At 45.5% G+C, this 141,995-nt stretch overlaps 4 protein-coding genes and 1 pseudogene across 8 annotated transcripts in view; 2 read left to right on the top strand and 3 right to left on the bottom strand.

Moving 5' to 3' along the window:
- Nucleotides 1-16,474: 16,474 nt before the first annotated feature.
- On the top strand, nucleotides 16,475-20,952 carry LOC100025746 (NF-kappa-B-repressing factor-like). The gene has a single exon (XM_056804264.1). It carries the CDS (start codon nucleotides 17,464-17,466, stop codon nucleotides 19,864-19,866), a length of 2,403 nt encoding a protein of 800 aa, XP_056660242.1. The 5' UTR covers nucleotides 16,475-17,463; the 3' UTR covers nucleotides 19,867-20,952.
- A 20,654-nt stretch (nucleotides 20,953-41,606) lies between these two features.
- On the bottom strand, nucleotides 41,607-49,705 carry LOC100025766 (ribosome biogenesis protein NSA2 homolog; annotated as a pseudogene).
- An 8,673-nt stretch (nucleotides 49,706-58,378) lies between these two features.
- RP9 (RP9 pre-mRNA splicing factor) lies at nucleotides 58,379-84,008 on the bottom strand. 2 transcript variants are annotated; one of them, XM_007500710.3, is made up of 6 exons: nucleotides 83,760-84,008; nucleotides 71,586-71,616; nucleotides 69,821-69,950; nucleotides 69,257-69,348; nucleotides 66,112-66,173; nucleotides 58,379-63,615 (listed from the first exon to the last, which is right to left on the bottom strand). In XM_007500710.3, exons 1-6 carry the CDS (start codon nucleotides 83,936-83,938, stop codon nucleotides 63,414-63,416), a joined length of 696 nt encoding a protein of 231 aa, XP_007500772.1. In that variant the 5' UTR covers nucleotides 83,939-84,008; the 3' UTR covers nucleotides 58,379-63,413. The 2 variants fall into 2 exon arrangements, with proteins under 2 accessions (XP_007500772.1, XP_056660243.1); XM_056804265.1 differs by lacking the exon at nucleotides 83,760-84,008 and adding an exon at nucleotides 80,760-82,235.
- Nucleotides 84,009-91,135: 7,127 nt separating this feature from the next.
- On the top strand, nucleotides 91,136-121,388 carry FKBP9 (FKBP prolyl isomerase 9). Its single transcript, XM_001376611.4, has 10 exons — nucleotides 91,136-91,557; nucleotides 109,230-109,375; nucleotides 109,799-109,988; nucleotides 111,500-111,645; nucleotides 112,846-113,035; nucleotides 113,355-113,500; nucleotides 115,726-115,912; nucleotides 118,314-118,459; nucleotides 119,446-119,609; nucleotides 120,369-121,388. Exons 1-10 carry the CDS (start codon nucleotides 91,316-91,318, stop codon nucleotides 120,543-120,545), a joined length of 1,734 nt encoding a protein of 577 aa, XP_001376648.4. The 5' UTR covers nucleotides 91,136-91,315; the 3' UTR covers nucleotides 120,546-121,388.
- A 7,222-nt stretch (nucleotides 121,389-128,610) lies between these two features.
- The window catches only part of NT5C3A (5'-nucleotidase, cytosolic IIIA), a 53,790-nt gene continuing 40,405 nt past the window's right edge, over nucleotides 128,611-141,995 (bottom strand). For all 4 annotated transcript variants that reach the window (XM_056804269.1, XM_056804270.1, XM_001376630.5 and 1 more), the window contains 8 exons: nucleotides 136,611-136,709; nucleotides 135,623-135,692; nucleotides 134,017-134,063; nucleotides 133,718-133,803; nucleotides 133,340-133,429; nucleotides 130,779-130,941; nucleotides 130,319-130,519; nucleotides 128,611-129,227 (listed from right to left, as the gene is read on the bottom strand). In XM_056804269.1, coding sequence (XP_056660247.1) covers nucleotides 129,126-129,227; nucleotides 130,319-130,519; nucleotides 130,779-130,941; nucleotides 133,340-133,429; nucleotides 133,718-133,803; nucleotides 134,017-134,063; nucleotides 135,623-135,692; nucleotides 136,611-136,709 — 858 coding nt within the window. In that variant the 3' untranslated portion in view covers nucleotides 128,611-129,125. The remainder of the gene's footprint in view (nucleotides 129,228-130,318; nucleotides 130,520-130,778; nucleotides 130,942-133,339; nucleotides 133,430-133,717; nucleotides 133,804-134,016; nucleotides 134,064-135,622; nucleotides 135,693-136,610; nucleotides 136,710-141,995) is intronic.

Below are 141,995 nucleotides of genomic sequence, written 5' to 3' on the forward strand. Positions count from 1 at the left end.
TTTTCATTTATAGGTGATTCTTGGTTGTAAACCCAGTTCCCTTGCCTTCCAGGATATCATATTCCAAGCCTTTTACATCCTTCAGGGTAAGCTGCCAGATCCTGTGTAATTCTGCCTGGGGCGCTATGCCATGTCATTTGAATTGTTTCTTTCTAGTTGTTTGTAGTATTTTCTCCTTGTCCTGGGAGCTCTTGAACTTGGCTATAATATTCCAGGTTTTCATTTGGGGATTGATTGCAGAAGGTGATCTGTGGATTCTTTCATTTTCTATTTTATTTACTCTCTTGTTCAAGGATATCAGGGCAGTCTTCTTATAATATGTCTAAGCTTTTATTTTCTGATTATGAATTTCAGATGGTCTAATAGTTTTGATATTGGTTCTCCTGGATCAGTTTTTAAGGTCAGTTGTTGTTTCAATAAGATATTTCATATTTTCTATTTTTTCATTCTTTAATTTTGTATTATTGTTTCCTTAATGTCTCATGAATTCATTAGCTTCTCTTTGGCCAATTCTAATTTTTTTAAATTATTTTTTCTATGACCTTTTGATTCTCCCTTTCCATTTGAGTAATTATACTTTTCATGGAACACTCTTCTTCAATGGATTTTTGTGCCTCTTTTTCCACTTGACCAATTTTGCTTTTTAAGCTATTATTTTCTTTTTTGCATTACTTTAATTCCCCCCCCCCATTTTTCTTCCACCTCTGTTATTTGATTTTTTAAAATTCCTTTTTGAGCTTTTCCAGTGCCTGAGATGAATTCCCATTTTTCTTTGAAGTTTTGCATATGCCTTTCATTGTTCCATACTGAATCTGTGTCTTTTTCTTCCTTGTTCCCATTGAAATTTTCTATGGTTAGGTGTTTGTTTTGCTGTTTGCTCATTTTCCCAGCCTTTTTTTGCCTTTGGACTAGGAGTTCTCAAAACTGCTGATTCAGTCTCCTCAGCTGATGACTTTTAGTACTTAGAACATTGTGAGCTATTTTGCCCTGGGGCTAGGGACTTCACCACAAGCTTGAAAAGGTCAAGGACCTCAGGACCTCCCTGGGAGCTAGTGCCAAAGCTTGTGACTTCAAGGAGTGGGTATGGAATGCTCTGTTGTTGGCTTAGGCAGGGTTCTAGGATCTTGCAGTTGGCTTGTGCCAAGGTTCAGAACCTGGGCAGCTAGCACTCCTCTGTGTGCAGTTTTACTTCTAGTTCCCTCTTATCTCTTGAAAATAGGCTCTCTTTGCCTACCTTTCAAGTTGTTTTCCACAGAAGAGCCACCTCATTCTGTTCCCTTTTTGGTTCTGTGACTTCAGTTGTTTTAAGGAGCTAAGGTAGATTTGAAAGGATTCTCCAAGTGGTTCTAGCTTTTGCTACTACTAAGCCACCATCTTGGCTCCTCCCCCATCGCTTCATTTTTTAAAGACAGTATTTGGACAGTTTTGATGACTGCTTCTTTATTCTGTAATCTGAGGTCTGAAGTATTTTTTCCCTTTTTCCCCTACCTCTTTTGATCATTTCCCAAGGTATTCTAGATATTTTATTTTTTCAATTGAATTGTGTTATTATTTTATCAAGTTCTATAAGGGTATGCTTTTGGTAATTTGATTGGTATGAATTTTAAATTTAATAGTATTATCTTTTTGTTGTCTTGTTATTAATATTTCTCTAGCTATTTAAGTTGTTCTTTATTTCTTTAAGGAGCACTCTGTAATTAAATTTATACAAGTCTTAAGTATATTGATCCTCAAATATTTTATGCATTTTGTAGTTATTTGGAATAAGACTTTCTTTTCTTTTGTTGCTTCTTGGACTTTGTTATTATTATGCAGAAATTAATTTGTTTTTTGAAGGTTTATTTTGTAAAAAGTTTTATTATCTTTGCTGATTGCTCTAGTATTTTCCAAATATAGAATCATATCATCAGCAAATAGGGAGTTTTATCTTCTGGCTTCCTATAGTCTTTATCTTTAATTTCTTTCTTTTATTGCGCTTACCTGCATTTCCAGAATGATATGAAATAATTGTGGGGAGAGTAGGCATCCTTTATATGCACACAGTTTTCTTTGCATAGTGTTTTTCCCCTTTTAGAATGTGAGCTCTTAAATAGGGACTGATTGAACTCCTTTAGAATAGGGACTGGTTTTGCCTTTCTTTGAGTCTTTAGCACTTCTTACAATCCTTCAAATGAGTGGTGACTGGCTGAGCTGTATCCCTATTTGGAAGAGTTTTCTTTCCTTACCCTTATAATTTGTTTATGATGTGATTAAAAAAATCTAGGTCATAAATTCATTTGCAGCTTATTGTGTTATATTGTGAAAGATATTGATCTTTTAAACTCAATGTCTGCCACCACACTGCTTTCCAAGTTTTCCCAAAAGTTTTTCCTTAACCAAGATTTGGAGCACATGGGTTTTTATCAAATGTAATATTATTATGTTTATTTGTTTCATTCAGTATATTATATATCTAATCTATTCCACTGTTTTGCTTTTCTATTTTTAAACCAGTACCAAATTGCTTCTTTATTTACCGCTTTATTTAGTTCCAGATACAGTGCTGCTGAGCTCTTGTCTTTCCCACTTTTTTTTATTATTTTCCTTGAGATCCTTGATGTTTTGGACCTCCAAATTAATTTGCTTATCATTTTTTACTTAGTCTGCAAAGTAATCTTTTGGTAGTTTGATAGTAAGGCACCTAATAAGTAAATTTATTTAACCAGCATTGTCATTTTTATTACATTGTGATCCCGTCACTTTGTATGAGCAATTATTCTCATTATTTATTTAGATCTTTCTGTATATAATATTTTGTAGTTGTATTTATATATTTCCTGTGTTATGCTGGATAAATTACCAAATACTGTATTCTTGCCTCATTGCTATAATTGGCATTTCTAATATTATATAAAAAGTGTTGATAATAGATAGATATCCCCTCAATTTACTGAAAAGATCTAGCAGATGTTTTAGATAGATGCTTTTTTGCCATACCATTTTTATTATATATTAATCTACTCAATTTTACATTTATTTTTACATAAATGAGTGTCACATTTTATTGGGTTTTTAAGTTATATGTTTTTATTGTTTGAGTCATAGTATATAATCTTTTTAATATGTTGCTGAAATTTATATTCTGATTTTTGTTCAGTATTTTTGTGTGGCTATTCAAAAAGGTTCTTTGTGTATAGTTTTCTCATTTTCGTATCTTTGGTTTAAATATCAAGACTATCTTGTATTAGAAAAGAAAATTGGTAGAATCTCTTATTTGCCTATTTTAGGGTTAGGTTATTCAATATTTGAATTAATTTGTAAATTTGATTGAATTCATTTATAAATTCACCTGGACTTTTTCCCCTCCCTTTAGAAATAAAATTTCTGATTTATTCAATTTCTTATTCGGATTGGGTTAATTAAAAGTTCTCTTTTTAGTAAACCTCAGCATTTTTTATCTATTTAATCTTTAAAAATTAATTTGTCGATACTTAAAAATTCCTAGGATTTCATCACCTCCCTATGTCTCTGATCCATAGAAGGCATCACCTAACAAAAAAGGCTGTGTATACAAATCATTTCTCTCATGTTTCTATTTGTCAGTTCTTTCTCTGGAAGTGGACATTAACAAGTAATTCTTCAAATATTAATTCTATAGCTGGTATATAATGTTCTCTTGGTTTTACTCGTTTTGCTCTTCATAATTTCATGTAGCTCTTTCCAAGTTTTTTTAATTAACCAGCTAATCATTTCTTATGTGCAATAGTATTCCATCACAATTATATACCACAACTTATTCAGCCATCAATTGGTGGACAAACTCTCAATTTCCAGTTTTTTGCCACCACAAGAAAATGGCTATGAATATTTTGGAATATATAATTCTTTTCCTTTTCCCCTTGTCTCCTTGGGAAATAGATCCCACAATGATATTGTTGGGTCTAAGGGTATAATTTTTTAAAATAATTCTCTGGACATAATTCCAGATTGCTCTCTAAAATGGCAGGATCATTTCACAGTTCTACCAGTGTATTAGTGTCTCCATTTTTTTCCACATCTCCTCCAACATTTGTCATTTTGCCCTTTTTATCATTTTAGATGTCTGATAGGTTTGAAATGATATCTTAGAATTGTTTTGATTTGCATTTCTCTAATTAGTAATGATTTAGAGCATTTTTTTTGTATTCTTAATATGGCTTTTATTTTTTTATCCAAAAACTGCTCATATCTTTTGACCATTTATCAATTGGGGTTATGCCCACAATAGGTGTATTCTTTATCTTTTGTTTTTCCAAATAAATTTTGTTATTTTTCTAGCTCAATAAAATTTTTTTTTTGTAATTTAATTGGGATGGCATTGAATAAGTAGATTAGTTTGGTTTAGATTGTCATTTTAATCATACTGGCTCTGCCCCACCCATGAACAATTAATATTTCTCCAATTATTTAAATTCAATTTTATTTTGCAAAAAGTGTTTTATAATTGTTTGTGTGTCTCCTAATTTGTTTTGGCAGATATACTCCCAGGTATTTTATTCTGTCTATGATTATTTTAAATGGAGGATCTTTTTCTTTCTTCTTACAGGGCTTTATGTTAGTGATATATAAAAATACTGGTGATTTAAGTAGTTTTATTTTATATATCACTACTTTGCTAAAATTATTCATAGTTTCAACCAGCTTTTTAAGTTGAATCTCTAGGATTTCCAAATATATAATTTATCATCAGCAAAAAGAGTTTTATTACCTCTTTGCCCATTCTGCTTCCTTCAATTTCTTTCTCCCCCTCTTATTTCCATTGTTAGCATTTTTAATACAATATTAAATAATATTGGTGATCATGGGCATCCTTGTTTCACTCTTAATCTGGAATATTCCTGTTATAAATAATACTATCTGATTGTTTTAAGTGTCTGATTCTTATCATTTTAAGAAAATCTACTTATGCCTATATGGTATTTTTTTTGCATCTCTAAATATAATCATTTGATTTTTATTACTTATTAATATAATCAATTATGTTACTAGCTTTTTTTATGTTAAATCATCTCTGCATTCTTGGTATAAGTCCTTTTGGTTATAAAATGTAAAATATTTGTGATGTTATTATTGTTTCTTAGCTAGTTTTTATTTAACATTTTTGCATTCATGCTCAGCAGTAAACTTGGTCTATAATTTTTTTCTCTAGTTTTGCTTCTCCTGATATAGGTATCAGCACCATATTTGTTTCATAAAAGGAGTCTGGTAGGACTCTGTTTTGTCCATTTCATTTTTATCAGTTTTCTCTGTATATTATTAGGCAAAATAATTTCCAATAATTTTATTTATTCTAAGTTTATGTACTCTTTTATCATCATTGACACTAGTTTAGTTTTCTTTTTTTAAAGACATCTAACCACTTAGTGTTTCATTTCTCCAATTTAAAGTTTTATTTACCAGTTCTTTTTTCATATTATTAGACTTAATTTTTTTTTTTAATTTTGAAGTATATTGGCTTTTAATTTATTTATTGCTTTCCTAGTTAGTTGTATGCCCAGTGTATTGTAAAAGCTTAAAGAGATAAAAAATTTTCTCTTAAGGTCTACATTGGTTGTTTTCCCAACTTGTAGCTTGTTGTCTCATTGTTGTCATTTTCTTTGATACAATCATTTCTTCTTTAATAGTTTTAGAACTGAGTAGACATAATTTAGTGACTTTGGGGGCATAATTTCAAATTGCTTTCCAAAAACGTGGGTACACTGGTTGGGAATGGAGAAGGAATTTTTCCAAGGACACCTATGTAATCACTCTGGGTTCTAGTTAATATCATGCAAAGTGTCAGATGTCTCATTCATTCTCCTTGGGGGTTCCCTCTCCAAGACCCCAGTTGAAGGTTGGGATGGCTTTATTTATCTTTGTGTCTGTTATATGATGGCAGGCACTTCTTGTAGGGTTGCTTGGTTCAGATGATCTCAGGGAAATCACAGTGGCTGGGCATGGGGGATGGGATGTAGGAGTTCATTGAAGTCCAGGAAGTTGCTGAAGGAGGGAACCTCAACTTCTCTCTTAGATTTTGGAGGGAAGGGGAAGCCTGTAAGAATCACATTCATTTAAATGCAGATATTCCTTGGAATCAATTAGCCAATATTCCATACCTGACCTCCATCAGAAAAGAATGCTGGGAAGGAGGCAGTTGCTGGTCTTAATTTTAAGCCATTAAGGCAGATCTGGGAAATTTTAAAAGGAAAAAAGTGGCTGTTAAACAAGCATTAGTATATGGCAGCCAATGTTCAATACTGCACAAAGAAAGGCAAAAACAAGGTCCTGCCTTTTGAAAAATCATAATTGGAGAAAATAACATGAAATTCATGACAGACATCCAAGATAGAGAGTATAAGTGGAAGGGAGGGAAGGAAGAGGGGAGGGGAAGGGAAGGCCTCTGGAAGAAAATGTGATTTGAGCTGAGTTTTAAACTACTAAAAAGTAAATGTAAGGAGGGGAAAGCATTATAGGCATGGAGGAAAGCCAATGCAAAGGCATGTTTGGAAACTAAGACATGGAGTATCTCATGTGAAGAATAGTAAGGGACCTGTTTGCAAAAGAAAAGTAGAGGCATCTGGAGGTTTAGTGGACAGAGCACTAAGCCTGGAGTCAGGAGGCCCTGAGTAGAGATTCAGCTGCAGAAACTTACTAGCAATTTTGACCTGGGCAAATCACTTAATTTCTGTTTGCTTCAGTTTCCTCAATTGTAAAATGGAGATAATATCTATATCACAGGGTTGTTGTGAGTCTCAAATGAGATATTTGTAAAAGTACTTAACACAGAAGCAGCTACATGGCTCAGTGGATAGAGAACCAGGCTTGGAGACCGGAGGTCCTGGGTTCAAATGTGGCCTCAACCACTTAACAGCTGTGTGACCCTGGGGAAGTTACTTAATCCCAATTGCCTAGCCCTTACCCCTCTTCTATCTTGGAAACAGTACTTAGAATTGATTCAATATCCCTTTAAATTGGAAGAAATGGAGATAATCATAGCACATTCTCCCCAGGGCTGTTGTGAAGATACAATGAAATATTCATAAAGCATTTATAAATGCTGGCTGTTGTTATTATTCAGAAGAGCATTTTCGGTTTGATCCTTTTGTTCAGAGCAGGGCTTTAGAAAAATCACTCTGGCAGCTATGTGGAGGGAAGGATCAGAGAGTTGGAAGACTTAAGTCAAGAAGACAAATGAGGAGGCTAAACAAGTATTCCCAGGAAAGATTATAAGGGCTTGACGTAGAATGACAGTTATGTGAATAGTGAGAGAGATGAATCCAAAAGACATACTGGAGACAAAAAGAATAAGATATTCCCTCTGCCCCCACTGGATTTGGGTAGTGATGGAAAGGGAGGAGATAGTAATGTAATGCCTAGATAACAGAATTTAGGACAATACTTAGTTTGGTTCCGTCAACAGAAAGTTCAAAAGACAGGTGGGTTTGGGAAGAAAAGTAATGTAATCACAACTGATCCAGACCTGACCCTCCATTGTCATGTACTGGTTCCTACCAAAAAATGAACTTAGGAGCAGGCGAGTTTATTCACCGACTGCTGGATCAGTCTAGAGGGTCCTCTGATACAGTGAGACAGTATAGGGAATGGAGTGCTGAATGAGGGGTCAGTGGGAATGGGTAAGGAATTTGCCTTTGCAACTTCTTCCTGTGCTTGAATCAGGTTAAGTTATAACCCCTTTCAGGGATCCCCACTCTTCCTAGCCATGTGACTGGTGATTGGTGAGGACAGAATAAAAGTAGGGTAGTTCATTATTATATTTGCCTGTTGTGGGGGAGGGTAATATGGAAGCCAGTTAGTTGACCACTGAGAATTATGTTGTGGATATGTGGAGTTTAAGATGTCTTTGGGACATCCAGTTTGAAACTTTCAATAGGTAATTGTTGATAAGAGCCTGAGTTGGATCTGAGAGTCATCTGCAGAGATCATAATTAAACTCATAGGAACTGATGAGGTTACCAAGGATGAAAGTATTAAGAGAAAAGGCCTCAGATTAGAGCCTTGAGGAAAAATCATTCTTAGGAATCATGATGTGGATGATGAAGACAACTAGAAGAGAATATTGCCATGAAAATTTTTTAAAAGTCTTTAGGAGAAGATGTTTAGCAGGGTCAAATGTAGCACATAGGTTGAGAAGGATGAGTACAAAGAAAAGCCCATGTGAGCTGGCCTTTAAGAGATAGTAACTTTGGAGAAAGCACTTTCAGGTGGGTGAAGGAAAAAAGGAAGGAAACAAATGAGAATTAAGTGCTTATAATGTGCCAGGCATTATGCTAAGTGCTTTACAAATATTATCACATTTGGTCTTCACAGTAACCCTGGCAAGTAGATGCTATTTATCCTCATTTCATAGTTAAAAAAAAATCCATTTATTTATTATTTATTTAATTTAGAGTATTTTACCATGGTTACATGATTTGTATTTTTCCCTTCCCCCTCCTGTAGCCAGTGAGCAATTCCACTGGATTTTACATGTATCGTTGATCAAGACCTATTTCCATATTTATTAATATTTGCAATAGAGTTATAATTTAAAGGCAACATCCTCAATTATATCCTCATCGAACCATGTGATCAAGGAAATGTTTTTTCTTCTGTATTTCTACCTCTATAGTTCTTTCTCATAAGTTCCTCAGCATTGTCCTGGATCATTGAATTGGTGCTAGTAGAGAAGTCTATTACGTTTGATTGTGCCACAGTGTATCAGTCTCTATGTATAATGTTCTCCTGGTTCTGCCCATTTCACTCTGCATCACTTCCTGGAGGTTGTTCCATTTCACATGGAATCCCTCCACTTTATTATTCCTTTGAGCACAATAATATTCCATCACCAACATATACCACAATTTGTTCATCCATTCCCCAATCGAAAGGCATTCCCTTATTTTCCAATTTTTTGCCACCACAAAGAGTGCAGCTATAAATATTTTCATACAAGTATTTTCCTCATTGTCTCTTTGGGATACAGATCCAGCAGTGGCATGGCTGGATCAAACGGCAGGCAGTCATTTAAAACCTTTTGGGCATACTTCCAAATTGTCTTCCAGAATGGTTGGATCAATTCACAACTCCACCAGCAGTGCATTAATGTCCCAATTTTGCTACATCCTCTCCCAACATTTTTTACTTTCCTCTGCTGTCACATTAGTCAGTCTGCTAGGTGTGAGTTGGTACCTCAGAATTGTTTTGATTTGCATTTCTCTAATTATAAGAGATTTAGAACACTTTTTCATGTGCTTATTGATAGTTTTGATTTCCTTATGTGAAAACTGCCTGTTCATGCCCCTTGCCCATTTATCAATTGGGGAATGGCTTGATATTTTTATACAATTGATTTAGTTCCTTAAAAATTTGAGTAATTAGGCCTTTATCAGAGATTTTTGTTATAAAATTTTTTTCCAATTTGTTGCTTCCCTTCTCATTTTGGATGCATTGGTTTTGTTTATACAAAACCTTTTTAATTTAATGTAATCAAAATTATTTATTTCACATTTTGTGATATTCTCTATTTTCTAGTTTTGTCTTAACTTCTTTTCCTACCCATAGATCTGACAGGCATACTATTCTATATTCATCTAATTTACTTATATTTATATGTAAGTTGTTTACCCATTCAGAATTTATCTTGGTATAGGGTTTAAGATGTTGAGGTATACCTAATCTCACCCATACTGTTTTCCAGTTTTCCCAGCAGTTTTTGTCAAACAATGGGTTCTTATCCCAAAAGCTGGGATCTTTGGGTTTATCTGACACTAGCTTGCTGAAGTTATTTACTCTTAGTCTATTCCTCCCTTCTGTCTCTTAGCCAGTACTATGTTGTTTTGATGACCACTGCTTTATAGTACAGTTTGAGATCTAGTACTGCTAGGCCCCCATCCTTTACTTTTTCCCCCCATTATTTCCCTTGATATTCTTGAAATTTTGTTCTTCCAAATTAACTTCATTATAATTTTTTCTAATTTAGTAAAAAAGTTTCTTTGTAGTTTGATAGGTATGGCACTGAATAAGTAAATTAATTCGGGTAGGATTGTCATTTTTATTATGTTAGCTCATCTTACCCATGAGCAATTAATGTTTTTCCAATTACTTAGATCTAGTTTTAATTGTGTGGAAAGTGTTTTGTAGTTGAGTTCATATAATTCCTGTTTGTCTTGGCAAATAGATTCCTAAATATTTTATATTGTCTAGGGTGATTTTAAATGGAATTTATGTTTCTAACTCTTGCTGCTGAGTTGTGTTGGAAATATATAGAAATGCTGATGATTTATGTGGTTTATTTTGTATCCTGCAACTTTGCTAAAGTTGTTGATTATTTCCACTAGTTTTTTAGTTGGTGCTCTAGGATTCTTTAAGTAGATCATCATATCATCTGCAAAGAGTGATAGTTTAGTCTCCTCATTGCCTACTTTAATACCTTCAATTTCTTTTTCTTCTCTAATTGCTATTGCTAGCATTTCTTGTAAAATGTTAAATAATAGAGGTGATAATGGGCATCCTTGCTTCACTCCTGATCTAATTGGGAAAGCTTCTAATTTATCCCCATTGTAGATGATGCTTGTTGATGGTTTAAAATATATACTGTTTATTATTTTTAGGAAAGACCCATCTATTCCTATACTTTCTAGTATTTTCAATAGGAATGAGTACTGAATTTTTTCAAAGGCTTTTTCTGCATCTATTGAGATAATCATGTGGTTTCTGTTTGTTTGGTTGTTATCAATTATGAGGATGGTTTTCCTAATATTAAACCATCCTTGCATTCCTGGTATAAATCTCACCTTATCATAGTGAATAATCCTTGTGATCACTTGCTAGAATCTTTTTGTTAGTATTCTAGTTAAGATTTTTGTATCTGTGTTCATTAAGAAGATTAGTCTGTAGTTTTCTCTCTCGGTTTTTGGTCTGCCTGGCTGTGGAATCAGTACCATATTTGTGTCATAAAAGGAATTTGGTAGAACTCCATCTTTGCTTATTTTGTCAAATAGTTTATATAATATTGGGATTAGTTGTTTTTTAAATGTTTGATAGAATTCAATTATGAATAGGTCTGGCCCTGGGGATTTTTTCTTAGGGAGTTCTCTGATGGCTTGTTCGATTTCTATTCATGATATGGGTTTATTTAAGTATTCTATTTTGTCTTCTGTTAATCTAGCCAGTTTATATATTTGTAAATATTCATCCATATCACCTAGATTGCCGTAATTTGTTGGCATATAATTGGGCAAAATAGTTCTTAATAATTACCTTAATTTCCTCTTCATTAAAGGTGAGGTTGCCCTTTTCATTTTTGATACTGTTAATTTGGTTTTCTTCATTCCTTTTTTTAAACTGGCACTTTATTTTATTTGTTTTTTTCAAAGTACCAGCTTCTAGTCTTATATATTAGTTTCAATTTTACTAATTTCTTTAATTTTTAGTATTTCCAATTTAGTTTTTTATCTGGGATCTGGGAATTTTTAATTTGTTCTCTTTCTAGTTTTTAAATTTTCATGCCTAATTCATTGACCTCTTCCCTTTCTCATTTGTTGATATATGCACTCAGAAATATTTTTTCCCTGAGTACTGCTTTGACTGCATCCAATGAATTTTGATATGATGTCTCCTCATTGTCATTATCTTCAATGAAATTATTAGTTGTTTCTATGATTTGTTCTTTAACCAATAAATTTTGGATAATCATATTATTTAATTTCCAATTAATTTTTCATTTGCCTCTCCATATACCCTTACTAGCTATTATTTTATTGCATTATTATTTGAAATGGTTGTATTTATTATTTCTGCTTTTTTGCATTTGTTTGCAATGTTTTTATGCCCTAGTACATGGTCAATCTTAGTGAATGTACCATGTGCTGCTGAAAAGGTGTATTTTTTTTGTCCCTATTTATTTTTCTCCACATATCTATTAACTCTCAGTTTTCTACGATTTCATTCACATCTCTTACCTCTTTCTTATTTTTTGGTTTGATTTATCTAGATCTGATAGAGGAAGGTTCAGATCTCCCACTAATATAGTTTTACTATCTATATTTCCTCCTTAAGCTCCAATAGTTTCTCCTTTAAAAATTTGGATGCTATACCATTTGGTATGTACTTATTAAATACTGCTATTTCCTCATTGTCTATACTGCCTTTTATTTTTACTTTGGCTTTGTCAGATATCATGATTGTGACTCCTGCCTTCTTTTTCTCAGTTGATGCCCAGCCTCTTACCTTACCCTGTGTGTGTCAGACACCTGCCTTATGTGATCTCATTTTATAGTTGATGAAATTGGGGCAGACAGAAGTTAAGTTATTTGCCCATACACAACATACAGTGTAATTTATACAACTAGTAAATGTCTAAGGCCAGGTTTTTTTCTTCCTAAATTCAGGTCCAACAGCCTTATCACCTGCACCATCTAGCTGTTTGATGAAGTCAGTAGCCAGATTACAAAGGGTTGAAGAGTGATTGAAAGGATATGAAATGGAGATAATGGGTAAAGAAAACTTTTTCTAAGAGTTTATGAAAGGGAAAAAAAATACATAGATTCATAATTTCCAAATTATAGAGATAGAAAGTGACTTGGGGATTTTTGAAGGGAAGGAACAAATAGGTTGGAAAAGGCTAAATATGAGGAGAGACAGAGAGAGAGATGGGATGATTGAGGTTGCAGTCTGAAGAAGGTGGAAGGGGATGACATCAAAGGTACCTGTAAAGGGGTTGATCTTGGCAAGAAAGCTCTTGTCAAGAAGGGCTACCTCATTAATAGAAACTAGGGGAAAGGATGGAAACATCCTCAAGATATATAGAGAAATCAAGGAAGATCTGTAGCATTTCAGCTGGATCCTCTGCGAGATGGTTATGGGAAGATGTGTATTGTGTGAGAAGATATGGGAGGTTTGCAATCAGCATCATTAGTGGAACTGCCCACCATGCAGCAGTAGGGTCCAAGAAAGGACTTAATTAGAACCACCCCTAACTGGAATGAATTGATCTGTGGAATAGTGAGTTTCCTCACTAGAGGAGGTCATACAAGCTCAGATTTGAAGGACATCTAGCCTAGTGCATAAGAACTCTTGTTACTTTATCCCCAAGTGGATATCCAGCCTTTCTTGGAAGACCTCTAATGAATCATGTACTTTTATTTATTCCCTGAGGCAGCCTATTCTGCTTGTGGATAACTGTAATGATTAAGTTCCTTTTTCCCTTGAGCCTAAATGTACCTCTCTGAACCATGTACCCTTTACTTCTCATTACTGCCCCCTTTTGGTTTTGAATCACAAGCGGAATTTTCCTCCTTCACATGCCAGCCTTTTGGGACTTGAAGATAGATATGTTCCTTCTAAGTTTCTTCTCTTCTTAGATTTGCATTCCATGATTCATAAACCAGTCCTTATAGAATGTGGTCTTGGTACCTATCACCATACTATTCAGCCTCCTTTCAACATTCACCTATATGTTCTAAGAATGTGGCAACCAGATAGAGCCATATATAGTAATCCTAGCTATGTTTTCACTGGTGTAGGGGTGAACCCTGAGCTGAGGAAATTTCCTCTACTCCTGAAGGTCAGCAACTTCAGTTGTCTAGGGCTCTGAGATGTTAAATGGTCTGGCCACAGTTCCCAGGCAGGACAGTTCAGAGGAAGGGCTTGAACCAAACAAGTCTTCTTGGATTCCAAGGCCACTTCTACATCTTGCTACCCAGAGGAGCACTCAGAACAAAATACAATCTACTAATGTGTCGGCAGTCAAAGATTGCACACCACAGTATTGACTGTCAGAACCTTATCAGGAAGATCATAGAGTTATAGCTACAGTGTAGTAAAAAACCTTAGAAGTAAACTTAGTACAGCTCTTTTCTTACTTACAGATGAGGAAACATGAAGAGCAAGGAAATGACTTCCCCAAATAAGTAGAAATAAGTAGTTGAATTAGGGTGCCACCCATGCCCATCCTATTGCTACATGCTGCCTCCACATCTTTGTAGAGCTGTAACAAGATAGCAGCCTGTCAAGGACATTTTAAGGGGAGGATGTCTGTATGGAATGGCAAGTTAGACTAATTGACTTCTAAAGATCTGCTCTTAAGGGTGGCCCCAAAAGCTAGATTTAATTTCCCTGATCTCTATACTCCTTATTCCATTCTGATTATTTCACCTTTGAGTCAAGAAAATTGGACTTTATGCTTTGTAGCTGAATCTCTTTCCCAGGGCAGGGTTTCCTAGAGTAGTCTTTTACCTTCTCTTTATCCAGCTGCAATGATGAATGACAATAGACAAAAATTCACAAAATCCACACTTGAGAGCCTCCCTCCTGTCTAGGAGCTGGGCAGTGAAAAAGAAGGAAAGGTCTTGGCAAAGGAGGAGGCAGCAAGAAGCGGCTGGACTCTAGTTTTTGTTTTCAGTACTTTGGAAGCTTGAATACATCTTTCTCTAGGAGTTGACCTGGGTGTGACTTGATTATGAGGGGGAGCTACAAGTACTCCACCTCTATTGGAGGGCAAAGGGGAAGAGGGAAGGCAGCAGGCCTCAGTTCCTGGACTTGGAGCTTCCCGGGTCCCCAAAAGAAAGGGCATGGGAGCCAGAGTTCCTGTGCTTACGAGAGTGGGAAGGAGTTGAGAGGAAGTGATCTATGTAGAGCATCATGCTACTCTTTCTAGTCCTTTCTGTTGATAAGAACGGTGGGGTGCTGCTTCACTCTTCCCTCCAGGCTAGCCTGTCTCTGTTTCTATCTCCCCATGGCACCAGTTTGTTTCTGATTTATGTGGTGTAACATACCCACTCTACTGCCTTTCTCCACCTGCCTATCCGTGCTTTCTGTAGCATGGAACTCTCACTCTCAAGCCCTTAGAGTGGTTTAGAGCCACCTTCTGGATGGGGTACCCCTTGCCTCTCAGAATTTCTGCTGTCCTGAAGTTACCCAAGTTTAGCAGAAATATTGCTTCTATCCTTTCTTTTTCTTAGTTCTTGGCAGTTTCTTCAGGCCCAGTCACTGTCAGGTTTGGACTGGCCCTTATTCTGGGGTTTATTGGGGACTACTCTTACCTATTTGAAAGAACCAATTGTTAAATTTCCTTTGTACGCACTTATACCTCAGAAATCTTCAAATGCTACAAATTCAGGCTTGATTTGTTTTGTTGATTGTCTAGATTTAAGGAAGGAGAAAATGTTAATAATGCACATTAAATGTTTCCCTCCACCCTAAGCCAACTGCTAGAAATTTACCAGCACATTCCTGAATATAGGATTCTCTGTGGAACTTTGGTCCCCTTCTATACCTTCCTTTCCTGAACAAAAATGAGAGTGGGGATCAGTTAAATCAACAAAAAAGTAGGGATATCATTTCCCAGTTCCCATATTGGGGGCAGTAAGTTCCTGTCTTTTTTTTTTTTTTGAATGATGAGGAGCCTGTTGGCCTAGTATGGAAGTGAAGACCTATTTGACTTTCAACCTCTGGGTTTTTTTGGAAACACATTGATCAACCTCAGTGTCAATATCTTTACTATTTGCTTTGAATTGTGTCTCTAATTTAAGAATGAGGAAGTTTTAGGAAGAGGGCTGCTTTGTTAAGAAGGAATATAATCATCCTTATGTTCTTTCAACAGTTTAGCCCTCATAATAATAACTAAATTGCACTGTTTGGTGTTCTTAAATTGGGGCAGAATGTCTTTCAGTCTGGAATATAAATGCTTCTCCCGCTCTTTTATATTAATGATGTTTGCCTGACATCCCTACTCATCATTCTCCACCTTTTTAAAAAAGGAAAAAAACAAACCATTTCTTTCCATCTTAGACTTAATACTGTGTATTGGTTCCAAGGCAGAAGAGTGGTCAGGCAATGGGGTTAAGGGACTTGCCCAGGGTCACACAACTGAGGTCATATTTGAACCCAAACTATGGCCTCTAGGCCTGGCTCTCTATCCACCAAGTCCTCTAGTTGCTCCCCACTTTTTAAAAAGTTCAAACTCGAACACAACACCTTGCATCCCGTCTATAAACCTTATAGCATATATTCAAAAGGTTTTGCTATTTTCCGGGCACATTTTTTCCCCTATTTGAAAACATGAGTTGGCTTTCCTTTAACTCAAGAATGGCGACTTGCTCAAGTATATGTCAATGACATCGGGCTCCCCTGGTCTTCCTCCCTCCCTCCCTCTCGTACTTTATACATGAAGGCCGGGCAGGCAGTGAACCGCCAGTGGGGATTTGAACCCCGGGCTTCAGCATAGCACAGCCTCTGCCTTCCGCAGCCCTTGGGCGCTTAGAGCTCTTCCCCCCCCAAAAGTTTCCCTGTGCTTAGAGCTCGGCCAGAAGCAGGCTGGAAGGGCCCTTCCAGTGGAGGCTCTGTGCATGAGAAAGGAGAAAGTGATTTGGAAGTCTGAAAAGAGGCTCGGGGCTTGTGGATTTCCTTAGGTGCAGGGCTGGGGCCTCCTTCCTTTGAGTGGTGGGAGGTGGGGGTGGGGAGGAGGCGACTGCAGAGGGAGCGGGAGAGGGCAGGGCGCCCCAGCCCCGGCTCTCCCCTGCTGAGGGACAGTCGCCCAAAGTGGGAGGGGGGAGGAGAGGGGGCTCCCTCCTGCTTTTTGGGAGTGGGGGTGGGTGCGTGAAGGTTCCGTCTGCTTTTGCTGGCAGTTGTGCCTCAAGGAAATGGGTCCAGAGTGGTTAGGGGCACCCTGCAAAGTGATGGCGGACTTTCAGGGGCTTTGGAGGAAGGGGGCCTGTCTTTTCTGGGGCTGCTTTGGGAGGGAGATGGGGCCGTAGGTGTGTCTGTGAGGCCCCAGGACAGGTCCACTGGAGGGAGGAGGGAGAGCTGGTCCCAGGCCCCTCTCATTACCCTTCCCCCCGCCCCCTGCATCCCCTGCATCCCTACCCCCATTCCAATCCCAGACCCACCCCCACCCCCATCCATGGAGGTGGCCGCTAGGGTCCGCAGCCTAGAGGGAGGTCCGCAGTGGGGGTGGGGCGCTCTCCCTCCCCCCGCCCCCGGAGATGGGCGGGGCAGGCTTGCCTGGCTCTAGAGTGACCACGGCAGCGGCGGCCGCCGCAGCCCGAGCGGACCCCTTTTTGGACCCTGATTCGCCCGCCCGGATACGCCGCCGCTGCTGCAGCCGCAGCAGCCGCCGCCGTGGTGACGCGGTTCGCTCGCTTGCTCGCTGGCTGGCTCCGGCGTGGCGTGGCGGCGTGGCAGCTGCAGCGGGGCCAGGCCATGCCCCCGGGCAGTCGCGGCCGGCTCCCCTCGCCCTCGTGTACCCAGCAGCCGAGAGCAGTGGCTCAGCGCAGCGCATTGCCGGGCCGATCCGGGCCGGGTCGGGATGGAAGCAGGCCCAGGGTGACTTAACAGTTTGTGGGGGGAGGAGGCAGGTTGGCGCGGACCCCGCCCCCGGCCGGCAGCCCGCCCTGCGCCACGTCTGACCATCTGACCAGCCGTGGGGGCGGCCCTGTGCAGCTCCTCCCTGGGGCGGAGAAGGAGGCGATGATGGCGGGCGAGCGCCTGTTACTGGGGGACGACTTCCTGTCTCCACCACCGCCTCCACCGCCTCAGCGTTCCCTCCCGCGGCTGCTGCAGTCCCAACCACAGGAGCTCAACCTGGAGCAGAAACTAGAGCCCGAGCCCGAGCCCCAGCCCCAGCCGGAGCCGCCACCACCTCCAGAACCGCAGCCCCAGCCCCAGCCGGAGCCGGAGCCGGAGCGAAAGCAGGAGGTGTCCGTAGCTGAATGGCGCTATAGCCATGAGAGTGACCGGCAGTGGGGGCTGCGGCGGGAGTTCATCTCCCGTCACCTGCAGAACTACACGGGCCCTGGCGAGTCTGATCAGCTGCAGTCTCTGTCGACTGCCTGGACGAACCACGTCTTCCTGGGCTGTAAGTATAGCCCCCAGTTGATGGAGAAAATCCTCCAGATGGCGGAAGGTATCCATATAGATGACATCCCTCCCTGTGAAGTGGTGCCCGAGTCGTCCAAAGGGCAGAAGCGGCCCATCTCCCCCTTCGCGGGGTGGAGCTTTACCAAAAGGAAAGCAATTCCTAGAATCCCCCGCTTTGAGCCTGTCCATTTCGTTGCCAGCAGTAAAGAAGAGGAGAGGAGGGATGACCCCATGGACACAGATGCGCCTTGGGCAGATCCACAGGCCGATACCTTCAGGTGGCCAGGCGAAGGCCCAAGAAAGTTTGGTTTCCGAGAGAGTCGGCCTCATCCTGCGGTGCCCAGAATGATATCAAATACCGGAGAACAGGCCACAAGTAGTGCATTTCAGCGGTCAGCCTTTGGGGAATCTTCCTTAGCAGCAAAATTGCCAGAGGCAATGCTTTCTGCTAAACAAAATTTGATTGAAAGACTCTCTGCAACTATCCGGAAAAATCTTCCTGATCCAGAGCTGTATCTTGGCTCTGAGAAAATGAGTTACACATTCATTTTAACTCGCTGCATACAGGCCTGCAAGACCAATCCCGAGTATATATACGCTTCTTTAAAAGAAATTGCCCCATCCGATATCCCCAGAAGCAAGAAATTCCTGACTGATGGCTATGCTTGTGAGGTTCGGTGCCAGAGTATCTATTTGACCACAGGTTATGCGGGCAGCAAGAATGGATCCAGGGATCGAGCTACAGAGCAGGCTATAAAACTTCTCCAGAAGTCTGTTGAAGTTAGAGTGGTAAGAAGGAAGTACAGACATACTTATCAAGAAGACCTCGTGGTGTTTCCCACTGGCTTATCTTCTTATGATTTCCCACCAGCTCTCAAGCCCTCAGAAGACCTTCAGTCTTTTAAGAAGGGGCCTGCCCAGCTAAGTTCTTCTGTCATTGCCAATTTCAGACAGTGGGCTAGTTTTGTCCTCATAGAAAATGCCAGCGATTCCATTGGTATCCTTAATAATTCTGCCTCCTTTAACAGAGTGACCATTGAATACAAGTATGATATGATGCCAAATCGTTTATGGCGCTGTCAAGTGTTTTTGGAAGGCCAGTGCTTAGCTGAAGGATATGGAAGCAAAAAGACAAGTAAACATGCAGCAGCTGATGAGGCATTGACTATTCTGCAAAAAACTCAGTCTAACATTACAGCCACCCAAGTCCAAACAATAGATTATTCTCCCAAGGGATATTCAAGAAAGACAGATTTAAAGGACCTTGTCGTTTATGAGAATTCCTCAAATCCTGTGTGCACTCTGAATGACACAGCCCAGTTTAACAAAATGACTGTCGAGTATGTCTTTGAAAGGCTAACAGGCCTTCAATGGAAATGTAAGGTAATTCTGGAGAAAGAATTAATAACAGAAGCAGTTGGATTAAAGAAGAGTGTCAAGCATGATGCTGCAGAAGAAGCGGTGAAAATCCTTAAAAGGACTCAGCCAACTGTGGTGAACAACCTGAGGAGAGGTACTATTGATACCGTAATCTCAAGAAATGAAATTCGAGGTCTTTCAGCAGAAGAAGCTTATCAACAGCAGATCAAAGAGGACAATATTGGGAATCAATTGTTAAGAAAAATGGGCTGGACTGGTGGAGGGTTAGGAAAATGTGGTGAGGGCATCCGTGAACCCATCTCCGTCAAAGAGCAGCATAAACGAGAAGGGCTTGGTCTTGATATAGAGAGGCCAAATAGAATTTCCAAGAGAGATATTGAACAGATCATCAGAAACTACGCCCGTTCATCAAGCCACTCAAACTTAACTTTCTCAACAGAATTTACCAGTGACGAGCGAAAGCAAATACATCAAATTGCTCAGAAATATGGTCTTAAGAGTAAATCTCATGGAATGGGGCATGATAGATACCTGGTGGTTGGAAGAAAAAGGCGCAAGGAAGACTTACTCTATCAACTGAAACAAGAAGGTCAAGTTGGACATTATGAGTTGCTTATGCCTCAAGGATTTTGAGGCCAGAATTGTTTGCTTTGTGAATGCTTGTGAAGGCAATTTTTTTTGGCATATGAATTTTAAAATTTGAAAGAAATGCTGTATTTTCAGCTTGCAGGAGATATTCATTACAAAATGTTTTACTTTGCCTATTTCATCTAATACTTTCTTGGGAATTTGAAACTTAAAAGTGTTCTGTTTAATTGTGCTATCTTAATATTGACAACAAAGTAGTGCCAGTAATGTGTCTCTGCTCTTACTAGTTCTTTCAGATTTTAGTAGATTGTAGTAACAAAAACCTGTCCACATGGAAGGAAACTGGTGCCATTAAAAATATGGTTCTTTGGCATTTGCCCTTTGGGAATAAATGTGCATTTCCCTCTCCCCCAAAAAAGTGAAGCATTTTGGAGAAAATGTATAAAGTTGGTATTACCCACAATGAAAGTGTAACTTGATTTCTAGGATTCCTGAAAATGTCATCATTTTGTACTTTTATCTCTTAATTTGTGTGAAACTAATTATTCTAGAATGTTTTAGCAGAGTAAGTTGTCTATGCTGTGTATAAAAATGTCCTTAATAGTTAAACCATGTAATGCTTTCTTAATGTCAACTTTGGTGTTGTAGATTATAATTTCTGATATTTGCAGGATGATGGGAGTAAATTACTGTATTTTAATTATGTCTGGGTTCCACATGAGTTAAGGTAGTTGAGTATTGACAGTTTTCCTGTTATCCCTACTTGAGAGTCATTGCAAAGTCTTTTAAAACTCTTAAAGTCAAATTGAAGAATTGAAATTTAACTTACTTGTCGCTTTAGTAGAGAGTCACAGCATCTTTCCATTGTGATTTTCAATTGGATGTGTACATCTATGGCAACCACAGTGTCATCACAGCTTTTGTATAGTGCTGAAGATAGCTATACTTGGTGCTTTGCTTCAAAAGACCGTTAACTCTTCCAATCTCAAAAAGCTAATTAAATCTAAAAGACCAAGTTTGTACATATTAACAGCTTTTATTTTTTGTGTATTTCTCAAGTAATATGTTCTGAATGTAAAATCTGTATAAGCAAATGAGTGAGCTTAATAAATGGAAGCATAATGAACAAAATAGTGTTGTGTTTCTTTGGGCAGCTATATAGTAGTTGGCATTGGTTTGAGGAAAAGAAATAGTTAAATCATGAGAAAAAAATTTTTATACTTGGGAAAACACATAAAACTTGTATGCTAGTTACCTAGTCTTGTCAACATTTAGTGGTCAAAAAAGTTAATTAAACTTGATTCTCATTTATTAACAGTGCCCAGAACAGAGAATAATAATCCCATTTCCCCTAGTGATCCATCTGTTGACTAAATCACAACCAATTGTGTTCATTTCTGTTGTAATATAATTTAGGAAAGATGTAATAGTGGGTTAATAGTCATCTAAGGGCCAACTGGAAGAACCTTGGGGATCTTCATCATGGATTTAAGTTTAGATAGAAGTACTTTTCCTTCAGGCATAGACAGAGCATCCTGGAAGAAGGTTTATAAGTATTGTTTCAGAAAGTACAATTTAGGACTCATGAGTTTTAGAGAGGCATATTTTGATTTTATATAAAGAATCATTATAAATTAGAACTTCCCAACTTGGAATAGATTGCCATGTATAGTAGTTCTTTATATTTCCTTTGGGTCTCATCCAAAGGATGTAGACTTCTTTTTATGCTATTAATTACATATGTCCACAATATAATTTTTTTAGAGTAACTAGACAATTATTTCCTGATCCCTTTATAAATATATGTTGGTATGTGTCTGTCTCATGTTTTAGGGTTGTTCTTTTGTTAGGTCTCTTAGTATATATTAGACAGCTCCATGCTGCTTGTTACAAATGCTTATTTTAAAATCCAAGTAGAAAATTCTCTTCATCCTACCTAGTTTCATTGTTTGTTTTTTACCTCCCTAACAAAGTCACTACCTCTCCTTATAACAATGAGATCCTTGTATGCCCTGGACATTGAACACTTTCTAAAAAACCCTTGCCTTCTGTTTTAGAATAGGTACTAAGTACCAGCTTCCAAGGTAGAAGAGAAGCAACAGGGGAATTGGGGTTTAAGTGATTTGCCCAGGGTTGCACAGCTAGGAAGTGTCTGAGGCCACATTTGAACCCAGGACTTTCTATCTCCAGGTCTGGCTTCCTACTGAGCCAACTGCCCTGAACTCTCTCTCTCTCTTTTTTTTTAATGTTTTTGCTTATTAACAAGTAGGCTATATAATCGATTGGTGTCAGGTATCATTCTAGCAGGTTCACATCAATTAGTAATTGTTCATTGATTACCCAGTCTACTCCCCTCCCCAACTGAGAACATGAATTATAAAAGTCTAAAACAATCCATTGTCCAGGCCTGATATCCATCCCTATAGCTTGCTCTGGAGAGAATATACCTTCCACCAACAGTTTAACACACCCATTTACGTAGAAGCTTAATTGTGTTTGTTTGTTTTTATGCAGACAACTTTTTTCCTAGTTATTGAGATCCTAGAATCATAGTCTTAGAATTAGAAGGGACTTTGGAAGCCTTCTTGTCCTATTGCCTCATTTTATAGGTGACAAACTAAGACCCATAGATGTTAAGTGACTTATCTAAGATCAGACATAGGATAGAGTCAAAACTAGAGAAAATGTATTCATTAACCCAGTCACACTAATCTAAGATAACTTAGATCGAAGGTTGTTCTACTTCATTTTGATCACTGATGGAGGTTAATCCAGTCCCTGTAAAAGGTAGAAACCATCTAGCTCGCATTTCTTCCGTTGGTGTCTGAAATGAAAACCCATAAATTTCATAATCGCTTGTTGATACTTGAGTATCCCGTCTTCTGCTACAGGATCCTGTCGCCATAATTCTCGCCATTTCCATTTTTCATCATCTGTATGCTCACAATATTATATTCCTAGAGAACACAGAAACCAGAGACTCGTACTGATCACTAATAGCAAAATCGCAGCAACTTTCTTCACTCAGATGCTAGTGACTCTATAAGTAAGGTGTAGCCCATATTAATCAATCCTGTCCTTGTAGTAGTCATGTAGAGAATGTTTCACTGATAATGGATATTAAAACTATTGCTGCCTCTGGAGAAAAAAACAAGAGATATAGCTCTGTGGGTATACTAGGTAAATAAAACTTTTTTATTTTAATATATATATATATTTAATATATAATAAAATTAAAAAAAATAATACCACATTCATTCTTATTCTTGAGCAAGTGCTTTTAACCTTTAAATATTCAGCTTGGTCAGGATACTACCCAGGCATTCTTTTCCTCATTCTCAGTTGATTGGCCCCTGAGATATCAAACAGTTGGCAAACTGTTGTTAAAATGATAATATTCTAAAAAGCCAGAGGAACTGCCTTGTAAATGGACCAAATATAGGGTTTGAAAAGGCCAGTTGGGTATTGCTATGGCCTCCAGAATAACTTGATGAACTCAATCTGTGGTCAACCACCAAGGAATTATTAAACCAGGGCATAAAAAGACAATATGATGATCAGTCGATGGTCGTAGGTTTTCTAGGATGCCGAGCTTTGATTCAGAACCAATTCATACCTCTCTCTAGCTCCAAAGACAAGGCCAGCTAGAATCCATATAAGTAACTATATAAGAATTCTAAGCTTAGAAATGTCTAAGAGAGAAACCATCAGCCCAGCTAGAAAAGCACCTCTTAGAAATGAAGCATAAGCAGTACCCTGCCAACACTACTGTAATTGGTATACTTGTACTATAGGGTTCAAGTCTTGTTGCTTACTTTTTAAAAATCTTATTATTTTTTATTTTTAAATAACTAACATTTCCTCCTGTACTTGTCTTTCTCCTCCCAGAGAGCCATCCAATATAATGATTTTTAAAAGGAAAAGAAGGAAAAAAAGGAAGAATCAGCAAAATTGATCAATATATCAAAAGCCTTTTAACAACACAATGCAGTATTCCACAATCATTACAAAGGAGTGGAGAAAGGTGTCTTCTCATTTCTTTTTTCAGGCCATATTTGATGTTTTGTAGTGGTGATTTTATTTTCATTGTTTTAGTGGCTTTAATGATGTCATTTTGCATCAGTTCATGTAAGTCTTTCCATGTTTGTCTTTTAATCATTTGTCATTTTTTTAATTTTTATTTGGTCATTATCATTTGTCATTTTTAAAGTTTTTATTTTAATTAATTTTAATAAATGACATTTCTTTTTCTTTTTTTATTGTCATGCAAAACACATTTCCATATTGGTCATTGTTGTAAGAGCACTCTCATACATAATCAACACCCCAAAATAAAACCAAAGATATACTGATGTGAAAGATGACTTCAGCAGTTCTTTCTCTGGCAGTGGATAGCATGCCCCATAATAGTCTTTCAGGATTGTCCCAGATCGTTGCACTGCTGAGAGTAGCCCAAGTTTTCACAGTTAATCATTGTCAACTATTGCTGTTATTGTATACCATGGTCTCACACTTCTGCTTATTTCACTCTGTGTCAGTTCCTGCATCTTTCCAGCTTTTTCCAAAATCATCATGCTTAGCATTTCTTTTAGCACTATAGTATTCTATTAACAACATGTACTATAATTTGTTCAGCCATTCCCTAATGGATGGATAGCCCCTCAATGTCCAATTCTTTTGTCACTACAAAAAGAACAGCTATAAATATTATTGTACAAGTAGGTCCTTTCCCCTTTTTTATTATCTCTTTGGGAGACAGACCCAGTAGTGGCATTACTGGATCAATGGGTATGCACAGTTTTAGAACCCTTTGGGTATAAATTGCCCTCCAGAATGGTGGGATGAGTTCACAACTCCACCAGGAATTCATTAGTTTTCCAGTTTTGCCACATCTCCTCCAACATTTACCACTTTCCTTTATTGCCATATTGGCCAATCTGATAAGTGTGAGGAGGCACCTCAACATAGTTTTAATTTGCATTTCTCTAATCATAAGTGATTTAGAACATTTTTAATATGATTATTGATGGCTTTGATTTATTCATCTGAAAACTTCTTGTTCATATGCTTTGACCATTTGTCAATTGGGGAATGGCTTGTATTCTTATAAATTTGACTTAGTTCTTTACAAATTTGAGACACTAGACCTTTATCAGAGGCATTTTGTTTTTTTAAATTTTAATAACATTTTATTTTTGTCCAGATTACGTTAGTACAATTTTTAAATTTATTTAATTAATTTAGAATATTTTTCTACAGTTTTGTGATCCATGTTCTTTCTCTTCCCTCCTCCCTCCCCATTCCCATTGCCAATGAGCATTTCCACTGGGTTTTACATGTATCATTGATCAAGACCTAGTTCCATGTTATTAGTATTTGCAATAGAAAGTCTACATCCCCAATCATATCTCCATTGAACCACGTGATCAAGCAAATGTTCTGTGTTTCTAGTTCCACAGTTGTTTTTTTCAATGAGATATTTCACGTTTTCTTCTGTTTTTTTTTAAATTCTTTTTATTTTGGTTTGATTTTTCTTGATGTCTCATGAAGTCATTAGCTTCTAGTTAAACTAATTTTTAAGAAATGATTTTCTTGTCAGCTTTTGAGCTCCCATTTTCATTTGGCCCATTTCTTCTTGTATTGATTTTTGAAATTTTTGAACTCTTCTAGAATCTGAGTCAAATTTATATTTTTCTTTTGGACTTTGTGTGTGCTTACTGTGCTTTCTCTGTCCCCTTCTGTCTGTGCCTTGCTTTTTGTCTTCATAAAAATTCTCTATAGTTAGGCTTTTTTTTTTTTAATGTTTGCTCATTTCCCCAGCCTTTTTAAAGGTAGGCTCTATTCACAAGGAGGTTAGGGCCCCCTCTTAAACTTCAGTCCTTCCTTGCTGCTACCCTTAGCCTTATTTCTGGGTTTCTGCAAGTTTCAGTTCTTCCAAGATGGTATGATGGCCTGAGGGCTGGGAGTTCTGAGAGCCGTCTCCTGGTGCTGATTCATTTATGCCCTGAGACTGCTGATAGCTCAAATTCTAGCCTCAGCATTGGGCATAGCCTTTTGGTCTCACTCTGGGTTTGATCAGATCAGTCACCTGAGCAGCACTCAGCAGACTGCCCTGCCCTGGGAATCCCCCCATAGCTTTTGGCCAAGGTCATCCAGTGCCACGTTGCATCCTGGGGACCACCCCAGCCAGGGATCAGAGGGCCCAGCTTCTGGTCTGTGGACTGCCTCAAACTTGGATCTGTGTCCTCACCACAAGCCCCAGCTAGGACTCCTAGCATAGCTCTGGGCCCACCTAGATTAGGCTGTACAGCACAGACTTCTCTTGGTTGGAAATTCTGGATCTCACCACAGGTTTGCTTGGAACTTTAAGGAGTGTGTGTTGGGCCGACCCAGGCAGGGTCTCAGGGTCTGGGTGTTGTTGTGGGCCCAGGTTCAGAACCTGGCACAGTAGATGTGGAGTGGGGGGCTTGCTGTTGGCTTGCTCCTTACTCCTTGCTGTTGGCTCCTGCTGGTTGTGCTCCCCTCTCACCTCAGTGCCCCAGATTTCTTCTGCCTACCCTTCAGATTGTTCTTTTCTTAAAAGTTGCTTCACTCTGCCTCCTTGTTGGTTCTTTCGCTCCTTTATTTGTTTCATGGAATTATTTTAAGATTGGTTGGAGATGATTCTTATGGTGGTTCAGAGCTTCCCTGCTTCTACTCTGCGATCTTGGCTCTAGAACTGGAAATAATATTTGTTATTTCTTACAACATAATAATATTTCATTACATTCCTGTACTATAATTTGTTTAGCCAATCCCCATTTGATGGTTATCTACTTCTGTTTCTGTTTCTTTCTTTTGTTCCTTAAAAACCCTTACCTTCTGTCTTGGAATCGATACCATTGATATTGAGCTAGGAAATGGGGTTAAGTGACTTGCCCAGGGTCGCACAGCAAGGAAGTGTCTGAGGGCAGATTTGCATCCAGCACCTCTCATCTCAATCCATTGAGCCACCCAGCTGCCGCTTCCAGTTCTTAATAACATAAGAAGTGCTGCTAGAAATATTTTGATGAATATCATTGCTTTTCTTCTTTTAGTGTCCTCCTTGGAGTATATGCCTAGTCGTTTAATCTCTGGGTAAAAGAGTATGGATATAGTAATTATTTCATTTGCATTCTTGAATGGTTGTACTAACAGTTCAGGAGTGTGTATTACCACAACTCCTTCAACATGTACTATTCTGTCTTTTGTTATCTTGACCACTTTGCTGGGGGTGAGATGAAACCTCATGTTTGTTTTTTTTGTTTCTCTTTTTATGAATGATTTGGAATATTCTTCCATATGTTTGTTATTCATCTGCAGGTCTTCTTTTGAGTACCATTTGTTCACATCCTTTGGCTTAGTTCTTTACTTTTCATATCAGAAATCTATGAAACGTTTATGAAACTAATAATGATGTTATTACGTGGTATCTATGTGGTTTATGTGGTCTGTCTGGTCTTTTAAGGTACCCGAGGCACTTGACATGAGTAAGCTAATTGGATCCTAGGAACAACTTGGAACTTTTTTTTTTTTATCACTTTTCCTGTTAGTCTTTTCTGGCAGTGTACTAAAGTACAAAGTACTAAAGGAATGCATCAAGATAAAGCACTTTTTCAAAACCCTTACTCCAACTTGGAGAATCAATACTGTACGCTGGTTCTAAGGCCAAAAAACGGTAGAGGCTGGGCAATGGGATTAAGTGACTAGCCCAGGGTCTCACAGGATAACACACTTATTCAGAGTTTACAGTAAGCCCTGTGGGAAGGACTAGGAATACAAATACAAACAAAAAGGAAGGCAGTCCCTGCCCTGGAGATGTTTACATTCTGCCTAAGGAAGACAATTCATAAAAAGGGAATTAGGGGAGTGTTTGTGTGTGGGCGTGTGTGTGGTGGTGGTTTGGGGGGAAGCCAGGTAAGGCAGCAAAGGAATCCAGAAAGAGTTGGGGCTGAGCTGGGATGGAGGGAACCTGTTCAAGTCAGTAAACACTTAGGTGCCTACTGTGTACAAGCATGGTGTTAAGAAAAGATGGTCCTGCCCTCCCAGGCTGGAATCAACACCAGCAAAGCCGCAGATGGATAGAGGAGAGCTGCCTGGACAGTGAAAGCTCCTCTCCACAAAGAAAGACTTTGGGATGGCCCAGGGCGTTGACTTCCTCCAGGGCCCGGTTAGGAAGGAACTCAACAATCAGAGCAGGCGGCCCCTGGGGTAGGAGAAGGCTTGCAGCATTCCTTACCTCTGGCAGTCTGGGCTAAGGCTTAGAAATCCTTTCTGTATTAGACCACCTGAATATTCAGGCCCGAAGCAGAATACTGTGGCTTTGGTTCTAGACTACCACAATAAAGCAAATATCAGAAGGAAGTGACTCATGGACTTTTTGGTTTCCTGGGTATATAAAAGTGATGTTTACACTCTACTAAGTGTGCCACAGTATTATGTCTAAAACATACATGGCTTAATGAAAAAATACTTCATTGCTTAAAAACGGGCTCCATCTTCTCAGCCTCTGGCACAGTCATAATCTTTTGGCTGATAGAGGCTCCTCGCCTTGGTGTGCTGACTGCTGATGGTTGACTGTTGCAATTTCTTAAAATAAGAGGAAGAGGAAATTTGCTGAATCCACTGACTCCTCCTTTCCCTGAATACTTTGAGGCTATTGTATCAATTAGCCTAGTTTCAGTATTGTAGTGTTTCAGGGTGGACTGGTATGGTTCTTGGCATCCCAAAATAATTCCAATAGTAGCCTCAAAGATCACTGATCACAGATAACCGGAACAGATGAACTAATAATAAAAAGTTTGAAATATTTTGACAATTATCAAACTGTGACACAGACATAACTTACTAGATGCTGGGTTGCCATAAACTTTCAGTTTGTAAAAACTCAGTATCTTCAAAGTGTATTAAAACAAATTATGTCTGTAATTCAGGCATGGTTGGAGAAAAGCCTGGGTGAAATTCCTTCACTGACCAAATTGGAGCTTCTAAGCACCATAAGAAATAGGATATATGTGACAAGTCATCAATATAGAGTAAACTTATAGTTTTATTGACTCAGTTTATTTAGCCTCATGTTTATCATATATTAAATGTATATTATTCAAGAATATTATAAAGACATTCCAATATCAATACATTCTGCCAAGTAATCAGTTATAAAAATAAATTTTGCATTCTAAAACACTTAATGATAATAGGCACAGATTTCTTTCATTTTTCTGATTATACGTGGATGTAGGTATCTGCAATGCTACCTGGGTAACTTCTTTCTTTTGCTCATAACTTGTATAATAATATAATGAACACATCTATATTATATTTTTGCATATAACAATATATGATGCTAACACCATTAATGCTTCTTTTAGTCAATACAGGGTTCCTTCCACAACAATCTAAAAGATCTAGATTATATATTCTTCACAAGACATATAACAGCTCACTCATACTTTTGCATGGTTATCAGGTTCTAATCATGGATTGCCATGCTAATAGCAGGTTGCCACTATAACTTATTAAAAAACTTAATTTTTTTATTACATGTAGAAACAATTTTTGGCAATTGTTTTCTGACATTTTTGTGTAATTAGAAAATCTTGTCCCTTTGAACTACATCTCCCAGCATCCCTTTCCTCTTTCATCCCCACCTTGCATGTTTGCATATTGTATATAGTTGGATGTTTTGCACACCCTTGCTCTCTCTTTTCCTGTGTGCGCGAGCTCTCTCTTTTTCTCTAGCCTTTTATTTTCCTTTTTCCTTCAAGTTATTATTAATAAATCTTATTAAATATAATACTTGGAGTATTTTGGACATTAATTTTTAATCTTACATATTTGGCCACCACACCCAATTCTCGGGAATTCTTTACTCAGCCTCACTAAGCGAGCTAGGGTGGGAAAAAACATCCAACTATATACAGTATTCAAGCAGGCAAGGTGGGGACGAAAGAGGAAAGGGATGCTGGGAGATATAGTTCAAAGGGACAAGATTCTCTACTCATAGATTTTGCAATCCATATTCTCTACCTTCCTCTCTGCCTCCTCACCAAATCAGTAAATAGTCTGATATAGGTTATACCAGTGCTTTCATGCAGTACATATTTCCATTCCCCATGTGTTATATACAATAAAAACTCATGAAGAAAATAGAGAGAAATATGACATGCTTTGATCTACAATTAGATTCCAACAGTTCCTTCTTTGGCTGTAGATAGCATTTTTTTTTTAAATCATGAATCCCTTGGATTATCTTGGAACTTTGTTTTGCTGATAATAGTTTAATCCTTCACAGTATTAGTGTTACTATATACACTGTTCTCCTGGCCCTGCTCACTCCACTTTGCATTAGTTCATATAAGCCTTTTCAACCATATACTATATTTTGTTCAACCACTCCCCAGTTGATTGACCCCCCCCCCGTTTCCAATTTTTTGCCACCACAAAAAAAAAGCTGCTATAAATATTTTTTGTACAAGTAGGTCCTTTCCTTCTATCTCTGATCTCTTTGGGATACAGACCCAGTAGTGGTATTGTTGGGTCAAAGGGTATACATCCTTTTGTGGTCCTTTGGGTGTGGTTCCATATTACTCTTCAGAATGGTTGTGTCAGTTCATAATTCTACCAGCAGTGTATTAGTATCCCAATTTTCCCACATCCCCTCCAACATTTGTTATTTTCCTTTTTGATCCTATTAGCCATTCTGATAGATGTAAGTCAGAGTTGTTTTAATTTGCATTTCTCTAATCAATAGTGATTTGGAGCATTTTTTCATAAAACTATAGTTTTAATTTCTTCATATGAGAACTGGCTATTCATATCTTTGACCAATTATCAATTGGAGAATGCTTTGTATTCTCATAAATTTGACTCAGTTCTCTAAATATTTGAGAAATGAAGCCTTTGTCAGATATACTTGCTATAAAATCCCTCCATTTGTTGTTTCCCTTCTAATTGGTTGCATTGGTTTGTACAAAAAAATATAACCTGATGTAATAAAAATTATTCATTTTATTTTTCATTGTATTCTCTGTCTCATTTGGTCATAAATTCTTCCTTTGTCCATAAATCTGACAGGTAAACTTTTCTGTGTTCCCTTAATTTGTTTGTTATCATCCTTTATTTCTAGATCAAATATTCATTTTGACTTTATCTTAATGTATGGAGTGAGATGTTGGTCTATGCTTAATTTCTGCCATACTGTGTTCCAGTTTTCCCATAAGTTCTTCTCCCAATAGCTTAGGATCTTTGGGTTTATTGAACATTAGGTTACTATGGTCATAAGTACTTTGTTTTTTTTTTCCTAACTTATTCCATTGTTCTATCACTCCATTTCTTAGCCAGTGACGGATTGCTTTGATAATTACCTCTTTATTTTTTAGTTTGAGATCTGATATTATTAGGCCTCCTTCCTTCATATTTTTCCCATTAAATACCTTGATATCCTTGACCTTGGCTCAGCCTGTTCATGAGCAATTGCTATTTTTTCAATTGTTTATGTATGAAAAGTGTTTTGTAATTATGTTCATATAGTTCAGAGTTTGTTTAATACCCCTGTGGTTATTTTAAATAGAATTTCCTTTTCTATTTCTTGCTGTTGAACTAACTTTATTGATGATAAATAGAAATGCTGATGATTTATGTGGGGTTTTTTTTGTATCCTGCCACTTTGCTAAAGTTATTGTTTGTATTAGTTTTTCGGTTGATTCTCTGGGATTCTCTCTGTGTACCAGCATATCATCTGCAAAGAGTGAGTTTTGTTTCCTCATTGCCTATTCATTTCTTCAATTACTTTTTCTGCCCTTAATCCTATAGCTCGTGTTTCCAGTACAATATTAAAGAGTAGTGGGGAGAATAGGCATCCTCGCTTCTCCTGTGATCTTACTGGGAGGGATGTTGCATCGCACTTGAGAGAACATTTCATAACTCATCCTCATGGGGATCAACCTTGGCTGGCTGATTAGGATAACTGAGAACGGTGTGTTGGTATCCTCAATCTCAACTGAATTCTATCAGCATTCCAGTCCCTGTTATGGGCCCCCTGCTATACTTGGTGCTGGTGCACAGAAGGAGCGCAGAGTCTTTGAGAGAGAAACGACGTGTAGAAGAAAATGAAATACAAAACCTGTGCCGTTATTTCCAGGGGGAGGGCACAGTCTGATGCTAGGGGCAGTTTATTAACAAGGGTTCTTGCAGAGAACAAGGGGAGCTGGCCTGGGGACAAAAGAGGAACGAAGCCTACATGGATGAGTATGAGGGAACCATTAGTGTGGCCAGGGAAGTTTGACTCGGGCAGACAGTAGGTCAAAAATCGCTAGAAAACTTGAAAAATGTAAAACAAAAATGCAGCAAGGATGATTGAGGGCCCTTTCCCTCTCAGCAATGAATAGCAGTATGTCCCTGTCATTCAGCCTTCGCCTCTCATTCTTGGAATCTCAGAATTGAATACTAGAGTCTAGGCAACAGGACTTCAGGGCCCGCTGACCCGAGCAAGAAGTGGCTCTCTGCTTTGTAGCCTTTCCAGGGCAAGGGCCCCCCTCATGCACGTGCGCCCCGGGACAGACCCATCAGCCTGGGAGTGAGCCCCTGGGGAGCAGCCCCCACGCAGGCCTGAGGTTAGCTCAACCCTCTTCCTTCCCCGGGCTCTTGTCAGGGCCTGAACATCAAATCCGCATGACCGCGGCCAATAGGAGAGTCACCTCCATGTCTGTGCCTTAAGCCTTGCCGGGTCCTTCCTGTGCACTTCTGCCTCCGTAAGCCACACTGGATCATGAACAAACTGCCTTTCCTATTAGACACGTTCCCATTCCTGGAAGTCATCGTTTGGTCCGACCCTGCCTTTGTGCCAGAACTTTGGTACTGACATGGAGGAGGAAGGGGAAAGGCTTCTTGTAAACGGAGGGCCAGGTCGAAGAGCATCTCTCAGGCCGGAGGGAGCAATGACCATTCTCAGATTTGGAAGATGGTACTGAAAGGGGTTGGAGGAACTTCAAGGAGCCAAATTTTCTTTGTACAACTTCTTTCCCTTTTCCCTTCCAGCCCCCCAAAGTAAGCTCTTTCTCGGGCTTTCATCCAATTCCTCCTATGGCAGAGGGCCATGGTAGATAGACTTAGAGTCAGAAACATCTTCGTTTAAAGATTGTCATTTGCTTTGTGATCCTGGACAATTTATTGGGTTCTCAGCCCCAGGGCCTTCATCTATAAAATGGAGATGGCTCGCAGGGGGCTAGTATGAGAAAAAAAAAGACAAGATGATGCATATAAAATACTTTGCAAACCTAAAATGGCTACATAAAATTTAGTTATAATATGAAAGTCTCCTCGAGGCCATTTGCAATTTCTCTGTACTATCAAGTGAATAAATATCCTTTCTAAAATGTGGGCCCCCAAACTGAACATAATGCTCTCCCTCTATTCACATTCAGGTAATAGTGTGTCCAGTCAGCTGGAAATAGCTCGAAGAGATCTGGAGGGGGCAACAATGTATTTATACCAGCCTCTCAAAGCCCTCCCCAATCTCTCCATTGCTTACCTAAGGGTCAAGACAAAGTCCATCCTAATTCAGTCCAACCACGTGCTCAAACCCAAATACGTACAGAATGTTCATGAGTAAAATGGATGGGAGACCTTAGTGCAAGTAGGCAAACTTGCTACCCTAAATTTCATTGACTTTGTCTGGATAGACTTAAATGAACTTATTCAGCTAACTTCATAAAAAAAACTCAAAGGGTTAGTCAGAAGGGGGAGGAGAGGATTGAGCAGCATTGTACATTAAAAAGATGCTCAGAAGGTGGTACAAAAAGAGCATCTTGGTGTGAAGATCAATAGAGGCAGAAACAGGTGACTGTTACATATCATCTGGACAGCAAGAACAAAGTGATGAGTTTAGGAAAAATAATAAGACCAGCAAGGAGGGAGGCAGCTAGATAATACAATAGATAGAGAGCTATGCCCGGAGTTGGGAGGATGTAGTTCAAATTTAGCCTGAGCCACCTTCTAACTGTGTGACCTTGGGCAAGTCGCTCAGCCCCAGTTGCCTAGCCTTTACTCTCTTCCGTCTTAGAATCAACACTTAGAATTTAAAATTAAAAAAAGAACATGATGTAGAAGTGATGGGAGACTAAAATTATTGGAACATAGTCTGGACCTCTCTACCAAGAAGAAAGCAACTAATAATTTTGAAACTTTTGAATTTTTAAAATATTTTTCCATGTTTCCATATTTCATTTTCTTTCCCTTCCTTCTACCCTTCCCTCCTAGATCCAATAAGCACTTCCACTGGGTTATGCAAGTGTTATCACTTATACATATTTCCATATTATCATTTTTGCAATAGAACAATCTTTTAAAACCCAAACCCCAAATCATATATCCATATAAACAATGTTTATTGTTTTTTTAATTTTTAATGTTGTTTTTCTTCTGTGTCTCTACTCAAAACTTTTCTTAATGATTAAATCATCCTTAAAAGGTTGGGGAACAAAAAGGGAAAATTCAGTTTTGTATTTGCTTCTCATCAATTAAAGAACTATTCTTTGGAATAAAAGTGATCAATCTTGCCTAGATTCTGTGAGAGAAGAAATCTAAGTATAATCTTTAATATAGCCTAGATTTTAGGAGGGCATATTTCAGATAGTCCAGAGAAACAGTGGAAGTTGACCCCAGAAGGATATGAATCTTTTAAGTCTGAAATCCTAAAATAAAAGTGAAGCATTTCTCGTGAGGAGGAACAAGGGGAGTCAGGAGTGAAATAGCTACACAGGGGAATCTCCAAGCTACTTGGATTTTTAAAGGCTGTGTACTTTGTTTTTTTTTGACTTTCAGTTAATGTAGCAGTGAAGAGCTAATCTCTTGCATTTAGTCTATAGCAATGATGAAAAGGGGTCCCAGTCTAAGTAAAAACCAAGAAATCCAAAGAGAAACATCAGTATAGTTCAATACAAAGAATATTATTAAGTACTTCCATGTGCCAGGCAACATGCTAAGTCCTGGGGATAGACATTAGAAAAAAAAGACATTCCCTGCCCTCAAGGAGTTTATAATCTAATGGGAAAAGACAAGCCACAAGAAGAAGCTGAAAAGCAGAAGGGCAGAATGGGAAAGGGATAGCCAATTGAGGGGTGAGGGTGGAAGTGAAATGATGATAGTAAAATCAAAACGAAACACTGCAGCAGAGGGGAAATGAAAAGGTGCCTGGGTTTCTGGACCCTTTTAAAAGATGTGCTTTAGGAGAAGTTGTGCTTTTGTTGAGGGTTTTTTTTTTGCTCAGGCTTCCAATCAGAAAGGGACACAGAGGCACCTGAAGGACCTGAATAGGTGTGAGTACCAGAGCTGAAGCAATCTCCATGCTAGTAGGGAATTCCTTCATCCAGGCTAGGATTATAGAAAAAGTCAGTCAGATGCTATAGGTGGTAGAATAGGGGTCTTACCAGGGAAGTCAACTCAGGTTCAGATGAAGTATCTTGACCAGCATGTCCCAGGAGGCTGAAAGACCAGAGCTTTCATCAGTGCCATAGAAACTCACAGGTGCCCTGATTTCAGAAACTGCAGGGGAAGTGTAGGCCAATAGCAGGAGCCTAGAAAATTGAAATTAAGCTTAAATGGTGCCTGACCACCTTTTCATATAAGAGAGGGTAGATTTTGACTCAGGAAGATTGGAAAAAAACATAAGGATTCATATAGTTAAAAGTGGGAGGTGGGGCAGAATTGAACATGCTTCAAGTGAACTAAAAAACAAAATAAAACAGAAAAAGCAATCATGATCTCCAACATGGAAAGAGTTTTTAAAAAATAGTTGAAAGAAATAAACAGGGCAACTAGATTTGCTTAAAGTCTGCATAAGAAAAAAAAAATGTGCCACATGACCTAGAAGCAACTATTTAAGTGTAAAATTGTAGGGGGCAATGGAAGTACTGTTTCATCTTGGCCACGTAGATTATGAATGTCCATAGAGGTCTGTCTAAAGGAAGCTTGAAGGGAGGCAAGAATGGACATTTCCACTCTTCAACAAGGGAAACTGATTCTTGCCAGGAAGCAGGAAACTGGTCCAGAAGTTGGCCCCTCCACTGTCCTCAGAGGGAGGGTGTAGTAGGCTAGAATTAAATCTCTTTGCTTCCTTAAACATTATGAATGTAGGGGACTAGATTTTAGGAATGCAGACGAAACTCCTAATCTCTATTTCTTAACAGTTAGGGGAGGGGCCCAAGATTCATATCCAGGGCTTTACTTCCTTTCTGCCAAATGTCCATTCCAAGATGAACGCAATAGCAAATAACAAAGCAATTCATTTATCCAAGTGGATAGCAAAACAGAAATCAAGAGAAAGTAGACATATAAGAGTAGACGCCAGATGATACAAAAAACTCGGCTCAACTGAGAAAGTCACAGATTTTGCCCCAGGAAAATGGGATGCAGTATGCAGTGAAGCTAGCCGGGGTTCTTTCGGGGCATTATACTAGAGACTGGCTTCTCTACCTTTCAGTTTCTCAGAGTCTTTTCCTTTCAGCAATCCGAAGACATGTTGGAATCCATCGGCTCCTCTCTCCCTACCTCGCTGCCTGCCACTGCACAGATAATCTCCCCCGGGGTTGGCCCTTTAAGCCAAAGATCTGTCAATCGGTCCATCGTGCACATGTCTTAAGTGCCTCCTATGGGAAGCATATTCAGCAGATGTCACCAAGGCAAACTTGACAATAGATTGGATGGAGCAGGGGGGAGGCCAAGGACGAGCGTAATTCTGAAGGACCTCGAACAACAGGGAAAGTAGAAAGAGGGTCAGTTCTGGGTGAGGCACATTGAGTTTAAGATCTCTGCTGGCCATCTAGTTTGCGGTGTCTCAAAGACAGCTGGAAATGTGTGCCTGGAAGTAAGCAGAGATGGTGTGGTAGGCGACGTGGATTTGAGAATTGTCAGTATGGGAATGAAGTCTATGGGAGCTGATGAGATCACCAAATGAAGCCGTATAGAGGGAGAAGAGAAAGCGAGGGTAGCTCCGTAGATAGAGGCTGGCCAGGAGATAGGTGGTCCTGGGTTCGAATTTGACCTCAGACACTTCCTAGCTGTGTGACCCTGGGACAAGTCACCTGAATTCAGTTCTAAGACAGAAGGTAAGGTTTTAAAAAGGGGGAGGCCCAGGACAGAATCCTGAGGGACACCTTTAGTTATAGAGGGCTTGATTTGGAGGAGGATCCAGTAAAGAAGATAGAGAAAGTGCAATCAGATAGGCAGGAAGAGAACCAGGAAAGAATGCTATCCTGAAAACCTGGGGAAAAGAGTATCAAGGAAGAGAGAATGGAGCAGTGTTAAAGGCTGCAGAAAGGTTGAGAAGGGTGAGGATTGAGAAGAGCATTTGGCAACGATGAGATCACTGGGAACTTTGTTTAGGGCAGTTTGGGTGGCACGAGAAGGTAGGAAGCTGCTTGTGAAAGGAGGTGGCTATTTTATATGGCTTTTACTAGGAATTTAACTACAAAGGACACGAGATGTAGAATGATAGCATGGATGGAAGGATCAAGTGTTGGGTATGTGGAAGTATGTGAGAATAGATGTATTTGTAGGCAAGAGAGAACGAATGAATAGAGAGAGTGAAGTGGAAAATAAGTGAGAGAGTAGGAATAACGAAGGAGGCAAATTGTTGGAATAGAGGCATTAGCATTGATGTGAGACTGGGAAGAAGGAGGAAAAAGTGTAGAAGGCCCCAGAGTGATGAGATGAGGAAGAAAGGAGAAAAGGGAACGCTCCGGTTTTTTCTGTAAAACATAAGGCAAGGCACTTGGCTGGGAGAATAGGAAGAGGAGGTTTGAGGAGGGGTGCAAAGGTTTGAAAGAGTGTTATGGAGGGTGTCATAGTGATTGATTAGGCAGGTATAGCAGGATTGCTGAGCAGCAGTGAGGGCTCAGTTGAGGTATGTTAGAACTGTTGCTGGATTATCTCCACTTTCATGTATATAGGAATTAAAGCAATGAATGGTGGGAGGCTTGGCTGGACATAATCTCCACTCACACAACTATCATCTTAGTTCAGGGACTCATTTACAACAGCCTGCCTCCTAATTGGTCTTCCTGTCTCAAAAGTCTCCCTTCTCTGGTCTAACCCACACACTGTGGCCAAAATCAAAATGGTGATCAAATAATTTTTTTGAAAAATATTGGGGATAGGGGGGAACTTCTAGCCAAGATGGGGACCTAAAAAGAAATAGATCACTTATTTATTTACTCTAGCAAGAACCTGACATTTATATTGGGTTAAATAATAATCAAGAAATTAAAGGTGAAACTATAGTATATAACTTCTACTTCAGAACTGCACAGAAGCCTATGGGCAAAAGGAAAAGGGGCCACTAGCAGAACCAACATCAGTGCAGGTAACCAAACCTGTACTCTCCCAATGGGACTAGAGATGAAATACAGACATGTGTAGCCCGCTAGGCTCTGGCGGGCTCCCCTGAGAATGCCCCTATTTGTGTTATTAAGCCCAATTTGTGGTTTCCTTTAAACCTCCTCCTGTGCTTTACAGAGCATTTAAGAAATATCTAATTGATGCTTTTATCTATTTTTTTACAATGATATCACTAGTACTCTATTTTCTGAAAAAACCCTGCTTTTTTAATTTTAGAAATGTTTTACTTTTTCCACTTACATGTAAAAACAATTTTTGGCATTCATTTTCTAATATTTTGAGTTCCACCTTGTCTCCTTCACCCCTCTATCCTCTCACCTCCCTGAGACAGTAATCAATTTGCTGTTATGTGCTATGGACCTATTTTCATATTCAATCATGTGGAAGAAAACACATTAAAAAAATGAAGAAAGTAAAATGAAGAGTTGTCTGCTTTGATCTGCATTCGGACTCCATCAGTTTTCTCTAGACGTGGAGAGCCTCTTTTATCTTCAGTCTTTTGGGGTTGTCTTGGCGCATTGCATTGCTGAGAATAGTTGTCATTCAGCTGTTCCCTGTTCTGCTGTTACTGTGTGCAATGTCCTCCTGGTTCTGCTCACTTCATTCTGCACCAGCTCATGGAGACCTTTGCAGGTTTTTCTGGAGCCATCTTGCTCACCATTTCTTACGCCATATCCAAAGGAGAGTTCATTATTCTCTGTTGAGGCTGTCCCCATGCTTTTAGCCATTAGAGTTCTTGATCTTGGAGTAATTCTAGACCTCTCATTCTCAGTCATACCACACAGCCAATCTTTTTTATTCTACCCCAGGAATAACCCTTAGATAGACCTTTTTTTGTCAGCACCCAATTTAGGCCCTCTTCACCTCTTGCTCAGACTATTGCAATAGCCCCCCAATTCAGATCAAATTAGATAGTATTTATAAAACATTATCACAGCACCTGGCACATAATAGATGCTTAATAAATGCTCGATTGAGTTTTCCTTCAGTTTATTCTTTCCAACTTATACTGTATATCTTGCTGTACATAGTTGTTTTCATCTTGTCTCCCTCATTATATTAGAGCAGAGCTGTCTTGTGCCTCTCTTTGTGTCTTAAATGCTTAATACAGAGTCTGGAACATAATAAATGCTTCTGCCAAATGGTGTGCTAAGCTTTGGAGATACAAATACAAAAAGTAAGGGATAGTTCCTGCCCTCAAGGAACTTATTCTATTAGGGGAAGACTCACTACCAGGAACCCATTAAGAGCCAAAAGATTCCTGGGCAACAAGGGCCCAATCAAGCTTGATGTTGTACTGGTCCAAACCCAGGAGGAAATAACCATTCAAGATAATAAAATGTACAGAATATCTGAGAATCAGTTTACAAAATGAATTTAAAAATGAAAAAATATAATTCTAAACTCTTTTTTAAAATGACATTAAATAATTGTAGAGATAGTCATTGCTTCTGGCTAGGCTATGCCATTGTAATAAAAATGAACATACTATCCAAGTTAATTTATAGACTTAGGGCTACAACAATCAGACAACGAAGGAGGATACTTTATAGAGCTATATAAAATAACATTTGGAGGAACAAAAAGTTTAGAATCCTAAGGGAAAGAAGAAGAACAACAACAAATGGAGAAATGAAGGGTGGACTAGTATTTCCAGGACTCAAATTATAAAGAAATAATCATCAAAACTATTTAATATTATAATCATTCTTTCTTTCCCCCAAACCCTTACTTTCTGTCTTAGAATCAATATTGTATATTGGTTCCTAGGCTGTGAGGGGTAGATGACTTGCCCACGGTCACATAGCTAAGAAGCATCTCAGGCTGAAGTTGAACCCAGGACCTCCTGACTCTAGGACTGGCTCTCAATCCACTGGCCAACTAGCCGTTCCCTACTATAACCATTCTTGAAAGTAATTTAGAACTCTACCCCCCAAATAATTCAACTGTGCATATATCACAAAAAAGTGGAAAAGGACAAAATATTAAAATAAAATAGCAGCTCTTTCTATAGTAGCAAAGACAACTGGAAAAAAGAATCATCAACTGGGAAATGTTTAAACAAATTATGGTATATCAGTATAATGAAATTACTCCAAAAGAAATGGTGAAAAGTACATTTTCAGTGAAAGCTAGGAAGACCTGTATGAACTGATGCTGAGTGAAGTGAGCAGAACAAGGAGAATAAGTTATACCACAAGAATAGTGTAAAAAGAGAGAGGTGATGGATTGACAGTAGAGAGTGAAACTTTTGGAGAAGGACAGACATGAAGGAATTTGTTTTGTTTGACTATGCACACTTTTTTCTGAGTGTGGAATATAAGGAAATATAATTTACTTTTGTTAATTAAATAATAAAATTAACAAAATGACTTGTTACTTTTTAAAATATTAAAAGCAGGTGATGATAATAGTAATAGCTGGGGATAGCTGGCTGACTGGCTGGCTGGCTCAGTGGATCGAGAGCCAGGCCTAGAGACAGGAGGTCCTAGGTTCAAATCTGACCTGGGACACTTCCCAGCTGTGTGACCCTGGGCTGTGTGACCCCCATTGCCTAGCCCTTACCACTCTTCTGCCTTGGAGCCAATACACAGAATTGACTCCAAGACAGAAGGTAAGGGTTTAAAAAAAAGTAATAGCTAGCATTTATAGAACACTTTTAAGGTTTACAAGTCATTTTACAGATCTCATTTTACCCTCTCAATAATCCTGAGAAGCACGTGCTATTATTACTTCAATTTTACAGATGAGGAAACTGAGGTAGGTAGCATTTAAGTGGTGTGGCCCTAGGTCACACCACTAGTAAGTACATAAAACTGGATTTGAACTCGGGTCTCCCAAACTGTAGCTCAATGCTGTGTCACTTCTAGATCAATAAAGCAGAAAAGGAACAATTAGGAAAAAAAATTTTAACTCAGTTACTCACTTTTGGAATAAAAGTCAGAACATCAGTTTCTTTAGAAAGAATTACCTATTTGACTAGAATTTCTGGAAAATCTGGAAAGAAAGTCAGAAGAAATCAGATGTAGATTGCTATTTTATAGGAGATACTCCAATAAGCTCAAAATATATGCTCTGACCATTAAAGGTAACACCTCAGCAAAATAGGAGAGGATGTCAAGTGTATTATCGCTATGGCTAAGGGGAGATCTTTTTTTCCCCAAAATTCAAAATCCAAATTCTCTCCCTCCCATGTCCCATCCTTTGAAAAAGAAGAAAAATAAAACCTGTTACAAAAATGTATAGTTGGCAAAACAAATTCTTGCACTACCCATGTCTTTTTTTTTTCTGAGAGGATTTCACTGTATTTAGCTGTAGTCAGTTTTACAAGCATTTTTTTAATTACCATTCCAAAATGCAAAAAAGTCACATAAAAAATAGAAAAGGGTCTCATCTTTCTTTTTTCTAGAAATTGTGCTCAATAATCAATAAGAGTATTTAAACTTCAAATTAACCACCAATCAAAAAATCCAATGTGTAGAACTGGGTCTTTTTAATAGCCAATAAATAATATAATAAATAGTATTTACTTAAGAGAACAGTAGACCTCATTTATAATCAGGTTTGGTGGAATGTTATGTTCTCTGACTGTTCTCCATAGTAACAGACCTATTGTGATTTTCCTGATGTACTGTAGAGTCTTGAATAATTAGCAAAAATGTAGAACTCCATTTGATCAGTCAATCAAACAAGCAGGACAGCATTTATGCATCCATCATTTTCTGGATTGTTGGTAATCTGTGCGTACTTTCCCCAGATAACTTTGCCTCTTTGTGTCACAAGGCCCAGCTCACTCACATTCACCTCAATGATAATACCTTTGGTAATGACACCCAAAGTTGTATATAGTGGGGATGAGGGATTCTTCTTCACACCAAGTATGGGTAGGCAAAAAGTGGCTCTAAGTTCAGGGTGAGTTACATGAGCCTTTTTAAAGCGCAAACCCATTGGTCTAATAAATCTTTCATATTTTGGTCATTTTCGAGTAAAGCCATCCCCAACAAAGCAGACTTTAGTAACCATTCTCTTCCAAGCCTTCTTCTTCCTCTTTCCTGTACGAATAACCTTTAATACTTCTGTTTCTCCCTGGGCACGAACCTTTGGCAAGGGCACTTCCCATTTACCAGCTTTTTCTTTTCATTTTTGTTTAATCATGTTGGAAAGGACTTTGGCTCAGGATTGTTCCTCTCTGTCCAGAAGATATGCAGGCACTGCTCCTTGGGGAGTTTTTTCATTATTCTTTTGCTTGGTATTTCTCTTTTCATGCATCTTGATAGTCTTTTTCATTTGAATCTTCTCAGCATGACGTTGTTTATGGTAAAGTTTGGCCTTTAGACCTATCATTTTCTTTGCTTTCTTTGAACGTTCATGAGCCTCATGGCTTTCCTTCTTTCTCTTTTTCTCATGGTAATCCAAGCGGTAGCCATACTGCTTTCGGTGTTACTCTATTCGTTCTGTGGCATGACGATAGCAGCGTGCCAGTCAAGAGGCCACTGAAATTGCTCCCCAAATTAAGACCCTCCAACAATAGCAAACGAATTCCCAGGAGCCGGAAAAGAAAAGGTACCCATATCTTTAAAAAAAGGTTTCTGGAAAATGAGGGGGTATCCCTCCATTGGGGAATGGATGAACTGTTTGTGGTATCTGTTGGTGATGGAACACTATTGTGCTGAAAGTAATGATGAACTGGAGGGATTCCACGTGAACTGGAAAGAGCTCCAGGAACTGATGCAGAATGAAAGGAGCAGAACCAGTAGAACATTGTACACAGAGACGGATACATTGTGGCACAATCAAATGGAACGGACTTCTCTGCTAGCAGCAATGCAATGACCCAGGACAATTCTGAGGGACTCATGAGAAAGATGCTATCCATGTCTGGAGATCCTGAGAAAGAACTGGGGGAGCAGAAACATAGAAGAGAAACATAGGATCAATCACATGGCTCAATGGGGATGTGATGGGGGTTTTGGTGTTAAAAGATCACTCTATTGCAAATATGAATAATAGGGGAATAGGTTTTGAACAATGACACATTTAAACTCAGTGTAATTGCTCATCAGCTCCTGGAGTGGGGAGGGAGGAGGGAAGGTAAATAACATAAATCATGGAACCATGGGAAAAATATTCTAAATTAATTAAATAAAAATGAAAAAAAATAAAGACATAGATGGGAAAAAAAAGTTTCAATCTGCTCTTTGGGTCTGTCTAGAGGAGGAACATGTTTCATTTTGAGTCCTCTAATTATAGTCAGTTCTACTGTGTTGATCAGAGTTTTTAAGTCTTTCAAGATTGTTTTCTTTATACTATTATTATCATATGAATTATATATTCCTGGTTTTGTATCAATTCATATAAAACTTCCTAGGTTTTTCTAAAGCTGTCCCCTTCATTATTCCTTACAATATAGTAAGCATTTCATCGCATACATGTCCTATAACTTCTTTAGCCATTCCCCAAAGGATAGGTGCCCCCTTAGTCTGCAATTCTTTGTCACTACAGATAAGTGCTATAAATATTAGTGTATACAGGCCCTTTTCCTCTTTTGTTAATCTCTTTTTGTGTACATTCCCATTGCTGAGTCAAAGAATATGTAGTTTAATAACTTTTCAAGCATAATTCCATATCATTCTCCAGAATGACTAGATAGCTCATTGCATTTGCTGCTCCACCAACAATTCATTAATGCAATTCCCTCCCCCCCTCCAGCCACTTTAGCATTTGACATTTTCCTTTTTTCACCTTTGATAATGTGATGGGTATGAAGTGGTACCTAAGAATTGTTTCAATTTGCTTTTCTCTAATATAAGTAATATAGACAATTTTAAAAATATAGCTATTAATAGCTTGGATGGCTTTCTCTGAAAACTGTCTTTTCATAACCTTTGATTATCTCATTGGGGAATGGCTCATTCTTATAAATTGGATTTATTCCCTCTACATTATAGAAATGAAACATTTATCAGAGAAACTTGCTGTAATTATTTTTTCTAATTTCCCATTTCTGATTGTAACAGGTTTGATTTTCTTTGTGTAATAATTTTGATTTTATGTAATCAAAATGTTCTATTTTAACTCCATTAGACCTTTCCATCTCTTATTTGGTCTTGAACTCTTCCCCATTCATAGATCTCACAGTTAATTTCTCCCATGTTCACCTAATTTATGATGTAGCTTTTATGTGTAAGTCACCTGTTTATAGTTTTTCTTGGTATGTAACTTGTGAGTCTATATCTAGTTTCTGCCAGACTGTTTTCCAGTTTTCCCTTCAGTTTTTGTTGAATAGTGAATTCTTGCCTCCATATTTAAGATCTTTGGGTTTATTCAACACTTGGCTACCCTGCTTTTTTGCTTCTGTTTATTGTGTAACTAATCTGTTCCATTGATCAACCTTCTTTACCCAGTACAAAATTGCTTGATGATTACTGCTTTGTAGTGATAGTTTGAGATCTGGTTCTGCTAGGAACTCTTCCTTTTTAACTTTTTTCATTAACTCTTGATGTTCTTGGCCTTTAGTTCCTCCAGTTTAATTTTATTATTTTTTCTAGTTTTCTAAAGAAAGTCCTTGGTAGTTTGATTGGTATAGCACTTAATAAATAAATTAATGTAGGTAGTGCTGGCATTTTTATTACATTAGCTGAGTCTTCCTGTGAACAATTAATATTTCTCCAATTATTTGGATGCTTTTACTTTTGTAAAGAGTGTTTTATACTTGGCTTCATATAGTTCCTATTTGTTTTGTCAGATAGACTCCCATGTATTTTATAGTATCTATAGGATTTATTTCCAAATGTTTGATCTTATTGATTTCCAGTTTTCTTTTTTTATTTCATGATTTAGATATTAAGACCATATTTGTGTTATAGAAGACATTTAATAAGATCCTTTCTTTTCCTGTTATTTTTAAAATTTTTTTAAAACATTTTTTGGTAGTTATTTAAGTACTCTTTTCTGTTCTATTAATTTGGACCATAAAAGAACTACTTCCAGGTCTTTTGCCTAATTTTATTTCCTTTATGACTTCTGATAGAGTTTATAGCATGCTTGTGGAAGAAATTGGAAGTGTAGGAAGATTGGGATGATAGCAAGAATTCAGGTTTTAATGAGCTTTTAATGCCAAAATACTTTCTATTTTATCCTAACGGGAGCCACTAGAGTTTATTAAGCAAAGGGTGACATGGGCAGACTTACTCTTTAGGGAAACCACTTTGGTGGCTGACTGACTTGATGGATTAGAATGAAGAGAGATTCGAGACAGGCACACATACCAGCAGGCTATTGCAATAGTTTAGGCATGAAGTGACGAAGGCTTACCCCAAGGTGGTGGCAGTGTCACAGGAGAAAAGGGGGTATATACGATATGGATATGGGAGAGTGAGAGATATTGAGGAACAGAAGAGGACACCTAAGTTGTGAGCTTGGGAGACCTGGAGCATAATAGTAAAAGTAATAGGGAAGTTAGAGAGGAGGATTCTTAAAGACTAAATGGTTACATGATTCATGTGTTCTCCCACATATATATAATCACTCAAACCTATTTCCATATCATTCATTTTTGTAAAAGGGCAGACCTTTAAAACAAAAACCCGAACTCACATACCCATACAAACAAGTGATAAATCACATGTTTTCTTCTGGATTTCTACTCCCACAATTCTTTCTCTAGATATGGATAGCTTTCTTTGTCTTAAGTCTCTCAGAATTGTCTTGGAACATTGAATTACTTTTAGTAGCAAAGTCAGTCACATTTGATCATCCCACAGTGTTCTCTTGGTTCTGCTTATTTCATTCCGCATCAGTTCATGGAGGTCTTTCCAGTTCTAGAAATCCATCAACTCATCATTCCTTATAGCACAATAGTATTCCATTGCCATCAGATACCACATTTTGTTCAGCCATTCCCAATTGAGGGACATCCCCATAGTTTCCAATTTTTTGCTATCACAAAGAGTACAGCTATGAATATTTTTGTACAGTTACTCAGTTTTTTTAAAATCTCTTTGGGATATAAATCCAGCAGTGGTGTGACTGGATCAAAGGGCAGGCAGTCTTTTAAAGCTATTTGGGCATGATTACAAATTGCCCTCCAGAATGGCCAGATCACTTCACAACTCCACCTGCAATGCATTAGTGTCCCAGTTTTGCCACATCCCCTCCAACATTTATTATTTTCCTTTCCTGTCATATTGGCCATTCTGCTAGGTGTGAGGTGATAACTCAAAGTTGTTTTGATTTGCATTTTAGATAGGAGGATTTGGGAGGAAAGATAATGATCATTGTGTGGAGTTTGGGATGCCTCCAGGACAGACAGCTGGAGATGTTTATGAGCAATAGGTGATTCAATATTATACTTCAGGAGAGGCAACTATAATATTGACCTAAAACTCTGTGAATCAGAATTTATTAGTAAATATTTGTTGAAACAAAATCAGTGCAACCAAGATTAGAAGAAAAGGAGAAAGTTGGGGAGAAAATTTTGTAGCAAGTATCTCTGATAAAGGCCTTATTTCTCATATATTTGGGGAACTGAGTCAAATTTATAAAAAAATATAAATCATTCCCCAATCGATAAATGGTCAAAGAGAATTAACAGGAAGTTTTCAGATGAAGAAATTAAGGCTATATATAATCACATTTTAAAAATGCCCTAAATTGCTCTTAACTAGATAAAATGCAAATGAAAACAACTCTGAGGTACCACCTCACACCTATCATATTGGCTCATATGACAGAAAAGGAAAATAGTTGTTGGAATGGATGTGGAAATGCTCGAGGAGTTGTGAACTAATCCAACCATTTCCAGAGAGTGATTTGGCACTATGCTCAAAGGGCTTTAAAAATGTACATACCCCTTGATTCTGCAATGCCACTACTAGGTCTATATCACAAAAATATTTTTTTAAAAAGGGCCTGTTTGTACAAGAATGTTTATAGCAATTCTTTTTGTGGTGGCAAAGAATTGGAAAATGAGGGAATGTTCATCAATTGGGGACTGGATGAAAAAGTTGTAATATGACTGTGATGGAATACTATTGTGCTATAAGAACTGAGAAGGATGAATTCAGCAAAACCTGGGAAGACCTGACATGAACAGATGCAAAGTGAAGTGACCAGAACTAGGAGAACATTGTATATAGTAACATGATGATGAACATTTATGAATGACTAGGCTGTTCTTAGCAATACAGTGATCCAAAACAATCCTTAAGAACTCATGATGAAAACAATTGCCATCAACTTTCAGAGAAAGGATGGTGTCTAAATGTAGACCAAGACATATTATAATTTACTTCATTTCTAAATTTTTCTTTTCCTTATTCTAATTCTTTTTTCACAAAATGACTAATACGAAAAATGCTTTACACTCTTACATATATAAAATCTGTATTAGTTCACTTGCCATTTCAGGGAGTGAAGAGGACAGGGAAGAGAGAGGGTTATAATTTGGCTCAAACTTTTAAAAAAATCAAAGTTTAAAAATCTTTTTTTCATGTAATTGAGAAAAAATACTTGTTATGAAAGAAGCAGAAGTAAGAAAACTACACAAATAGCTACAAAGATATAAATAAAAGAGTAAACAAAGAAATTGAATGCTAGTTAAGACTAGACTTGGTTCAGAAGAGCCTAGGAAATGTCACTGCTTAGTTGAGGACTCTGGGTATGGAACATTACATATGCCCTCAGACTCAGTGGATATCTTGATTTTATTTGCTGATCTTGCTTTTTCCCTTCTTTTTTAATTCTTCAGGATGATCCTGTGGATAGAGAAGTGGGGAAGATTATATTTGGTAATCAAGATGCCACAAAAACAAAAGATTAATATGAAATTTTTTAAAGAACAGGCCATGCAAGAACAACTTTATTTCCTTATGTGAAGAGTACTAGAAAGGGAAAAGCTGTATCTCTACTTCAGTATAGATTTAGTTTGCATTTTAACAAAACATTTAAAAAGTCATTCTATTCTTGTGGAAAAGATAGGGAGATCTAGAAAATAGTACGGTTAGGTAAAATCAGACCTGGCTGAATGGATAAATCAAGAGTCATCATTAATTGATCAAATACACAAGGGATTTAGGCTTGAGCCCTCTCCTGTTCAATATTTTGAGCAAGATCTGCATGATGGCATAGTTAACATGCTTATCTCATTTGCAAGAGAATTATGTTGGGGAAGGAAGCTAAAGTGAAAAAAAAATTAATCAAATTTCATTGATATAAGCAGTTCCTGGTGAAAAAAACTACCAATGCAATGAACAAGTGTGCGCTGTTTTGCATTTTTAGAGTTACCTGGTACCCTAAAGGATCACTTAAGGATGTCTGAGGCAGGGCTTACATCTAGGGCATCCTGACTCTGAGACCAGCTCTCTATCTCTCTCTCCCATAGCCACACCTCTTTTCTCATTGGATGAGTGTGAGTATTCATAAAGATCTCAATAGGCAATCATATTAAGCCAAATGAAATAAAATGGAATTTAGTAGGTATAAAAGTAAACTTGGTTTCGAAAGATCAAGTTTAGATGTACATGATGGGGAAGTGTGGGCAGATGACAATTCATCTAAAAAAACCCTAGTTTTTCAATGGCTTAATCCCATGGGTTGATGAGGATATGACTCTAAATGATCACCCTGGTGCAAATTTCAATAATATGGAAATAATTTTTGATCAATGACATATGTAAAACCCAGTGGAATTGTGTGTCGGCTACAGGAGGGAGGGGAGGGGAGGGAAAGAACAAGAATCTTGTAACCATGGGAAAATATTCTAAATTAATTAATTAAATAAAAATGTGAAAAAAATCTAGTTTTTAATGGACTACAAGTTCAAGATACAACTCCCCCCCAAAAGTTTTAGACTGTCCCAAAAGAGACACAGTGCATCTAGCCCCTGCTCTTGTTAGACCACAGCAGGAATATTTTCTTTGGTTCCAGGCACGAAATTTGAGGCCATCAGTAACCTTGAGGCCATCTTGAGAAGGGAGGCTAGGAAAGTAAATGAAATTAAGCCCTTTTGTTTGAGATTAAGATATCCTGTGGCCTCTAAGAACATTTAGGAGAGACAATATTTATTGAAAAAGTGCATTAGTATGGACGGATCAAGTCGTTTAACTTCACTGTCTCAGACTCCTAGGAAAGGCCCCTTCCAATCTTAGATCGATGATCCCATGGTGACTGAGCAACAGTGTTTAGAGGGCAGAGCCTGGACTCATCGGGAGTGAAGTTCTGAACTGATCCACAACTGGAGGCCCATTTGGAATGATGCCCAGAGGCCCATAAAAGAATGCTTGTCTTTTGATCCAGCAATACCACTGCTAGGTCTGCCTCCCAAAGAGACCAAACAAATGGGAAAGGACCTGTTTGTACGAGAATATTTGCAGCTGCGCTTTTTGTGCAGGCAAAGAATTGGAAACCAAATGAGGGGTGTCCTTAGGTTGGGGACCGGCTGAACCAGTGGCGGTGCCGATGGTGAAGGCATAGTTGTGCTAGAGGCAATCATGGCCAGGATAATGTCAGAAAGAGCCAGAAAGGGGGCAGCTGGGCAGCCTAGCGATGGGAGGTCCTCAGACCCTTCCCAGCTGGGTGACCCTGGGCAAGTCCCTTCACCCCCACCTCCTAGTCCTGACCGCTCTTCTGCCTTAGTCCGCAGGAACGATTCCAAGAGGGAAGGTGAGGGTTAAAAAAGAGGAAGAGCCCGAAAGACCTCGCACTGGGCACCGCGGCGGGATGATCACATGGGACAAGGCCAGGATCCGGGACATTTCGAGGACTCGGGAGAGAGAGAGGAAAACGGGCTTCCCCTTGTCTGTTGGGTATGTGGTTTGGGGTTGGTTTGATGAGATTCTTCACTCACAGCAGTAAATCCTATAGAAATGTGCGTGAGAACAACTGGGGGGGGGGGGCGGGTCTCCCAACTAGCAGGCAGGTGTAGACATTTGGTATGAAATGAAAAGGTGCCACATTACACTGGGGACACCCCGCAACAGACCGTTACTGAGCCCGTCAGCGGCGCGATGCAGAGCACCGGCTGGCTCTCCCACCCCAGCCCAGGACCGCTCTCAGTCTGAGTCCGCTCAGCTTCGCCGCGGACAGCAGGGGCGGCCCGAGGCCCAGCTTGACAGGGGCAGGCAGGGCTGCCCAGCCGCTCGGTCCCCTGGCTAGCCGGGCACGCCGGGAAGGGCCCCTCTGTCCCCGGGCCCCACTCAGGGGGGGGCTGCCCAGCCCCCGCGGGGCCTCGGAAGTGGCCTGTCCGTGTTCTGCGAGCCTTCCAGAACTCGCTGGCTTCCGCTGCTGCCGGCCTGCTCTGGGCCGCTTCTCGGCTTCGGGGTGCCCGGCCCTGTCCCTGCCGCCTCTCTGCTCCCATCACAGCTGCCACCCACAGTCCAGCCTCGTCCGGCCTCCTCCCGGCTCCCACCGCGGCCCGTGTTCCTTCCCCTCCCCCCCGCGGTGGGCAGCAGCTCCCACCACCTGTGGCCCTTGCCCCAGCCCGGCCTCCTCCCAGCTCCCCGTCTCACCCCAAAGATGGGGGATTGAAGGGCAGCTGCTGGGGCCCCAGGCCTGGCCCTCCCTCGGTGTTGGGTCCGGAGACCCCCGTCCTGCCCCCATCCTAGAGGTCTGGATTGATGGGGAAGCCGCAGGACGCGAGATGGTCCTGGAAATGTGGCCATGGGGGTGCGAGAGCTCTCCAGGAGGGGCACGCAGGCCCCCAAGGGGGGAGGAGTTTGTTTCCCGTTTGGGCAGTCTTCCAGCAAAGGCCCTCCCGGCCAGGAGGCTGTGCTGCCCCGTCCATACCTCTACCCGCAGGATTCAACACATGGACTTGGCAAAAAAGGCACCGGGTTGAGCAAAGCCAGTGGGTGTCCTCTAGAGGCTTGGGAGGCCCAAAAGAAGGCCCTGATTGGTATCCGGGATTGTGCACGCCTTCCCCAGGCGGCCCTCCTCTCCTCCCCCGACTCTGCCTTCCTTTGGGCCCCGCGGCAGACAAAACGTAACCCAAATGGCCAAAAGCCAAGTAATTTCTCCCTCCAAGTGGCTCCACGCGGCCCATTCACTTTGCTTAAAAGTGGACCTGGGTGTGGGCTTCAAGCCTTTGCTCTCCCGCGCCGGCCTTCCCAACAGGCCGCTTTAAAGGGCAGAAATCCTTGTTTCTTGGTCTGGGTAATCATCCGGATCCCTCTCTGCCGCCAGCGTTCCACATCCAGTGGATTCAAATACTGCCTGTCCCTGCTAGGAACCCTCTAAGGGTTCTCCCAGCCTAAAAAGGAAAGCTGGCTTGTCGCTGGAGCTCCCGCCAAGCAGCTCCCAGCACCCCTTTTGCCTCCCTCCTGATTCTCCTTATCTTCTTCCACCCCATTAGCCATTCTCTGATTTCTCTTTTCTTTTAAAAATCTTATTTAAGACCCTCGCCTTCGGGGTTGGCACCAATTCTAAGACAGAAGAGCAACAAGGGTTAGAAGTTGAGGGTAAGTGACTTGGCCAGGATCATACAAACTAGGCAGGGTCCGAGGTCACATTTGAATCGAAGTCCTCCTGACTCAAGGCCTGGTTTTTTGTCCAGGGTTACCTAGCTGCCCCTCACCACTTTTGTCCTACCTTCCATTTTTTTTCTTTTTTCATTTTGGCCCCCCACCTCCTGCCAAATACATGTAAAGGTTTCCAACATTTAAAAAAGAATTTTGAGTCTCAAATTCTTTCCTTTACCCTCTCCTCCACTGAGATGGTAAGCAATCTCATATAGATTTTATATATGCAGTAATGTAAAATATTTTTCTACATTAATCTTTTTGTTGAAGGAAAATAGAATCCAAAAAAATTTAAGAAAGCAAAAAGCTTAAAATCTTCTCTGGAAGCAGATGGTATTTCCCATCAAGTATTCCCTAGGATTTCCCTGGATCACTGTACTGCTGAGAATAGTTACTCTATTCATGGCTATTTATTGTGCAGGATTCCTGTGCACAATGTTCTCCTGGTTCTGCTTATTGCACTCTGCTTCAGTTCAGGTCAGTTTTTCCATGTTTTTATGAGCTCCTTTTGCTTGTCATTTTTTTTTAACCCCTCACCTTCTGTCTTAGAATCAATATTGTGTATTGGTTCCAAGGCAGAAGAAAGCAGTAACAGCTGGGCAATGGGGATTAAGTGATTTGCCCAGTCACACAGCTAGGATGTGTCTGAGGTCAAATTTGAACCCAGGACCTCCCATTTGCAGGCCTGGCTCTTGTAAGATAATTTTGTTGTTTTGACTTAAATCTAAATAATTGGTCGCCAGGGATGATTCCCAAATAATAAAATACCCAAGTCAGCTGGGAATTATGGAGATTTTAATTAATATAGAGAGAAGGAATTAAGGAAGAGAGAGAGAGAGAGAGAGAAAGAGAGAGAGAGGGAGAGGGAGAGGGAGACAGAGAGAGAGAGAGAATTAATTTGCCAAAGTAGCTTCCCTGAGCCCAAGGGAAAGGGATTCAGTCTTATCACTCACCATGAGACCCTCTCCAAGCTAGGTTCCAGTCCTCCACTGAACTCAATCTCCTGAACTGAGTTCAGAACCCAATTCCACTCTGAAATGAATTCCTGAACTGACTTTTTACCCCTCCTTTTAAAGAAATTTTCTCATGTCACCTCCCCTAAATTTTCATGCCTATCAATCACAGTAGACGCTTTTTTTCCCAGGACTGCCCATTCTTAGTTCTCACCACTCTTTAGTTCTCACCATCTCTGGTTAGATTTTATCTTCTGAGGTACTTCACACTTCTTTGTTAAACTCACCTTTTGTGAGTAACTTGACCTTTTTGTGATTAATTTAACCTTTTCAGGTACTTAACACCTTTTGTGTTAGATCTAAAAATAGACTTAGTTTAAGTTTTAGCTTCACTATTAGGTTTGAATTAAGTACCTTCATTGTTCAATCAGGAGTTTCCAACTTTATCTTCCCCTAAAGTATGTCTGAGTATGGGTGGAGTAATGTAAAGTTCCCAAGACATTCCTGATTCTTGTTAGATCAAGTATCTCCATTGTTATAATAAGGAAATAGCTAAATCAAATCTTCTAAAGTACAGTCTGAGTAGTTTTTAAGATTCACACTCTCAACCCACTGAGTCACCTCGCTGCACCCTTGTCATTTCTAACAACATATTACCATTCCATTACAATCTTATACTATAACTTAGTCATTCCCCAATTTATGAGTATCCCCTCACATTCCAGTTGTGAAAGAGCTGCTCGACATGTTTTTGAACATAGAATCCTTTCTCTTTTTGTCTTTTTGTCTCTTTGGGATTCAAACCCAGTAATGGTAGTGCTGGGTCAAAGGGTATGTACTCTTTTATAGCCCTTTGGGCACAGGTTCAAATGGCTCTCCAAAATGATTGGATCAGTTCACAACTTCTCCAACACTGCATTCCTGTCTTCAGTTTTCCCACATCCCCTCCAAATTTTATCTTTTCCTTTTCTGTCATATGGGCCAATCTGATAGATGTGAGGTGGTAACTCACGACTATAGAAAGCTTTGATTATTTTGTCTGAGAATTGCCTATTCATATCTTTTGACAATTTATTAGTTGGGGCATGACTTGGATTCTTGTACATTTGACTCATTTCTCTATATATTTAGTAAAGATCTGTAAACTTTTTTTTGCACCATTACAATGACTGTGTATTACTCCCAATCCTGTTTAGTTTCTGACCACCATGTCCCCCAATTTGACCTCTTTTCTATTAGCCTCACTCCCTCTTCTCTTATCCCTTTCCTCTCCTACTTCACATAGGGTAAGACAGATTTCTATACCCAAGTGATCATGGTTTTCACTCACTGAGCCAGTTCCAATGAAAGTAAGGTTCATGTGCCCCTCTCCCAACCTCACCCATCTTCCTCTCCACTGTAAAAGCTCTTTTATGTAAGATAATTTACCCTATTTTCTTTACCTTCCCCCCCTTCTCCCAATGCATTCTTCTTTCTCATGCCTTAATTTGAAATATTATCACATCATATTCAACTCAGACTCCTGCCCCCTGTTTATGTATACTGCTTCTAACTACCCTAATAATGATAAAGTTATTTGAAGAAACATCTTCCCATGTAGTTTAACCATATTGAATGTCTTTTGATTTATCTTCTTTACCTTTTTAAGATTCTCCTGAGCCTTGTATTTGAGAGTCAGACTTTCCATTCAGCTCTAGTCTATCCATCAGGAATGTTTGAAGAGTCTCTATTTCAGTGAATACACATCTTAAGGATTATCCCAGGTTAGTTGGGTAGTTGATTCTTGGTTGAAGTCCTAGCTCCTTTGCCCTCTGGAATAAATTCCCAGCCCTCCAATCTTTTAATGTAGAAGTTGCCAAGTCTTGTGTTATCCTGACTATAGCTCTATGATATTTGAATTGTTTCTTCTTGGCTGCTTGCAATATTTTCTAGTTCATCTGAGGGTTCTGGCATTTGGGTATTATATTCCTGGGAGTTATCTTTTAGGAGTTGATCCGTGGATTCTTTAATTTTTGTTTTACCCTCTGTTTTTGGAATATCAGGGCAATTTTCCTTGATAATTTCTTAAAATATGAGATTTAAACTCTTTTTTTCGATTATAGTTTTCAGATAGTCTAATAATTCTTAGGTTATCTCTCTTAGAATAAATTTCCAGGTCATTTGTTTTTCCAATGAGATTTCATATTTTCTTCTATTTTTCATTCTTTTTATTTTGTTTGTTTCTTGATGTCTCATAGTCATTAGTTTCCTTTGCCTGCTCAATTTTTAAGGTATCATTTTCTTAAAAAACAAACGAACATTTATTTAGAATATTTTCCATGGAGAGGTGGGGGGCAGCTGGATAGCTCAGTGGATCGAGAGCCAGGCCTAGAGACGGGAGATCCTAGGTTCAAATCTGACCACAGACACTTCCCAGCTGTGTGACCTTGGGCAAGTCAATTAACCTCCATTGCCTAGCCCTTACCACTCTTCTGCCTTGGACACAGTACTGATTCCAAGGAAGGTAAGAATTAAAAAAAATATATTTTTCCATGGTTACAAAATTCATGTTCTTTCCCTCCCCCCTCCTAGAACTGACAAGCAATTCTACTGTGTTATACATGTATCATTATTCAAAACCTATTTTCATATTATTCATATTTGCAGTAGAGAGATCTTTTAATGTAAGGCATATATTTTCCATTTGGTTACTTTTACTTTGTAAAAAGCTCTTCCTTAATTAATTTTTATGTCTTTTTTCCCCCCCAAATGGCCAATTCTTTTAAGAATATTTTTTCCAGTGCATTTTTGTATACTGTCCAGATCTGCTTTTTAAGGAGTTCTCTTCTTTGGACTTTTGTGCCTTTTTTGCCAATTGTCCTATGTGACAAGGAAATCACTTTAAAAGACTGATATATATTAATTTAAGGTCGCCAAGGAATTCAGCTATGTAATTCCTAAATGAAAACTCAAGTCAGCAGTCAACCTTTTATAAAGTTTAATTACAAACAGGATGAAGAAAGAGAGAGAGAGAGAGAGAGAGAGAGAGAGAGAGAGAGAGAGAGAGAGAGAGAAAGGGGAGAGAAGGGAATAGGGCTTAAATACCCCTTCTGTTTAGGCTGGGTCAAAAGGCCCAAGCCCTTAGCTAGCTGGGGCAAAGAAAGGAGATCAGTCCCTATTACTCACGTGACCAAAATGGAGAAACAGTCTCAGGGGCCTCCACCTCCAGCTTCCTTCAGAGCAAGCTTCTCAGAGAACCTCTCCAACCACTCAGAGCCAAAACTCTCCAACCAACCACCCCCCAGTCCTCAGACCCCTCTCTCTTTAAGCAAACCCTCCAAGTTCCCTCCCCTCAGTTCTCACATCTACCAATCATTGTCCATGTCTTCCCTGTGCCAATGGTGGCTCTAGCTTAACCCAGGACCGCCCAGAGGTCCGTGGCTTTGCACATGTCTGTTGAAGGTCATATTCTCAAATAATTAAATCTTGATCCTTTGCTACAGCCCTTCCTAAATCCTGTTACCCTGAGTAGGGTAGAGATTGGAATGATTAAATTTTGATCTATGCTGCAGCCCTTCCTAAATCCTGTTAGGACTGAGTAGGGTGGAGATTGTAATTTCCAAGACCTGGTTCTGTCATTCCAAGTATCTCCATTGTATCAATTCTAAAATCAATCATGACTCAAAGAAACTCCTGTTCTATGCTTAAGCATAGGTCAAAGCCCTTTCCATTGTTCAGCAAAAGGTTTCTGTCCTAAAGTAATCTTAAGAAGGGAGGAGGAGGAACCTCCCATGCCAAGGGGGGTTCACATTCCAATAGAGTTCCCACTATCAATAGGAAATTTTTCAAGTATGAAATTTCCCAATGGTGAAATTTCCAACATTTATAAGTCTAAGAAATTTTAAGGTTTACACCTATTCTCTTTTTTAAAGTATTAATTAATTCAGTATTTTTATGCCCCCTTTACCAAACTGTGTTGACTCTTTCCCCCCCACAATTTCCCTAGTATTACTCTCATTTCTTTTCTCAATTTTTCTTCTACCTCTTATTTGATCTTTAAAATCCTTTTTCAAGCTTCTCCATTAATTCTTTTTGAACTCAGAACAATTCATATTTTTCTTAGAGGCTTTGGATGCAGCAGTATTAACTTTGTTATCTTCTGAGTTTGTGTTTTGGTCTTCCCTGTAGCCAAAATAACTGTGTTGAAAAAAAATTTTTTTATTTTCTCATTTTCCACGTTTTTCTTTCCTAAATTTAAAAAGTGGTTTTAAGTTGGACTCTATAACTATGTTGAAGGGAGCACTGTTCCAAGCTTCAGTTTCTTTGTGCAGGTACTTTCAGAGCTAGCTCTTGGGACCTAGCTATCTGCTTTCAGTTCTTCCAAGGTGACATGATGCAAGGAGAGAGGTGTTTAATATTCTTTTGGCCTGTGCATAACCATTTTTTTCCACCTTAGAACTGTGACCAGGGTCCCCTGCTCCTCTGTGGCCACGAGCACAGCTGTGTGCTCATCATGTTCCTACTCACCTTGAGGTGGCAACCCAGCACTGTGATCTGGATCTTTGTATGGGAAGTGCAGCAGGAGTCTTGCACCCAGTCAGCAAAGGGAGCCCCGTTAACTGATTCTGAGCAGTTGTCTGCCCTATCCCCCTTACCATCTGTGACTGAAGTTCCAGATGCCTTTGCTGCTTATTCAGCAGCCCCTAGGGGCCTGTTGCTCCAGAGGGTACTACCTTGGCATGTGGTTTTGCGCTCCACTACCACCCTGGTACAATAAATCTTCTGTGCTGACCTTCTAGGTTGTTTTGGGCTGAAAAATGATTTCACCTTATCTTTTTGTGGATTTGTTGTTCCAGAATTCATTTTGAGGTTTTTGGAGGGTGATTTGGTAGAGATCAGGTAGGTCTGTGTACTTCCTCCACCATCTTGGCTTCATGCCCTCTACCCTCCATGTTGTATGTTTGTTTTATAAACATTTTATACATTTTTCTCCCATAAACCTTTTAAAAATTCTTTCCTTCCTTCATGGACCAGTTCCTGGACACTCCTGGAAGAAATAGACTTTTTTGTTTTTGAATAAATTTAGCACAATACCTGATACCTGATAAATAATTTAAAAAAATTTTTTTCATTCATTCATTCAGTGAATTTCAACTTAGAAGTTGGGACTCCAAACATGTCCTCTTATCACGACCCCACCAACAAGATGACAAAAATGAAAGGTTATTCCCCAGAGGATCACATGGATGGGAATCTCAAACTAAGCCCTAGTTTAACATTTGTATAAATACTGCACTATAACTCAGGAATATAAATTTGATTTTGTCAGGTAATTGTACAGCGGAATATTTTGCCCAGCAGGCATTTTTTTTAAAGAGAATGTCTTCTTTGTTCAATTCATGATTAAGAAATGAAATTTAGGTGTCAGTGATGGCATTTGACAGTATAAGCAAAAAAGCAGCTATTCATTAAAACAACCAGCTGAGCACCATGTAGAACATAAAAAAGCAGAGGCTTTCATGTTGGATTAACCTTGCTGATAGGGACCCAAAATGTTAACATTAAAAATATTATTTATTTAAATGACTAGATCAGCCCAGTCTTACTACCTTTTTGTTATAAAGACACACACACATACACACACTCTCTCTCTCTCTCATTTGGATGAAAGACACAAACTAAAAGCAACACATTCAATAGAGGAATAAGGAAGGGAATTTAGTATGATACTTGATTCATATGGCTCTTTAAGGTTTGCAAAGACCTTTATATTCATCTCATTGGCGTCTTAGCCAAAACCAAATATTATGTTGTTTATTTTACAGATAAGGAAACCTCAACATTTAAGTGAGATTTATCTGTGGTTAAATACAGCTGGTAAGTGTTGAAATGAATAAGGATTTGAATCCAAGTCTTCCGGACATTCTAGTATTCTGTTCACTATGCCATAAACATTAGAAATGAGGAAGAAACTAAGGAAAAATGGTATTGATAAAAAGGGCTGGTCTTATTTTAATTTGTCGTGATCAATAGAATCACAGCTTTGGCACAAAAATCTCTTGGACTAATTGAAACTATAAATCCAAAAGTAGATGTTGTGGAGTACCAGAAAGAATACTGAGACAGGTGTCAGGAATTCTATACTCTAGTTTCAGGTTGGCTACCTCAGAGAAGTCACTGAATAGCTCTGGGCCTTGGACTGCATGTCCCATGTTTTCATAAAGAGAATTTCATGAATTCAAACATCTCCATGATTTGTATTCATTTTAGTTAAATTTCAGCCATAAGTTTCTAGTTTAATGTAATTTTTTCTTAGTTTATTTCCCCTGCTTGGTAGTATCAGATGCCACAGGATGCCCATTTTTTCCACCTTCGTTGCTGCCATATTCCTATCCAAGGAATAATACAGGAGCCATCATTGGTCCTTCAGGCCTCCCTGGCCATTGTCACATGACCTGTGTAGTCTGGGGGTGGGAAGAGCCTGCTTTTGTCTGCCTTGTACCTGAACCCTCCTCTATGTGTTGTTGTCCCTGACAACAGTAAAGTATGTGCTCCTTGAGACGAAGGACTTAGTACATAGTAAGTAATTAATAAATGCTTTTTGTATTCATTTCTACCAAAATGCCTTTCTTCTTTGCCATCTTATTTTCAGTGATAGAACTGGTGGCTCAGAATTGTAACTCTGGGCATTTTTTATTCTTGCTTTTCTTTTAGACCCCAAAACCCATCAGTAGGCAAGATCTATCCATTTTGTCTTGGCAATATTCCTTGTATTGATTCCTTCTCTCTACTTGCATGTAGAATAAACCACCCCAGCTCAGGCTCTCACTATATGAATGAATAATTTGCTAAGTGCTTGCTTCATGCCAGGGATACAGATACAAAAAATGGGACCATTCTGGCCTTGAGCTTGTCTTGTGATGGGAGCACACGACCAATATAAAGAGTGTCAAGCAAGCAAAGGCATTTTTGTTTGAGAAGTCCCCGTGATGTTGAGTCTACAGTAGGGTAGTTGACTGACACGGCCTTTTTGGAAACAACGGCACATGTATTTGACCATCAATCTCAAGAATAGGAAAGGGGGGGGGGGGTGAGTGGAGTGAGTAATGGCTTACCAGGTGGTAAGAAGGTAGCTGGAGTCTAGAGCGGCCGATCATGCCATTCTACCCTGATAAACTCCAGTGGGTCCCTGATGCCTTTACAAAATTCTCTGTTCAGTATTCGAAGTCCTTTATAGCCTGACCTTGCAAAACCTCAGAAATGTTTACTGATTCTTAACTGAATTGTTTAATTTTAGTTAAAGTGCCAAGACGATGGGATATCTACCCAGAGTTTTTAAAGGAATTCCAAGTGTGAAAATGTGAGACTTTTGGCCAAAAATAACTTAGATCTCTAGTACAAATGGCTAGAACACATTAATATTATAAACTGATTTCTGTCTAATTGTTCAAGAGTAGATAGGGAAAAATGAATCATGTGTACATACCAGGCAAGCTGATGACTGAATACTTAAGCAAAGTATTAAGAGGCAAGGCAGTTGGGCTTCTGTAGGAAAAAAGTATGCTTATTTAGACTTTCAGAAACCTCCTGAAAAGATTCTTGGGAAAAGATATTAAAAATGTGCAACTCTGGCTACATCATTAATGTTATACATAAAGGACACCTCAAAACCAGCAGTCCCAAGGAGATGAACAGACAAGTGGCAGTTACAATTCAGTGGAGATAAGTTATGATTAATGTGTTTAGAGAAAAAAATCCAAATTAGCTGGCCTGGGGCAGCAAGGCAGCAGAGAGAATAAAACATCAGGCCTGGAGCTGGGAGGATCTGAGTTGAAATTTGGCCTCAGATACTTCCTGGCTCTGTGATCCCAGCCAACTCACTTCTCCCCAACTGTCCAGCCCTTACCACTCTTCTGCCTAAAAATAAGGTTAGGGTTTTGAAAGAAAAAGAACAGACCGTACTGCAGACTGTCATTCTAAAGACTGCAAAATGCATCAATGAAACATTTAAAAAAGACCCACCATGTAGGAATGAACTTAGTTACTGGCTTGAATGAAGTCATTTCTATGACCAGATCAGCTTTGAAGAGGTTTAAGGCCCTCCTGGAGGGAATGGGGCCTCGGGGAGCTTCCTCATTGATAGAGGAAAAGGGACAAGCATTGCTAAGTGCCTTTATCTCATTGGCTCCTCACAACCCTGGGAAGTAAGTGCAACTATTATCCCCATCTTACAGTAGAGGAAACAGAGAGGGTGACCCGGGGTCTTACAGCTTAACAGTGTCTGAAGGCAGACTTGAACTGAAATCTCTCCTGATTCCAAGCCCAGCACTTGGACCACTGCACCTGCAGCTATAGGAAGCAAAGACCTGGGGCCCAAACCCCCAGGAAATAACCTGTCTCCCTGGCCACTCACTTGGAAAATAGAATGGAATGAAGATAAGAAGAGGGGAAAGGCTTGCCAATAAATTGAGAGACTAATTTGAGGTTGCCAGAGAACTTGGGGTGGAAAGGAGAAAAATGATCACACTTGGGAAATCCCAAGCTGGACAGAGTGAGAAGGCTTCACTAATTATTCTCATGCCAGAACCAAAACAATGTAATTGAACGAAATAATAACTGCAGTGATTAGACACAGAGAATAAAGAAGATTGGCTGCAATTTGGAAAGGTTGAGGAGCAAAAGAAAACTGCATAGGATCACTGAGAACGAGAGGGCAATGGAGAAAGAGAAAGAATTCACCAGTCACTTCCTATGAAAAAACTCCAAAATGAAAACCTCAGGAAAATGACAGTCAAGATCCAGAGCTTCCCAGTCAAAGAAACAAAACTGCATTCAGTTACTAAGGACACACAGGAACACCCATGATTTAGCTGCCATCACTAGAAAGGGGCGAGCACGGAAGAGAGTAAGTATCTCAGAAGGCAAAGGACATTAACTTACCCTGAAAGGGGGAAAATGGATTGGCAGGGAAATAGAGGATTTCTAAGCATGCATGAAGACCTGAGCTGCAAAGAAATGCAGAAATGCTGCAAAGAAATGCTGCAAAGAAATGTTGAAACAAACACAGAATTAAGAGAAACAGAAGTATGTAAATATGAACAACAGTTAGAAGGATTTAGCTAAAGGATAATCTATGCATATCATAATATAAGGAGTGGATCTTTGTGTTTCCTCTCAGGTAGAAGTAAGAGAGGGAGGGATTCTGTTGAATGTGCTCTTAAAAGAAGAGTGGAAAGAGGAAGAAGAGGAACATACCTGGAGGAAAGGGAAACAAAGGTTGGGGGGAATTATCTCACATAATCTGGCTGCACAAGGAGAAGGGAAGGGGTGGGAAGAGAGCTGATGTGAACCTCATTCTCAGAGCTGGTTGAAAGGCAGAGAAAAAAACATGCTGCAGAGTTGGGAACAGAAAGTTTCTTTAATGGGGAAATGGGCAAGAAGAACTAGGAGGAAAGTATATTAAGGGAATTTCGTTCTGTGCCAATCCAACTCTAAGGAAATGCAAATATTTTTATAAGGATTTTTTGAGGTGATAAAGAATGGGACTATGAGGAGGTGCCTATCAATTGGGGAACAACTGAATAAGTTATGGTATAGGAGAATGAGATGGAATACTATTGTGTGTAAGAAATGGTGAAGGAATGGTTTCAGAGAAACAAGGGAAGATGTGAAGTGAATAGAACAGGAACAGTTTACACAATGATAAAAATGTGGTAAAGAAAAACAATTGTGAAAGACTTGGGAGGTGTGGGGCAGCAAGGTGGCTCAGTGAATTGAGTCAGGCCCAGAGACAGGAGGTCCTGGATTCAAGTCTGGTTTCAAGACACTTCCTCGATGTGATACCCTGGGCAAGTCACTTAACCCCCATTGCCTGCTCCTTACCACTCTTCTGCCACAGAACTGACACTTAAGAATTGATTCTAAGACAGAAGGGAAGGGTTAAAAAAAAAGACAAACTTAGAAACTCTCTTCAACTTAATGAAGAATGGGGTGTGTGCTTGTGTTTTTCCTTTTAGACATTATCAAGGAGGTAATCTTTTTTGTTTGAGTTCACATCTTTATTGGGTTTTCTTTTGTTGTTCTGAATTGGGGAGTAGATTGTATTGGGAAGGAAAGGAAGGATTTTCTGCTGACAAAAAAAAAATTTTTCCCTAAAAATCTTAGTAGATCAGTTACTTTGTGGAGTGCCAGATTCTACAACAAAATGATTACAATGAAGATAAGGTATTTCATATAGCTACCTCCTTTTCCATTCTTCCACCATTAGACCTTGCAAGTATACAGCAAGGATATTCACTTTTAAGTGAGAAATAATGGAGTTTTATTATTCATCACTCAATAGAATGCACTTGTAACTGCTGAAGATCAACTTCTCAAGTCATCCTACTACTCCATTAACCCTCTGATCTTCTAGGGGAATCTCTCTTGGAAACACCTAGAATATTTTCGTATCTTATGCTTGATTTTTTTTTTCAAAACTAATCACAAACTACAGTACACAGGGGGGAGGAGGAGGAGGAGAATCCAGCAGTGTGGCATATAAGAAACTCAATATCACAGTGAATTCATCACTGTTGGCAGTGAGGGCAAAATGCCATGGGGTGATGCTAACTATGCAAGTTTTTTGGTTCCTTTTTCTCTGTCAACTGAGGCCCTTTTGTGGCTACTTCTTTACCTCTGACATTCAGCTATGATTCTGGAGTGACAAGATGGATTCAAAGGAAATGACTTTTTAGTCAGAGTCTGAACTCTCATTTGATTTAGATTTGTGCTTTTTTTTCTTTTTCTTTCTCTTTTTCTTCTCCTTTTTCCTTTTCTTATGTTTCTCTTTCTTCTTCTTTCTCTTATGCTTCTCTTTACATTCTGAGGAGCTGGAACTAGTGCCATCTTCATCTGAGGTAGAATCTTCTAGTAGCTTCTTTAACTGCTGTATCCTAAACACATAAAACTTGGGTTAAAAAGCTGTCTTTTTAGAAGATGCAACTCATGCTACTTCAGAGTACTCTGAAATCACAGATCTTGATTCCATATCCTTTATTTGTTTTACTAAAAAACTTAGCATGATAATAACCCATAAAAACAGAAACTTGAAGAAAGTGAGAAGAGTCTGGTGCAGAAGTATATCAAACCCAACAGGGAAACAAATGAAGAAAGGAAGGGAATAGGGTGATTTAAGAAGGAAGCAAATGTAGTCATAAGCAGAATAAATTTCTTGATCTTGAAGGACAGATAAAAGGGGAGAAAAATAGAAAAGAACTAAGGTCTAAAGAAGTGCTTTAGACAGACTGTTGGCTTAACAAACTGGGGCTCATGGATGTGATGGGAGTCTTATTGTGATGAAAGAAATGATTTTTTAAAATTTAGGTAGTATGATTTTTTGAAAATTTGTTTATTTTTTATTTAAAAGGAAATGCTTTTATTTGGGAGTAAAACTTAAATCCTAGACCTCTTTACAAAGAAATAATTACAAAAGTAAACATGATTTTAAATCTCATCTAATTCTTTTCATTTAAGAGACAGCGAAGTGACTGAGGTGGATAGACCACTGGTCCATTAGACATGAGTGTAAATTCAGCTTCAGACACTCTCTAGTTCTATGACCTTGGACAGGTCATCTGACTTGTCTCTCCCATCTGTTTCCTCACTTGAATAATGTATAGCATCCCTCCAGTGTTCTTCTGAGGATCAAATGAGCTAATATTTTAAAGAACAAATAGCACTTTATATATACATACACACACTAGATATTGTTTTATTATTTATATAGTGCAGATTTCCTAGAACTTCATAGTCTCTAGTGGCAGAATCCACATATTCCTCAGCAAGACTTACCATCAAACTACTAGAAAAAGAAAAACTGACCAAATCGGTTTTCTGCAAACTCAATTCCTCAGAACTGACACAAAAGGGTACTTAAACATTTTCTTCTTATTATCATCTTTTCTTCCTCCCACTTTCTATATCTAGATTTATTTCATTAAATATTTTCCAATTACATGTAAAACTATTTCAAACATAAATTAAAAAAAAATTAAGTTCTAAATTCTCTCCCTCCTGCCCTTCCTTAACCACTGTAAAGTGATATCGTTTATATATGTGATGTCCACATGTTGCAAAAAGCAAGAAAAATAAAGTGAAAAAATTATCTCTCAATCTTCACTCAAACTTCTCAGTTCTCTCTCTGGAGGTGGATAGTATTTTTCACCATTGAGTCCTTGGGATCATTGAACTTTATTGATCAGAGTCTGAAAATCTTTCATGGTTCATCTTTTCAATATTGTTGTTACTGTATATGTTTTCTTGGTTCTCTGCTCACTTTACTTTGCATCAATTCATATATAAACCTTCCCAGATTTTTCTGAAACCATCTTGCTTGTCATGTCTGTCTGTCCATCCGTCTATCTATCCATCCATCTCTCTACCCATCCATCCATCCCTCTATCTACCCATCCATCTGTCCGTCCACCCATCCGTCTATCTTCCTTCCTTCCTTCCTTCCTTCCTTTTTAAAAATCAATTCTAAGATAAAAGAGAGGCAAGGCCTAGGCAGTTGGGAGTGAAGTGCCTTGCCAGGTCACACAGCTAGGAAGTGTCTGAGGTCACATCAGAAGCCAGGTTCTGGAGCTCTAGCCCCTGGAGCTGCCCCCTCTGCTTGTCATTTCTTACAGCAGACTAGCATTTCGTCACAATCTTGTGCCACAACCTTGTTCACCCATTCCCCAGTGGATGAGCATCTCCCCATTTCCAATTCTTTGTCACTACAAAAAGAGCTGCTATCAATATTTTTGTATCTATGGTTTCTCTTCGATCTCTTTGGGGTCCAGGCCTAGTTCATGCTATTGCTGGGTCAAAGACTATGCACCATTTTAGGTCTTTTAGGCCTCGTTCCACACTGCTCTCCAGAATGACTGAACCTCTCCTTCACCGACAGCCTTAACTTCCTTATTCCTAGTAGACTTAACTTCCTATTGGTCGTATGAATTGCCAGAGCTAAGCAAGTAAAGAGAACCAAGAGAACAACTTATACAAGCAAAGGAAAATCATGAATACAATTCTGAAATGACTAACCACATCTCCAGACCATCTCTAGGATGATGAAGCGTGTGCGCACCTCCTGACAGCTTGGGGCCAGCCAGGCCCCTTAGGACACGATCACTTGGGAATTCCTTTGGCTTGTCTGTCTGTGTTGATACAAGAGGTTTTTTTTTCTTTCTCTGGAGAGGGGACCAGCGAGAGCGATGACAAAAAAGGAAGCGGCAGTGTGACATTCTTGTCTAAGTACCCAAGAGAGGAGAAGGAAGTTCTGAAGGAAGCACAGGCCAGCAGCAATCAGTGCGGGCTGGAGATTTAGGGCTTCATGTTCTTTGTGTCCTTTGCAATTCTGATCAGGCGTGGAAATGCAAATGTCACTTCATTCTGGAGAGCCTTACCTCACATCCTTTTCATGCCGCTTATTCTCTCTTATGATGTCATACATGGGATCTTCGTGTGCCTTTAAGAAGACAGAAGAAGGAGCTCTTAGGTTTGGCCATAAAAAATAAATCGTTTCTGGGCACTCCCCTGTGTACTTACTAAGCCTGTGTGCGTGCGGCCCCCCAGTCCTTTTCTTCAGTTCTTGAAGGACCTGCAGGTTTGCTGGTCCTGGTTACAGTCCTTCTAGGCCTGAGACTTAAGAGTTCTTGGGACTGAAATGCTCATCACCCTGGAAGAAGCTTGGCATCAGCTTTAAAGGACCTACCACTGTGGGCTTCTACTTCTCGATAGATCTTTTTAGAAGCAAGTAGAAGACACATGAGACTCTGAGCTGAAAGCTGCTAGTTAAGAAATTAAATATAGATAAATGAGAATGAAGCCAAAGAGGGGACTGTTTCTCTCATGGAAGAAGTTCAGCTTTGGAGAATCTGAGCCATTTATTCTTCACTCAGACAAGAATTCTGGCTGATTCAATGGATATGAAATCAGTAATCTTTATAGGATTAAAAAAAAAATCCTCACCTTCTATTTTGGTTCCTAGTCAGAAGAGTGCTCAGGGCTAGGCAACAGGGGTTAAGTGACTTGCCCAGGGTCACACAGCTGGGAAGTGTCTGAGGTCATACTGGAACACAGGAACCTCCCATCTCTAGGCCTGACTCTCAATCCACTGAGCCACCCAGCTGTCCCCTCTTTATAAGATTTAGAAGAGATCTCAAGCAATTCACTCATTATCAATGAAGGACAGGAGAAAGATACAGGGGCAGCGGGGTTAGGGGTGGAATTTAGGAAATATTTAAACAAAGGATACCAATAAAATCTACTTAAAAAAAATTCAGATGGCATGTTGAGTTATACCTATCACTGAGATCCTGGAATGTAACACAAGACTTAATAACTCCCCAAAGCAGCAATAGATCTAGCTAAGACATTCCCTACAAAACTGGGCAGAGCCTGGACCTAACATCAAGTCCACCACAGGCTGGAAGAATGAACAAAGAAGAGTCCCACCATAAAAAGTTATTGTTGACAAGGATACTCAACACACAAACCCAAAAGAAGAGAATGACTCTAAAACATCCACCAGCAAAGCAAAAAAGAAAAACAGCATGGGCACAAATTTATTTAGAATTCTTGGATGAGATAAATCAAAATTTTAACTTTTTAAAAAAGTTTAAAATGTTTTTTTCTAAATACAACACTAGAGGGGAAAAGTGGGAAATAAATGAAGACATGAGGAAAAATTAGCAACTTGGCACAAGAGGTTCAAAACCTTGTCCCATTAAACTCTGAAAATTAGAATGGACCAAATAAAAGCCAATGATTCCATGAAACAACAAGAAATATTTAAACAAAATCAAAAGACTGAAAAATTAGCGAAAAAATATAAGTCATTTCATAGCAAAAAAAAAAAAACCAACAAAAATCAAAAACCACAAAACCAACCTGGAAAACAGATCAAGGAGAAAAAAATTATTAATTAATTGGACTGCATGAAAGTCATGATGAAAAAAGAAGTCTAGATTGTTTCCAAAAAATCCCCAAACTGTGTAGATCTCTTAGAACCAGAGGGCAAAGGAGAAATAGAAAGACCCCAAGAGTCACCTATAAAAAAACCTCTCAAAATGAAAACTCTCAGGAAGATAAGTCAAAATTCAGAGCTTCCAAGTCAAAGAAAAAAAGAGTGTGTAAGTAGTGAGAAAGAAAGAATTTATATACTTAGGAAACAGAGGCAGGCTCATGCATGATTTAGTTGCCACTGCTGTAAAGGAGCAGAGTACAGAATATAAAATCTCAAAAGACAAAAGATATTAACTTACAAAGCAAAACTTAGTATATAATCATAAGCATTCCTGGTGAAAAGACCTGAACTGCATAGAAACACTAAAGAGAAACATAACCATCAACATGTAAATAAGGGGCTAAATATGAATAAGGAGAAAGTGAACATTCTAATATGGGGGGATGATCCATGTGTTCCCTCAGTAGTTTGTCATCATTAGAGGTAATAGAGGGAATCTAATTAGACAGAAGGCCTAGGAGAGATTCTGTTAAAATGTGATGATCTTAAAAGAAGAAGGGAAAAAGGGGGAAGAGGAACATACTGGGGGGGGCGGGGTGGGGGGGAGAAAGGGAGGAGAAATTACTTTGCATAATCTGGCTGAACAAATCAAAGCAGTCTATCAGAATGAGGAGGAAGGCATAGGGGGGGTGGCTGACCGTTGAACATCATCATTCTCATCTGAACTGGTCAAAAGGCAAGGATAGGAATAAACATCAGTAAAAACTTAGGCAACAACTACCTGAAAAAGACACTAAAGATCTGTAATAATTAGAGAATGAAAACTAAAGAAATTCTGAGGTATTACCTCATACCCATCAAATTGCTAATAGATGGGGAAATGCAGTGGTAGTCTATGACACGAAGACGGGCTCACTAATTCATTGCAGGTGGAACTGAGGATCTGTCTGTCCATTCTGTAAAACAATCTGGATTGTGTAAGAAGATTTATACTAAGCTATTATATTCTCTGACCTGCCATGAGGTTTATACCTTATGAAAATCAATGACAGTGAAAACTGACCTAGATGTACACAAATACCTGTACTGGCAAAATTAGTAAAGCAAACAAAGCAGGCAACAAAATATTGGCCTGCATTGAACAAAATAGGTCATAAGAACGTAATGAAAAATTATTGAACTATGAAGAATGATGAATATAAAGAACTAAGAGAAGCATAAAAAGACATAAACTAAGAGAAAATAAAAATCAAAAAGGCTCAAAAGAACAACACATACATTGGCTAAAAGACGACGTTAAAAAACTCAGGTCAAATATGGGGAAAGTTAAAGTTGTATCTTTCTTTTAACAATCAGTTAATCACCAAAGAGAAAAGGGACATGTTATAATCACCCTATTAGAGGACCTTGCTTAATTGTTTTTGGGGAAACATTTTATAGGATATAAGCTGGGATATTCGTACTAATCTTAACCAAATATAGTTCCAAGAGGAAGTTAATCTTCTATCGGACAACTTTCAGGCAGATGTCCAACAAAATTTTGTATCTGGAAAATAAATCTGATATTAAAATTTTATACTTACTACTCTGAATTGTTCTAATTTCTGATTGCCTTTGATAAAGAATGGGCATTCTTTGTCACCTGTTCTGTGTCCATACCGTTTACAGCGCCAGCCTAAAAGCAAACAGAAATGCAAAGATTTAAGATTCACACAGTCGCATCAAGTTAGTTTTTATGAAAAGTAATTATGCAGCACATAGAATGAGCTTTCCTCAGGGGATCTTTTATAATAGTTCCACCATCAAGTTCCCTTCCACTTTTGGATGGCTCTCATTTTGGGGAAGTTTTTCCTTAATACAAGTCTTAGTGGGCCTCATCGCATCTTTCAGATTTCTTGTAGTACTATCTTTTGGGCCCAAATGTTAAGAGTCTACATCGCAGCACTTCAAATACTTGAAGACAGCGATCCCGCCACTGTCCATTTTCTTACACCCCTTCCCGAAATGTTGCCCGTTCTTTCTGAACAAGTACAAAAATCCTAGTGTAGAAGGTGGCAGTCAGACGCCTCTAAATGACCTGTAGGAAACAGATGAATAAACAGGGAACCTGTGGATCTTGAAAGATGAGAAAGCTAGAGATCACTTACATTGCATAACCTTGACTTCTTTCCCCAGGGGCATCCAGAGTCCTTTAGTTGGAGCATGAGCCAGAAATTCTCTGGCGTGTTCATTGCCTGGTACATCTGGGATACAGTCTTCTGGCTTAGTCTCATCTTCCTAAACAAAGGGGGAAATCTGTAAACAAGAAGTCCAAAGTACGAGTCTTCTCTTCAAGTGGTTTAGGTAGCCCCCTCCCCACATCCCTGCAGGCTGACTGGGGGTCCTCCTCTCCACTCCCACAGATGCTACCACCAGTTCTGGCCCAGCTCATCCTTCCGCAGGAATAGTGCAAGAGCCTCCTCCCTGATCTTTGAGCCCTGGTCCTCCATACAGCTGCCAATTGATACTCCTCAAACACAGGTTTAGTCGTCACGCCTCTATTCAAAAATCTTCAGTGGTTCCCGATTACCTTGAGGCGTTGAGGATAAACTACAATTTGGTCACCCCTCGTCCAGTTTAATTTCCTATCATTGCCCTTTTAGGCCCCTTTCTTTCCAGATTTTCCATTGTTGCTTCTCTATGTTGCCAGTAATCTACTATGTTTGATTTGCTTCCTTCAGATCACACCCCCAGTTCTATCATGTTCCTTTCCCAGGTGGTAATGCTCTGTCCTTTTTGAAGCAAGTACTTTGTTTTAGTTACTGCATATACAATTTGTATTTTATTTGCTTATCTGTGTACATGGGATTTTATCACTTCGGTGGAATGGAAGTTTCTTAAAGCAAGGGATGATTTCATTTTTGCCACGGAATCTCCAGAATTTAGCATAAAATCTTACTTGTGGTCAGTGATTAATACAGGTTTCTTGAAATTAACTGAATTTTCTAATGATCAGAACTACACAACCATGAAACAAGCTTTTTCAAGAGTAGGATCTTCCCATCCTTTTTAAAGAAAGCCTTTCGTGGCGATTTTTGGGAGACATTGTAGAAAGAATTCGTTCATTGGGAAAGAACATTTCCTGCGTGCCTTCTAATTCTTAGGGCGCTAAAACCTAGCTAGCAAGTCTCTATAGTAAAAGGACTAAAACATGCAGCAACAATTAGTAACGAGAAGGGCACCATCAGATGGAGGTGGAACTTAAGGTGGCCCTTGACGAGAACAATGATCACGGATTACATTTCCACAAGGACACATCTCCTAATTGGGAATGCTCTAACTCAGCATTCTTGGATGCTCATGAGATCTGGGGCTCGATTTCAGAGTTCATGAGCTTGGAAAGAAAAAAAATCAAATCTTTAATTGATTTCCTTTAAAGTTTTACATATTTTATTTTATGCATCACCAAACTGCCAAAGTGTTCATCCCACTTCTCTGGACACATAGACAAAATACGATTAAAAACAACAACAACAACAACAAAAAACAAACAAACAGCAGCAGAAAAGCAATGTTACCAAAGAACATTATGCTTTAAAGAAGGGGGGGGAAAGGGGGGGGGCAGCTAAGCAGTTCAGTCGATATAGAACCAGGCTTAGAAATTGGAGGTTCTGAGTTCAAATCTAGCCTCAGACACTTCTAGCCGTCTGACCTTGGGCAAGTCACTTAACTCCAATTGCCTAGCCCTTACAACTGCCTGGAAACTGATACTCAGTACCAATTCTAAGACAGAAGGTAAGGGTTTTCTTTCTTTCTTTTTTTTAAAGAAAGACATTTCAAGCTGTCATATAATGATTTTATAAAAGTTTCTTTAAAATGCAACTTTTTTCAAATGATCAGATTATAAAAAGCAAAATAATTAACTATACTCACCTTAATAAGTCCAGGAGGAGGTTTTTCATAACTGGGGGGAGGAGGGGGAAGAAAGAGTCCGTCAATCACATTACTATGGCAAATGACAGTCTAATTTTAATTACTTCTAGTAAAAAAAAACAAGGCCTACAAAATCAGTGATCAGATCCAAATTTTAAAAATTATTAAAATCAGATAATGCAGTTCTCTTTGTAGTCATTCCCTGGAAGGTTAGACAATCCTAGACAGGATCATAGCCCGAGAGCAGGAAGGGACCTCTGAGGCTGTGGAGTACAACTACGAAGCAAACGGGAATGAAGACACTTATCAGTAGAATGATTCTGTGCAAGTTTTAGCCTTTCTGAACTATTTTCTCATTAGAAAAATAATGAAAATAGGGGCAGCAAAGTGTCTCAGTGAATAGAGAGCTAGGCCTAGAGATGGGAGGTCCTGGGTTCAAATCTGGCCTCAGATACTTCCCAGCTGGGTGACCCTGGGCAAGTCACTTAACCCCCATTGTCTAGCCCTGACCACTCTTCTTCCTTAGAACCAATGCACAGTATTGATTCTAAGACTAAGGAAGGTGATAGATAATGAGTACCCAAACAAGTTTATTGTGATTGATATAATAAGACAAAATATTCTGCAAAATTTTAAAGCACTGTATACATTAGCTATTATTATTCTAAGAGTAGCTCTTCTTGTCAGGCTGTGAGGGAGATGTGATAGCACTAGAGGGTTGTTTCGGGAAAAAGTGGTTCTGGGAAGTCACATTTGAACCCAGGACCTCCCATCTCTAGGCTTGGTTCTCAATCCAATGAGCCACCTGGCTTCCCCCCTTGGAGCACTTTCCCATATGGCTATTGAAAATGTGGATTTCTTCCTTTGAAAACTGCCTGATCCTGTCCTTCTACTGTTTATCAATTAGGAATAGCTGTTGTTCTTACAAACTTAATTGTTTCCTCTGTACCTTAGAAATGAGACCATATCAGAGAAACTGGCTGCAAAGATCCTGCTGCTGCTCGCTTCTCTTCTAATTTTAGCTACACTGATTGTGTTTATGCAAAAACTTTCCACAAAGGCCCATCTTAAAGCCAATGTTCTAGCAGTGACGTACGGTTTGGGAGTCAGGTAAAACACGGCGATCTTGGAGGAAGTGAACGTGAGCAACGGAGAGGCGCACCAGTGTGAAGCGGCCCCACGAAGGAACAATAAGGCCAACAAGGAAGAGGACGTTGCCCAAGAAGCGACGGCGGCATCTAGAAGAGCGAGCGGGAGCTGGCCCTCCATCTGGGGGCTCCACCGCTATTTCCCCGATGTCAGGACGGCCACAAGCCGCCCAGGAGAGAGGGCAGGCCTGCTGGACGGCATTTGCACTGCGACACATCAACCAAATGACTTTTCTTAGGAGCACTGTTACTTGATGCCATGGGGCAGAGTGGTAGGGCTCTGTCTGGCCAAGGAAGAATGTGGTCTAGACAAGGCGCATCTTCTCAATACTCCATAACATTAAAAAAGATGAAGGCATAAAGATGGAAACAGAAAAGTGATTTTCTTTTTAAAGGCCTCTTCACCAGCCTTTGTTGGGATAGAAAAGATCACAGATGACAAAACCGACAAATTTTTTTTTTAACCTTTACCTTCCATCTTGGAGTCAATACTGTGTATTGGCTCCAAGGCAGAAGAGTGGGAAGGGCTAGGCCATGGGGGTCAAGTGACTTGCCCAGGGTCACCCAGCTGGGAAGTGTCTGAGGCCACATTTGAACCTAGGACCTCCCATCTCTAGGCCTGGCTCTCTATCCACTGAGCTACCCAGCTGCCCCCTAAAACCGACAATTTTGATTACATAAAGTTTTAAAGATTTTGCATAAACAAAATTAGAGTAGCTAAAATTAGAAGAGAAGCAAAGAGCTGGGGGGAAATCTTTGCAGCTAATTTTTTTGATAAAGGTCTTATTTCTAAGCTATATAGGAAAGAATGAAATTTATAACAATAACAGTCATTTGACAATTGATAAATGAAAGGATAATAACCAGCCCTTTTCAGAGAAAGAAATCCTGGAGAAAACGAAAGAAATAACTTGTGCCTGGTCCATTACTTTCATCTGTATAGAGACGTTAGCTGAATAGCTCAATTTTTATTGTTAACTCAGAAGGGAGAGTCCTAGGGGATGGATCTTGGAGTTTTTAGTACTAAGAATAGCTCTAAAGTATAATCATAGAGCTGGAAGGGCCCTCAGATTAGGTACACAGTCCAACCTCTTCATTTTACAGATGAGGAAACTGAGGCCCCAAAACAGGAAGAGATTTGCCCAATATCAGATCATGTCAGAGGTAGGAGTTGAACTCAGGTCCTCTGCTGTGAAATTCTGCATGCTTTCCAATGAATCTATTCCTTCTCATCTATTTTTTCCTCTTATAAGGTCATAGTGATTGGACACGCTATTCCTCTGGTTCTGCATTTTTAATTGTCTTATGTCATAAAGGTCCTAACGGCATTAATAATTGTCTGACTCTCAAAACTACTTTTCAAGGTAAATTGGATGGGGCTTATTGCCGTTTTAGAGAGGAAATTACTGAAGTCCAGCGAGGGCAAGTTCATAAGATCACAAAATTTTCTGAAGAAAATGAACAAACAAGACTCCCAGTCTTAGTGTTTCCCACCACTCGATTGCATTAAGATTCAACAGAGGTGCCTCGTGCCAACAACAAACACTCAGTCGCTGCTGGTTCATCTAACCCGCCTTCTACTACCCCCAGAGAGAAAAAAGCACAATCCCTGTCCTAACTGGGCACAGTCGAGCGGACGTGTCCAGTCTCAGCCCGTTTCATCAGGGAGCTCCTGCAATAGCAGTTGGCCGACCCGAGCTCTGGAGTCTTTCCAACGTGGTTTCGAGTTCTTGGACAACAGGAAAAGAGCGGCTGACCCTCTTCTTGTGCTCCGTCCTCTGGGGGACAGGCCTAGCGGCGTCCCCGGGCGCAGCTTAGTCATAACTTGGGGGTCTAATTCCAAACTGCTTTTCTGAATGCCTGGACCGGGTCCTCGTGCCAACAAGAGTGCATCCAGGTTCTTCCCCTGCAGTATGTTTGTTCAGGTTTGCCAATCTGATGGGTCTGAGGTGGACCCTTGGAGCTGCTTCAATTCAGTGATCTACTATAGTATTCGAATGCCATGACGACTACATCGCTCAAGGTCACGAAGATTCAACATTTCTGGGGCAGGATTCAAACCCAGGACCCGACGGAGCGGCCGTTTGCTGAGCCCTCTGGGTTCTGGCCATTGGTCCACTTTTCCTTTTGGGGGTAGGAGACAGAGGCAGAGGAAGAGCAAAAGAACCTGGGACTTTCCAGAGTGAAGACTACCAGTGAAAAAGTCATTTTCCAATATAGCTTCCTAGAATGAGCATGGGAAGAGACGGCTACACTAAAGGCGGGTAGCCTGCTGCCCAAACTGGCCCCTCCATGAACCTCCCCGAGGCCCAAGTCTCCCCAGCCTTGCTTGAGCTGTCCTCACAGACTGGAGTCTTATTTTCCTATTTTCATCCCATTTTACAGTTTGGGAAACGGAGGCAAAGAGGTTAAGTGCCTTGCCAAGGGTCATACAGAGAGTAGGTGTCTGAGGTTGAATTTGAACTCAAGTCTTCCTGAGTCCAGTCCCCGCACCAGCCTTCTGACACACAAAGACAAAAAATGTCCTCAGGAGACCATAACACGACTTTGCTTCCATCGTCCCTTCCGGCTTCAGGATCTCTGAGAGCAGAGGGAGAGCCTTGCGCGGATCCAGGGTTCAGGGGACAGGCAGGGAGCGCGGGAGCCTGAATCGCTGAGGGTGGCCCCGACGATGTCTGCCTGGGCGACTGGACAGCAACGGGGAGCGCCGGGTGGAAGACATCGAGCTCCCTTTGGGGCCCGTCAAAGACCTTTCCTGGACGTCCGCGGGAGGCTCAAGTCGGGGCTGCTTCCCCGACACCCACTTTCAATGGCTTTTCTCATTAACGAGGGCTCCAGACTAGACACGGGAGAAGCCTGTTCACGTGGGGGATGTGCGTGGAGACACTTGCAGGCAGTCGTCAGAAATGAAGAGCCGTGAAACGGAAGGGGGTCCCCACGGAGGAAGGACGTCCACGCGGGAGAGCTTCCTCTGCCCCGCCAGAGCCGGGGACGCACGCTTCCTGGAGCCGCCTCGCCACTGAAGAGGGTCACGGCACTGTCCGCCCAGGCCGGAAGAGAGCAGCGCCCAAGACGGCCGGCGTCTGGCTCAAGGGTGCGCTTCTCGGGCTGCGGGCGCTGCGGACGGCCCCGACCACGGCGAGCGGCAGAAGGCGGCGACGGCCGTGGTGCGCACTTTGCTGCTACAGACAAGCCCGGAGAGCGCCCCCTCAGGGCCCCGGGATCACCCAGTCAACCCTTCCCTTGGAAAGGCGGGCAAGAAGGGCCAGCAGCCCGCCGGCCGCTCGGCCCTCTTCCACGTGAAGGCGGGGTCCAGCGAGACCCGCCGGGAAGCCTCCTCCCTGGGCCCGACGAGGACCTTCTTCAGGAGAAGGGGGTGACGTGCTACGGATCTGCCACGGTCTGTGGACAGGCAAATGGGACGAGCCAAGGCCGGAACCCACATCAAAGCAGAAGTCAGGCGGTCAGCAAGGATCGAGGAAGCCCCGAAACCGGGCCAGGCCTGTGCCAAGGGCAGCCGGGTGGCCGAGGGGTTAGCCGGGAGGTCCTGGGTTCAAGGGGGCCTCCGACGCTTCCCAGCTGGGCGACCCTGGGCGAGTCACTGAACCCCCATGGCCTAGCCCTGACGGCTCTTGTGCCTTGGAAGCCTTCATCCTAGGACAGAAGGGAAGGGTTGAAGAAAAGAAATCCACGGCACCGTCAAGAAGGGAGCGTTGAGACAGACAGGCGAGCGCTCAGGGCCGACGAGGGAGAGCCTGGGAAGAGAGAAGAGACGCAGCCCTGGACAAAGGACTGGCCGGAGGCAGGGAAGGAAGAACCCAATAAAGCAGCCGAGGAGGAGGTGATGGATGGGAGGGGCGGCGGGCGGGCTTCCAAGAGGTCATGACCCTGCAGGGGGCGGCCTCTGGAACAAGAAATGTCCCGTGTGCCGTCTGGGAAAGGCATCAATGTCGACTATCGAGCCCTTAGAAAAGCTGCACGAGGCCGGCAGGTCTGTCCAGAAACCACTCGATCTTCCTGCCATTTGGATAAGCCCGGCAGCCCAGGCAAGGCACCCCACAGCATTTATTAAGCGCCACTGGGTGAGCCAGGTACGCGCCGAGCTCTGCAAAGACAAAGGCAAAGGCAGCTGAGTGGCAGCTTCCGGACAGTAGAGGGAGGTCGCTGCAGCGGGCTCCTGGGTAGAGCAGGTACACACGGGAGTGGAGGTGCAACGCGAAGACGGGCAGCAGAGGCCCTCCCTACACCTCAGTCTCCCCCTCTGTAAAGTGGCCTGTTATCCACAAATGCTCTGACCCAGATACTTGCTGTAGGCCACAACCCTAAAGGCATTCAGGAATGGATTTTTAAGCTCTCTCATAAGACATCAGAACTTAAGAGAGGTCATGCAGTTCAGTCTGGATAAATAAGAGATTCACTGTTCCGGACGTCATCACGCACGAGTCCATGAATAAAGGTGCAGAATTGGAGTCGGGGGGCTTTCATTCAAATCCGGATTCTCCTCCTCGACAAGTCACTTCCACGTCCAAGCTCCCCTCCAGCTTAAAAGCCTCCCTCCCTGGGCTTTGCAGGTGGCTCAAAGTACAATGGGAAGAAGTATAATGACGGTACGAAAGCCATTCCTGGGCGACGAGTATTGGCCTTGCAAGTGTCCGCGCTGGTGGCATTAGGGAAGCAAGCCCTGGCGTCTGGAGCGGTTTCATGGTTTTCAACAAAGAAAGGTGTTCGACATTTCTGCTCCTCATTTTAAAAGCACCCGTTTGTGTCATGATGAAAAAAGATGCTCCGTTTTCCAATCTGTAATTATTAAATACCCCAAAAGTTACCATAAAGGTGTATTTGCCTTTGGCACGATTGGTTTCTGGATGGGGATGTCAACGTGGAATCTAGGCACCCCCAAACTTGAAGCTTGAGGGATCTGGCGATCCCCAGTTTATTGAGCTTGGAGGTGGAAGCCCCAGCTTTGACCTTGTCCCAGGAGAGCTCCTCCCGGAGGGGAAGCCCCACTTCCCTGGTCTCAGGCTAACAACAGATCCTGAGTTAGTTCTGAGTAGGGATGGCTATCCCATCAGATGCCTCTTTTTGCCTTAGAAGAGTCTTCCATTATATCACATCCCCCCTTCAAGGATCAAACTCAGGACCTTTGGCTTCTGAGACTGACAGGCTACCTACTGCACTATAACTCGGTCTATTGTTAGCCTGAGACCGGTGAAGTGGGGCTTCCCCTCCGGGAGGAGCTCTCCTGGGACAAGGTCAAAGCTGGGGCTTCCACCTCCAAGCTAAATAAACCGGGGATCGCCAGATCCCTCAAGCTACCAGTTTGCGGACTTCTAGATTCCACGCTGACAGGGACAACTGACAAAAGCGTACAATTATCTTCCTGGTTATGCTTCTTTTATCGGCAGAGGCAAATCTTTTATCCCATTTCCTTAATAGACCAGAGAGAATCAAGGATGCCAGTGGAGAATCATCGAGAAGATACTCAGACCTAGAAGAATTTCCCATCCTGACATCACAGCTGCTTTCAGGGCTTCAGAGAGCTGCTTTCTCCTTCCACTCTGTGAATGGAATAAGGGCTCCAGACGGAATATTTCACTCCTTCAGCACAGCAGAAGAAAGGAAACACGTAGGGAAAAGCGAACGTTCTTCCTTGGAAATAATCGCTTCTCTTTCTAGAGCTAGGTGGCACCGTGATGAGATACACTGCCGTCTCTCTGCCAATAAAACCTCAAAGAGTCCTGCACAGTTGGACACAACGGAACAATGACCAAAACTATATGAACATGCCTAATTCTTACATAGAAACCCGCAGCAAATTTGGGGAACTTTTGGACTCCACTGAGCCTGCTAGAGGCTCTTGTGTTCTCCTTCTGGGCAAGCGCTTCCTCCCAGATCCATAGGCTACAAAGACAGAGGAGGCATCACATGCCATCTCCCTGCCATGGGTTATGTGATCCCAAATAGTATAGTCTGCCAATTTCTCAAACCCTGGAACCTCAAAAATTAAAAAAAGAAAAAGAAAAATTATGTGCTGAATTTAGAATAATTTTGGATGGTGCCACAAAGGAAAGAAGCTCAAATTGTGACAGCTGGGTGGCTCTTGGATAAAGCCAGGCCTAGAAACAGGAGGTCCTGGGTTCAAAATTGGCTTCAGTCACTTCTCAGCTGTGTGACCGTGGGCAAGTCACTTAACCCCCACTGTGTAGCCCTTCCCTTTCTTCCGCTTTGGAATCAATATTTAATATCCATTCTAAGAGGGAAGGTAAGAGCTTAAAAAAGAAAAGCAGCAGCAGCAGCTCAAATCCATTTCCACAGACCTGCCACAGTGAGCCCAAGTGGACTTGCCAGCACACCCAGCAGGGTTTCGCCCTAAATCCTCCTAACCCCACAGGCGCAGACACCGATTCCATCCTGCCACATGGAGACCAGGGGCTGCGATGAGATCAAGAGGGGAATGACCACAGGGCCTCAGGGAAAGGGGACCCAAAATCCAAGTGACCCACCACAAGGAGCTGAGCCAGCCAGGCAACTCGGTCCAGGAGTGAATGCCCAAGGAGTAGTGGAAGAGATTGAGTCAAGAGTAAGAAAAATCCACAAAGATAAGTGTCGACTAATACAAGATGAGGGATAAAAGTCCAAAAGTTGGAGAGAAAATGCCTGACTGAAAACCTTTTTTCACAAGCAGGCACAGAAAATCAGAAAAACAAGGAAGAATAAAACCTCAAAGAGAAATGAAAGTACTTTGAGCAAGCATTAAAATAGAAAGGAAAATTAATCAATACTATTCAGTGAAAGGGAATCCCACAGACTCCTCAGAGATTATGGAACATCAAGAAACTCCCAAATGGTTTAAAAGAAAAATACACTCTTAAAAGAATTAGGAATGAATTGAGGCTAAAAAAAACAAACAAAAAACCTCTCTGCAGAATAAAATAATACAAAAAAGCAAGAAAAATTGTACAAATGATGGAGAGTTACTCCAAAAAAGCAGCTCAGAGAATAGATTTGGACCACATACTTTAAGAGGAGAAAAATCTGGCAAAAGAGAAGTAAAAGGTAACCATATTAAAAGGACACGAGTCCTATTGAAGCCAAAGTATCTGACCTTGAAGACAGGCTACACAGAGCTATCGCAAGGATCACAGGTCCCAGAAGAATACATGGAATAAGAGACTTGATGGCATAATGCAGAAAATAATATAAGAAAACTGCTCCAAACGCCTGAAAATACATGAAATGGATTCATCAAGTCTATAAATTGCTGTAACAACAACAATTAAATGTCACATCGCCAGTATCCATAATAACATTACAAGCAACCAAGAGGGAGGCTTTCAGCTACAGAGGAAAAGGCACTTCGAATTGTAGAGAATTATCCACATTCACAGGAAGTCAAAAATGAGAGCCAAATAGCCTATTCTCAAAAGAAACGACACTCAGGCTACCATAGAAAAGAACATCACTGGCACATCTGAGCCTAAACATCCCAGTCTTTCTTGCCTACTTTGCCAAGGAGTATGAAGAAGGTATAGACAGGCCTTAAAGGGTGACTCTCAGAACTCTGAAGGGAGTCAAGGTTCCACAAATGCTCATCAACATTGATTAATAAGCTGCAGCCTCCCTGCCTTTTGGAAAGAAGCTCCAAAAAGGGGGCAGACACTTAGGAATGGCTTCCAGTAAAGCTGGTAGCCTTGGGCTGGGTCTTGAAAGAAACCCAAGATGTTGAGAGGCCCAAGAGAGGAGGGAAGGGATTTCAGCTCGAAGCACAGGCAACAGAAAGAGCCAGAGAAGCGGGGCAGAGCATTCTGGGTGGGGAAAAAACCCTCAGGGCCTGATGGCTAGAATGCAGAGTACAAATGGGGAGGTCGAGGAAGGAGGTGCACACTGGAAAAGCAGGAAGGGGCCCATCTGGAGCCACCATAGTCCTTGCTCTCCACTGCCACTTAGAGATGAGCCCCCCTCTAATTTCCTGCCATTCCCAGGCCTGCTCTCGCCTTCTACCTGGGCTCCAGAGAGCAAAACACACCTGGACCTTGCCATCCTCCACGGGATTCCACTTCCAAGTTCATAAACAGAAATTCTCTTATCCAATCGTATTTTCCCGTTCATCCTTCTCTCTACCTCCTGCCTTTCACTCCTTCCACGGCACACAGTTCTCTCTCCCAGCTCATCCTCCTCATCTACAGTCCCCTTTTTTGGCCATCTTGTCTGCTTGATGTACTGTCACAACTCCACATGGAGATGGGGACTTGAGAGCCCTGGCAGGGTGGTGACGAGCTCACAGTCTAATGGGAGCCACAGCACATAAACAACTGTACAAACGAGCTGTATCCAGAATAAATAGGAAACCGTCAGTAGAGCAAAGTCATTAGAATTAAGAGGGAGAGGGAAATGCTTTCCATGGAAGGAGGGATGTCAGCTGGTCCTTCAAGGAAGCCAGGAGGTGGAAATGAGGAAAAATAGCTTTGTAAGCCTGGGGAGCAATCAGAGAAAATGCTGTGAGTCAGAAGAGAGTATCTTGTACAAGGACCATCGAGGCGTCCAGAGTCACTAGATTGAGGAATGGGGAGAAAAGTTTGGGGTGTAGGAAGACTGGAAAGGGGGATGGGGCTAGGCTACAAAGAACATTTTACATTTATTCCTGGACATGAATAGGGAGTCCCTGGAGTTTCCTGAATCGGGATGAACATGGCCAGACCTGCACTTTAGGAAAATCACTTTGGTTGCTGAATGGAGAATGGGCTGGAGAGGGGAAAGACTTGAGGCAGAAAGACCTACCAGCAGGCTCTTCAGTCCAGTTGTGAAGAGATGAAGGGCCTGCCTGTTCCAGGATGGTGGAAGCATCAGAGGAGAGAAGTGGGCACATTCCAGAGAAGGTGGAAAGGTGAAATCATGAAGTCTTGGCAACAGATTCAATATGGAGACTGAGAGACGGTGAGGATGGGAGGATGGCACCGTCAACTTGAAATCTGGAGACCCCAACTTTGCCCATCCCATGAGTTTGCCTTGAAGGGAGGTCTCGGACTCACTAGTTTCAGACTAGTTCAATAGACCTTAAAGTGCTGGATGATCCCAGTTTAGGTGGGGCTAGCAGAGCTAAGCAAATGCTAAGTACCCTTTAAGTGTCAGAGATGCTTCTCAAGAAGACCAAGACCTGGACAGGGACCGTCCTTTTAGTATCTATTGTAAGTAGGCCATTCCCCAATACCCCAGCTTCTGGCTAGGTTTCTTTCCCAAGCCTGTGTGCATCCTGTCAGGGTAGGCTGGACCTCTCATTTCCTTGTAGCTATGGTAATGTTAATCCATCATGGTTCCCTGTTCTCGATTCCCCAAATGGTATGGAAGTTCTCCAAGTTCTATTGTTTCCTCACTGTCTCTACTCAGGCACATCACTAAGATGAGGGTCTCCCTCAACTCCTTGATTTCCTGTCAATGTGAAATCCAGAGGTCCCCAGTTTATTTAGTAAGGAAGTAGAAACCCCAGATTCTGACCTTGTCACAGGAGTTTTCCCCGAGAGAAGGTCCCACTTCACCAGACAGTAGGGCCAAAGAGTCACTTGACTTAGGATGGGGCTTATCTCCCACCTGAAGTGGATGTCTATTGTCTGACCAAGTGGGACCTTACCTCAGGGAAAACTCCTGTGACAAGGTCAGAATCTGGGGTTTCTACTTCCTTACTAAATAAACTGGGGACCTCTAGATTTCACATTGACACCTCTAACCCTCCCCCCCCATCTCCATCCTCTTTTGGGGCCATTGCCCACACTGTGGCCTGGCTCCCTATCAAGAAATAAGGAGGGGTAGGGGGCTGGGTGCCTCAGTGGATGGAAAGTCAAGTGGAGACAGGAGGTCCTGGGTTCAAATCTAACCTCAGATACTTCTTAGCTGTGTGACTCTGGACAAGTCACTTCACCCCCATTGCCTTTAGGGGGGAAAAAAGGCAGACCAGGCCCACAAGTTTTTGTTGTAGCTCTTCATTCTTTTCAGTTCTGAATTCTCTTCTTCCCCTCCCCCCACCCCCTAAGAGAAGAGAAACACCAGCAATTACAAAGTAGATACATTATGTTTGTGGCGGGCCCAAACAAATGTCCAGAGCCTTATCTGAAAAGAAAACCCCACAACGGGGCTCTACAATATTGCTCCTCCGGGTTCTGCTCCCTTATCTTTTCATCAGTGCAAAGACAAGCCTTCAAGGTTTTTCCTGCAGCCGGCCCTTCCCCCTTTCTTACAGCACTGCAGCGTCCAGACCAGAGGTCCATGGCCATTCCCCATCCCTCCTTCTCTAGTTCTCCATCCCAAGCCCCGCAAGGGCCCTCGAGCTCCTCCCCTGACCTTTGACCTCAAACTCCCAGTGTGCATCGGGAGTGGCCCTCTCAGCCTCCACAGGCCCCACTCTTAGCCTTTCCGGGGGTTCTGCATCCGTGGCCTGGCCACTTTCCTTCGAAGCGCCTTCCTGGGTGTCCCTCCCTGTCCTCTGACACTTCTAGGCGGCCTGGACCACAGCACCGGCTTGCAGCGACCCCCGGGTTCCAGCTGGCCTGGGCCCCAATGGATTCCTCCTACTCTTCGAGGCAGAAAGCTCCCTGCAGGGCCAGTTGGCCCTCTCCTCCCCGGCCTCCTTCCGGAGCCAGGGTTCCCCACTGCCCCAGCCCTGCTGACGCCCTCTGGGCCCGGGTAGCCCACCCAAGGCCAGGCCTACTGCCTGCAGCCTCGGTGTCCCCGTCGACTCCTTCCTCTCATGCACATCGCAAAGCCTCATTTCTGCCCACAGTGTCTCACGGGTGTCATCGGCCCAGCCTCAGTTTCCCGCGGTGTAACGGGGCCAGGTCACGTGGCCGAGCCACGAGCGAGCCACCTCCTCCTACCTCCGGTTGAAGGGACCAGGTCGGCCCCGTTTTACGGAGGAGGCTTGGCGGGAGAGCCCGAGGCTCTGGCCCCGCTCCCCAGCTCGGGGACTCGCTGCGTGGGTCAGTACAAGCCGCGGAGGCCGTGGGCCCCCGGGACTCCCCGGCCCGGCCTCACTCACAAGGACTCGAGGTGCTGCAGCTGCTGCCGCTGTTGCGCGTCCCGCCGCCGCCGCTTCTGCTCCTGGCGCCGCTGCTGCTCTAGCTCGGCGGCCTCCCGGGCCCGCTTGGGGCCGCCCCGGCGCTCCGGGCCTGCAGCAGCATCGGGGCCCGCGCGGCCTGGCCCGGGGGGCGGAGGCATGGCCGGGCCCAGGCCCGCGGCTCCCCGCCGCCGCCGCGGCCGCTAGGGGAGGAGGAGGAGGAGGAAGAGAAATAGGGGGAGGGGAGGGAGGAGGAGGAGGAAGGAGCACTCACTTCCTTAGGCCGCCCCTGCCCCGCCCCGCCCCGCCCCGCCCCGTCCTGTCCCGGCGGGTTCCCGGCCCCGCCCGGCTCCCGGCGGGAGGGGGCACCCCACCCCCACCTCCGGAGGCCGGACTGACAGACTGCAAGGAAAGGCGGCTGGCCCCTCCCGACCAGGAGGAGGGAAGGAGAGCCTGGCAGTGACCCAGCGAGGACCCCCTGCGGGCCTAAAGGGAGTTTGTGTTGGATCCCAAAGGCCCTTCGAGCCATAGAATCTCGTGGGTGTCTAGGCTGGGTGTGCCCTGGGTTTCCCTCCCCTGGGGGCCGTTACTGCCCCTCCCACTGTGGCCTTCCTAGCCTTGCACTTGGCCACAAATACAATGAATGACAACTCCTTAAAGGGCCTCCGGCAGGATGCAGACAGGTGCGGAGCAGAGTGAAAATGGAGAAATACCGGCACCCAACGGGGCAGGGAGGGGCACCGAAGCCCTGCTCTTGGCCTGTGCAAAGCCTCCGCCTGTACCCCATTGTCACCGCTCCCTCTCCAGCCTGGGGGGGCCTTTTCTCTTTCTGGGGGCTCACTCCCCACCTTTACCTAGGCCTGCCTGGGAATAGAGCAGAGGGCCCAGGCCTCTCTTCATTGTTGGGAAGCTCCCTTTCCATTAACACATCATTCTGAGCAGAGACCCCCCCCCCCATCAACATGCCTGTCTGTGGTGCTCCCATCACCCCTGTCCCACTCTTCATTTGGGGTTTCCTGGGCAAAGAGCATGGAGAGGTTTGCCCTTTCCTTTTCCAACTCATTTCACAGATGGGGAAACTGAGACAAAGAGGATGAAGGACTTGCCCAGAGTCACACAGTATCTATGACCAGATCACGTCCTCCATCCACTGCTGCCCATGCTTGTATCTACCCCATCCTTCAGAATCTCTGGCTCAGCTCCTTGAGAAGGCTTTCTCTGCTTCCTTCTCACCCTTTTCCTGGAATAGGACATCTGAGCTCACCATGGAGCCTAATGTGCCATCTCCAGGGTTGTGAACAGCCTCCTAATGACCCAATCCAATGCCCTTCTCCCATGCTCCTCCTTCTGACTCTTTCTGAAGCCTCTGCTACTCTGGATCACTATGTCTTCCTTGACCTTCTAGTTCAGTGATGGTGAACTTTCTAGAGACCCTGTGCCGTGTCCTCCCCACCCAGGTGAGGGATAAAGTGCTTCCATTGGGCTGTTGGGCAGAGGGAAAGGGAATGTGAAAAAGTGGGTGGGGGGAGGGGAGCAGCTCCCCCCAGGCCCTCTTCCTTTCTAGTCATGCACTTGGGGGTGAGGGGCACTTGTGCCCACAGAGAGCACTCTGCATGCCATCTTTGGTACCCATGCCATAGGTTTGCCATCACTGCTCTAGTTTCTCTGGGTTTTGGGGACATCATTCTCTCCCAGGTCTCTGCCCACCTCCTGAATCCTCCTTTTCAGACTCCTTTGCTGGATTTTCATCCAGGTTACACTAAGATCTAACCAATGGCCACAGGACTTTTCTTTCATTTGGTGATCTCTTCAGCTTCTATGGACTTAATTATCTAGTGTTCACCTCCCTGCTGACCTCCAGACTAGTATCTCCAAGTTCTTCCCCATTCCTCAATCCAGTGACTCTGGACTCCTCGATGGTCCTTGTACAAGATACTCTCTTCTGACTCACAGCATTTTCTCTGATTGCTCCCCAGGCTTACAAAGCTATTTTTCCTCATTTCCACCTCCTGGCTTCCTTGAAGGACCAGCTGAAATCCCTCCTTCAATGGAAAGCATTTCCCTCTCCCTCTTAATTCTAATGACTTTGCTCTACTGACAATTTCCTATTTATTCTGGATACAGCTTGTTTGTACAGTTGTTTATGTGCTATGGCCCCCATTAGACTGTGAGCTCGTCACCACCCTGCCAGGGCTCTCAAGTCCCCATCTCCATATGGAGTTGTGACAGTAGGAGTCTCAGTGGTGTCTTCAGCAAGGGTTCTAGCAACGTAGCTTCCTCCAGAAAAGGAAGGCCTCTCCAGAACCAATCTCTCTCCAGAAGCCAGGAAAGGAAGGCCAGCTACTCACCCAGCTCATCAATGCCAAGTCCAAAGACTAACTCCAAAGGAGAAGTCTCTTGGACAGGAAGTACAGAATTTTGTATAGTCCTTTTTCCATTTCACTTTCTGTCCCTTCCTCCATTTTATGGGAACCAATTGCAGAGTTTAAGTTTGCCTAGCACTGCCCAAGGTGGATGGCAGTAGCCTTTGGAGGTATGAGCTTATTCTAGTAAGTGACTCTGGATTCTCTTGCTTAGTGTTAATCAAAGGTGCTTAAGTTTGTATTGATTAATTTAAAAGTTGCTGATTGATAGTCAAAGAAAGTTTGATTCACTTCATAGGCAGGAGGATGGATAATTGGTTATGAGGCTCAAAAGAGTGGTTCTAGTCAGGTTATGCAAGATTTTAAAGCTGAACAGTTGATTTCTTTTTTCCTAAAGACGATAGGAACCACTGGAGTTTGTCGAGTGGGAGGATGAAATGATCAGAACTGTACTTCTAAGAAAATCACTGACAGCAAGAGGAAGGATAGACTGGAATGAGGAGAGGCTTGATGGCAACAATCTAGGAAAAAAGGGCCAAAACCCAGGTGATCACTTGTGAATAGAGTATTAGAACTTCCCAGCCTGGGTTCCTAGAGAAGCCAGTGAGAATAGGATCCACCAAAGGCTAGAGGTAAAATAGAGAGAGGACCTAACCTGAAAGAAAAATGAATTGATTAGGGCTCCTAAGGAAGACTTCCTAGTAGCAGCTTCAGCCTTGGTTTAGATAGTTTTATAGGAGTTTCAAGAATAGCCAGTTAATGAACTGGACCAATTCGGGATCATTCTGCTAGAGAAAGCGGCTTATTTAGGGTTCTGTAATTAGATGCTCAAAAGCTGGCCATGTCACCTGCATGTCCAACCTGTCAGATAGTCCCTCTCAGAAGAATGAACAAGATTGCTATTTTAGTCACACACTGTGTTTCTAAAATGCCAGTTAAAACGTCCTTTCTCCCTCCGGAGTTCCATCCCCTGGCCTCCCCTCCCCAGTATTTCTTTTGGAATATTGCCACATTGAGGCTGTCCAAAATCCAGGTTCATTAGGGTACTCGCATGGGTCAAGGTAGAGAGGCTCAAATCACAGTTCCATATTCTTATATATTGATTCAGTATTTCACTTTCTTTTGCATATTGTTCATTTTCTCCCCTTGTACTTTTCTGCTTTCAAACCATTTTCAAATCTAGTTTTCCTTTGCTCCACTCAATCATTTTTGTGAATTAGTCCAATTTTCTTACCATTGTCAAAACTTCGGGCAAATCTTTGCTTTTAAATGACCATGACTGAGCCATTCGAGTTTAGTGATATGTTCTCATTTTGCCATGTAGAAAACTTAGATTTTGCTTTCTTATTGCCCAACTTATAAATATTCAATCTAGCCTAAATCCTTTGATAACTCAAACATTTTTTATATTTTACTTTTTCAAATTACATGCATAATAACTTTGAATATTCATTTTTGAAAATGTCAACGTCCAGATTCTCTCTCCTGCTTTCCCTTTCCCTCCTTGAGATGGCAACAAGTAATTTGCCTTAGATTATACATGGGCAGCCATAGAGAACATTTCCACATTAGCCATGTTTGAAAAGAAAACGCAGACTTCCCCTCCCCCGCCAAAAAAAACCAAAAAACCGAACCCCCAAACAAAGCAAGAGTAATAAAGTGAAAAAGGTAAGCTTCCATCTGCATTCAGAAGTCATCGGTTCTTTCTCTGGAGGTGGATAGCATTCTTCATTCTTTGAATTGTCTTGGATCATTGCTGAAAAGAGCTAAGTCAACTGAGACTTGTCATCCCTACACTACTGCCCACCTGAGCATATGCTACCTACCCTTTTGTCCTGGTAGTTTCTCCCATTGTATCCAGGTCTTTTCCCAGGTTGTCCAGTCCTTGGCTGGACCCTTTCCTTTGTATCCATTGTAACTAGGTCACTCCCTGACACCCTGGTCCCTGGATGTGGTTCCTTTCCCAAGCCCGACTGAATCCTGTCCAGGTCCTTTGGACGCTTGTTTCCTTGTAGCCATGGTCATGTCAATCAATCATGCTCCCATGTCCTTAGTTTCCCAAAGATGTAGAAGTTCCCCAAGTTCTATTGTTTGCGGGAGCTATCCCGTAGCGGGGTGATATCTCCCAGGGATGCTGTTGGTGGGCGGCCAGGGCCTTCGGCTCTGTGTCTAAATATTGAACGCTATCCCTCTTCTGATTACAGACTTGGTTTTTCTGACTACTTAAGTCGTTCTGGGGTTTTTCCAAGTTAACAATCTCAACACAGACTCATAGACAATACTCAGTCACACAGCTGGATTAAAGGCTACAGATTCAAGGATCCTTTGGGGGCCGGGTGGGAAAGGGAACTTTTTAGGCAAATTATTTTGTCCAACAATTTGAAAGACCTCATTTCTCTTGTGGGTGCATTCTCTGCTACCTAAGAATAGTAGGGAAGGGAGAGAGGGAGAAGGAGGAAACCTTGGGAATTTGTTTGCAAATTTCACAGAATCCCTGCTTTTAACAGTCACAGGAAAATTCACACCCTGGTAAAGGGGTCCATGAGACAAAACAGACTCCAGACAGCCTTTTCAGTTAGTTCTAATGGCCTGGGCCTGGTACCCCCAAACTATAGAAGGGTTTCAGGTAAACTATAAGCAGTCAATTCCTTTGCTCCCTTCTATACTGTGAGTCCTAACCCAAAACATCCAAGAACTCCTATAGGATGACCCTGAGAGAATTATCCTCCTTGGATCATCCCTTAGATGGACAGACAGATGCTCATCAAGTTGTATCTCAGCCAGCCATCCGGCCTCTAAGCTAGGAGGGTCACCCCCATGTCTTCAGGCAAACCTCCCCCCTGCCCAGGCCTCAGTGCTTACCACTCGAGAGTCACGTCTTTACTGCTATAAGGAGTATAAAGACCCCAGAATGGATGCCATCTGGGAGCAGCTTTCCATCTATGCTCTTCCACCTATGCTGTCCTCCTGGCAGATTCAACATTATCTTGTACATTAATAAATTTCTCTTTTCATTTTGAAGCTGTTTTGGAGTCTTGCATCCTTGTAAAAGGTGCCCTTCCTGAACCCCAGGGGTTCACCTCAAGCCCCCCCAATAGTAATACTATCAGTGCATCAGTAGTCCGGCGAGCCTTTTTCTTTTTCTCTATTTTCAGATTCTACCTGAATTTGTAACTTGGATTGGAACTTTCCTTGTACTGTCACAGTGATTGATGTTTTCCCCAAGATGTACGTGAGAGGGTCATTTCAGTTCATTATGTTAAGGCGGTGATTGTGGGATCCAGGTGTAACATTCCAAGAGATTGGCTCCTGGGTAAGAAAATCACTTGATTGGTTAGGCTAGCATTAACCCATAAATGAGGTGGTCACTGACCGCTCCCTGTATTCAAAGACCATCAATAGATCATTTGGGGAGCTCCTTATTCAGCCCTTTCCTTGGCCATCTCTAACTGGGGAAGAGCCAGTGAGGAGGGGTTCTGTCACAGCTCTCAACTCCTCCCCATCCTCTTGATGATGGTACTTAGTCATGTACCCAGTTCCATGCCCCCAACTTGGGTGGGGGTACCGTTCTGCCTCGTGGCCGCGCTGCCTCACTCTCCTGTATTCTGATTTTTTGGTGATTCCCAGATTTTAGTCTTCTACTTTATCTCCTGCTCTTTTGACTAGAAAGTGCTTCCTGACGGCGTCTCCTGCAGCCCACCCCTTCGCAGGCCCACTCTGCATGGAGGGGGCAGTGAGGACAAGATTCCACTGTGCTGCTTATTTGTTGGCTTGAAAACCACTGGGCTCTTAAAGCACCCTGTTCCCTTCAGGGCTCTTTGGGCCCAAGGCATTTAACCCTTGCCACCACTCCAGAGGTCTGATGCTCTTCGCCATGGCATAAAAGAGGCACTTGAGCTCCCCAAGAGTGTTCCCTCGCTTCTTGGAGAGGGTCATGAAGGGAAGACCCAACGAGGTAAACTGAGGCTCATTCTAAGGAGAAAACCTAACCAGGAGAGCAGTGGCTGAGAGGAAGGGGCAGCCTCTTAAGGTGGCCTGGGCCCTGCCTTGGCTTCCCCTCCTTCTGGAGGTCTTCCATCCGGAGGAAACTGTGCTGGGTGCCTCTGGCCAGCAGCCTGGCGGCTCTTGGTCTACACTGGTGTATGGGGCAGGAGCCAGGAGGAATTTGGGAGGTCCTTCCTCAGGGATTCACTGACTGGATGACCATCTAACTGTTGGGTGTTTCCTCAGGGATCTCTGGGCTTTGGGCATCCCTCTGCTGCCTGGGCTTTCGGCCCTGAACCCCGGCACCAATGTGGCAGGACTGCTTCCATGCCATTCTCGGGCGCTCTTGGCCAGGCCCAGCCCTGCCCCTGGCAGTCAGAAGGCTGAAGAAGGCCCAGGACCAGGCCTCAGGAGCGGGCGGGGCAGGAAGAGGGGCCTGGAAGCTCCTCCTGAGGGCTCAAGGCTCAGGCCTGCTTCAGGATGGCCCAGCTGGAGGGCTGGGAAGGCCCAGAGGCCTGCAGTGTAGCTGCTGTGTGTTCCCAGGGTTCCCCTTGAAAGGAGCCTCCATTGGCCTCATCCCTTCCTCTGGAATCCCTCTCCTCCAGGAAGCCTGGAGCTCTGGGCCAGGGCTGTTCCCGGCGTCCTTTGCAGGCGTCACCCCACAAGGGCAGGCCTGGCAGCGCCCCCCCACACCCCCCAGGTCTCAGGAGAGCCCGCTGCGGGATGTTCTTTGGTTACCAGCGACGTCGGGGAAGATGGGGGGGGGGGCGGAGGCTCCAGCTGGGTGTAGGCGGGGCTTGGGTTCGGTTCTGGCCTCAGAGGGCCCTTTGGCCGGCCGAGAGACCCATTGCGTGGGAGGGTGACCTGCAGGCCCGGCCAGCGCCCGAGGAGCAGTTCGTCCTGGCCCCGGCCTCAGCGGAGGGCCTGGGCGTGGCCGGGGCTGTCCCCGACGGCTGGGCGCGTCCCCTCTCCCGCCCTCGCCTAGGCAGGCCTGGGCTGGCTGGGAGGAGGGGCGGGTCGGCGGTCGGCCAAGGCCCGCCCCGAGCCGGGAGGGGAGAGGGCGGGCCCAGGCCAGCGTTTCCACGTTTGCAAAGTTTGCAAAGTCGCGGCCGGACCGAGCCTGAACCCGAACCTGAACCAGCCGGCCCAGGCCGTGTCCCGCTCGTCTCCGGCTCCCTCCCGAGGGGCTGCATGGCGGCGCTGGCCCGAGCGGCCCGGCCCCGAGGGCTCCCTCCGTCCCCGCCGCCGCCCTCGCTGCTGCTGCCCCTGCTGCTGCTTGGCGTGGCGGGCCGGGCGGCGCCGGGGCTCGGACCCGAGCTCCAGGTGGAGCGGCGCTCCGTGCCCGACGAGTGCCCGCGGGCCGTGCGCGCCGGAGACTTCGTGCGCTACCACTACGTGGGCACCTTCCCCGACGGCCGCCAGTTCGACTCCAGGTACTGGCGGGAGTCCCTGAAATGCCCCTCCCCCCCAGGCCGGGGTGCTCCGAAACTGGGGGAGCCCAGGGCGAGGGGAGAGGCTGGGCTTGGGTCTCTCTGCCCCTGCCCTGCACTTGGCACACACCCGCTCTGGGATCGAATTCAGCCGGGGGGGGGGGGGGGGGGGCTGGATGGGAATCTTGCCTTTGGCACAGTCACGTGACCAGGCCCAGCCCCTTAGCTTTGGAGGGGCCGGAATGGCCCAGGAATTATTCTCCTGGTGGCTCCGCATCCCAGTGGCCTCCTTCCCTGGGGTGCAGCCCTGATCGCCAGGAAGTTTGTCCCGAGTGGTCTATATTTTCCTCCCAACACCCGGGGCCTAGCAGGGCCAGAGCTCCCTCCTTCCTTCCTGAAGGGAGCCTTTCCCGGCTCCTTGGCTCCTCTTAACCCCTTGTGCGACACTGCTGGAGTTGGTTTGCCATTTCCTTCTCTGGCTCTTGTGGCAGATGAGGAAACCGAGGCACATGGAGGGAAGTGACTCGGCCAGGGTCACACAGTTAGGACGTGCCTGCGGCCAGATTTGAGCTGGGGAACATGAGCTTGTGGGCACCCTCAGACCCAGCTCTCCCTCCGCTGCCTCACCTCATTGCCCACCTCCTTCTTCCTGAGGCTAGGCCCGGGCTCGGGGCCCCGCCCCCTGGAGTGAGTGTTTCCAGGGTGAGCCACAAGCCCTCCTCTCCTGGTGAGGCAATGTCCGGGGTAGGGGTGGCCTTCAGGCCCGTGTCCTGCCCCCTCTGGTCAGCCTCCGGCCTCCCATGTGAGTGCTTAGAGGGTCACTGATGCAGCAGGCTCGGCAGGCCTCTCCTAGTGGCAGCTTAAGCAGCGCAGGGCTGGCCCAGCCTCCTCCGGCCCCCCTGGGGATCCTCTCTGTGCCGGCCTGTAGGACTGGGGGGACCCCCTGGGGCTCCCCTTGCCAGTGGCTGCCGGAAAGAAGGCCGGAGGGACCCTCCTCTCTCCCCGCTGCTGCCCCAAGGAAGAAAGAAGGTAATTGGGTAGCGGCTGCCTCTGGGCTCCTGACACTTGGGCCCGGCCACACTTCTTGGCTCCTGGCCCGGCTGGTCTTCTGGATTCCACACTGGCCCAGAAAGTCATCTTCCTCTTCCCCTCTGATGGGGCTCTGCTCTCCGGGCCCTCCCAGAACCCCATGTGTGGAAGGCGGAAGGGCCACCCCTCACCTGGAGGGACTCTGCTTTCTCCTGTGGAGCGTTCAGGGAGTGGCCGGAGATCTCTCAGACCCTTCAGAGTTGGGGTGTCCTCGGGGGCGTCTGGTGGGGCAGAGTAATCTCTTGCCATCTTAGATCCATGCTGAGTCCTGGGTCCCAGGCACAGGTAGGGAAAGCCAGGCCATCGGGTTAGGTGACTTGCCCAGGGCCACCCTGCGAGGAAGCTCTGAGGCCACCCTTGAACCTTGGACCTTCTGTCTCCAGGCCTGGCTGTCCTTGTGGAAATCCAGAGACAGGAAATCCAGAGGCTCTTCCCTCCCTGGGTCCACTCAGGGGCCAGGGCTGCCCTGTTCTGCTTTCAGGCCACGGTCTGCCTCTGTTGTCCTCTCTCCCAGGACACCCAGAACCTAGAGCCCCTTCAGTGCTGGCCCTTGCAGGAAGTCTCCCTTATTTGGGTTCCGGTTATTGTGTGCGATCCGTGGGCATTTGAGGGCCCAGCTCCCGGCTCTTCCACCGCTGAATGGACAGCCTCTGAATTGGCCTTCCAGCTTTTGGTCTCTTCTCAGCCATCTCCATAATTGGTCAGCTCACATTCCTGAAACGCTCTTTCTCCATCTCCATCGGCCTCTCGTTGCCGGACGCACAAAGCAGAGCTTCCGGCTCCTTTCCCTGCTCTCCTCCTGAGCCCGGCGGGCCGTGAGCTCTTTCCCAGCTTGGCCTTCCCGGCGTCCATTCCTCTTTGCCTTCTCCCGATTCACAGTTCTTCCTTCTCCCCTCTCCCAGCTGAGCCTTTCCTGCCCATCCCTCCCTGCTTGGGGAGCTCACTCTCTTTCTTCAAAGCCTGTCATCCTAGCTGGTTACAGACAGCAAAGGATAAAAAGACGGACCTTTTCCTTTTTGTCTGGTGGGTCTCCAGCCCTGAACGCAGCAGCATCTGGCCCGTGGGAGGTCTGAGAGGTCATCAGAATGACGGTCATTCATTGAAGCCCCAAATGAGCCCAGGATGGCCCGTGCTTCCCACGTGCACTCTGGACCGCTCTCCACTCTCACTTGCCACACCTCAGCCTCCCAATGAAATCATTTTTGGTCCCCCCCAGCCTTAATTTAAAAAGTATTTGCCACCGGCTGTCCCTCAAGCTGGACCAAGTCCTGGTTTTCATCTCCATGTTATTTGCCCCATTTGTCCTTCCTCTCTTCCCCTTCCTGGACTACCGGAACCCCTTCCGTAAAGGTCTTTCTGCCTCTTCTCTCTCCTCCTCCTGCCCAACTTATCCCCTCGAGTGCCTTCCCAGGCTCTGCGGCCTCCATCATACCCGCGAGTGTCCATTCATTCATTCATATGGCTTAGTTACCCTTATGAAGAGGGGTTTCTTCTTTCCAAAACTGCCCTCGGCGCTGGACAGTGTTTTACAAGACGACTTGAAGTGAGGGCCCTGGTAGGCTGGCATGGGAAACCGGGCCCATCCCCAGAAAGGGAGCAACGCCAAGCCCGAGGGAGGGCCCGTGTCTGGAATGGACGCCTTCCTCTTCCTCCAATGCCTGGTTTTTTCTAGATGAGGCCTGTCTGCAATGGCTGTTGACCCCACACCTTCCCAGCTAACTTCTTTTTTTTGTTTGTTTTAAATTTTAAATTTATTTCAAATTAAAAGATTTTTTACCTAGCTAACTTGTTTTTATTTTATTTATTTATATGTTTACATTTATTATATATAAATAAATAAAATTAATATTTCTTATTTTATTTCTTGCTTATATTTATATTACATTAATTTATATTGCACAGAGCAGGATTTTACCTATATTTGATATATAGTATGTATGTGCATACACATGTATTCACAGGGTTTATATGCACATATGGTCATGTCCACGTAGGTATAGATCATATATTCTTACCTACTTGCGTATGTGTTTTATGTATATACACACGCATATAGATGAAGGATTTGCTCTAAGTTTAGGAAGTAGCAATCCCATTTCAGTTGGTTCTGATAAAAATGAGTCCCGTTTGCTAAAATGGGTGGAAACTTAAAACGTGAGCTGCAGGCAAGGAGAAATGGTTGCCTTAGAAATAAGAGAGAGCTTCAGGAACAAGAAAATGTTCCCCGAGTGAATGGCTTTGTTTTTGAATCTTGGCCGTTGCCTGTCGCTTGGCACAGCCCCAAAGCAAGTGGAAGGATCTTGGAGAACAGGGTATTTTTTGGCGTTCAAGGATCGCCGAGCTCTTGCTCTAACATTCCTGCTGATCCCAGCTAGCCCCGATAAGTTGTCTCTGCGGAATAGTAGGTGGATCAAGTGTTCCGTCAGTAGAAAGGAAGCAGCAAGGCCAGAGACGAGGCTGAGCCTGTGGGAACCGTCAATGTTAATTCACTCTCAGTTCAGCCTCGCTCCTTTCCATGAGGATGTGCCTCTAACCAAGCTTTGCTACCTTCCAGGCGGTGGTAATGAGAGCATGTTTTAAGATCTTTTTGAAAAAGCGAGTTTAGGGCTCGGTGGCGCCGCTCTCCCGGGGGTCCGTGGCCAGGAGGACCTCCTCGAGCGGCCCCGTGGCCCCGTGGCCCAAGGAAGCCCATCCAGGCTCACCAGGGTTAATTTGGGGAGAAGCGGAGCTGCTCTGCCCGGCACCCCCGGCCAAGTCGATGCCGATGGGAGGCTGCCACGCGTTCAGAGCTTAGGTTCTGATTGCACAAAGGCCCTTTTCTTCTGTAGAGTCGGGATGGAGGGTCAGTCTTGGAGATGGGGAGCCTTTCCCGACGCCCATCATTTGTAGCTTCCTCTGTTTTATTCTGGGTCTCCCTGGAGCTGTGTGTGTGTGACCTCCCCCAGGAGCACCGTGCTGGGCACACAGGAGATTAAACCTTTCCTTCTGCCCCTGTGGGGAAGTTGATGAAACTTTCTGGGCCCTCATCAACTCTCCACATCCTGAAGTTATGGATGATCTGTGTTGGTGAGGGAATTTTCAGGACCCCAAATTCTTCCCCTGCCCCCCAAAGGTCATGTTTCAAACCACTCCAAGTGACTTTTGGGGGGTCTTTCAGCATCGAGTGGCTTTTTGTTGTTTCTGCTCATGATGTTCACTAAATATTCTGATTTTTTCTAGTCCGTATTCTATGCAGCTGAGCAGTCATTTTGAAATCAGATGCTGCTGTGTAAAGGGAACTGACATTTAGATATGTAGCAGCTACTTAAAATAAAAATAATGGTGTCCTGTCATTTGGCTTACGGAGCCTTCGCACTGGCCAGAGACATTAGCCAAGGCTCTCGTGGCCACACTTCTCATGGCTCCGGGATCTTTGGGGAGGGAAAGCGGCATTTCTGCCTTTATTCTGCTGCCCCGGACACTCCCCTGGGAATAAATGCCAAGGCGGAAATGAAGGAGGCCCGCCCTTTTGTCTTTTCCTGGATGGAGTTTTCCCAGACCACTGTCACAGCTTCCTTACCGATCTGTCCTTTAAGGAAGGGGAAAATCATGGCTTTGGGGATCCGGGAGGAAGGCTTTGAGGTGGTGGGCGTAAGGAGGGACCCCAGGACTCACAGGCCCTGAGGATGGGCTGGAATTGGCTGCTCAGGAGGAGCCAGAAGTAGCTTTATGTTTGGAGAGCCATGACTTTCTGCCTGGAGACCAAGAAGGCTTCCGTTGTCCTCCTGCCGGGTGGTCTCTCACGTCTTCTGGGCACAGCTGAGTCACCCCAAGGCAGGGGCATCCTGGGAGATGGGGGCTTGCCTAGGGGGAGGGAGAAGAATATCAATGTCCATTAGCTCAGAGGATTCCCCACCATGACCCTTCGAAGTAGTTGCTCCTTTTGTCCCCGTTTTACAGACGAGGAAACAGGGTGAGAGGGTGAAGTGATTTGTCTAGGGTCCCACAGCCACCCTTCTGACTCTGGATCCCCCCTCACCCCTCACTTCCCCTCTGCTGCCTCCCTGTCAAAGAGGGAAAAGGGTGGCCCCTGTCTCCAGGGCTCCTTCCTCCCTGCCTTCCTTCCCTCTTTGAGACCCGCATTGCATCGCCAGGCCGGGGGCAAGTCCTGAGAGGTCTTCCTTGGGCCGCACAGCTTTTGGTTGATGTGGCTAGAGATGGCCTGCAAGAGTTCCTTGGAGGGCTCATCCCAAGCTTCATCCGCCTTCCGACTCCCCTCCCCAAGGCTCAGCCCAGTGCCTGGCACACAGTAAGAGTTGCCGATGGATTAAAATTAGACTAAGGAGGGTTGGGGACATCTTGGTCCTGGGCACTGGAGCTCACCGATCCGTTCTCCACCGGGCGCCATGATGGAGCATCTCTGCTGGGCTGGGCTGGGGCTCGGGGGCTGCCGGGAAAGGGAGGTCGGCGGCCGGACCTCCAGCTGCCGCCTGGGGCCAGGGTCACCCCAGCTTTGGGGAGAACCGCTCTGATGGGGACGATGAGAGAATGTCATTGGTTTTTGCTTGTTCTCTTCTCCTTTTGGCCTCTGGAATTCTGCCACTGTCCGTGCTTCAGCCAAAGGAGGGGCTTCTCCCTTCTCGTGTGGTACGGGCGCCTCCCCTCCTGCCTATTCTAGTTTTGGGGTGTATTTGCACATGTTTATCTCATCTCTTGAGTTGTTTTCATACAGGAGAATGTTTTATTCTGAACAGTTTGAGCAGCCTTGGGAGAGAGCCAGTCCCCAGCTGCACGCGGTCCTCTCCGCCTCTCCGTAGTCCTTCCCGCGAGGAACTGAAGTCGTCCTTAATGCCACAGGAGGAAAAGGATGTTTTTAAATGACTTCCCTCGCATGAGCCTCACAGCCATTTCCATATGGGTCACATCTGGGGAAGTAGCGACGGTCCCTATAAATAGAACTGGCTCACTGGAAGGGGGGGGCAGCTTTCGGCTGAGTTGTTCAGGAATTCCAGCTGGGGGCCTCTTGGACCTCAGGGTTTGGATGGGGCTGGCTTGGACTTGTACTGAGGAGAAGGGCCAGCCGGAGCTGCGGGCTGGGGGGCTTTGAGAACACCACTTGGAGGGTATTTACAAAGTGAGAGAGAGGAAGGCCATCCAGTGGGGGGAAATAGCAGGCAGACCTTCAGAATCGAAGCTGGACAAGGCCTGGACAGGCCGTTCTAGGCCATGACGAGGGAGCCCACATCCCCCACCAGCAGTCACCCAGTCTCCTCTTAGAGACATCCAGTGTGTCTAGGGAGACCCGCTCCCACCCGGCTGGAAGTCGTAGGAAGTCTTTCTTCCTTGGAACTAAAATCCACCCCTCGGTGGCCCCTAGTTCTGCCCTCTGGGAATCTCTCCTCCAGAGGAGGGCCCTCCAAGTATTGGCCCTAATCCATTCAACATTTATTAAGCACCCGCTATGTGCTAGCGATACAATTAGTCAAAAGAAAGAGAGCCTCCACCCCCCCAGAGCTCATGCTCTGAAGAGGGAGGCTGGAGAGGATGGGGATGCATGGTGTTCCTGGTGCAGGGACAGTGGGCCACTGTAGGGTTTAAATGAATATCCAGCACTCCAAGAATTATATTTTATAATTCATTAATAATCACTTGAAGTAGAAGGAATAAAAAGGAAATAGAAGTAAAAAAAAGAATTATCTAACAAAATTAAGGCCATGTGACTAAGCTCTCCTTGCCTGTTTAAAAGAACCGCTGGCAGCTGCTCCAGTCACAGGAAGCAGAGAGCGAGAGGTGGGGCCACAGCAAAGTTATACCCTCCTTACATCAGCATGCAAGGTGAGCAGGAAAGTGGGCTGCTGGGAATCGTAGTTCAAGGGTACAGAAATCAATTACACACCAGAGAGCAGCACATGCCAAGTATGGTGAGCTGAAGTCAGGTTTTGCCTTCTATAAAGGAAGGCATTGGGAGGAATTTGGTCCTTCCCTCTCTAGGCCTCCAGTCAGAGGAGAGAGAACCCCAAGTCTGAGTCCCCTCAAATTTGATAAGCATGGTACCCCTTCAATTCAACAAGCCTTTTTTAAGCCCTTCCTGTGTGCCCAGTGAGGGAAGGAGAGACAGACCGAGAGAGAGACAGACAGACAGAGAAAGAACGTCCTTGCTCATAAGGAGTCCACTCCTAGGGGAGGTGGGGAGAGTCAGGTATAAGAAGGCTGGAAAAGTGGGCAGGAGCTCCATTCCAAAGGGCTTCATAAGCCAAAGAGGAGATCTTTGAGGCTTTTGGGAGCCATTGAAGTTTATTGGATAAGGGGGTGACCTGGTCAGACCTTGGCTGAAGGAGGGTCATGTTGGTGACCGAATAGAGAATGGACTGGAGAAAAGGGGGAGAGACTTGAAGGGGAGACAACTTAGAAAGTGATTTGGTTCATTCAGATGAAAATAAAAAAAGACCTGCACCAGGGCGGTGGCCTTGGGAGTGGAGTATCCCAGGAAACAATGGATTTTAGATCAGGAAGACCAGAATTCAGATTCCAACAAAGATGCTTCCAGGTGGTGTGATATGGCGAGTCACTTTCTCAGTTTCAGCTGAAGATCAAAATAGCAGCTCCCCCATGGGGTGGTGAGGATCAAAAAAGATACTGTCTGTAGAGCCTTTTGCAAACCTGTTGTGATTATTTTGGAGGATGATGGCGGGTTCAGTTTAGACATTCTGTGTTTGAACTGGCAGAGGGTCATTCAGGTAGATCCGTTCTTGAGGAAATTAAAGATACGAGAGAGATTAGGGTTGGAGATGTCGATTTGGAAGTCATTTTGGTAAAGATGAAAAGCTAGAAGAGGGCTTTAGATAGAACTTTGGGCTGTCATGAAGCCCTCTTTAAGGAGGCAGGAGACATGATCCAGAAACAGCTTTAGGAGAAGGAGCAACAAGAGACTGAGGGGTTGGGGGGGGCAGTGTATGGAGGCAGAGGGGATGACCTGCAGGATTAAAAGCTAGGGCGAGATCAAGGAAGCTGAGGACTGAGAAGAGCCCATTGGCCAAGGGGTCAGGTTTCCTAGAAAAAAATTCTCTGATTTGTCTTGTTCTCAAGTGCCCCTCACTTCTTGCGCCTTAGCAGTCTGATTTCTGGTCTCACCAGGCAGCTAAAACCACTCCACTGCACTCCCAAGGCCTCCTCCTAGTTGCCCTCCCTGCAGTTTGACCACTGCTGGCCATTCCCTTCTTCTGGATGTTCTGCCCTCTTTTGCCCTCTGGGACCAGCTTTCTTGGCTTTCCTTCTACTTGATTCCTTCTTAGTATCCTGTGTTGTCTCCTCATTGGTCCGCTGACTCCCAAGTGGGGGTGTCTTCTTTTCCTCTAGTCCCTTTTCTTTGTGATCTCTAATCCTAGTGGCTCAGGACTCCCGTGTTTCAATTTTGAACCCTAATCTCTCTCTGGAGCTCCATGTCAGCCCCACTAAACTGCCTCCTTGGTCCCGTCCCCTGAATGCCCCTTCATCCTTTCAAAGATACATCTTGAGACTGGATCTCCCCCCACTCAATGGGCTCTTCCTCTGGATTTCCTTCTCTGGAGGTACCCATCCTTGCTGTCAGCCAGGTTTGCCCCCTCCTCTCTCTCTCCTTCACCCAGTATCTCCCACATCTCCCTTCCCTTTGGTCAGCCTGCTGTTAGATCAGGCTCTCCTATTAGAATGGTCTCCTCATTTGTCCACGTGCTTCCAGCTCATTCTCTGCGCATTGCAGTCCAAAGAATCTCTCCGGCCTAGGTCTCACCTCGGTCCTGTCTTGCTCAGAAGTCTGTAATTCTCTATTGCTTCTAGAATCAATGCCTGCCAGCATTGGGAGTCCTCTGCAGGCTGTTTGGGACGTGTCTTTCTAGGCGTGTTTCATTTTGCCCTTTGCATCCTGTTGGAATGAACGAATCCCCGAGTGCTTCCTCTGCGGTAGGCAGCCAGAGGGGCCCTGGGCTTCCCCCCAGTTTGCCTGGCACACTGGCGCCCCATGCTTGGAGTACGGTTGGCTCTGATGCTCTGAATCCTTCTAGGGTCGCCTCCATCACCATCTCCTGGGAGGAGCCCTTCCTTGTGGCCCACTGTTCCCTTTCCAAAGTCTCACAAATGATGCCTTAAATTTTTGTTCAGGCGCGGTCCTGGTTAGGAGGCGAGGGTCATCCGCCATAGGGAGGCTACAAAGAGAGGAAGAAAGAGTCCCTGTCCTCGGGGAGTTCAGGCCAGTGGGGGGAACAGCCTGCGGGGGCTATGTCCAGACAAGATCTACGTGCAGGATGGATAGGAAGTAGTCCACAGTGGGAAGCAATAGCAGGAAGAAGAATCAGGGAAGGCTTCCTGGAGAGGGGGCCTGCCAGGTTGTAAGGTGCAAGAAGATGGAAAGGGTGGCGGCCGTGTGTGTGAGATGTAGATTGTGAAGGGCTTGAATGCCAAACCATTCGAGCATTGTGGGTATGATCCTGGAGGGCAAAGAGAGCTGCTGGAGCCTTTTGAATTGGGAAAGTGGGGGGGATGACAGATGGGTGCCCCAGGAACTCCGCTTGGGTGGCCAGGGGCCTGGAGTGAGGAGGGATATGAGAGCCGGAGGCAGTGGGAGTGAGTAAGGGGAGGGGAGCAGTCCGTAGAGGGAACAGGGGACAGGATCTGGAAGGTGACAGAGGGAGGAGGCAGGATGACACTCAGACTGGGGGTGTGAGAGGAGGATGGGGGAAAAAGCGTGAGTTCACTTTTGGACATCGGCCCTTCTGCCACGTGGCAGTTGGTGATTCCGGACGCATTCAGGAGAGAGGTTAGGACTGGATAAACAGATGGGCTGGCTGTCCACAGAGATGATCATTGAATTTGTGGGAACTGATGAGATCAGCGGGTGACGTAGAAGAGGGGTCAGCTGCTGCGGTTTAAGCACAGGAGCAGAAGCAGGGACAGGTGTCCGACAAACCTAGACAGAAGAGCGTTTCAAGGAGAAGAGGGGGATGGACAGAGAGGTCGAGGGATGGGGATCGAGGAGAGGCCATTCAGAGATGGGCAGCTTTGGGGAGGGCAGCTGCTGCTGAACGATGAGGCTGGAAGCCAGACTGTAGGGCGTTAAGAAGCAAGTGAGAGAAGAGGAGATGCAGGCAGTTCTTACAGAGAGCCTTCTCCAGGAAGGGGGAGCCACAAAAGGGAGGACAGAGGTGGAATGATAGCTAAAGGGGTTAGAGGTGTAAGATTTAAATTAATATTCAACACTATAAGAATTATATTTTATAAAGCATTGATAATCACTTGAAGTAGGAGGAATAAAAGGAAAAAGAAGTAAGAAGAAAAACCCAGTTACCTAACAAAATTAAGTCCATGTGTTTAAAAGGCCTGCTTCACCAAAGCTGCACAGGAAGAGAAGAGAGCAAGAGGCGGGGCTACACCAAATTTTATATCCTTCCTACATCAGCATGTAACATGAGGAGAATGGTGGGATGCTGGGAGTTGTAGTTTCAGGGTACATATCCTAATTATACAATACCCCCCTGTAATTCCCATGGGAAGCAAGCATGTAGAAATCTCCCAGATTTACATTCCTAGTTTCCTCATGGAATGAGTACACATAACCAACTTATATCTCTAAAGATCTCTAAACAGAGGTACATACAATATTGCATTTACTAAGGGGAAATTACAATAATTTGGGGATAAAAGGAAAATAAAAGAGAAAGAGAACAAAACCAATGATTGCTAGGCGCATTGACAAAAAGCCAATTAGAGGGTAGTCCCCTTTGGCATAAGAGTGTACATACAAAATAAATGTGTTCAACCCCCCACAGTTCAATTTCGCCACATCCCCAAAGTTCATTCTGGATCTTTTGGTGCAGTGTGTGGTCTTTGCAGGCATCTTCACAGCATCTTCTCCAAACAGTTCACTTTCTGGATTTGGGGAGGTAGCAAGTTTCTTATCCTAAAATTACTCTCAAACAAGATATTTTTTTATAAATGTAGAATTATATACAATTTATACAACCCCCCCACCCCACCCCCAAGGAGAGTGTTGGCAAACATGGATCACCCAGGGATATATGGCTGAGTTATGAGTTATGTGAATCAATTGTTAAAAGGAAGTAAAAAAAATAGAGGAAAAGAAAAAAATCAAAAATAGTATAACAAATTCTGAGTAGGCAAGAATAGGTCCTAGTATATAGCAGGTCCTAGTATCAGGGCCCAATAAAGTGATTTATGCCCCACAAGCCTGTAGGACCATTGTAGCAGTATGCACTTACCCAGTCAGCAGCCAGGACTACAGAAAATTGCTACACTCATGAAAGACAGAAAAGGGACTAGATTTTTGTAGCATTTGCTGGTCTGATTTTACCTTTCTCTCAGAGATAGGGGAACCAATATTCTAGAAAGCCAAACTGAGGTAGGGGTCAGAATGTGGCATGGAGAAGATCTGTGTCTGAGTGATGTCAAACAGCCACAACCTTGAGCCTCAAACGAGTCCTCTGTCTTGGTGCAGATCTCATCAATCCCATTGGGATTGGTTGGTCTCCTTGACCTTGTGCTCATAGGCACTGTGCAGATTAATTTTGTGCTTCCTTGGCACTGTGCAATGGCTCTTTTGTGATCCCTTCTCCTGGAATCAGACACAATTATTAATCAAAAACCCACAATGTTTATCAATCAGTGGCAGGTTTCCATAGTCTAAAGCTTTGGGGTATGCATTGATATTAGCGTTAATAGATATTGTAAACTTATGTTAGTGCAATATCAAAAAACCATTAATGCTGGTAACGTGCTTCATGAACAAAAAATGAGAGAAAAAGAAAACTCAAATACTCTATTGCATGTACAAGGAAAAAATAATAAAATGATAATAAAAATTTTAAAAATCAAAAATACATAGCTTACAATCAGTGACACACTGTTTGCCCAAGGAGAGGCAGAATGCAAAGGTTTCTCACTCAAACCATTTCCTTTTTAACTTAGCTATGATCTACAGTGTGAGTGTACATAATTTTCACTAAGAAAACAGCTTTAAAAAAAACAGGGATCAGGATGGGGGAGCTAGACACAATTGAGGAGGCGATGAGGAAGCAACCAATATCCTGGGAGAGGTTGAAGATAAGAGAGTGGGGACGATAGAGGGGGATGGCTGCTGGACTGGATGGAATGGCATTGGATTAACTTGTGCCTGTCTAGGGGTTTGCCTTGGCAAGGAGAAGGACTGTCTCATTCTGTGAGATGAGGAAGGGAGAAGAGGGAGCTTCCATTGGACCTCCATTTTTTCCATTAAATATCCATTAAAAATCTCAGTGGGACGGTAGGTAGGGAGCAGAGAAAGCTGGTTTAGGTGAGTGGACAGTGCCAGGAGCTGATGGTGTTGCTCTCTGCAGGTGAGCAGGCTGGACACCATGATAGAGAACATCCTTTCTTCTCTTCCCTCAATGAGAATAGTTTCTCTACTAAACAGTGTTTCTCCTCTTCCTCTGGAAGTCTGGAGACCAGGCAGGAGATCTGGCACAATGGATTCTCTTTCTTTCCCATCAATATTCAACTGCTTCTGAAGTCCAGCATACCTACTGCTCCTGTTCTCATGACACCCTTACTTACCTGTTCTTGCTCTTCATCAGTCAGTCAATCAAAGAGCATTTTAAGAGCTTCTTACATGGTACCAGGCAGGCATTCTATTACCTTTTAAGGAATCTAAATTGCTTTATAAATTCTCTGTGCATCCACATTAGGTCTTGTTTTTATGTTTTTATCTTCATAAAATAATTTGTGTTTGGGTTATCAGAATTTCCTTCTTCTTTTACTCTTATTTTTTTTTGTTGATATCTTTTATTTTTACATTAGTTTCATGTATGAACGTGTGATCTTTCTTCCCTCCCAGTAAGCCACATATTTTATGTCAGAACAAAGAAACCAAAATGGAAAAGCAGGAAAATCAATCAGCAGGAGATGGAGCCCAGGACACTCTTCCTTAGAGATTCCCTTCCCTCTGGCCAGATCTCCCCAGTTTTTAAGTTACCAGCCTGCCTGTGCCTTTTCTGAACTCTTCAAAGACACCCCCCCTCCCCACTCCCTGCCATCTCGGGTCCTTTTTGAATGACTCTTTCCTAATTAATTCCTAATTGATTTGGAATGGTGACTTTCTACCACTTCCTCCTCCTTTCTGCCACCAGCTCCTGAGAATTCCCCAGTGGCTGCATTAGCCATCAGCTTCTCTGTGTTGGGACACCAAGCCTTCCAAGCTTTTGAAGAAGATACTTAAGACAGACATCTGCCTTTTTGCTTCTTGAGGTCTTGCTTCTACTTGCGATCTCTATCTTGACTGCTTCATCCATTTCTTCTTTTCTTTTTAGAATCACAACTTTGCTGAACACACCTGAAGCTGGGCTTAGCTGATGAAATTGATTTACTACATAAAAATTTTTTACAATCTTATTTCCTCCCAATTACATGTAAAAACAGTTTCTAACATTTTAAAGAATATCAAGGCTTGAATTCTCTCCTTCCCTCCCCATCTATCCCCTTGAGGTGGTAAGCAATTTCTCATAGATATGACATGTGTCATCATGTAAAACACTTTTCCTTATTAAAACTAAAATTAAGAAAGAAAATGAAAGAAGTTTGCTTTGGTCCAGATTCAGACTCCATCAGGTCTCTGGAAACAGGTGACATTTTTTTTTATCATGAGTTCCTTGGGATTATTCTGGATCATTGTAGTGCTGAGAGTAGCTATGTTATTCATGGCTCTTTATTGTGCAGGATTCCTGTGCACAATGTTCTCCTGGTTCTGCTTATTGCACTCTGCTTCAGTTCGTACAAGTCTTTCCAGTTTGTTTCTGAGCTCCTTTTGCTTGTCATTTCTTACAGGATAATAGATTTCCATTACAACCATATACTATAATTTACTTAGCCATTCCCTAATTGGTGGGTAGCACGTCACTTTCCAATCCTTTGCTCCCACGAAAAGAGCTGCTTTAACATATCTTTGTCCATAGAATCCTTCCCCTTTCTGTTTTTTATCTTTTGGGGATTCAAACCCAGTAATGGTAGTGCTGGGTCACAGGGTAAGCACTCTTTTATAGCCCTTTGGGCACAGGTCCAAATGGCTCTCCAGAATGATTGGATCAGTTCACAAGTCCTCCAACAGTGCATCGCTGTCTCAGTTTTTCCACATTTCCTCCAAGTTTCGTCATTTTCCTTTTCTGGCACATTAGCCAGTCTGATAAGGTGTGGGATGGTGCCTCAGAGTTGTTTTAATTTGCATTTCTCTAATTAATAGTGCTCTAGAGCGTTGTTTACTTGACTATAGAGAGCTTTAGTTACTTTGTCCGAGAACTACTTGTTCATATCCTTTGACCATTTCTCAATTGGGGACTGACTTGTATTCTTATACATTCGACTCATTTCTCGACATATTTGGGAAATGAGACCTTTATTAGAGATTTATAAAATTTTCTTGCACCATTATGATTACTGTGTACTACTCTCCATCCAGTTTATCCCTATTTAGTTTCTAACCACCACATCTCCTAATTTGCCCTCTTTTTAAAATCAGCCCCACCTCCCTTCTCATTCTCTTTTCCTCTTTCCTTTTCCTTTCCTAAGACAGATTCCTATATCCAATTGATTGTGTATGTTCTTCCCTCACTGAGCCAGTTCTGAGGAGAGAAAGGTTCGTGTGCTTCCCTCCCTCCCTCACCCACCTTGTGTCTCCACTTGGGCTTCTTTTATGTGAGATGATTTCCCCCATTCTATTTTTCCCTTGCCTCTCCTCCCAGTGCATTCCTCTTTCTCCTGCTTTAATTTTATTTTAAAAATTTATCCCGTCATATTCAACTCACACTCTTGCCCTGTAAGTGTTTACGCCTTCTAACTGCTCCAGTAATGATATAGTTCTTTGGAGCTACAAGAATCATCTTCCCACGGAGGTATGGAAACAGTTTAACCTTATTGAATGTCTTTGGATTTCTCTTCCTGTTTACTTTTTTATGATTCTCCTGAGGCTTGTATTTGAGAGTCAGATTTTCCATTCAGCTCTGGTCTTTCCATCAGGAATGTTGGAAAATTCTCTAGTTTATTGAATACACATTTTTTCCTCTGAAGGATTATGCCCTGTTTTGCTGGGTAAGTGATTCTTGGTTGAAGTCCTGGCTCTTTTTGCCTTCTGGAATATCATATTCCAGGCCCTCCAATTTTTTAATAAAGAAGCTGCTAAAATCTTGTTATCCTGACTGTGGTTCCACAATACTTGAATTGTTTCTTTTTTAGCTGTTGGCAATATTTTCTCCTTGACATGAGAGTTCTGGAATTTGGCTATAACATTCCTGGAAGTTATCCTGTTGGGATCTCTTTCACGAGGTGATTGGTGAATTCTTTCAAATTCTATTTTTCCTTCTGGTTCTAGAATATCAGGGAAGTTTTCCTTTGGTGATTTTTTTTCCCTTAAAATCCTTACCTTCTGTTTTAGAATCAATGCCATGTATTGGCTCCAAGGCAGAAGAGTGGTAAGGGCTAGGTGATGGGGATTAAGTGACTTGCCCAAGGTCACACAGCTAGGATGTGTCTGAGGCCAGATTTGAACCTAGGACCTCCTGTCTCTAGGCCTGGCTCTCAATACACTGAGCCACCTAACTGCCTGATAATTTCTTGAAAAAAGATGTCTAAACTTTTTTTTTTTTGGTGGGGTCATAGTTTTCAGATAATCCAATAATTCTTATCCTGGATTTATTTTCTAGATTAGTTGTTTTTCCAATGAAATATTTCACATTTTCTTCTATTTTTTTTTTCTGTTTGAATTTGTTTCCTGATGTCTCATGGGATTATTGGCTTCCACTTGCCCAATTCTAATTTTTAAGATGCAATTTTCTTGAGTGAATTTTTGTACCTTTATTTCCATTTGGCCAGTTCTGCTTCGAAAAAGAGTTCTTTTCTTCAGTGTATTTCTTCTGGGGGCAGCTGGGTGACTCAGTGGATGGAGAGCCAGGCCTAGAGATGGTAGGTCTTAGGTTCAAATCTGGCCTCAGACACTTCCTAGCTGGATGACCCTGGACCAGTCACTTAATCCCCATTTCCTAGCACTTCCCACTCTTCTGCCTTGGAACCAAAACACAGTATTGATTCTAAGATGGAAGGTAAGGGTTTTTTAAGAAAAGTTCTCTTCACTGCATTTTAATACCTCTTTTGCCAATTGGCCCATTTGCTGTTGTTATTGTTGTTTTGGTGTCTCCTTTACCAAGCCGTTAACTCTTTTTTTCATGATTTTCCTCTATCACTCATTTCTTTTCCTAATTTTTCTTTCCTCTCATTTGAGTTCTTTAAGAATATTTTCTTTTCTCAATTAAACACAATAACAATTTTTAACATCCTCCAGAATAAGATCCAAATTGTGTCCTTCCCTCCTCCCTCTTAGAGCCGTTTGACCTGGGTTTTCACATATGTGATCATGCAAAACACATTTCTGTGTTGGTGGTGGTTTTGGTTTTTCATATCCTTTTTCAGCTCATTAATTCTTTTTGGGCTTGAGAGCAATTTCTGTTTTTCTTGGAGGCTTTGGAGGGAGCAGTTTTGGCTTTGTTGTTGTTTTCCCCCAGTTTGTGTTGTTTCTAGGTTGAGTTTCATCGTTGTTGTTTGCTCCTTTTTCTGCTTTTTCCCTTCTTTTAATTTAAAAGACTGTGCAAGTTGGGCTCTGGAAGGGTCTTTGCTCAGCTGCCTTCAGAGCTGGCTCTGGGGGTCTCCCTGCTTTCAGTTCTTCCAAAGTTATGTGCTGTGGGGGACGGGCCCTGCTCCAAATAACCATTTTTTCCCCGTCGGGCTGTGCGCGAATCCCCAGCTCTCCAGTGTGTGCGCTGTTCCTCCTCACACCACGCCTGTGCCCCGGGATTCTCCCTGTGGCTCTGTGGCAGGAGTCTCGTCCCCAGAGCCAGCAAAGGGACCCCCCCCCCCCAAGTCTCCTTCGGAACAGTCCTCCGAGCCCTCTTAGTGTCCGCCTGAGAACTCCCGGCGCTGCGGCCTTGGGGAACTGCTTGCGCCCCCTTCCTCCCTGGGGTACTCCATCCTCTGGGCAGGCCTGTTTGGGGCCCTTTTCACCCGGTATTTGTGTCGCTCCCAAAGGAGTTCTGTGGCTTTTCTCATCGGCCTTGGGAGGCACGTTGGGGGGGGGAGGGGCGGGAGGCCTGGGGATCTTCTCTCTGCCCCATTTAGTGTGCCTACAGTTTGGCTTGAGTGGCCCTCCTGCCACTTTGTAATGGTCACGTGCTGTTTGGCAAGTTAATTAACTCCTAGTAAAAATAAGTGGCTTCCCAGGATGCCTCACGGTCCCCCAGGCAGCGCCACCCTTAGAGCTGGCGGGGCCGCCTTTCCAGGCTTTGGGGGACCAAGCTGGGGGGCAGCGGAAATCGTTTGCTCAAGGCCACACACACACACACACACACACACACGGAGGAGGCCAAAGCATGCGAGGCCCAGAGTACGACTGGCCCCAAGGGCAGAGGTTGCAGCTGTGCGCGGTATGAGGGGGCTCCTCTGGGGCCTCCCCTTCGGTCCTCCCCACCCCGGGGGGCCAGTGAAGACGGGGGCGCTCCGGGGCTGACGCTTCTCCTTCCCCCCTTGGACCTCCTTTCCGCCCGCAGCTATGACCGGGGCTCCACGTTCAACGTGTTTGTGGGCAAGGGTCAGCTGATCGCGGGCATGGACCAGGCGCTGGTGGGCATGTGTGTGAACGAGAGGAGGTTCGTGAAGATCCCCCCCCAGCTCGCCTACGGGGAGGAAGGCGTGCGTGAGTATCCCCAGGGGCGCCACATGGGGCAGCCTCAGATAGGAGGGGGGGGGTGAAGGTGAGAAACCCTGGCCTCCATGCGTGTGGGAGGAGCCTGAGAGGGCGGGGGAGGCCGGAAGGGCGGGCTCTAGATCCCCTAATTGCTATTGGTGGATTGGGTCAGTCACGAATGGGGCTGAGGCCGAGGGCCCTGGGCCCTGTGGAGAGGAGGCTTGGGGCCTGGGGCTGTCCTCTCCCGGGCAGAGAGGACAGAGCCCCGGCAGAGGGGTATCTGCTACTCCCCGGGCTGGATCAGGCTGCTGGGCAGCCATTCTGCCCGCTAGAAGGAGCGGAGTCAGGCCGGCTCTTCCAGGATCGCTTTGGGCTCCTGGACGTGGGAGCACGCCAGGCAGCGTCCTCACGTGCCCTCCTTTCTCGCTCCAGCCGACGTGGTGCCCCCCAACGCGGTGCTGCACTTCGACGTCCTGCTCACGGATCTGTGGAATTCCGAAGACCAGGTCCAGGTTCACACTTACTTCAGGCCCCCCACGTGCTCCCGCACCATCCAGGTGTCGGACTTCGTGAGGTACCACTACAACGGCACCTTCTTGGACGGCACCCTGTTCGACTCCAGGTAAGGGCCGCCTCCCGGCTCTCCCTCCCCGGCCTTTGCTGATCCAGAGGATGGCCTACCTCCAGCCCCCCCCTCCTGAGAGTTGGGGGGGGTTTGGGAAAGGGTAGAAGGAGGAAGGGAGAATTCTGAGGGAAAGCTGAGGGGCCGGAGGTCAGAGGTCAGAGCCGGTGGGACCCGGCAGCCACGTTGGGAGCCAGGAACCATGCAGAGACTGGGAGCAGCGGACAGCCACATCCGGGAATTGCGAGGAGCAGCCCAGGGTACAAGGTGGGCCTCGCTTGGGGCCTCAGAGGATTCAGGAGCCCCCACAAGTCAAGCTGCCCCCTTGGATCCTCTGGAGGACACTCCCCTGACCAGGAAAGAGCCCTGTCCGCCCCCTCCTCCTCTGGGGGGCGGCTGGACTTTCCATGCCTGGACAGTCCTGGTTTGTTCCCTAAAACGATGAAGGAAAAGGAGGGGGGCACAGCAGCATCAGGCCTTCTGGCCTGCTCAGCCCCATCCACTCCACCTCACGCCCCCGAATGTACAGAGCAGGAGGGGGAGAGAGCAGGGGAGGAAGCTTCTGTGGAGCCTCTCCTGGGGGCCAGGCCCAGGGCTGACCTTTGGTCAGAGATTCTGCCCTTCCGGGTCCTTCAGGACAGAAACCCAGGGATGGCCTTGGAGGTGTGCTTGTCTTCTTCTGATTTCTCTCTTTTATGGAGATGCCAGTCGTGCACAATGGCTTTGGGGGCCACGGCCCGAGGCTGACCTCCTGGCTTTGCCCCTCGTGTCCCCTCCTGGACCTCCAGCTCCTCTTCTGTGCGTCCACGTCCGGGGTGGGGGTCCTGGGAAGCCATTTGGGCGAGCTAGAACTTGATCCCTTGCAGCACTGGTTTCAGAGGCCTTTACTCCACTTAGGCTTATTTCGGCGGCCCTTTTCCAGGGGCCGTAGGGCAGAGTGGACAAAGCCCGCATCCGCCCGGCTGGGGTCTGGGCTGCTTCTCTAGCTTGACGTGTCAGCGGACGGTTGGGACTGTCTAGGCCTCACTTGCAGGGTCTCCTTGTATTTTGCTCATTTACTCCCTCACTTACTTCTCACTTAAAAAGGGTGAACATTCTGCCCCTCTCCAGCTCCTCCAGCCCTGGAGAGGAGGATGGCGGGCTCTCAGTGCATGCCAAGGCCTGCCAGCCATTTCCATCCTGGCCCTGTGGCCAGTATAGGATCAAGTAACAAAGCAGGGAATTACAGCTTCCTTCCGCGCAGAGCTCACGCTCTCTCTCTGCCCTTTGGACCTGTCCCAGCGCCTGCCATGCCCGCTCTGCCCCCTTCGCTGCGTGCCAGCACACCCTGGAGGTGCCCTTCCCCATAGCCCAGCACTCTGCTCTTGCAGGCTCACACGCTCCCCTCCCGGAGCTCCCCTGGCACAATGGATGCGAGCCCAGGCCTGGGCGATTGCTGCCTGACTCGCCGCGGGCTCAGGGCCTCTCGATGGCTTGTGTGGCGGCCCTGAGCCCTCCCGTTTGTTTGGCAGCCACAATCGGATGAAGACGTACGACACCTACGTGGGCATCGGCTGGCTGATCCCTGGGATGGACAGGGGCCTCCTGGGCATGTGCGTGGGAGAGAAGCGCCTCATCACCATCCCGCCTTTTCTGGCCTACGGCGAGGACGGCGACGGTGAGCCCCAGGAAGCTGCCCTCTGCCAGTGCTCGCCAGGGCTTAGCCTGGAGTGTTGGGCTTTGGGAGGGCGAGTAGAAGGCGGCTCAAGGCTGAGGCGATGCCCCTCAGCCACCATCATGTTCCTGGATGCTGCCCTTGGGGTGTCCTCGTTCCCACACTATCCCCCTTCCTCCCACCCCCATCCTGTGCTTCTTGGGTTCAGCCAGGCGCCCAAAAGAGGCCACACAAAGGAATGGTATGGATGGAGCCGGGAGTGCGTCCCCAAGACCTTCCCTGAGCTTTCCTCCTCTGCCAGGCCTGGAAAAGGGACCTTGTCCCAGAACAAGGGCTGAGCGTCCCCCGCAGCCCCTCCCTCCAAAGCCCCCCTTTAGGGCCAGCTTTGGGGCTCAGAGGCCCCGGCTTTCCCACAGCTGCCCCAGATGACTGGTGGAGTTTGGCCTTTTTCTTCTGAAATGAGGTTTTTGGTAACTATAGTTCCCTTAGTTTTGTTCTCCCAGGCTGCTTCATCATTGTTTTGTGTCCCCCCCCTCCCCCGGCCCCAGCCCGTCCTGTCCTGCCTCTGGGCCTGGGCCTGACCACAGAGTGCCTGTTGTCTCCGCAGACTCGTCGGGAATCGGAACAAAGCTTAGGTCTGGCCCAGGGGCCAACCTCCCGTCCCTGAGGCAGAGTGGCCGGGCTCTGAGGCCCTCCAGCCTGGCCTCACTAGGCCTCCGGCACTCCCAGGCTCTCGGGGGCTCCCTCCTCGGGCTAGCTCTGAGGCGATTCATGGTCTGGCTTCAGTTTTAGAGGGAAGATGGGCACGTCTTCCCCCCCCCCCCCCCATCACCCTCAGTGCTCTTCTGCCTCGGAACCACAATAGTATTGATCCTAAGGTGGAAGGATGGAAAGGAAGGGGTTGAAAATAGAATGTCCCCCCCCCCCCCAGTGGTCCCCAAAGCTGGCAGCTGGCATGTTTGCTGGTCAGACGTCCGTGCTGAGGCCAGGCCAGGCTCCCCCAGCTCCTCCTGCTCTCATGGGTTTACTGAGCTCTTTTTTGTCCTTTCTTCTATGGAAGGGGAGCTTGCCGGGGCAGGCCAGGGAGCTGGTGCCCTTGTGGCGCCCTCGTGGTGCCCTCAAGGCTGGTGTCTCCCTGACTCGGGGTCCGGCGGCAAAGGAGAGGCTTGAGCAGGCCAGATTCCTCCTTCTCCTGTCCTCCAGGTAAAGACATTCCTGGCCAGGCGTCACTGGTCTTTGACGTGGCCTTGTTGGATCTCCATAATCCCAAAGATGGCATCGCAGTGGAGCATGTCTTTGTGCCCCAAGACTGTGAGCGCCAGAGCCGCCCTGGGGACTTCCTGCGCTACCACTACAACGCCTCCCTGCTGGACGGCACCGTGTTTGACTCCAGGTAACTCGGGGCGTGGGGGGCTTCCCAGAGACCCTCCAGCCCCCGGGACCTCGGCTCTGCCCCTCCTGGGCCTCCCCCTCTCGCTGCCCCTGGGCTTACCTTGTTCTTCCAGCCTCATCCCTACCTTCCTTCACCCCTCAGGAGCTCCCCATCGCTTGGCCTCAGGAAAGGCAGTACTTTGGGGCTGGTGGGGCCTCGGTGCCAGTCCTGCCCTGCCCACAGCGTCCTTGGCGAGTGGTGTCCCGGTCTGTGCCCCGTGGACCCCGGGGGAGGGCACATTCCTGAGCCTGTCCCCTCCCTCGCCATGTTTGTGCTCCAGCTATTCACGGAACCGCACGTTTGACACCTACATCGGGCAGGGCTATGTGATCGCCGGCATGGACGAAGGTTTGCTCGGTGTTTGTGTCGGGGAGAGACGCCGGATCACCATCCCACCTCACCTGGGCTACGGGGAAGAAGGCCGGGGTAAGTGTGGCCAGTGGGGCTCTTTCCCAGTTCTGCCCAGCCACTCGTGGGAAACCCCCTTGTCCATCTCCAGTCTCTTGGCCTCTCTGGCCTCAGACCCACTTCTCCAGGAGGCCTTTCCTGACCTCTCCTCTAACCTGACGAGGTTAGGGGTCTCCAGAGGAAGGCCTGGTAAGTGCTGGCTGGCATTTGAACCCACACCGGCTCCCCCAGCAGAGCTCCTGGATGGCCCTCAGGAGAGGACAGGCTTTAGGCCTCAGTAGACCAAGGGCTGACTGGTGGTCCACATCCCTTTGCTCGGCCTCCCAAGGCAGAAGCAGAGGTGGAGGACCTGCGTCACAGGTGAGTGGAGGGTCAGTCCTGAACATTTATTAAGAGGATGCTGGGCTGCGGCCCCCAGACGCTTTGGGGATATAGAGAGGCTGGCCAGATGGGAGGACCTGAGGGTTGAAGCCAGGGGTGAAGGCCAGCACCAGGGAGAAGAGGGTGGCCTGGGGTCCTCCTTCTTCCAGGACACCCCCCCCCCCCCAGTCAAAGAAAGGAATCCATCAATTTCAGCATTGATTAAGCCCCTGCTGTGTGCCAGGCCTTAGAGAGACCCAGGTTGTAGAGACCAGCTCTATAAATTACTTGTGGGTCAATGAACTGGGATAAGAGAAATGATTCTGAGATTACAGGAGGGTCAAACTAAAGAGATACACAGAATCTTCTTACTGACCAGTGACAAAGCTTAATGATTTGGGGTACACAATTAATTTCTAGGGAAAACGATGTAGGTGTAGGTAAGCCTTTTGCAGGGACAATGGTTGGTAATTTACATGGTGGAGACAATGGGTGTAGATTACCTCAGTGGCTCTAAACAGAGTTTTCTATAGGTGATCATTCAGTGTGTCAATGTGTGACCATTTAACAGTTTCTCATAGAATTCCTGTATCAGTAATTTCTTGGCAGGACATTTAGTATTTAGGAAGGACTTGGATTAAGTTCTCATGTTGGGGTGGGGGAAGCTACATGTCAGACTACTTCCAAACTATGGCTGTGATTTTATTGGGGTGCATTCTCCCTACTGGGGGTTATCCCAAGTGAGACAGAAAAGGGATGTTCCTCCTCTTTGAGCACTTCCAGGGGCGAGGGAGAGCTCAGGAAGGCCTCAGTTTGGGCCTAGGGGGGCCACTAGAGTCCTTGGCAGGTGTTGTTCCATGTTGCTAGGAGACAAAGTGGGGGATGTGGGTGGATGCTCTGGAGCAGAGCCATATCTGCCCGCCCCCAGGGAATGCCCAGCCTGGTGGCAAGCCCCTTTTTTAATTAGTTTTTTTGTATTAATTTCTTTGTTGATGACATTAAAATTCCCAGGAAGATGCCTCCATCTCTGCTCCTCCTCTGCAGGGAGATGCTTGCACTCAGCCCTGAGAATGTTCCCCATGGCTGGGAGGGAGCATCGAAGTTCCTCTCCTCCCTCTGTCCCCTTCGGGCCCCTCTTTGGGCATAGTACAGGCTGTTCTGAGAGGCTGAGCCGATCAGATCAGGAAGAGGGTTGGGGTGGGGGCTTGCCAGACCCTGTGGGGAGCCAGTACTAGATCCAGGGGTTCTGTGGCCCCTAGTTGGGCTGAGGCTGGGGAAAGGAGCTGCCTTGGTGGGTGAGGGGGGGCTCAGTGTGGTCCTTCCGTGCCCATAACCTATGGGGCAGCGAAGGCCACTCTCACTTCTCTCTTCTCTATTCGCTGTAACAAAGTAAGTTCTTCCCTCCTAAAATCCAGCCCTTTCCAGGCTTTCTTCCAGCCCCCCATTTAGGACCTCGTCATCTTTGAGGAGTCTAACTCTCCCCCAAGCCTAACCATCTGCCTCCTCTCGAGGATCCTGCTGTCCCGACTCTTCTCACTAACTTCACACCCTCTTGGATCTTTGCTTAGATGTCTCGCAACAGCCTCCTCTCGGCCTCCCTGCCTCCAGCCACTCACTTCTGCTTTCCATCCTCTAGCCAACCCGCTCCTCTTTCTTTGGCCCAGGCCCAACCATGTCTCTCTGGAGGCCCTGAAGCCTCCATAAATGCCTTTGTCTCAGCACAGAGCGGGGCCTCCTTGGCTTGGCCTCCACAGCCTCCTGTGGTGGGGCCTAAGCCTGTCCATGGAGGCCACCTGCAGGTCACTAGTACCTGTTCCTCCCCTCCCCCTCCCACCAGTGGTCCTTGCCCTGCCCCCTGACTTGCCGTCCCCCTCCGGCCCTAGGGAACATCCCCGGCTCGGCTGTCCTGGTGTTTGACATCCACATCATCGACTTCCACAATCCCTCGGACTCTGTCAACATCACGTCCCGCTACAGACCCACCAACTGCTCAGTCCTGAGCAAGAAGGGAGACTACCTCAAGTACCACTACAACGCCTCCCTGCTGGACGGCACCAGGCTGGACTCCACGTGAGTGACCAGGCCCGGGATGGGTAGGGGAGAGGGGGAGGCCTCCCCAGCTTCAGCTCACAGGCCTGGGCCCGGCCGTCTCCTCTGGGAACAAGTGTGGAGGAGCAGCCCGGGCCAAGCCCTGCTGCCCCTCAGAGAGCCGCCCAGCTCCACCGCAGAGGAGGCTCCGGGAGCCGAGGCAGGGAAAGGCTACATCCAAGGTCCTGCAGCCAGAACCAGAAATGGGATTTGAACCCTGGTCTTCCTGACTCCAGAGCTTGCGGTCCCGTTAGGCCCTTCAGAGTCAGCGCCGGTGACAACCCCATCATCATCCTCTTCCTTGGCGCCTCTCCAGCTGGCAGAAGTCAGGCTGAAGAAGTGCAGCCTCTGCGGAGGTTCGGCCCCAGCAAAGACTGATGTGACGTCCCAGGAGAGGAGCCGGAAGAGAAGTGACTTCAGCGTGCCGTCCTGGAGTGGCTGAGCGGCCGGAGGAGAATCGCAGCCTCGAAGTACTGTGCATCCTCCTCTCCCGCCTGGACTGGCGCCGAAGCACCTCTCTAGGGGTCGGTTTGGTCCATCCATGTGCGGTGAGGCTTCTTCCTGTGTTCAGACTGCCTTTCTCTGGGGGAGAGGCATGTTCCCAGGCCTCCCAAGGAGCTCTCTGCGGATGGCCTCAGTGCGATTCCTCTTTGGGCTCTGCCTGCGGGGCTGGCTCACCCTCCAGCCCGCTTCTAGGCCCTCGTTTCACAGAGGAGGCTGCAAGGCCGTCCCACATCTCTTATTTTTAATTAAATCGATGAAGCAGAGTTTGGGCTCTGAAGAAGGTTGGCTCAGACTGACATTGGCTCCTCCCCAGGTGGGCACAGAGCTATCCGGGACACATTGTGCCTGCTTCTCCCTCCTCTAAGGCTTGCGACATGCCCTGCTTTGACCTCCCGAGCCTGGACTTGGTGAGACCCCTGAGGAGCCTGGCACAGTCCCAGCAGAGGAGGAGGCTGGAGCCTGGGAAAGGGAATGGGACAAGAAACCTTTGGAACCAAAGCAGGCAAGAGAAGAGGGACAGAAGCAGGAAGACGGGACCAGCCTCCACCATGGGCCCATGGAAAGCCTTCCTGGGAGGAAGCACCGTCTGGGAGTCCTGGGCTGGCACCCTTCCTGCCTCTGAGCCTAGAAGGGTCGCCTCATTGGTAAATGGGGAACCACCAACCCTGGCACCAGGCTCAAAGAGGACCAGGAAAAGGATTTGGGAACTCTCAGAGCTCTAGAGCCTGGCACTATCTGATTGAACAGAGCTGTCATGGCCAGAGAAGACATTGCCTGGTGGAAGGAAGGAAGGAGAGAAAGGAGGAAGGGAAGGAGAGAGAAAGGAGGAAGGAGAAAGGAAGGGAGGGAAGGAAGGAGAGAGGAAGGAAGGAAGGAGAGAGAAAGGAGGAAGGAAGGAGGGAAGGAGAAAGGAAGGAAGGAGGGAGGGAAGGAGAGAGAAAGGGGAAGGAGGGAGGGAAGGAGAGAGGAAGGAAGGAGGGAGGGAAGGAGAGAGAAAGGAGGGAGGGAAGAAGGTGTTTATTAAGCCATGCCAGGCACTGTCCTAAGTACTTACAGTTCTCTCATTTGATCCTTACCATGGCTCTGGGAGTCAGGGGCTATTATGATTCCCATTTTACAGTTGAGGCAGAGATGAAGAGGTAGGAAGTGTCTGAGGCTGGATTTGAACTCGAGCCTTCCTGGCTCCAGACAGGCCCTTTTAGCATTGCAGCAGATGGCGATGAGCCGCTCCAGGCCCAGTCTGGTCTATGGAAAGCAACTTGGGCCTGTGGCAGCAAGTTAGGTAATGGCCGAGCTTGTTGCAGTGGGACGCTGGGGGAGGCTGCGGTTGGCAGCTGTATGGGCTTCTGGCTTCCTCAAGGGTGCTGCCCGTCGGACCCCTCCATCCTGACCCTCCCCAGAAGGAGGCCTCGTCTCCTGGCCCTCCCTCCCCTGCCTAGGCTCCCTGTCCTGGCTGTCCACGTAGGCACCGTCCAGTTGGGGCCCCAAGCCCAGATCTGCCGGTGCTTCCACAGCCCGATGGAGACGTTGGCGGGAAATGTCTGGCCAACTATGTACGAGTAGGACAGGCCAGAGAGAAGGTCATTTGGTGGTTTTCTGGGTCAGCAGGCCTTCATTATCCAGCCTCAGTGAAGGCTGAGAGCCTCATTGGCCAGCCCATGCCACCATCTCCCTGTGGCTGTGGCCTCTTGAGCCTGGCCTGAAGCTTCATGCTGGGCAGGAGGAGGAGGACTGTGGCGCCCGGCCTCCACCCACCTCCTGTCACCATCCTGGGGTCAGGGAGGCCGGAGTTCTGGGCGAGGCCACCCCGTGTCTGTGCTGTAGGGATGGCGTGGCGGATGGCCTCCGGAGAAGGCTCATATTCCATTTCATCTTCCAGATTGAATTTGGGCAAAACCTACAACATCGTTCTGGGGTCCGGCCAGGTCGTGCTGGGGATGGACATGGGCCTCCGAGACATGTGCGTGGGAGAGAAGCGGACGGTCGTGATCCCACCCCACCTGGGCTACGGGGAGGCTGGTGTGGGTGAGTCAAAGGAACGGGTTCGAGGTGGCCATTTTTATTCCTTTTAGAAGGAAAAAATCCATGATTTTTAGAATCTTAATTTTTTTCCATTTAAAATGAACGGATGTTTAAAAATTGAAAGTTTTAAAAAAAACTTTTAAAAAGCTTTTAGCATTTGGCTAAACCAGCTCCCTGAAGCTTTCCCGGTGGAGCTGAGACAGATTTCACGCCTAACCAGACTGGGAGATGGCGGCGTTCTGTCTGTGGCCCTTGCACATGTTCTGGGTTCAGTCGAGGTGTCTTGGAAGGTGCGGACCCGATTAGGGTGGCTATCCCAGGGGGCCTGGTGCACCCCTCACCCTCTGTCTGTAGTGAGTGTGAGCTGTCTCAGCACCTCCGGCCTCAGTGGGCACAGAACTGCCTGGGAAGGGCCTTGAGAGGGGCCAGGCCCAGCCTGGTGTCATGATAGGCAGGGTCTGGGGCCTGGTTAACAAGGTCACCCCGGGGATGGTCAGTCAACATTTGCTGAGCACCCACCATGTGCCTGGCACTGTACTAAGTGCCAGACATACCAGTAGGAAGAGTGGGTGTCCTTGCTCTCAAGGGGCCACTGTCTCCAGGGAATTCATTCTCCTGAGGTGTTGTGGGTACCGGGGAGAGGCCGGGAGCTGAGTTGGACCTGAAGGGTCCCACTGGCCAGTCTCAGAGCCAATGAGGTGGTCCTGATAGGAGGGGGCAGAGCTGGGCTGCTTTTGAGCCCACCTTCTTCTGCTGGGGAAAAGTGTAGAGGACAAGTGACTTTTCCAAGGCCACTAAGCCAGTTCTAGTACCAGTCATCCCTGTGCTGTCCAGCTGCTGGAGGGAGGAGTGCCCCAACTTCCTAGCAGTTGTGGGGGATTTGGGCAGCTGTCAGAGCAAATCCTGCCTCTCTCCCGTGTGACCAGCTTTGGGGGATGGCGCATGAGAAGATGGGCCTCCAGCCCTGACCTGGCTCTCTGCCCTTCCAGCTGGAGAGGTGCCGGGCAGCGCTGTGCTGGTGTTTGACATCGAACTCCTCGACTTGGTGTCGGGCCTGCCTGAAGGCTACATGTTTGTCTGGAACGAAGAGGTGTCCCCCAACCTCTTTGAAGAGATCGACAGGAATGGGGATGGGGAGGTTCTCCTGGAGGAGGTAATTGGATTCTTTGTGGGCCCCCCCTTACTGAGGACCCCCCTGTGACGCAGCATCTGAATCCGGGCCCCCCAGACCCCAGAGCCCTCCTCCACCATGCCAGCTACTTTTTGGGGGTCCTCCGTTCAGATAGGAGCAAGGGGGAGAGGCGCCTGGGATAGCCGGTCTAGAGCTTTCTCACTTCTGCCTCCTACTCTTCTCTTGCACATAAATGTTCAGTTGTTCCTTTATCTCTGCCACGTCCATAGGATTAGAGCTGAGCCAGACATGAATCATCCCACGTGGCCTCACCTGTGTCTTCCTCCTCCGAGGGGAAAACAGGCTTCACTCAGACCTCGGGGTCCTGGGTGGCCCCCAGTCTCAAGGGACTTCTTGAATCTTGTGTCTTCTTCCCTCCTGGGGTGAGATGTTGAGGGCTCCCTCATCACTGAGTTCCACCTGAAGGGGGCCTCTGGGGCCTCCTTGTAGACACCTCTTCAGAGGAGTCCTTGGCCTCTCTGGCCTAGTCCACTCGCAGAGAGCTCTTGGATCAGGAAGTTCCCTGATCCCCCTTGTATAGACCCAGAACCTGAAGGGACCCCAGAGACTCCAGGCCCCCTGTTTTTCAGATGAGAAAACTGAGGCTCCAGGAGGGGAAGTGATTGGCTCAAGCCATGTAGTTAGACTGGGAGGCAGGATTTGAACCCAACTCTCTTGACTCCCCCACTCCCCCCCTGGTATGTGGTGTGAAGCCTTCCCCTTTCTTTCCTGCCTTTGCAGTTCTCAGAATACATCCATGCCCAGGTGGTGACTGGCAAGGGAAAGCTCGCACCTGGTTTTGATGCCGAAATGATCGTGAAGAACATGTTCACCAACCAGGATCGTAATGGAGACGGCAAAGTCACAGCAGAAGAATTCAAGCTCAAAGACCAAGAGACGAGACACGATGAACTGTGAAGGCTCAAGGGGGCTGCTGGCCGGGCCTGCCTTGGGGAAGGGAGCACAGGTGAGGCAGGCTACCCCCTGGAGTAATGCCATGTCAGAGCTGCCTTAGCTTCTGGTTTCTAAGTCCTCATTTCTGTTTGCTTCGTCTGCCACCCCAGAGCCTGAGGCCTGGCCTTTCAGCAGTCCCCGAGGGCCCCAAGGCCTGTCCTTCCCAGTGTCTGCTGTCCATCTGAGCAGCCTCCAGGGCTCCTGGCAGGGCAAAAAGAGCCCATTTCATAGATGATCCGACGCTCTGCCAAATTTCCCTCAAGTGAGAAGGGGCCAAAAGGCCCCTGACCAATCCAGAGAGGCCTGGGCCAGGCTGGGGGGACTCCTCTGCAGAGACTCTGTGCTTTGCCCTCCCCATGCCACAGTCTCCCCAGGCTTGGGAAGCCAATGGGACCCTTCTCAGAGCAGGCCACAAAGTCCAGAAGACAGACCCTGCAGGGAGCTACTTAGCTATTCGAATTCTGTGCTCGCTCAGGAGGGATGAGCCCTGTCTGCCCACTAGGAAGCCCTTGGCCCCCCATTGGCACTGCCCCCATACTGGCACTGCCCCCATGTTGGCACTGCCCCCACTGGCCCTTTCTCCTTAATGAGTGTGAATGCTCTCACATTTCTGCCAGCCCCCTCCATCTGTGCAGGCTGCCTGTGGGTGCCCCTACTCCTGCATCCTTAGAGCCCAGGACCCCGGGTTTTCCTCCTGCATTCTCCACTGTGCCACCTGTGACCGTGTAAAGGTGTTTTGTATGGGCATGCCGGGCACTGCCCAGAGGGCTGATAATGGGATTTTTGTTACATAAAATAGTGAACAAAGTGCTCTCGTGGCTTGTTTCTTGGTGGCCGCCTGGGATGGGACAGAATCTGAGGAGGACTTTTCCCAGGGAAGTGCGAGGGGAGAGAACTTGACCCAGAAGCTCCAGGCACCTCCTGGCGCCTGAAAATCCCAGAGGGCATGGCTGGAGAGGAAGGGAGGACTGCGGCCTGGCTAGAGGGAGGTGACATCGATGAGCAGCCAGTCCCTTGTGCCCGTGCTCCTTGGGCTCTTCTCTCCTAGGCTCCGGGCAACCCCCAGTCCTCCAGAGCCCTCTGTGGCATTCTCTCCCCCACTACAGGGTCCTCCCTGGCCTTCCTCTTCCCTTCTCTGGGTCTTGTGACCCTGCCAGAGCTTCCTTGGAGCACTGAGCCTGGGCACTTGCTGCCCTGCAGCCCTGCCCCACAGGTGGTTTTATGGATCCCTTAGAAAGGGATGAAACATGCTGAAAAGGGAAGAGCCGGAGGGGATCATGTCCTGTGCCAGGCCCGGGGCCAGAGGGAATCCCGTTCCTGCCCTAGTGCCAGCACCACAGAGAGCAGCTGAGATCAGTGCCAGGAGGGCAGGGAGAGGGTCCAGGCTCTTGTCTAACTGCCTTTTGTGGATGGGGAAACTGAGGCCCAAAGGGAGGAAGGCCCCTCCTGAGCCAAGCAGCCAATGGTCAGGGGTAGAACTCTCCCACTTCTCCCTCTGGAGCCCCTCCCTGCGATTTCTAGGCCCAAAGTTCAAGTTCAGAATCATTCCTAGAATCAGTGAGAGTGGGGGGCAGTACAGGGGAAGGTGTACCCGGGGTTCGAATGCTGCCTTTGCCACTTTTGGGCCTGCATTGACATGCTTGATGCTTCCCTGAGAAGCTGATTTTTTCTGTCTGGCTTCAGCTGGAGCAGCCTGGCCTGGCTCTGGGATCATCTGGAAGGAAGGGGCCGGGGTAGAACCCCAACATCTTCTGGGAGACACGGCTGTATTTGGGGCAGGGGCCACCCTCCACACACCTACGGGGTCACACGTTCTCCCGAGCGCTCCTTCCCGGGACATTCAGAGGCTTCTCATGAAGGAAGGCCAATGAGGAGCTTGCAGGGGGTCAGGCAGCCTCTCGCAGCCCCTTCAGACGGGGCCCCAGCATGCACCTCCTCTCCCAGTGCAGGCTCCCATCTGCTTCTTTGTTCCATACCAGGCCAGGGCCAGCCTTTAAGGGGGAGAAGGAAAGTGGCCTCCATGCCAAGTCCTGGGAATCCATGAGAGGCAAAATGTTCTGATGGGGAGACGGGATGCGGGTGACCTGGGTCCATCTGAGGCCCAGACCCCTCATGACGCCTGCCAAAGCCCCCTCCCCCCAAAGTTTGTGCGTGAGCAAAGCAGATGAGATAATCCAGTGAAGAGGTGATGCCACTGCCGGCCCCCTGCAGCCACCCGGAGTCCCCCCAGGGGGGCAGGAATAATTTGTATAATTCTGAGGGATTTAGGACCCAGAATGCCCTCCATCCAAGAGAAAGAACTGGCGGAGGCGGAATGAGGGCGGAAGCAGACGATTTCCAGCTTGTGCTTTGGGGTTTGGGGTCTATAAAGACACAGGACGGAACCTTATGGGAAAAAAATCAAGAAAAGCTGACACATAAAAGGAATAATTCGTCTACAGAGTAGATGAAGGAGAATTTGAAGGAAGGCCTGACATTTGGAGGCACCTGTGAAGGGAGGCCTCCTGTAGAAGGTGGGACTGAGGCAGAGCCAGGGAGGAAGCTGGGGAAACTGAGGCATGGAGAAGAGGGACAGATGGTGGGGTATGTGGGGGAAAGGGAGTCAAGTGTGAAGAGCCTGGGAGGGCAGGAAGGAGCTGAACAGTGGTCTTAGAGGCGATTGGGGAGCCTGGGGTTTCCTGAGGTGGAGGTGACCCCACCAGATTTTTGTCAGTGGAGAATGGACTGGCCTGAGAGAGTTCTGGAGGAGAGAAGGTGGTTTGAAGGTGATCATGACAGTTCAGGGGAAGTATTAAGTAATAGCACTAGGATTTGAACTCAGGTCCTAGGATTTCTAGTGGAGCGTTCTTCCTCACCCCCCCATGTGTCAGAAAAGGAATGTCTCTAGTGGCTTGTGGCCCCTTTGGAGAGCCCTGCAGGGATCAGGCATTCATTTTACAGGACAGGCAGCTCTGTCCAAAGCAATGAGCTCTATATTCAATAGCATCTTCTCTGATCCTCACAACAACTCTGGGAGGGGGGCCTAGTATGATCCTTTTATATTTGGGGAAACTGAGGCAGACAGGGTGACTTGGTTAGGGTCTGAGGGTAGATTTGAATTCAGGTCCTCCAGATTTTGACCCCCCCCCGTACCACCAGCTGCCTTTCTCAGTTAGGAGCAACTATCTTCAGTTTCAGAGGTGCTTGGCAGCCGTTTATAGTGGCCTCCCCTTAATTCTGCCTCCATGCTTGACTTGCTTCTCCCTCCATTCCTGTTCCACAAGGAATTTCTTGGTTTTACCACAGTGTGGGGTCTCTTTACAGTTACTTTCACCCCCCTCCCGTTAACCCTTCTCCTTCTGTCTTAGAATCAGTCCTGTGTGTTGGTTCCAAGGTAGGAGAAAGGGAAGGGCTGGGCCATGGGGGTGTGGTGACATGCCCAGGGTCCTGCAGCTAGGAAGTGCTGGAGGCCACATTTGAACCCAGGACCTCCTGCCTTCAGCCCTGGCTCTATCCACTGAGTCCTCCAGCCATTCCCCTTCCCAGTCTTTATGCACACACCACATCAATAATCTTCAGTGACTCCCTGCTACTGAATAAAGTGGACTCTGTTATTCAAGGCTCCCCAGAATTGTCCACCATCTCAAGGTGTCCCTCCAGACATGTCTTGTTCCTTATCTCCACAGATGCATGAAGCGCTTATGGTACAGAGGATGGAGGGCCCAGGACTGACTGTTCAGCAGCTCATCATTGAGTTGTCCAGGGCATCAATGGGTTAAGTGACTGGTCCAGGCTCTGGCCCCGGGGACATCCTTCCCTCCCCCTGTGATAGGGAATTCTTGGTTCTCTTGGTCTATTCTGAGTTTACACTTGGGGGAAAAGGGAATCCTTTGTTCTCTTTGCCTAGTTGGAGTTAACACTTTGGTTACCTCACTAGTTTGTGAAGGCAGGATCAACTCTCTTCTGTCTGCCTTTTGAATGAATCAACACAATCTCGAACCAGGTAGAGGAGCTCAAAAACCGTTTGGTGAATTCACACCCTACCTAGTGCTAGGTGAGAAGCCAGCAAGATACTTGGAGAGCTCCACACTTTTATCTAACTCAAACAATCAGCAACTTGTGAATCCTTTGGATGAGCATTCACCTCTCCAGAAGGTGCGAACTGGTTCCCACAAACACCGTGCCCTGGGCAGTGTAGACAATTTGGAAGCCACTATAAAAGGCCCTGAATTTCTGAGATAGAAGGAAGTCGGCTTCAAGAAGGAGCTGGACTCCAAGAAGGAAGTCAGCTTCAGGAAGAAGGTTGGCTAAAGGAAATAGTTGGCCTCAGGAGTCACCTTCAGTTCCAGTCATTGTCTTGACCTTAGACTTGGAGGGAACTTGGGCCAGTGAATAGCTGGCTAATAAAGTCATTTCGACTTTGAGCATATATTTCCGTCAAACCATTAAAATTTAATTCTTACGTTCCTCTGGCCCCTGGGACATCCCTCCTCCCTGAAATGCCCCTTTGCCTCTGTGCTCCCTCTCCCATTGGTGATTTCCTCTTGGAACATCCATTTAGAGGAGGGGTCTGGGTCTGCTGTCCTCCTCCTTTCCCTTCCAGCTTTGCCGTCCTGCCCCTGCTAGGGTCACCACCACTCCCTTGGACTTCTCAGTTGTTTTCCTGCCTTAGAATGTACTTTCCCTGAGGGCAGGGGCTGCCCCTTCTTGGCCTGCATCATATCTCCAGCCCTTTGCACAGAGCCTGTGTGCTTGTTGACTTCACTGTGGGCCTTCGTATAAGTTGCTCTACTTGTCTGACCTACACTTTGCTGTCCGAAATGCAGGGATTAAAGGAGATGCTCTCTGAGGGCCCTAACCTGGGAATGGTGAAAATGGTGGACAGAAGCCAAGGCCCTGGGCCAAGGCTCCAAGACCAGCCTTAGAAAAGGAGGCTTAGACCAAAGTACAATAGAAACAGGAAGCCTTGCAGAAGGACCAGCTGGGGGAGGCCAGCACTCAGAGGCAGTATGGGATGTGGGGTTGGAAGATCAGGGTTCAAATCCTGCCTCTGCCAGTTATGATGTGATGGTGGGCAAGCCCTTGATCTCTGTAAAACGGTTGGTGGGTGGTGGAGGAGGAGAAGCGAAGAGCAGTCATGTGACATGTGGGAACACAGGGGCCATTTTTATTCTTTTCAATTAGGTTTCCCTTTTGAACAAACGCATAAAATGGATTTGTAATTAGCAGGCCAATGGTGTGTGCAACAATATAGCATGGCACAGGTTCAAAAACCCTAACTTGGGCTCAGTAGAGCCTGGGTTCAGATTCTGCCTCTAAAATGAACTCTGCCCTTGGAAGAGCCTCTTCACCTTTTGTTTGAGAATTGGCAAAATGGGGACAAAAGCCAAGAGCCTTCCTAGAAGCTACAAGGGTCAAATTAGAGCATGCAAAGTGCTTTGCAAATTCCAGCTGTGAAGGGCCACCATCCAGTGTATGTTGGGAAAAGTGAAGAGATTTACAGTAGAGAAGGGACTCGGGAGCTTGAGTCCAAGCCCCATTTTACAGATGAAAACGCTGAATTAGTAAATGTCTGAAGTGGGATTTGGTGACCTTGGATGAGTCACTTTACCCTCTTTGCCTCAGTTTCCTCATCTACAAAATGAGCTGGAGAAGGAAATGGCAAAACACTCTGGTGTCTTTGCTAAACAAACTCCAAATAGGGTCATAAGGAGTCAGACGTGCTTGATCAATGACACATGTAAAACCCAGTGGAGTTGAGTGTTGGCTATGGGAGGGGGGTGGGAGGAAGGGACGGAAAGAACATGAGTCATGTAACCATGGAAAAAGTATTCTTAATCAATTAACTAAAAAAAAAAAGACATGACTAAAAAAATGACTGAAAAACAAGGTGGGATTTGAATCCAGGTCTTACTATCTCCTCTCTTCTCCTGCCTCCTGTAGAAGGTAAGTGTCCAGGCCAGGCTTCCCCTTTTCTTGTGTTTTTACACTGATCCCCCCTCCCCCATATTGCCCCTAAATCCCTTTTGCTTTAGCATGCTAGGGTTTACACGGTACTTTCTTTAATAGCCCACGAGGTAGGTTGTACAATTATATTCAGTCACTATACCCATTTTACTGATGAGGCAGTTGAGAGTCAGAGGGATCTGGTGGCCTGGGGATGAAGGGCAGACCTGGGAATGAAAGGTCTGGAGCCCGAGCCCAAGGAAAACCTTTCTCCTCACAGCCAAGACCTTGAGAGAAAGGCCATAGTGGAGAGACTTGACCCAGGGCCATTGGTGGAGGATCCCAATCCGCCATTACACAGATGCTGAATTGACTGACCTGAGGGAGGAGGCGGCATTTGAGTCGGTCGTTAAATTATGGGCTGAATTCAGCCAGCAGAGAGGGGAGAGGGAGAGGGAAGATTCTGGACACACATGATGTGATAGAAGGAGCAGATGAGAGTCGTAGGTGTGGAATGGAAGCTCCGTGAGGGCAGGGCTGAGTCATGTCTTCATAAACACACGAGTTAAATGCTTAATAAACACTCCTGGAAGGTGGCCACCAAAGCTGCTTGAACTCCTGGGGCCTCAGCATCCTTCCCTGTAGAATGGAGGATTTGGTCTAGCTGGTTTATGAGGTTCCCCAGCCCCAAAGCTATGAAGACTAGACACGTGAATTCCACCTTTACTCTGATGGTACCAGGGAGCCACTGCATTTTGTTGAGCAGAGGAGAGACGTGAGCAGATCCACACAGAAGCAAAGTGACTTTGGCAGTTGGGATGTAGGATAAAAGGAAGGGAGGGGACAGTGGAGGGGAAAGACCCCAGAAAGAAGGCTAGAAGCCCACCCCAAAGCTATCTTATCCAACCTGACTGCCCAGGAATTCCTTCTACAAGCCTCTGCGGGAAGTCCTCCAGTGTCACCTTTCTAGGGCTAGCAGAATGGGAAGGAACTCTTAATGCATGCATGCAAGATGGCACCCAAGCTCTTCAAGCTCAACACCGCTTCACACACGCACGAGGTTCTCATACATTTCTCGTGATATCTTGTCTGATGCACCGATACTCGAGATAAACACGTTGAATTGACTTCAACTTCCTCTGCCGAGGCATCCTGACAGCATTATTTCCTCCCTCTTTCCTCGACAAACGGACAGTATTTCAGGTCCATTATGGCTGTGTGTGCACTGATTGGGAACCTAAGCGCTGTTTATGGTAGGAAAAGCCAGTTCTCAAAGTGGGCCGGCTGTCTGTGTAGACATTCTTGCCCATGAGACTGGGGGCTCCCGGTGGGCAGGGGCTTTGTTTACCCACATAGCAGGTACTTATCTGTTTTGACTCTGAATTTGTGGGATTTCTAAAGACTTTCAAAGATGGAAGTGTTTGCGCCCCCAGCTTTTGGTCTCCTCTTTAATGCCCCGGATGGAACGCTGGAAGATTCTGCTCAAAACCACTGGTTTGGCTGGTACCTGATTCAGGTCATAAAGGGCTCAACAAGTCAGTTGACTTAAAAACAAGACAATCCTACCTAACAGTCCACTAGAATGGTTCACGAGAAAATCTTCATTTCCATATGGAGGGAAGTAGGAATACTAAAAGAGCAGAGGCTGGCCCAGCACAACGGGATGAGAAGATACCTTAAATATGGCGCGCCCTGATCTTTCTTAGGGTTGAGCAAACAGAAATGGATTGTCCTAATTCGAATCTCCTCCTCTTCTACCTACTCTCTCCACGGTAGTGGTTTTCAGGAGTTGGTGACCACTGTCTCCACCCCTTGAATTCTGAAGAGATTCGGTCTCCAGAGCCAGTTGGCCATTCCAGTGGAGAAGGAAGTGTGTGCCCTTTGGATTTGGGGGGCTGATCACAAATCCTGGCTCTGTCTGTCACTCACTAAAATGGGAATGCCTCTCAGGTCCCTTCCCAGCCCATGTCCCCCAATCATTTCCCCCTCCCCTGACTGACCCAGAGGTGTGGTGTGGGTAGCCCCAGAGCCTTCCCCAGAGGCATCATGGAACTACCACATTTCACCAAAACGAATGACCAAATACACAAACCAGGCTACATCATTTAAGACCAGCAACATGACTTTAAAGTTAATTCTGCCCTGGACTGCAGTTTGGATGCCTCCTGAAGCCTCTTTCGATCAAGATGAGAAGATGGAAAATGTACAAAGAAGCCCATCATGACACGATCCAAGGGCCTAACCTGTGCATACTATCACAAAACACAGTAAAAACATCCCTAGAAATCGTCATGATAAATCCAAAATACAATCCACCTTGGAAGGGCAGGGGGAAGGTTTCCAGGATTCGCCTTTCATGTAGCTTGCATTTTTTGGTGTGAATTACTAGTTTGTGGTAGGGAGTGTGGTGAGAGGTGAAAAATGGTGCAAATACTTTTATTTCAAAGTGTTCATTCAGCGGAGTCAATATATCATTTGGAATACGATGAGAAGGTGGCAAATGATGGGAAGAAGCGGCTCCCAGGTCAGAGGAGGGTCCAACGAGCTCGGTCTAGGGATGCGAGAGCTGCTCATCTGCCCATGGGTCCTTGGGAGGAAAGCTTCCTGCCCATCGCTGGTTCACAGGATTTTTTGGAGGATGGAATTGGCCAACTCCAGGGATTCCTCTTTTACTAGAACGATATCATAGGAGTCCATGTAGTTTTCTAAGAGTTCATCCACCTAGGGACCAAGAAAAGAGGAACAAGAGGGTGAGTGGCTGAGCAGGTTGGCCAGTCCTTATGGGCCTCGGGTCAGGGGGCCACTGCCAGCCTTCCTGGCCAGGATACCCCAAAGCTGCTTGTTCGTGGCACGTCGGCATCATGGAAATGGACAGAAATAGAGTTCACAGGGACATTGAGCAGCATCCCCAAAGTGGAACACAGCTCCCTGCCTCTCATTTCCCCAGAAATAACCCAGCATTCATTTGAGGAGAGGCCTTGACCCTGGTGGCAGCATTACTGAGGGCTGGGACAGGTGAGCAGAGGCAATGCCACCCCCTCTTGGGACATGTAGTCAGTTAACAAGCCTCTAACGAGCCCGACCAGTGCCAGGCACCGTGCTAAGCTCCGGGTGTCCCGGCCAAGCTGCAAACATTCTGTAAGTGCCTCCTGGGCGCTAGGCAGTGCCCTACAAAGGAAAACCAACCAGCTTCTGTGCTGCCCCCAGAGACAGCCCTGTGGGGAAGGACAACGAGACCCGTACAGGTCTGAGGATGCCCTGAGAAAGGCTGGCATGGGGGGCACCCGGTGCAAATGTCTGCAGGGAGGAAGTTCCAGGGGCCATTAGGGCTTCTCTTGGGGCCTGGGGGTGGTGGGGTCAGGTGCACACAAGCTTTAGGAAAATATCCTTCTTTAGCCAAGGGGGGGGTGACCTGGCCAGAGGGGAGAACGGGGCAGAGACGAGGACCAGGCCCCGCTGACCTGTCCAGGCCTTGCATCATACATTCCAACCATGCTGGTGGTTTCACTCTCCCACACATGGGGCCCTTCATCTACCACCTTTGCACCGGCTCTCCTGAAACGTCCTCCCTCTTCACCCTGACTTCTTAGACTCCTGGCTTCCCCCAAGCCTCCGCTCCAGAGCCATGTCGTTCGTGCAGCCTCTCCTGGACGCCCTTCCTGAAAAGGCTGGCAGAGACTTGGCAAACGCACTCTGGAGGTTCCCCCGGGCCTGGCACCTCCCTGCGGGGTGACGGCGCTGGCCGAGGCAAGGCTACCCCCTCCCCCAATCCTCTGGCCCCAGAGGAGGAAGAGCTGGTGGCGGCCACTCACGCGGTCATTCAGGTAGCCGATTTTCAGAATGTTGTCCACGTTGGCCACCCCGTCGGCCATCCTCAGGTCTCCTTGGGAATCCCCCAGGAGGAGGATGTTGCTGTTGTCTTTCAGCTGCTTGAAGTACTGCGTGTTCTTCAGGGCGCCATCGTGCTTGTTGAACACGTGAATCAATTCTCCCTTAAATCCTTTCAGCAACCCCTAAGAAGAGGCAGACGGCGCGGTCAGAGGGGCGCCCTTAGCAGCCCCGGAGAGGCGGGAGGAGGGGGCCCGCGACGCCGCGCCGTGGCACCCCGAGGGCAGCGCAGAACCCGCCTGGCCGTCCACCCCAGGGACCCCCCCTCTTCCCCGACAGCTGAGGCCGGCGCGGGAGAAAGGACGAGCCTTTCGTAAAGAGACGCGAAAGCTTTGGGCACGGCGAGAGACGCCTCTTTACGGGGCCAGTCCTGGCTCCACTCACGTTTTCGTCAAAATCCATGAAGTTAGACACGACTCTGATGTTGTTGTGATAGACGCCGGCCTGGCGGATGACCTCCTCCAGCACGTCGCCGATGCCGGCAGAGAAGATGAACACCGGCACGTTGTGCTCCTTGAGTTTGTCAAAGAAATGCTCGTACCCTTCCCTGGAAAGGTCGGGACGCCATCGATGGCGTGGAAGGGCCTTTTCTGGGGTCCCCCCAGTCCGACCCCCCCAGGGCACACGGAGGGGGAAGGGGGCCTCCTCTTGCCTCTCCAGAGGGTGGGGAGGGCCGGCCACCATTCCCCCTCCCCCTCCCTGCTCCTGGCTGGGAGCCCAGCTTTGCCCCCCTCCTCCCTGCCTTCTCCCTCGCCCCTTCCCCAACAAGCTTGCTGCCTTCTCTGTGCTGAAGTTGCGCCCTATGCCAATGAGCTGGTGTAGTCTGTGATCCCAGAAAGCCCTTCCTATGGGGCAGCAGCCCCAGGAATGCTGGCCAGCAGGAGGGAGGCCCAAGAGGAGAGCGTCGTGTTGGCCAACATCAGCCCATCGAGGCTGCCCCCTTCCTCCGTTGGAGACCTCTGACTTCCCTGGTGGGGGCCCTCCATCCCCAGGGCTGATTGCCACTCCTCTACCTCTCAGGAGACCGTCTCAGAGTGAAGGGGCCCGAACGCGTCCTCCCCAACAGAGGCTGATCCCTGGCCTGAAGCCCCCTCGGCAGGGCAGACCTGGCAGCCTGGGCACTAGCTGCCCGGCCGGTCCTCCTGGGGCTCGGGATCATAGAATTACACTGCCTTTGAGAGTCTCATTTGGTGAGAAGGGTACAAAGGGGCGCCCAGACAAATGAGGTGGCCCCAATCCAGGAATTTCTCTCTGAAAATGGCAACCCAAGAGCCAATATTCAAATCAGAGCTGAGAAGGACCATGACCTCACGGGCAAGATTTGCCTCTTCCCCAAGGCTGACCAGCCAGCTGGAGACCCCAGGAGGGGAGGGGGGCACCCACCCACCCCCTGCCAGCCCTGCCTCCTCACGTTCTGCTGCCCCCAGTGCTGGCTTCTGGGGCCAAACAGAGCAAGGCTCGTGGCTCTCTTAAGCGGACTAAATTAAAGTGTTCTTAGGTTCAAAATGTAGCAAGGGGGGTGGTGGTGAGAGAAGTCATGAGTTACAGGAGGAAAGAGTAAAACTATCCTATTGGGGAAGCTCAACCCCCCCCCCCCCCAAACTAGACAAATCTAATCATCAAGTATATAAGAACGAAGGTAAGGGATGGACAGAATTTTAGTGAGTGAACTGGGATAGCCCTCGGGAGAGACTGAATGGGAACAGGAAGGAGCGTCCCTTTTCCTAAACTGAATGTGGCACCTTCACAAAAACTGACCATGAACTGGGGCACAAACATCTCACAGACAAATGCAGAAACATCCAACAGTGTTTTGGGACCATCATGCCATAAGAATGAGAAAAAGAGCTTTGGAAGGATAGAGTAAAAATTCACTGGGAACTAATAAGTCAATTCTACAGAATGAGGGGTCCTAGCACAAATCCTGGAGATAATCCATCATCTCTAGAGGTAGTGGTCCCAAGGAGACAACACACCAAGATCTGTGGAATACAACCAAAGCAGCCCTTGGGAGAAAATGTGTATCTCTAAGATTTACATCAATAAGAGAATGTGAACAACCTAAAAATCCACTCTTGAAGAACAAAACAGAAGTCCTGGCCATCAAGGAGAGCACACGAGCATGATGATAAAACATCATAATAAATATATATTATAAATAATATATAAAACAACAATAAAAAAAGAGCACACAGATAAAGCCAGAGCCGAACAACTAGAGAAATAGGAATTGCTCATGGGTAGGCCAAACCAATAGAACAAAAACGACAACCCAGCTAAGTTAATTTACCCATTCAGTGCCACATCCATAGAATTATTTTAGAGCTAGAAAAATAATAATAAAATTCATCTCGAAGCAGAAAAGGTCAAGAATATCAAGAGAATTGACAGAAAAAACATGAGGGCAATGGCCCAGCAATGGCTGATTTTGTTCTGCATTCCTAGTGGGTCCCTCTGAGGATGGGCTACTGGCAGCTGCAGTGGAGAGTGTGGGGCTAACACAGAACCGTGTCCCAGCCCACCAGACGAGCTGTTTCATGGGCATTTCTGGGGGGGGGGGCAGCGCCCTCCCCACCAGTCCCCAAGAGGCCATGCACTGTTTTTATTCCCTACAATGTCTTTCCATGATACCCGAAGCAGGAAAGGAAACAGGGAAGAAGAGGGGGGCAGGCCGGCTGTCCCAAGTGATGGAGAGCCCTCCTCCATATTAGATTTTAGGAGACTTTTCCATTCAGACCAAGGTGACCCACAAAAAAGCAGCCTTTTCTTCAGGCTGGTGGGTACTTGAACCCAGGAAGAGTTCCTCTTTAGGGGTGACACTGCCAAGGGGAGTCAAGGCTGGCCAGGTTGGGCTTTTGTTTGCTGGGGACGCCCTTCTCCCCATATAGACCCCAGAGTGCCGAGGGTGGGATGGACCATGCGGCCCTCCCAGGCAGCCTCCTTACTTGAGCATCACGTCAGATTCTTCCACAATTTCCTGAAGTTTGTTCTTCGGCAGCGCCTGCTCCACCAGCAAACCATGCGACTTCGTGTACCTACAGGGGAGGGGGGCACAAAGGGGAAACGAGCCTCTGCAGGCACTGATCTCGGACACTGCCCGGCCGAGTGACCCTGGGCCAGTCTGCTAACCTCCTCGCCCAGCCCTGAGTGCTCTTTGGCCTCAGAACCAGGGCTTGGGATGGCTAAGATGAGGCAGCCCAGGAGATTCGGGAGCAAGAACTAGGCTTTGCCCCTCCACCTCGGAGTCCATACTGAGTGTCGGGCCATGAGAAGTGACTGGCCCAGGGTCATCCCGCTGGGAAGCCCCCACAGTGCCCACTCACCATTCCACCATGTACGGGTACTTCTCCTCCACAGTCAGAAGCGGATCAATCTCGATGGCATAGTATCTCTCCTTCAGTTGTGACAGCTGCAAAGGGACCGATGAAGGGGCGCTGAGGGCCTGGCCTCGGCTTTTTTTAAAATCCGCCCTCCCTGCCAAGCCTCCCAGGAGCAGGGCTGTTTGGTAAAATGCTCTGGAAACCCAAGCAGAAAAGCGAGTCTACCAGAAATACGAAGTTCAAAGAGGCTTCCCCAGAGAGAAGCAGTAATCTGGGCTGACCCTACGGAGGGCCCCGTTTACCTTCTTTCGACATTCGTCCGTCACCAGCTTACAGTTGTCGATGACGTCTAAAGAGAAAAAACAAATAATCACTGAGGGAACCGTTCCCTGCCCCGGCTTTGGGGCCCGCCATTCCTCGGACAGAGCATGCGCTTCTGTGCCTCCCCTCCTTTACTCCAGGGACTGCAGGGAGGAGCCCAATGGGCTTCGGCGCCGCTGCCATCCAACGGACAAGTCCTGCCACCTTCGTCCTCTTCCAAACCCCGAACTGTGAACCTTAAAAAATTCTCAGACCCTACTTCGTAAGGTTTGGTTAAGACCATTCCCCATTTAAACAATGAAGGGACTTAGTCAGGAATGTGAGATCTCTACTCCACCCCTACTTACTGCTATAGGGGAAGAAACTCTTTGCTGAACAATGAAAAATACTTAAACCCATACTTATAATAAGGCAAAAGTTCTTAAGCTGTGCCTATTTTTAGATCTAATACAAAAGGATGCTAAGTACCTATAAAGGTCAGGCAACTTGTGAATTTACAAGGAGCAAAGAGGTGAGAACTTACTCAGAGGTTTTTTCAGGTGTGAACTTAATCAAAAGTTTAGCCTACTTAGGTGTGAATTAAGAATAGTCTGTCCTTTGGAAAAACGTCTACTGTGATTGGTAGATGTGAGAACTTAGGGGAAGTGACATAGGAGAAAATTCTCTTTAAAAGGAGATGAGAAGCTGAAAGCAGGAACTGTCTCAGAAGTACTCTCTCTGGACATGGAGCTGGCAAAGCTGAACTAGTGTCTCTCTGAACACTAGAATTTTGCTTGGGACAAATCTTGTGGTGAGTGGATTGAAGACTGACTGATCTCTCTCTTAAGGCTGGCCTAAGCTGGCCTAGCCTTTTTTCTCATTATTCCCTTTTTCTCTCTCTCTCCTTTTCTTTAATTCCTCATTTGTATTAATTAAAATCTCTATAAAACCCAGCTGACTTGGGTATATTTAATATTTGGGAATGTTTCCCTGGCGACCACCTTATATTTGATTTAAAACTGTCTTGAAACCATATTTTCTGCGGTCACATTTTAAGCCAACCACTTTTTTATCTATCACAGTTTATGACTCCCACTATTTTTAATCACTACAAAACCCTTCCAGCGGACATGTCTACGAGGCATTATAGAATTATGTAGAGAACATACATTATCAACATTTATTAAATTCTATTTTTGTATAAATAAATTTATTTCTATAAATATAAATTATACAAGTCATATAAAATAATCATATTTTTATCTATAGATATAAATTATAATTTATATATAAATATAAATATATACATTACATAATATGTATGTATGTATATATAATAAGGGCATTCTATTTTAAGCTTTGGATTTCAGTTGTGTGTGCCCTGTTCAAAGTCTGCTACTGGAGTTACTGGAGGACACAGAGAGGCCTAACTGCCTGTGGGAATGGACACTACTATGATGAAGAAAAAGGAATGATCTCTTCTTGTTATTATCAAAATATCTCAAGAGAAAGGGACCCCCCCCAAGTTTAGGTTTACTAATTGCATTGGAATAAATGTTTACACAGCCCGAATTTAAATTCTCCAAACACTGTGGACACCAAACTTACTGTGACACGTTGGGCATCTCTTTCCATTGTAGGAAAATCTGCTTAATGTCATATCAAAGTCTGTAATGATCTGTAAGAGAAGCGGAGAAGCAGAAGGATTATCTACAATAAAAATTTGGACACAAGATTTTCTGCTTTCTCCTTGGTCCCTCCCTCAACATTCCGGGGGACATGGAAGATGGCTGTCCATGTCTGCCCAGAGGGCATGTCGATGCAGGTGCAAGGAAGGAGAGGGCTCAGGGTACTGGGCGTCCAGGGCGCCTCACGAGCACTTCTGGATCGTGTAAATTCCCTCGCCTTTTCAACAAGAATAACTAGAGCTCAAGTGGGCCCCCAGGCACCCACCCCTTGGAGCAATCAGCCTATAGAAGATGGATCTGAATTAGGGTTTTCTTTTTTTTGGAGGGGGGGCAGAGATGGGAAACAACATGAGGTGAGTGCTTTGCCTTGTGAAAACCAGTCTCTGGGTTAGTAGTAAAAGGCAGAAACGTGACGCTGCTGACAGCAGGTTTAATGCTACTTCAAACATTTGGTCAAGGACATGTTGCCATATATTTGGAGAAAAACATGAGCAAGTCTGTCCAGGTGAGGACTGTTTGTCTTGCATTTGCCCCACCCCCCCACCCCCCTCAATCAGGAGAATGTCGCTGTTAGGATAACCACAGAGAGATTGTTATTCAGAGATGGAAAAAGCAATTTGAAAACCTTTGCCTTTGCATGTCTTTTTATGAACCCAGGCAAGGAGGAGCTTCCTGACTGTCTTGGCCCATAGTTAATTGTAAACATTCATGAGTAAAGGCAAAGTGGACTTCACAGCTATTTATATTTTACTTTTGTTTCTTACTTAGGGATGTCACTGAACTGGCTGTGCATCTGCCTGTCAGAGGGTCAGGGCCTGGGCCCGGGGTTTGCACCAGGTTCTTCTCCAACACTCGGAGTACCAGGTGATTCGATGTGACAGTCAAGATGATGATGAGCCCCGGCTCACCTGAAGTTTGGCAGCTCCTCCTTTAATCAGGCCACAGAGGATTTCTTCCACCTTGGCCGGGTTCTTGATGTGAACATTGCTTTTCTGGAATTCGGGCATCTGGAAGGATAAGAAAGTGGGTGGTTAATGGACAGGATTTTGTTCTCCTTAGAGTTTGGTACCTTTAATATGGCACAGAAGTTTGTACCTTTTAGAGATGGAACCAAAGGCACATTCACCCATTTACTTTCTTATTTAATAAAAATGACAAATTCAAAGGAGTTGCTATCCACTCAGGAAAAACCAAGTGGATGAAGAAGGGGGTGGCAAATGATGTCGTGTGGGCAGATGGCCTAGAGAGCTTGTCCACCATTCGTGGACAGGCATCTGTGCCCATGTACATGTGTATATATTTTTGTATGGGTGCATAGAAACATACATGAATTTTCTTTCTTTATACTCACTGGCATCCATTAGTTTTAATGAGGCTATGGATATATCTGTTTTTTACTCCATGTGGTTTTTTTCTTCTGGTCATTACCCTCTCTGGGTTCAATCCCTCTGGACCAAAGCTTGGGCCACTCTTATGCAAGCATCCTGGTACTCATTGATTAGTTTCCTTCTATCTATTCTCACAAGTGATCCCTTTGGTGATGAATGCTAGAATTTTGCTGGGAACAGAAGTCAAGTGTGCTGGCCTCTATTTGAACACTATACTTTCCCTCTTGGGAAATCAGGATATTTATTTGTCCACAATTCAGTGGCACATTTGCACTGCAGAACTCCTCAAGGTTTTCCAGTGGGGAGAAATGGGGATAATAATCTGGAAGGGGCACCTTCTTTGGGTTGGTGTGAGGATTGAGTGAGCCAAAGTACGTGTAAAGCATTTTGTAAACCTCCATGCACCACCCAAATGTTAGGTACTCCATCCTTTCATTTGCCTCTTGCTTTACTGGGCTACCATTTTGTTTACCTTGTTGTGCATTGACGCCTTTACACACTTTGAAGAGATCTCTGCGATTCTTTGTCTGTACCCCTACTTTTCCTTCCTTGCTTCCCTTTTATATATACACAAACTAAAGAATTGGGGATGTGTGTGTGTGCTCTCCCTAATGCAGATGACTCTTGCCTACTCATGCTGTGGGGCTCCCAAAAGTTGGCCACAGAGGGTCCACCTGGCATCCTAGAGTTCTTCCTGCTAGAACAGGTTCTAAAAATCTAAGAGAGCTACTTAGTTTCCTTCCTGGCATCCACACTGAGAATCTCCCTTTTTCCTCCTCTTGTTGGGATTGTCTCCTGAGAGTTCCCACCTCTCTGGCTGACTCTGGTAGACCTTCTGTTTTCTAAACTTTTTTTTTGAAACCCTTACTTTCTTTCTTGGAATTGATACTGTGTATTGGTTCCAAGGCAGAAGAGTGGTAAGGGCTAGGCAATGGGGGTCAAGTGACTTGCCCAGGGTCACACAGCTGGGAAGTGTCTGAGGCCAGATTTGAACCTAAGACCTCCCATCTCTAGGCCTGGCTCTCAGTCCACTGAGCTACCCAGCTGCCCCCTTCTAAACTTTTTGAAGATGGTTCTTATAATACTTAGGCTACCTCTCCCACCTTGCAGGGTCTTCCTTGGCCTGCCCCACATGGCCTGAAGATGGCATGGCCCCACCTCCCTAGGTTCCCCCCACTCCAATTCCAACCATTTGGTCCTCCCTGTGAATCAGGCCCAGAAGACTTGGGTCCTTTCTGGTTTCTTTCTACTTATTTTGGGACCAAATGGTCATGAAAGCAAGTCAGAAAAGTTCATCCTGGCTCATGGAGATGGGCACAGACTCCATCAGCCAAGCGCTGGGCCCTGAACATATGCCAGAGCTCTAGGAGGGATCTTTCTGCGGATCCAGCCCCACTTTGGTCTAACATATTCCTCCTAAGGGGGGATGGCCTCTTCCTTGGTTGATTTTTGGGTCTGAGTCAGTCACTGCCCAGTTTTTGTGGTGCCCTGGAGGTCATGCTTCCCCATTTGATTCATTTGTGGGAGGACACAGGTTTTAGCTCAGATTTCTTCCTGAAATGCTGAACCCTACAAACCCCTGTTTCTTGGCTAGCTGGCTCGCCTGATCCTGGCTCTGGGAAATCTAAAATGATGGCCAGGAACTTGGCTCCAGCTTCTGTTGGTCCTTCCCCAAAGCCTGCCTGTTCTTACGCCTCTCTGTGCCTGCCTGTATCCCCCTGGCTCTGTGGGGTGGATTTTCTGGACTGCAGCTTCCAGAGGGGTCCCCTGTGCTTTCTCGCTTCTTTCTGGCTCCTCTTTGACCTCCTGTGAATCCCAAGAAGTGGGTAGGCGCCATTGACTTGGATCTCATTATTCTCATTATTTTCTGAAGCAGAGAAGAGACGTCCTCCAGCCCCGCTCTGGCCCTCATTCGGCAGCCACAAAGATCCAGTCTCCTACATTGCTGTCCTGAGGCCATCTTCATGGTGTGCCACCTTGGACAGAGGTTGCATTTTTCTCTGCCTCTCCAATCTGTCTTCTCTTCCCCCGTGAGGCAGCTCTTCCCTCTTTCAAGCAGGAATTTCTCTGTTCAGGCAACCCAGAGAGTCGAGGTAGACCTAATATGCCACCTGAGCCATACCGGGGAACCTGTGCCCCGCCGCGTGCCCACAGCCCCTGTGGCTCAGGAGGGCTCTGCCCGCTGGGTGCCCCCACAGAGCCCCTTCTCAGAAGGAGGCCTCCGGATGCACAGGACGACAAAGGGCGCTGATCGTGCGGAAATTCGGTTATTAAATTGGTGGTTTGCTTTTAAAATAAAGAATTCCTGGACCTCAGGCTGAGCGCTGCCCAGGAGGAATAAAACCAGGACAGCTCCCTGTAGAGAGACTCTAGGCTGGCTCTTAGGCCTGACCAGGGCTTGGGGGTGGCCTGGATGCTGCATTTCAGCCTTTCACATACTTGTCTGTAAGAGCTGGAGGCGCCTCATCCAATAACTCCTCTGTGGATGGGGGAGCCACAAGAGCCTGTCCCAAGCCCGTCAGCCGGCATTGCGGCCCATCAGGAGGGCTGGAGGTCTTTGCTCGGCCTCTCCCCGCCTTCGTTTTCCCTCCTATGTCTGTGGCACGGAGCACGCCAGAAAGGTCTCAGACACCTTCCAGCCGGCCTATGTATGCTGCCAAGGACCGGAGCCTGGAGGAGAGACCTGATGCTAATCATCCTGCTTGGCCCCCAGTGCCACAGCCACCCCCGGGGCCTCCTGTCCAGCCTCTACCCCTGGGGCCTCCTGTCCAGCCGCCACGCCGGGGCCTCCTGTCCAGCCTCTACTCCTGGGGCCTCCTGTCCACCCCCCTCCTGTCCAGCTGCCACGCCGGGGCCTCCTGTCCAGCCTCTACCCCTGGGGCCTCCTGTCCAGCCGCCACGCCGGGGCCTCCTGTCCAGTCCATCTGCTGCCTCCAGGGGAGAATGATCCAAGGCGAGGTGGGGCCCATCTGCTCAGGGCGACCCAGAATGACTCAGAGCTTCTGATCCTGGCTCTGAACGCCTTGAAACAGAAGCAGAAAAACCCAAGAAATAAAGTCCAGCCACATTTCAGAGGCAGCAGGGAGGGAGAGGCCAGCCGGATGGGTGGCATTGAGTGTCAGATGGCCCCCGACCCCAGAGTGGGGCTCCCTAAAACCGCCGCCCCAGAGGAGAGGCTGGAGCAGGCCCTGTGTGGGGAGGAGGGGGCAGGAGGGGGGCTCCAGCCTCTCTCTGGCCGTGCAGATGCAGGAGGCCTCACTTGAGTTATGGTCTAATCAAGGAAGCCTCCTCTGGGGCTCCTCCACCATGAATCATGGCGGGTGGCCGCGTGACAGCGGTGAGCTGGAGCTTGGACCGACCTGGCCAGAGAAGATGGATGCTCCGGGCAGAGCCTCCCTCGGAGGAGGCCGCTTCCAGCCCCGGAGCCTCTTTCCAATGCTCCTCTGCCCCTGTTAGCCCAGCATCTTCTCGCCAAAGGCTGGAAAGGGGAGGCCAGCCAGAGGCTGGCAGGAAAGAGGGTGGCACGAGAGTTTATGCCCCTTCTGGAGGGGAGGGTGGGAGGCCCAGCCCGTGCTGGGCATGTTGTGCCATGTCCCGGAGCCCGTTTCCTTCTCTGGGAAGGGAGGCTGAGCTGGGCACTGACATCCCGGCAAGCTCCAGCTCCACAATCCTCAGAGAAAGGTGAAGATGACAAAGTGGAGCTGGGGGGTGGGGGGGGCTGCGGGAGGCAGGGTGGCCAGGGTTCAAACATGGTCTCAGACAGGGAATTGGACGTGGAGTCCTTGGCAAGTGGCTTGGCCTCTGCCTCCATTCTAAGCCAACAACACGACTGCCTTCCTGGAGCAGGAGAGTAGGGGTGAGGGCAGCTGGGCCTGCAGCCTGGAGGTCCTGGGTCCAAATAGGACCTCAGGGCCTTCCTAGCTGAGTGACCCCCAGGGCTGAGTCCAAAGCAGAAGGGGGGGTTTGAAAGAAAAAAGAGCTTCGGGGGAACTTTTACGGCTAAGGCCTGGAATGCTGTCAGGTCTTTCTCTGGCCTCTGGAGCCAGGGAGAAGGGTTGGGGAGTGAGTTCAGGGCATGCCACACCAGGACAGAGCCAAGCTGAGCCAAGCCATGTGACCCAGAGATGGAGGACAGATGGACGGACGCCCCCCCCCCAACGCCCCCTGCTGTCCTTTCCGTGGGCCCAGCAGGAGCGCCCTTCCCCACGTGGGCCTGGCTCTTCCACGGTAGCCTCCAACAGGAAGAAAAAGCAGCCCCCCCATAAGTGAGGTTGGGGGAGTCCCAGAACTTGAGTGCAAATCCTCCGAGGTGGCCCCTTCCCTGTGAGGAACAAAGTGTTTTGGGTTTGGGATGAGGACGCGGGCTGTGGGTGGGCGTCAGGGCCTGGAGCTGCGGGGACCCTCTCTGCGGAGAGCCTCCATTCACAGGCTCTGCTCATGCCCTCTGAAAACGGCCTCCTGGTCCCCGGAGTCTGCGGGCAGAGGAGGCCGTTCGGCCCCAGCTTTGGGAAGGCCATTCGGTGGCTGAGCAGAGGAGAGGTCGGGCGGGTCTGTGGCGCGGGGGGCCGGCGGACTGAGCCAGAGGAGTGACCCCTGAGGGCCAGAAGAGGACAAGTCCGGCGTCGGCGGGCCCAGAAGAACAAGGCAGGATGGGCTTGCCAGGGGGCTGGAGCTCAGGAAAGGGAGGCAGGCCCAGGAGAGGACCGGAGGCCGGGGGAGCCTCGTGAGGCCGCCTAGAGAGGAGAGGAGGCTGGAAGGACGGGTCAGTCACCGGCCGGGGCCCAAGGCGAGGTCTGCAGCCAGGCCAGTCCGGTGGCCAGAATGGCCGAGGAAAGACCGCTGGTCTGGGGCTGAGGAGAGGCCCCAGAGGCCCTCGGCCCATCCCTCCAGGGTCCTTCCAAGGGA

The sequence above is a fragment of the Monodelphis domestica genome, chromosome 7, assembly GCF_027887165.1.
Source record: "Monodelphis domestica isolate mMonDom1 chromosome 7, mMonDom1.pri, whole genome shotgun sequence".
Lineage (NCBI taxonomy): Eukaryota > Metazoa > Chordata > Mammalia > Didelphimorphia > Didelphidae > Monodelphis > Monodelphis domestica.

Excerpts from the sequence above, each read along its gene's own strand:
- LOC100025746 (XM_056804264.1), top strand. The coding sequence starts at position 17,464 with ATGATGGCGGGCGAGCGCCTGTTACTGGGGGACGACTTCCTGTCTCCA.
- RP9 (XM_007500710.3), bottom strand. The coding sequence starts at position 83,938 with ATGCCTCCGCCCCCCGGGCCAGGCCGCGCGGGCCCCGATGCTGCTGCA. Across the intron at positions 66,174-69,256 it reads AATTAGAACAATTCAGAGTA|GCACACGAAGATCCCATGTA; the intron begins GTAAGTATAAAA and ends GTCTTCTTAAAG. Across the intron at positions 63,616-66,111 it reads CGGCATGAAAAGGATGTGAG|GATACAGCAGTTAAAGAAGC; the intron begins GTAAGGCTCTCC and ends TTATGTGTTTAG.
- FKBP9 (XM_001376611.4), top strand. The coding sequence starts at position 91,316 with ATGGCGGCGCTGGCCCGAGCGGCCCGGCCCCGAGGGCTCCCTCCGTCC. Across the intron at positions 109,989-111,499 it reads GGCACCCTGTTCGACTCCAG|CCACAATCGGATGAAGACGT; the intron begins GTAAGGGCCGCC and ends TTTGTTTGGCAG. Across the intron at positions 115,913-118,313 it reads GGCACCAGGCTGGACTCCAC|ATTGAATTTGGGCAAAACCT; the intron begins GTGAGTGACCAG and ends TTCATCTTCCAG.